Here is a 144179-nt window from a genome sequence, read left to right as displayed (position 1 = left end):
ATCTTTGGTGAATTTCTGCACTGCATTTTGCTTTTAGTACACGCTGCTGCTTCTGAGGGAGTGGATATTTGTGGATGTAGTGCCAATCAAACTGGCTGCTTTGTCCTGGATGGTATCAAACTTCTTGAGTGTTATTGGAGGGGCACCCATCCAGGCAAGTGGGAACTGTTCCATCACACTCCCTGACTTGTGCTTTGTAGATGATGGACAGGCTTTTAGGAGGTGAGTTACTCGCCGCAGTATTCCCAGCCTCTAACCTGCTCTTGTCACCATTGTATTTATGTGGAGAATCCAGTTGAGTTTCTGGTTTCTGATAACCCCCAGGGTGTTGATAGTGGGGGATTCACTGATGATGACACCATTGAATGTCAAGTTGTAGTTGGTTAGATTGTCTCTTACTGGAGATGGTCATAGCCTGGCATTTGTGAGACACGAATATTACTTGTCGCTTGTCAATCCAAGCCTGGATATTGTCCAAATCTTATTACATTTGGACATGGATTGCTTTCAGTATCTAAAGACTCACAAATGAGGAGTCACAAATGATGCTGGCCATTGTGTAATCATCAGCAAACATCCTCACTTCTGACATCACCTCATGGATGCCCTGAATTGAGTTGCTAGATCTATTTGAAGTCTGTCCCATTTAACATGGTGATAGTGCCACACAACACGATGGAGGGTATTCTCAAAGGGCTGTGTGGTGGTCCCTCTTACCAATACCGTCATGGACAGATACATTTGCAGCTAGCAGTTTGGTAAAGATGTGGTGAAGAACATTTTCCCCTCTTGTTGGTTCCCTCACTACCTGATGCAGACCTAGTCTACCAGCTACATTCTTTAGGACCCGAGAAGCTCGGTCAGTGGTACTGCTGCCGAGCCACTCTTGGTGATGGACATTGAAATCCCCCACCCAGCATACATGTTGTGTCCTTACCATCCTCAGTGCTTGCCTCTATGTGTTGTTCAACATGGAGCAGTACCAATTCATCAGCCAAGGGAGGACATTATGTGGGTAATCAGCAAGACGTTTCCTTGCCCGGGTTTAACCTGAAGCCATGAGACTTCATGGGATCCAGTGTCAATGTTAAGGACTCCCAGGGCAACTCCCTCCTGACTGTATGCCATATGCCTTTGTTTTTCCTGTGCCAGTGGGACAAGACATATCCAGGGATGGTGGTGGTGTCGGGGACATTGTCTGTAAGGTATCATTAAGTGAGTATCACTACATCAGGCTGTTGCTTGACTAGTCTGTGAGACAGCTCTCTGAATGTTGGCACTAGCCCCCAGATGTTAGTGAGGAGGACCCTGCAAGGTTGACAGGGCTGTTTCTGCCGTTGTCTTATCCAGTTCTTCCTTAAGTTCCCCTGCACTTTCTATACTCCCTAAGATCCCCTTGTCCTGTTTTATGTCTCTCTTTGACTTTGCATCCAGTCCTGAATGTTGCTGGATATCCAGGGTTCTTTGGGTGTGTTCATAGAGTTATAGAGATGTACAGCACAGTAACAGACCGTTTGACCCAACTGCCCCATGCTGACCTGATATCCTAAATTATCTAGTCCCATTTGCCAGCATTTGGCCCATATCCCTCCAAACTCTTTCTATTCATCCAAATGCCTTTTAAATGTTGTAATTGTACCAGCCTCCACCACTTCCTCTGGCAGCTCATTCCATACACCCACCACCCTCCGTGTGAAAAGGTTGCCTCTCAGGTCCCTTTAAAATCTTCCCATCTCACCTTCAACCTATGTCCTCCAGTTCTGGACTCCCCTACCCCAGGGAAAAGACCTTGGCTATTTACCCTATCCATGACCCTCATGACGTTATAAACCCCTATAAGGTCAGCCCTCAGCCCCCAATGCTCCAAGGAAATTAGCCCCAGCCTACTAAATCATTCATCCAAACCCCCCAATCCTGGTAACATCCTTTAAATCTTTTTTAAACTCTTTCAAGTTTGACAACTTCTTTCCTTTAGCAGGGAGACCAGAATTGAATGCTCCTAAATTTCACCCTAAAGCAGACATGTTGGCCTTGTATGACCCCAATTCCATTTTGAACACCTCCCACTGTTCTGCTATAGGTTTACCCTCAAGTGTCTGTCCACTTTGACCAGATCCTGCCTTATTTTAATAAAATCCACCTTCCCCAAACCAAAGCTTTTTTTGTTTGCAGACCGTCTTTATCCTTTTCCATAACAACCTTAGCAACCACAACATTGTGTGTTCTATCCCGAAACACTCCCACTATCAGTTTGAGCATCTGTCTGGCTTCATTTCCCAGAATTCAGTCCACCATTGCACCATCTTCATTTACATGTTGATATAACACGCACTCCTGTATGCACTTTAAGAAATTTGCCCTCTCTAAATCCTTTATACTGTGAGTATCCCAATTGATGTCAGGGAAGTTGAAATCCCTAATATAATTACCCTATTTTTGTTTTTCCTCTCCACAGATGCCACAAGCTCTTGAAGGCCATAAATCATACGAGCAGATTTAGGCCAGCAAGTTTTGAGAAGATTTGTAGCTCAGAAGTTCTGGATGTAGGTTTGCTTGCTGAGCTGGAAGGTTCGTTTTCAGATGTTTCGTCACCATACTAGGTAACATCTTCAGTGAGCCTCCAGATGAAGCACTGGTGGCATGGCCCACTTTCTATTTATGTGTTTAAGTTTCCTTGGGTTGGTGATGTCATTTCCTGTGGTAATGTAATTTCCCATGATGACATCATTTCCTGTTCTTTTTCTCAGAGGGTGGTAAATGGGATCCAAATCAATGTGTTTGCTGATAGAGTTTTGGTTGGAATGCCATGCTTCTAGGAATTCTCATGCATGTCTGTTTCGCTTGTCCTAGGATGGATGTGTTGTCCCAGTCGAAGTGGTGTCCTTCCTCATCCATATGTAAGGATACTAGTGAGACTGGGTCATGTCATTTTGTGACTAAATAGAAAGTGATCCATGTCACCAGTGCTTCATCCGGAGGCTCACTGATGATGTTACCAAGTATGGTGACGAAACGTCTGAAAACAAACCTTTCAGCTCAACAAGCAAACCTACATCCAGAATTAGGCCACTCAGCTCATTGAGTTTCATCTGCCATTCAACCATGGCTGATATGTTTCTCAAGCCCATTGTCCAGACTTCTCCCTGTAACCCTTGATCCCCTTACCAATCAAGAACCTGTTTATCTTTGTCTTGAATATACTCAATGACTTGGCTTCCATAGCCTTCTGTGACAATAAGTTCCACAGATTCACCATCTTCTGGCTGAAGAAATCCCTCCTCATCTCAGTTCTAAAGGGTCATTGCATCACTGTGAGGCTGTGCCCTTGGTCTCTCGTATTATTGGAAACTTCTTCTCCACATCCACTCTATCCAGGCTATTCCATATTCTGAAAGTTTCAATCAAATCCCCCTCTCATTCTTCTCAACTCCATTGAGTACAGACCCAGAGTCTTCAACTGCTCCTCATACGGCAAGCCCTTCATCCCTGGGAGTGTTCTTGTAAACCTCTTCTGGACTCCTCCAAGGCCAGCACATCCTCCCTCATATACAAGGCCCAAAACTGCTCACAGTATTTCAAATGTGGTCTGACTAGAGCCTTGTACAGCCCCAGCAGCACCTTTCTGCTCTTATAGTCTAGCCTTCTTAAAATGAATACTAACATTGCATTTTCCTTCTTAACTGCCAACTGAACCTTAACTAGGACCCTTTGTGCTTCAAATTTCTAAAACCGTTCCCCATTTAGAAAATAATCGATGTCTCTATTCCTCCCGCCAAAGTGCATAACCTCACACTTTCCCACATTTTACTCCATCTGCCACTTCTTTGCCCTCTCTCCGAGCCTGTCCACATCCTTCTGTAACCTCTCTACTTCTTACCTGTCCCTCCACTTATCTTTGTCTCATCTACAAACTTAGCAAAAATGCCCTCAGTTCTGTCATCTAGTTTATTAATGTATAACATGAATAGTAATGGTCCCAACACACATCCCTGTGGAACTCCACTAGTCTCTGGCTGCCATCCCGAAAAAGTCTGCTTTATCTCGGCCTTCTGCCAGTCAGCCAATCCTCTACACAAAACATGGGCTCTGTCTTACTTAGCAGCCTCCTGTGTGGTACCCTGTCAAAGGCCTTCTGGAAATCCATATAGATCATGTCCACTGGCTCTCCTTTCTCTAACTTGCTCATTAGCTCCTTAAAGAATTCTAACAGATTTGTCAGGCATGACCTCCCCTTGATAAAGCTGTGCTGACTCAGCCTAATTTTAACATGCACTTGTAAATGCTCCCCAATCTCATCCTTAATAATGAACTCTAAAATCTTACCAATGACTGAGGTCAGGCCAACTAGCCTAAAGTTTCCCGTCTCCTGCCTCCCCTCTCTTCTTAAACAGGAGGCTACACAAGCCATTTTCCAGCCCTTGGGACCCCCCCCCCCCCCTTCAGGTGACTCCGGTGATTCCTGAATGATCACCACCAAGTTCTCTACAATCTCCTCAGCTGTCTCCTTCAGAACTCTAGGATGTAGTCTATCTGGACTGGGTGATTGTTCTACCTAAAGCCCTTTCAGCTCCTGCAGCTCCTTCTCCTTAGTGATGGCCTCTATACTCACCTCTGACCCCAACTCTCATGAAGTTCTGGTATGCTGCTGTTGTCTTCTACTGTGGAAGCTGATGTAAAGTATCTATTCAGTTCCTTTGTTCCCCATTACGACTTGCCCAGCCTCTTTTTCCACTGGTCCAATATCCACTCTTGCCTCTCTGTTACCTTTAGGATAGCTAAACATATTCTTTTACAATATTCCTTTATATTACTAGCTAGCTTACTCTTGTTTTTCATCATCTCCCCCCTTTGTTACATTGTTTTGGTTATCCTCTTTTGCTTTTTAAAGGCTTCCCAACCCTATGCCTTCCCACTACCCTTCACCACACTGCATGCTTTATCTTTTGCTTTTAGGCTGTCCCTGACTTCCCATGGTTATTTTGTCTTCTTAAATTCATTCACAGGATGAGGACATGGCCGGCTAGGGCCATCCCTAATTGCCCAAAGGGGCCAACCACATTGCGGCAGGTCTGGGGTCACATGTCAACCATTCCAGGTAAGGACAGCAGTTTCCTTCCCTAAAGTCAGGGAACCAGACAGGTTTTCCCCATGGATTCATAGTTACCATTAGACTCTTATTTCTAGACTTTTAAAAAATTGAAGTCAAGTTTCACCACCTTGCTCTGGTCAGAATTGAAACCCAGGCCCTCAGAACATCCCGTGGGTCTCTGCATTTATATATTGTCAATAATATCACAAGACAACCACCTCCGTTCAGTATGTGACTTCTTCCTTGGGATGAATTTCTGCCGTGCCTCATGGATTACCCCCAGAAACCCCTGCCATTGTTGCTCTATCGTCTTCCCTGCTAGGCCTCCATTCCGATCAGCACTGGCCAGCTCCTCCCTCACTCACATGTGACACCAGCTTTTCCCTCTCAAACTGCAGGGTGACTTCTATCATATCATGGCCACTGCCCCCAGGGGTTCCTTCATCTACAGCTCCCTAATCAAATTGGCCTCATTACACATCACCAAATCCAAAATTGCCCGATTCCTAGTTGGGAGTTTGGTGCTGGAAAAGCACAGCAGCTCAGGCAGCATTGGAGGAGCAGGAGAATCGACGTTTCAGGCGAAAGCCCTTCATTCCTAGTTGGCTCTACCATACACTGCTCAAAAAGAAAATCTCGTAGACACTCCACAAATTCCTTTTCTTAGGATCCACTACCACCCTGATTTTCCCAGTTCCACCTACAAATTGAAATCTCCCTCGATTATTATAACAGTGCCTTTCTTACTATTGCCATATTTATTGTCCCCTCCACCACATGCTGATTGCTGCTTGGAGGCCTGTACATTGTTCCCATCAGGATCTTTCTTCCTTTGTGGTTTCTCAACCCTCCTGCACAGCTTCTACCCCTTCCAACTCTATGTCACTTCTGCTATCAATTTAGTTTCATTTCTTACTAAAAAGGCAACCCTGTCCCCTCTATCCAGCTGCCTGTCCTTTCGACAGGACGTGTATCCTTTGATATTTAGTTCCCATACCTGATCCCTTCACAAGCATGTCTCCCCACAACATCATACCTGCCAACTTCAGTCTGTGTTACAAGCTCATTTACCTTGTTTCATACACTGTTCACATTTAAGCACAACACCCTCAGTCCTGCATTGATCGTCCTCCTTCTCACCGTTGTCCCCTTATCTGCCTGAAGTTAATTTCTTGACCCTTTATAAATTCTCTGTTCTATTATCGGTTCTTGAAGCTCTTATAATCTCTGCTGACCCCCTACTCTCTTTAACCTTTTCCGTAATTTTCCAGAGTTGAAGAGTGTGGTGCTGGAAAAGCACAGCCGGTCAGGCAGCATCCGAGGAGCAGGAGAGTCGACGTTTTGAGCAAAAACTCATCATCAGGAATGTGCTCCTTGGATGCTGCCTGACTGGCTGTGCTTTTCCAGCACCACACTTTTGACTCTGATCTCCAGCATCTGCGGTCCACACTTTCACCTCCTTAATTTTCCATGCAACTAAACCAACCCCAACACTATTTAGTTTAAAGCCCTCAATCAACTGAATACATTGTCATTTAAATTTCTCCTTAAATCTATCTCTTTGATCAATCTGCCAATTGCAGTGAGGTTAGCCAGGTGGACCTCATAGAACATGATTGGGGCTGCTAATCTGATCCAATCAGGGAGCCCTGGCTGATAGATATAAACAGGAGGTTCCAACTCTATTTTGATTTAGTCCCTACCCTCCCCTTCACTGTTTTGCTCACACAGCATTGCCCTTTGGTTTGAAGGGCAGTGCTTGTCACTGGCCACTCGGGTATTTTTCATATCTTCCTGGTGGTGGAAATTGAATAAAGATTCGTGCACTTTGTGTCTCTCACTGTGTCTCACACCTGCACACACACACCATGGGTGCTGGGGAAAAAAATAAGCACTACCGCGATTAGGCGGTAGTGTGGGGGTTAATTTTAAAAAAAAAACAGGAGATTAGGAAAAAAAAAATATAAACAGGAGGTTCCAACTCTATTTTGATTTAGTCCCTACCCTCCCCTTCACTGTTTTGATCACACAGCATTGCCCTTTGATATGAAGGGCAGTGCTTGTCACTGGCCACTCGGGTGTTTTTCCTATCTTCCTGGTGGTAGAAATTGAATAAAGATTTGTACACCTTGTGTCTTTCACTGTGTCTCTCACCTACACACACACACCATGGGTGCTGGGGAAGAAATAAGCACTACCGCAGTTAGGTGGTAGTGTGGGGGCTAAAGGAGAAAAAAATCAAAAATAAAAAAATAAACAGGAGATTTGATCACAAGAAGAAAAAAATAAAAAATAAACAGGAGTGTATCACACAGCATTGAAAGGAAAAAAAACAGGTGATCGCTAGCCTGGGTGTCAAAAAAAAAATAAACAGGAGGTTGAAGGGCCACTGCTTGTCACTGGCCACTCGGGTGTTTTCCTATCTTTCTGGTGGTACAAATTGAATAAAGATTTGTACACCTTGTGTCTCTCACTGTGTCTCACACCTGCACACACACACACCATGGGTGCTGGGGAAAAGAAAAATAAGCACTACCGCAGTTAGGCGGTAGTGTGGGGGTTAGAAAAAAAAAGAAAAAAGAAAAAATAAACAGGGCATTTAGTTTGATAAAATAAATGGGAGCTAGAGTTGGATCAGTGTGAGTGTGTGCATGTGCAAGGACTCTTTAAAAAAAAGAAAGAAGAAAAAATAAACAGGAGGTTCTGAGAGCTGGCTCTGTGGGAGCTTGATCAATGTCAAGGACTCTCCATCTATAGATAAAGGGTGACTTGGTGATGGGGTAGCAGCCTCTGCAGAGTTATTTCCACAGCTCCTTTGTCTATTACTTTCCCTGTGAAGTCCCTAAGAACTGAAATGAGTGGGAAACTCTGAGGAAGCCAATAGCTTTGACGTTGCTCATCCAGGACTCTGGGTGGCGCTCCTTGCTTTGGGAAGGCACCTAGTGAAGGGCGTGGAGAAACTGGTCAATCTGATCCAGCTGGTTTCAGTCAGTCCTCTTTGCGATTAATATGGAACAGTATTGCAGCACAAAACTGGTAGCCCAGAGAGCACAACACCACAAGCACCTCAAAACAGAAAGCATAGATGTAAAACCATATGTTTAACCCTGCCTGGCTTTGCAAATAATGTTGACATTTGATTTGTTAGAATGGATACTTTTGTTATGGTATTGTACAAGTAATAATGTCCTCTATCTGTTCATTGTTGGACATGGTTGTGGACTGGAAATATGCTGCTGATTCTCTTGTGGTTTGATGCAGTGGTCTTTGTATGCCGCTTATTGACTGCCTCTCTCTAGCTGTCAGGTCATGACCCATTCCAACTCCTGTTGAAAGGTTTGAGCAGGTCCAGGCTCACTCTTCAATGCAGTGAGAAATCTACTGCTGGAGGAGCCATTTCTTTAACTGGGATGTTAAACTGCGGCACAGACAGCCCTCAGCTAAATGTAAAAGATCGCACAGCACTATTTCAAAGCAGCTCAGTGGAGTTCTCTCCAGGGCATCCAACCCCCTTCTCAGCCCCTCATCCCTTCCTTCCATTCCTCTGATCGACCCTTCCTTCCAGCCACCAATCAGATTCATTCCTCCCATTGACCAACCAGGTTGTACTTTCTACCTGTCTTCACCTATCCCCACCTCACCACCCTCTTCACCTCCCCCCATCCCCTTTATCTGCAGCTCCCTTTACACCCACGCCCAGTCCTGAAGAAGGGTTATACCCAGAACATCGACTCTCCACCTCTCGATGCTGCCTGACCTGCTGTGCTTTTCCAGCACCACACTCTAATCTTGACTCTAATCTCCTGCATCTGCAGTACCCATTTCCACCTTGGTCAAAAGCAGCCAACATCAACTCCTGAGGGTTCAAGTTTGGAGATCCAACACATAGATTGGAATTTTCCATCTTGGAGTTAAAATGAATGGAGCATTGGGTACCATTACGATGTGGGTAACGCCTCATCCACCCCCAGTGCCACCACCAATGGGAGAAGCCACTGGGAATGAGTGACCCGTCAGTGGGGTCAATCACTTCACGGGGGACAGAGATGCCCCTGCTTCTACTGGAGGCTGGGAGTCACAGTGAGGTGGCGCTGGGGGTCCTGATTGTGAGGCGAGTGTGGGTTCAGCACGGGACTTGGTGTTGACGAGGTGAGCCCAGCGACAAAGGGATGGCACCAAAAAAGTGGGCTGGTGGGCCTGGCACAGGAAGTGGCAAAGCGATGGAGGAGGGGCGGTGGCATGGGTGTGGTTGGTGAGCTGGCTCAGGACTCACGGTCAAAGTGGTGGAACGAAGACAGACTTGTTTTCAGTTCCACCTTTTTATTCTTCAACGATCCAAAATGGCGCCAGGTTGAAGCGTTTCTATGCATTATTCACTGTAAAATGCAAGTGATAATAAATCATTCAAAAAAAACATTGAAGAGGGAAGCTGCTTCAAATGTCCCAGTTGGCACAGGGACACTGTAGATCAGGGACAGTGCAAGTGAGTGCAGGGTCTGGGTTACAGGGAAGGAAGGGTCAGGGAGAAGGTGTAGGGGATTGTTTTGAGCAGCTATTGCCCCCAGACTGTGAATGATGGGAACCGCTCATTAAGTGACCATATAAAGTCCTCAGCCGGCTCAGGAAGGAAGGTTAGATTCCCTATAGTATGGAAACAGGCCCTTCGGCCCAACAAGTCCACACCGACCCTCCGAAAAGCAACCCACCCAGACCCATTCCCCTACCTTATATTTACCCCTAACTAATGCACCTAACACTATGGGCAATTTAGCATGGCCAATTCACCTGATCTGCAGCTCTTTGGACTGTGGAAGGAAACCCACACAGACTCAGGGAGAATATGCAAACTCCACACAGTCGCCCGAGGGGGGAATCGAACCCAAGTCCCTGGCACTGTGAAGCAGTAGTACTAACCACTGAGCCACCGTGCCATCCCCTAGGAAGGTAAGCCATCCTACCCAGAATTCAATTCCTGAGATGGAGGACAACAGGGAGGTACTCATGTGTGCCAGCTCTAACCACCAGCCTTCCCGGTGCTGCTGTGGTAGCGAAAATCCCTGCTGTGAAGGTGCTTTGAGATGCAGCAATGGCTCATCACCGTGTGGAACCAGGGGACAGTCTTTAGTCGGAGCAGGAGTGAATGTATCCACTTTTAGAAACACATGTACCATATGTATAAATTATCTATGAGCATGTTATAAAATAGTTCCAGACATGACAGATAATTCAATAAAAATACCACATCTTTTTATTTGAGTATTATACTCTTAGATGCTTCCATCCATAAATATAAATTGGAATATTTACCAAATATGACCAGGTACTATTTACATTGCAATGCAATCTCTGAGGGTTTCTACGGGTTAACACATCCTCAGGATTCCATGGCCAAAAGACCTCAGATGGTGCTCTTTCCCCACTGTGACTCAGCAGCAGCTGCCTTGATCTTTACTGCGTCCGTCAGCACATAACTCTGGATATTGGAATGTGCCAGTCTGTACCCGGTCAAGATCAGCTCCTTGGTCTGGAAGAGCAACACGTTTCGGGCAGACCACAGAGTGTCTTTCACCGAGGTGATGGTCCTCCAAAACACAGTTGATCCTTGTCTCATAGAGCTCAGAGCCATGCGTTGTGGAGCTGCTTGGGACAATCCTCAACAAACCCCACTGCATCGGTCTCCAGACTCCCTTTGCAAAGGCACATTTCAGCAGGAGTTGTGTAACAGTCCCTACCCCCTCCCCGTCCCCCAGCCACTTTGAGGGCAGCGTGTGGTGGCATGTAGATTCCAGGTGTACTTGATGAGTTAGATGGGTAGTGCCCTCCTCACCACTAGCAAAGAGACATCGTGGTCCTTGTCGGAATATTCTGGGGGAGAAATCTATTTCTGCAGTGGGACCACGGTGGCACAGTGGTTAGCACTGCTGCCTCACAACGCCAGAGACCTGGGTTCAATTCCTGCCTCAGGCAAGTTGTCTGTGTGGAGTTTGCACATTGTCTGCGTGGGTTTCCTCCGGGTGCTCTGGTTTCCTCCCACAGTCCAAAGATGTGCAGGTTCGGTGAATTGGCCATGCTAAATTGCCCGTAGGGTTAGGTGAAGAATGGGTCTGGGTGGGTTGTTCTTCGGAGGGTCAGTGTGGACTTGTTGGGCCGAAGGGCCTGTTTCCACACTGTAAGTAATTTAAATCCAGGAAGCAGTTCTCTGACCATTGCAATGGTCTTTTACAATCGTGTTTCTCCGTGAGTGCCAACAACACCTTGCTGGCAGCTTACCACATGATCCAAACAATCAGCAAGCTCACAATTTCTGCAGTTTGCATGCAGCTTGTTCACAAAATCCATGTTGGACTGGACATATGGGATGATATCGTGTCCATTCTACCTGGTGAATGTTGCTTGCTCACAGGGTGACCAATCCTTTACTCATGGAAGACCTTCAAAGATCTGGATATGATAGATGGGGTATTGGGGGGCAATGTGGAAGGTCAGCTCAAAGGTCTTTTCTCCCAAGCCTCATGTCATCCTGGGAAAAGCATCTATAGGAGAAAGTGAGGACTGCAGATGCTGGAGATCAGAGCTGAAAATGTGTTGCTGGAAAAGCACAGCAGGTCAGGCAGCATCCAAGGAACAGGAGAATCGATGTTTCGGCATAAGCCCTTCTTCAGGAATGAGGAAAGTGTGCCAAGTAGGCTAAGATAAAAGGTAGGGAGGAGGGACTTGGGGGAGGGGCGTTGGAAATGTGATAGGTGGAAGGAGGTCAAGGTGAGGATGATAGGCCAGAGTGGGGGTGGGGGCGGAGAGGTCAGGAAGAAGACTGCAGGTTAGGAAGGCGGTGCTGAGTTCGAGGGATTTGACTGAGACAAGGTGGGGGGCGGGGGGGCGGGGAGGGGAAATGAGGAAACTGGAGAAATCTGAGTGCATCCCTTGTGGTTGGAGGGTTCCTAGGCAGAAGATGAGGCACTCTTCCTCCAACCGTCGTGTTGCTATGGTCTGGCGATGGAGGACTCCAAGGACCTGCATGTCCTTGGTGGAGTGGGAGGGGGAGTTGAAGTGTTGAGCTACGGGATGGTTGGGTTGGTTGGTGCGGGTGTCCCAGAGGTGTTCTCTGAAACATTCCGCAAGTAGGCGGCCTGTCTCCCCAATATAGAGGAGGCCACATCGGGTGCAGCGGATGCAATAGATGATGTGTGTGGAGGTGCAGGTGAATTTGTGGTGGATATGGAAGTATTCCTTGGGGCCTTGGAGGGAAGTGAGGGGGAAGGTGTGGGCACAAGTTTTGCATTTCTTACGGTTGCAGGGGAAGGTGCCGGGAGTGGAGGTTGGGCTGGTGGGGGGTGTGGACCTGACGAGGGAGTCACGGAGGGAGTGGTCTTTTCAGAACGCTGATAGGGGAGGGAAGGGAAATATATCCCTGGTGGTGGGGTCCATTTGGTGGTGGGGTCCATTTGGAGGTGGCTATATTCCTTTATTCAACACATTCACACATTCCCTCACACAAGTGCAGCTTCACAACAAGAGAAGTTCTTGCTGGATTTCTTGCACCTGACGTAGAGAGCGAGAGTTGGGAGATTTCCTTGCTTGCTACGTGCACCTTGGAAGAAGGTGTCACTTGGCTCTCTGACACTCAGCCGTCCAGATTTCACACTCTGCTGTCACTCACCCTTCCTGCTCCCTGTGGCTCACGCGCACCATCCCACATTCCCCCAGCCAACCTCCACACACCCTCATACTTACAAAGTCACTCATCAGGAACAGGAATACACCATTGGGTTTGCATCACGAATTGAATCGAATTGAATTAGCTTTATTGTCACGTACTCACGTGAGTACAGTGAAAAATGTACACGCTGCTAATTACAGTACCATCTTAGGCACAGAAGTGCCTTGGCACAGGTTCCTGAGGAGAAATTCTTTGGAAAAAAGTTCAAAATAATAAAGAAACAAAATGTCCAGCATTGCAGACCTCCAAAAATACAAAATAATGGTAATAAATTAGAAAAATAAAGAAAAAGTAGTTCAGAATTACAGTCCTTCCACTATAATATAATAACAAAAGAAAAAGTCCACTTAGTCAAAAGATCATGGCGAGTCTGATTATGATCTCTCCTTTCTTGCTCCCCACCCCAACTATTTGTCAACTCCTTTGTCATCGAAAGATCGATCCAACACAGCTCAAAATACATTCAATATTCCGGCCTCTACTGCTCACTGGAGAATAGAGTTTCACAGCCAACTGACCCTTTGAGAGCTCTGTCTGCCTTATTTTCAAACTGTGTCTGTTCATTCCTGTCTCTCTCACAATAAGAAACATCTTTTCAGCATTCATCCTATTAAATCTACTCAAGATTTCACAGGTTTTAGTATCTCTCATTTTAAAACAAAAACAACTCTAATGGATACAGGCCAAACCCTCTCCAACCTTTCCTTATCATTTAATCCCTTCATCCCAGGAATTGGTCAAAGGAACCTTCTAATGTAACATCCTTTCTCCAATTAGAGATCCAAACTGTACACAGTACACTAGATGCCATCTCATCAATTGCAGCAAATGCCAAATTCTATTCCCCTTGCAATAAACAATGATATTCCATTTGCCTTCCTAATCACTGTTGTTCCTGCATTCTCACTTTGTGTGAGTCATGTATTGAATAGCCAGATCCCTCTGAATGACAATCTCTCTCAATTTAAATACTTTGCCATTTTTCTATTATTCCTGCCAAAGTGGACAGATTTCCATCTTCCCACATTATGCACTATCTGCCAAATTCTTGCCCACTTACTTGGCCGGGCCATATCCCTTTCCTTATGTCCTCTTCACAGAATACTCGTCTACATATCTTTGTCTCTTCAGCAAATTTGGTAATCATGCTTCCAATTAATTGGTATTGGTTGTAAATATTTGATGTTGTAAAACTGATACCTGTGGCATATCAATCAACCCATGTTGCCAACCCACATGACCTATAATCATATGCCCCCCCCAATGGTTTTTCCGATGTACCCTATCCTACAATGGGCAAATCACTTCTTAGTTTAGTTTTTTTTATCTCTACCTAAAAAGGATTCTGCATCTTGATTTTTTTTCAACTAAGATCATCTTTCATTTGTTTATATTAATTTTTTTTTGAGAGATGTGGGTGTGGCCAGCTGGACCAGCATTTATTGCCCGTCCCTAGCTGCCCCTCGAGTAGATGGTGGAGAGCTGCCTTCTTGAACCGCCGCAGCCCACTTGCTAAGGGTTGACCCATAATGCCCTTAGGGAGGAAATTCCAGGATTTGACCCACTGAAGGAACAATGATAAATTTCCAAGTCAGGATGGTGAGTGACTTGGAGGGGAACTTGCAGGTAGTGGTGTTCCCAGATATCTGCTGCCCTTGTCCTTCTAAATGGAAGTGTTATTTAATAATATCATACTTAACTAATGAAGCTACCCCACCACCTTTTTCCACCTTCCTGTTTTGATGGATCGTCATGTACCCTTGAATATTCAGGTCCCAGTCTTTGCTATCTTGCAATCCCTTATCTCGCCATATTAATTCAAGTTGCCCCATCTCCTTCATGCCCTTTCATATGCTCAATGTCAAGTCATTATGTTTTCATGTCCATTGACCCAATATTCACTCTGTACAGAACCAATGAGCTGATCCCATTAAAGGGTTAACTGGCAGCTTTATGACATGGTAATGAGTTTTCTTGGTAGGTCATTTGTCAATGACTCAATGCTTATTCACAGAAGATAAAGACGTGTCAAATGCTTCAAGCTGCTGTGATTGATACTTTAAAGATTTGATTAATTGGCATTTTGACAGAGTATAGCAACAGCAGATTTATAAATTAAAATTAGGTAAGGGGGTTTTTTTCAGCAGTGCCACACATATCGTTAGTTTTATAGGAATCACTGGTTCAGCACAGAATGTAAACTAGGCCAGTCAGCATCTCCAGAGGGATCTTGTGCTCTAGATTGACCACACACTCACTGAGTCTACTTCCCCCACCCCCACCATTACTTTAGTATTGATCACACATCATGAGTGGGTCCTGGGCCTTAGTACCACCACATTGGACAGGGTGACATAACTTGTCATAGCCTACTTATTTAATCCCTTTGGAATTCTTAAAATAGGTGTTAGGATGGCATGTTGAGGTTGTACAGGATGCTGGTGAGGCCTCTTCTGGAATACTGTGTGCAGTTCTGTTATAGGAAGGATAAACTGGGGAGGGTTCAGAACAGATTTACCAGGATGGTGCCGGAAATGGAGGCTTTGAGATATGAAAATAGATCAGAAAGACTGGACTTTTTCATTGGAGCTATTTTAAAAGAAGGACACAAGAATTCTCCCATCTTCTGGCCGATTTTTTTCTCTCAAATCAGCAGCAGAAAGGAAGATTTTCTTGTCTGTACCACATTGCTGATTGTGAGACCTTGCTGTTTGCAAATTGGCTGCTACACTTCCTGCAGTGATACTCTACTACATACTGCACCTCAAAGCACTCAATTAGCTCTAATGGGCTTTGAGATGTCCTGAGATTATGAAAGTTGCCATATAAATGTACATCTGTATTCTTTGAAGGGAATTGCAATGATTTTGATGAATTTCTGATAATTATAACGGACATCCCTATCATACCAGTGAAGAATATTTAATTACCACTGAAACCAAATTTGAAATATATTTATAGTCATTAAGCTACAGCCATCCCCCTTCTTTGTAGTTCCAAATCTCTGAGAGTTTAATGATTTTGATTTGTTTTTCTAACAGTGATCAGATCAATGATAAAAGAGCCTTTTTTATTGAGTACGGCTGTGATTTTCAGTTTGAGAATATCTTCTTCCATGTTTAATTTACACACTGCCGTTTCAATGTAGCCAAACTGGAAAATGCATCTGCACAAGTTAATGTTACAGTGACTTGCATTTCCATTCAATGTATTAAACAAGAGCTGACCTCTGTGATCATTCTGAGGAGGGATTACATTGAATACATTTGCAACACTTCAGTTAAATGTCAGCTGCAGCTCAGTTGGTAACTGACTGATGTCTAAGTCAGACGTTCTTGGGTTCAAGTCTTGGTCTAGGGCCCGATGAGTACTGAGGGGGTAGTCAATGGTTGAACAAAAAACAAAGAGCAAAGAAAATGTACAGCCCAGGAACAGGCCCTTCAGCCCTCCAATCCTGTGCCGATCCAAATTCACTGTCTAAATCTATCACCCAATTCCTAAGGATCTGTATCCCTCTGCTCCCCACCTAGTCAGGCATCCATCCAGATGCACCTTAAATGAATCTACGTAACTGTCTCTATTACCTCTGCTGGCAACATGTTCCAGGTACCTACCACTCTCTGTGTAAAGTACTTTCCGCGTGTATCCCCCCCTTAAAACCTTTCTCTTCTCACCTTCAACGCGTGGTCTCTCATTATTGAATCCCTCACCCTGGGAAAAAGCTTATCTCTATGCACCCTGTCTATACCCTTCATGATTTTGTAGACCTCAAATCAGGTCCCCCCCTCAATATCCTATTTCTATTATTATCATCAGGGGATTCATCTTCAGTTTCTGGGTCTGTATTTACCCCTCAGGTCAATGTCACACTACAAGATAATTTGGTCCTTATCACATTCCTGTTTGAGAGAGTTTGTTGTACACAATTTACTGCTGCTGTTCCTACTTCATAACAGTTACTACACTTTGAAAGTATTTTATTGGCAGTAAAGCACTTTCAAGATATCCAGTAATATTGAAAGCTTGCAATGGCAGGTAGAGGGATGGGGCAGTGAGAGGGCAACAGACCCATTAAGGGAGTAGGCCATCTTGGGCATCATAATGGGTAGTGAGGCAGATTTAATAAATGACCTCTGAGTGAAAGATCCTCCAGGAAGTACTGATCATAACATGCTAGGATTTAATATTCAGTTCGAGAGTGAGAAACTGGGTTTGGAAACAACTGTGTTAAGTTTTGATATAGGGAATTACATTGAAATGAGAACAGAGTTAGCCCAGGTAGACTGGGTGGATAAATTGGCAAGAATAACAGTAAGCAAGCGGTGACATTTAAAAGGAGGTAATTCATGACTGTCAGGAAAAAATACATCCCAATAAAGGAGGAGAGATTCTGAGAGAGGGATAAACCAATGGCTAACCAAGGAAGTTAAAGAATGTATTATGTTGAAAGAAAAAGCATAGAAGGTGGCAAAAATCACTGAAAGTCCCCCAAAGACTGGGATAAATTTAGAATTCTGCAAAATAAAAAAGACTAAACAGATAAGAAAGACAGAAAACAAACCACAAGGCCAAATGAGCAAAGAATAAAAAAAAAACTGACAATAAACGTTTCAGAAAGTGAATTTGGAGAGAAGATTTTGGGGGTCAAGGAAATGGCCGATGAGTTAAACAGGTTGTCAGTATCAGTCCTTGCGATGGAAGAAACTTTCCAATTCCTTTTAAAGAATACAGGAAGGAGTTAAGTACCGTTGCCATCGCTGAGGAAATAGTATTAGACAAACTAATGGGACTAAAGGCAGATGAGTCCCTTTGGCCCTAATGGCTTGTATTCTCAGATTCGAAAAGAGGTATCTCCACAGATTTTGGATGCTTTGGTTCTCATTTTCCAGAAATCATTCAATCCTGGAAAGGTACCAAGAGGATTGGAAAACTGTTAAAGTAACCCCCCCCCCCATACAAAAAGGGAGGGAGGCAAAAAGCAGGTAACTGTAGGCCAATTGGCCTAACATCTATTGTTGGAAATGTATTAGAATAAACTATTAAGGAAATAACAGCAGAACATTTGGAAAATCATAATCTAATCAAGCAGAGTCTACGTAGCTTCATGAAAGGAAATTTATTCGAGTTTTTTGAGAGAGTCTCAACCAGATTGGATAGAGAAGAGTCAATACATGCATTATATTTGGAATTCCAGATGTTAGACATGGAACCTCACACAAGGTTAAGTCATAAGATAACAGCCCATGTTATTGGAGGTAATATATTGACACAGTGAGTGAGGATTATGGGTTCTTTTACAGGTTGGCAATCTGTAGTCAGTGTGGTAACCCAGGGATCAGTGCTGGGACTATAACTAAAATATATATTAATGTCTTGGAGGAAGGAAGTTAATGTATTAATTTACAGCTGGCACAGAAATAGGTGGAAAAGCAGATTGTGATAGGGATACAAATTTTGCAGAGAGATATTGATAGGTTAATTAATTGGGCAAAAATGTCAAATGGAGTAGAATATGGGAAAATGTGGTTATTCAATGGAGAACAGTGGGAGGGAATGGGGCAGTGAGGGGGTTGGACAGTGTTGGGGGGGTGGGGCACTGGGAATGGGTGGGGCAGTTGAGGGTAGGGCAGTTTGGGGTGGAGCAGTTTGAGGGTGGGATAGTGGGACTGTGTGAGGGGTGTTGCAATGGGGTGGGGCAGTGAGAGCTGGTGGGGATGTGGGAGGAGTGGGACAGAGTGAGGAGTGGGACAGTGAGGGGGTTGGACAGTGGGAGGGTGGAGTGGTGCGAGGGTGGGCAGTTGGAGGGGGTAGAAACGTGCCGACGATAATAAGTGCTTGGGTGAGACGGGGTTCACTATGTTCAGGGCAAGTAGTTTATTATGAAATTGTCCTTTTTTTTATAAAAGAAATCAAAAATGCATTCAAAACAAAAAAGCCCCTGCTCTGTTTGAGCAGCAGCTTGATTAGATTTGATTACTTACAGTGTGGAAACAGGCCCTTCGGCCCAACAAGTCCACACTGACCCGCCGAAGCGTATACCACCCAGACCCATTCCCCTACATTTACCCCTTCACCTAACACTACGGGCAATTTAACTTGGCCAATTCACCTGACCTGCGCATTTTTTTTTGGACTGTGGGAGGAAACTGGAGCACCCGGAGGAAACCCACGCAGACACGGGGAGAACGTGCAAACTCCACACAGACAGTCGCCTGAGGCGGGAATTGAACCCGGGTCTCTGGCGCTGTGAGGCAGCAGTGCTAACCACTGTGCCACCGTGCCGCCCACTTGGTTCCTGCTTAATCCTGTGAACAATTAGACACTGATTTTTCAATCAGGAAAGTGGGATGGTTAAAATTTGAAAGGACTGCAGAAGGAGTATTTTACTACTCCTAGATTGGTAACAAAAGAAAATAATTGAAATCTCTTCTAATTTAGGACAGGGGAACCCTTATATTTCCGACTCTTGCAGATGTGAAAGTGTTCAGCCAATACCAGCAGGAGCTCTATCACGGCTCACACTTTTGATGCTTCAGGATGTTCTGGGACAGTTGTCTCAATGGACCAATGTCCATCAGCATGGAGCAATCCTAGAACCCCCTGCATTTGGTCTGAACTGTAGAGAGACTCGATCCTCACACATTTAGCCCTCTCAGCTTCTGAGAGGACACATAAGGGAAAATTAAGTCAGGGTTGCTCATGATTAGTCAAGGATGTTGCCATGGTTACTCCTGCGCACGCAGAATAAGTGGAAACAAGGGTTTTATTTCTTTTTGTTTATGGGCAAAGAGCTCTGATTGGATTCTGACTTCCAAAGCTAGAAAATAAAATCATAGGTGAGGCAAGGTGCCATCTTCTGCAGTCTTTTGTCAGCCAGCTTCCGAAAGCAAATACCGAAGAATAAAGCTGATCACACTGAAAAGAATTAGGATGTTGTCTTTGGTTCAGACCAGCTACTGCCATGAGCCCAACTCATTTGTCCTCAGAGACATATGGTAGCCCATACAAAATGTCGCCAGTTTCCCCAGGTAAAATCTATCCGCTTGGTGCAGGGTGCCAGTGACAGTAAATTGTCGGGGCATCGTTTTAGACCTCGGTCAGAGACAAAACAACTGTAGATGCTGGAATCCAAAGTTGATAGGCAGGAGGCTGGAAGAACACACCAAACCAGGCAGCATCAAGAGGTGGAGAAGTTGACATTTTGAGTGTAACCCTTCTTCCAGACTTTTGAGTTCTGAAGGGTTACACCCAAAATGTTGACTTCTCCACCCCCTGATGCTGCCTGGCCTGCTGTATCCTTCCAGCCTCCTGCCTGTCCCTCCAGATGCTGCCTGACCTGCTGTGTTCCTCCAGCCTCCTGTCCATCATTTTAGACCCCAGCAAGGATAGTTTTAGCAAATACTGTACACGAACACTGAAAGCATTGAATCAAACTAGCTTTCATTTTGCCAGTTTTGATTGTCACAGTTTATAGTATAGAGAACTGGATTTTGTTTTCTTTAAACAGCTTTGAAGCGACAAAACTTAAAAAGGAGTGTCTGACTTTTATGTAAAATTGGGGTCAGCTTAGTGCTCTGAAAAGTAGAGGTATCAATGCTGGGGAGTTGAAACCTGTGCCCACTTCGATCTCGCAGGCTGAAAGCTCAGCAGATGTGTAGGGTGATGCAGCCAGTTTCTCCTGATGTCAAAATAAGGGTCGTTGGGTGTCTCAGGCAAAGCTGTCACAATTTCCCCACGGTGGCACAGTGGTTAGCACTGCTACCTCACAGTGTCAGAGAGCTGGGTTCAATTCTCACCTCAGGCAACTGTTTGTGTGGAGTTTGCACATTCTCCCCGTGTCTGCGTGGGTTTCCTCCCACAATCCAAAAATGTGCAGGTTAGGTGAATTGGCCATGCTAAATTGCCTGTAGTGTTAGGTGAAGGGGTAAATGTAGGGGAATGGGTCTGGGTGGGTTACGCTTCGGCAGGTCGGTGGGGATTTGTTGGGCCAAAGAGCCTGTTTCCACACTAAGTGATCTAATCTAAATTCTCACCGTAATCTGCATCACTTCATCCCTTTTCAGACCCATCCAATGACTCAGTTGTGCAAAATATTGAATTTGAAAGATTCGTCAATCTGAGAGAAGAAATTGCTCATCAGCTCAGTCACAGCAGGACGAACCTTATTCTGAGACTAGGCCTGAGTTTTCCCTTTTTCTCTGGTGAGGTCTTATTTGTGTGTGATCCCAAGCCCCCAGTCTAACATGGTCCATAATGACCTTTCTCATGTATTCCGCAGCTCTTCATCAATTATGTAAATGACCTGTTTGGAATCATCCACTCAGAGGTGGAAGTGCCCATTGCTGCCACAACTACATGACATTCATTCTAGTGGCGCTGTATTCAATCCCAGCTCCACACCCTTCCTGCCTCTGCTGGCCAGGCCAGGCCAGGAACTGCCCTTCACATTGAGGTTCAACAGCGTTATCCCCAAGGAAATAGACCAAAAGGCAAGTTAGCTCCTCGGTTCATTGCCAGGGACCTGCTGGTGTTTAGGGGCGGTGGAGCTGTGCTGTATCCGGTTAACCGGTGAAGGAGGCCAACCAACCAACCCGGTGCAAGTGAGTAGCCCAGGGCTGTGCACTGTCCTCAGTGAACTGTAACACAGAGCAGTTCCACCATCTTCTCCCTGCTACCTCACGCTCACAGGGATACCACTCACTCTAACGCTAACACTGCACGTACCTCTCACCAAGGAATATAATTCTTGATTGGATGCAGCATATCCATTGGAAAGCACTCATCCATCAATTCCCCCAAACCAACAATCCTTCCTGCCTTCTGCTATTCTGACGCAGTCAGACGGGACACCCCAACTCTCCTACTCCCATTTTACTACATTTTTGCCATTTATGATGCTGTCATATTTTTGTGTGACACTGACATGCCATACAACATGCCCAGTTTCTGTTTGGAGCTGTGACGAGTGCCCTGAATCTCCTTCTATACTAAAATGCAACAGAAAAATTTATCAGGATGTTACTAAATTTCTTCCCTCCACTATGATCGTTCTCAGCTCCCCCCCTTTGGTTTCACTACAGTTCAGTCTAGGAAACTTGATTAGAATGGATTGGTTGGACTGGAGGGTCTGGTTCCATGCTGTAGGACTCTGAGTGTATGAATCAAAGGCTGAGAGTCTCTAAGTGAACACAAAGTGAGTTAGATTTAAAATAAAAATGAAACTATGGGTTATAAGATACATCCTGTGTAGAAAATTGAGAGGAGTATGTATTTCTGAACTGACAGAGGATGCTGGTAATAGGTGTCACTGAACTCCAATGGTGAAAGATGGAGGTGGTGTACGAGTTGGTCCGAGAGCGGGTATGAAGTGTGTATACATGGTTTCTGTGGAGAGTGCAGGGATGTAGTGAAGAAGACTGAGCTGGATGAAGCCAGTAGTGAGCTGCTCCCCACCAGGTAACCAGTCAGACATCTTTTTAATTCAAGGATACCCAGATATCCCTATGGTCGGTCTCCACTTAAATAATATTTTACTTTTCTATTGGGCAGCACGGTGGCTCAGTGGTTAGCACTGCTGCCTCACAGAGTCAGAGACCTGGGTTCAATTCCCACCTCAGGCGACTGACTGCGTGGAGTTTGCACGTTCTCCCAGTGTCGGTGAGGGTTTCCTCCGGGTGTTCTGGTTTCCTCCCACAGTCCAAAAATGTGCAGGTTAGCTGAATTGATCATGCTAAATTGCCCATATAGTGGTGGGGGAATGGGTCTGGCTGGGTTGCGCTTCAGCGGGTCGGTGTGGACTTGCTGGGCCGAAGGGCCTGTTTCCACACTAAGTAATCTATTCTTCTGCTAAAGTGAACAATCTCACATTATTCCTTCCCCATTTGCTACTATCTATTACATGTCACACGGTTGACATTAAATATTATATAAACATTCTATTCAATAATGTGACTATCTACATCTATATCTGCAGGGGAGGCAATGGCCTAGTGGTATTGGCCTATTGGACTGATCATCCAGAGACCCAAGTAATGTCTTGAGGATGGGGCTCAAATCCCTCCACAGCAGATGGTGGTATTTCATTTCAGACTTTTGTAGAATTCAAAGAGTCAAATGATGACCATTGAACTAGAAAAGAAACCCCACCTGGTTCATTATTGCCCTTTAGGCAAGGTAACTGCTATCCTTAGGAGGTAAAAACAATGACTGCAGATGCTGGAAATCAGATTCTGGATTAGTGGTGCTGGAAGAGCACAGCAGTTCAGGCAGCATCCAAGGAGCAGCAAAATCAACGTTTCAGGCAAAAGCCCTTCATTCCTTTTTGCCCGAAATGTTGATTTCGAAGCTCCTCAGATGCTGCCTGAACTGCTGTGCTCTTCCAGCACCAATAATCCAGAATCTGCTATCCTTATTGATCCGGCCTACATGTAACACCAGACCCATAACAATATAGTTGGCTCTTAACTGCCCTCTGGACAATTAGGGGTGGGCAATAAATGCTGGCCTAGCCAGTGATGCACGCATCTGTAAATGAATAAAAAAATTGTTCTGTCTGCACTCAGTGGTTCCCCTGGATATCCACACCACACCCCCCACCCCCAGGCCTCTCAAATCAATTTCCCAGTCTTTGACCAAACATTAACTGCTGTTCATAAACTCCTGCCCCCTCCCACCTGGCTCACAAGCTGTCCACACATTGAATGTGTGTGATGGGTCCACTTGCAACTGGGTCAATGCCAGAAGTCTCAGCAGGAGGTATGAAGTTAGACATTTACAGGCCCCAGTTATCAATGAGGCCAGAAGGTTGACCACAGACCCTAGTGTCTTGAAGAGGAGGCGGCATGATTTGGGGACTCCACCTCATTTACGCTATCCAATCCCAGGAGCAGAAGATGCCACCCTCTGCTTCAGGGATGGGAGGTGATTGGAAGTGTCCATCAGATGGGAAGGTTTCTATTATCCACACCAATTCTTCCTTTGACCATTCCCTGTCCACCTTTGGATCAGTGGTAGCACTGTCTGAACCTGAAGGCCATGATCTCCAGTCAAATTCTGAGACCCAGGCATATAACCCACTTCAGTGACGAGCTGTTGGAGGCTTCGAGTTTTGGATAAGTTTCTGCTCCCTTTCGGTGAATGTGAGAAATACCATGAACCATAGAGTTCTCTTGAAGTCCTGTACAATCTTAATCCCTCACTAGTCACAACAAAAATGGGATTGTTTAACTCAACGTTATCTGTGCTACCTTCAGGTGTGGAACTGGCAGCTGTAATTTCTCTCAGTTATAACTGTCTGACAGACATTAAAAGAGAAAAAGGAGATCATTTTTCTCACTGTGTCCACACTGCTCAAAGATCTGACTGCATTAATCCCATTTAACAGCGCTTGGCCCATGGCCAGTTTGGACATAGCAATACAACTGGAAGTCTACATTTCCTGTTGAAATGTATGAGTATTTCTGATTCAACAGTCCTCGCAGGCAGAGAGAGAGAGTCCAAGACTCCACACTCTGCTGGATGGAAAAGATTCTCCTTGATTGTGCCCTTAGTGCTCTGCGTCTTGCATTAAGTCCATGCCTCTTAGTTATGGGCCCCTCCACAAATGGGGAAAAAAAAAGTGTCTTCTTATCCACCCTATGGTTTGTAGATGCCGGTGTTGGACTGGGGTGTACAAAGTTAAAAATCACAGAACACCAAGTTACAGTCCAACAGGTTAAATTGGAAGCACACTAGCTTTAGGAGCGTTGGTCTTCATCAGGTGATAGTGATGAAGGAGCGACGCTCTGAAAGCTAGTGTGCTTCCAATTAAACCTGTTGGACTATAACCTGGTGTTGTGTGATTTTTAACTTTATCCACTCTATGTAAGCCTCTCATCATCTTACACACCTCTATTAGGACCCCTCTGTCTCTCAAAGGAAAACAACCTCAGTCTGTTCAATCTTCCTTCTTAGCTCAGACTCTTCATCCAGGTAGCATCCTGGTAAATCTCCTCTGCACTCTCTGTAGTGCAACCACATCCTTCCAACAATGCTGCTACACTTCCAATGCATGCTACTGGTCAGGAGACATCCTCAGATGTGAAATGTACTGAATAAGTCCAAATTTTACCTTCTCAACTTTCTAATGGGTCTCCATCTTTTACGCAAACTGCATTTTTTCGCTTAATCAGTTACTTCTTACATTGTAGATATAGTTACGATTTTTTGTGTTCTCTTAATTCAGTTTTTATTGGGTGATGACAGTATTGTCACTTCTAATGAACCAATAAATTGAAATCTTTTTAGCATGGTACACAGGATGCTTTTTCCACAATTTTGGAGAGATATTAATTCCTTCATTTTACCAACTAGGTGTTACAAATTATAGTCATTAGCAAAGGTCAAATGATTCATTGATTGCTGCTATGATGGGGTAATTTTGCATAATTTCATCAAGCACATTAATACATAGATCAAACAGTAACTGGCAACGCGAGTGAGACACTAATCTGGGATGAAAGATAGTGGCTTTATTATGATAGAGTCTGAAGGAATACCCTGCCTCTTCAGTCCCCACTGCTCCATGGGTTGCAATATTATTTTTTTAATATTGTACGTGATACAGAAAGTTACATTGTTTCCCAAGAAAATATCCAATTAGGTTTCTTTAATATATACAAAAATATTAATTTATTATCAAACAAAACCAATTTAATGAAGCCGCAGAATTGATTAACATGCGCAATTTTAATCCAAAATATAAATGTCCATCCCTGTAAGTAACCCAACCCCACATACACTCAAACATGTGCACATCAGTGGGCGGCACGGTGGCACAGTGGTTAGCACTGCTGCCTCACAGTGCCAGAGACCCGGGTTCAATTCCCACCTCAGGCGACTGACTGTGTGGAGTTTGCACGTTCTCCCAGTGTCTGCGTGGGTTTCCTCCGGGTGCTCCGGTTTCCTTCTACAGTCCAAAGATGTGCAGGTCAGGTGAATTGGCTATGCTAAAATTGTCCATAGTGTAGATGTAGATGTAGATGTAGATGTAGGGGTATGGGTGGGTTACGCTTCGGCGGGGCGGTGTGGACTTGTTGGGCCGAAGGGCCTGTTTCCACACTGTAAGTAATCTAATCTAATCCAAATACACACACAAAAAACACTTCCATGTACACACACACACGTGAACAGAAACACACATGTACCCATACACGTGTGCTTGTATGTTATATATTGTATACATACACATTTCCAATACATATGTACACTTGCAAACACACATACAAAGGCACATATGTATATTTTCTGTACATATGCATATAGGCTTGTACATGTACACACACGGCCAAACACACAAACATTTACAAACAAAAAGACACATGTACACACTTAGGTACATATACACACAAAACTTACCTATGCACATACCTAAAGTGTTTGTACATGTACAAACATGTAAATTCATACATACAGACTTGCACACACTCATATGTACACTGATACACACACACACGATATGGAGTATCTGTTATCACTCTCCTGGCAGTGAAAAATCAGTGCCATTAAGGCTATCAAAGTGCCCAAGATCCCAAAATGCTCACCAACTGATACCCAAAGAAACTTTGCTCAGCACCCTCCTCACCCTATTCAGTCTCTGCCTCCTCCTCTCCCACAGCCCCCGTCCCACTCACTGCCCCTGTCCCAGTGAGGCAGCATAACAGTAAGAGGTAGGGAGACAGCAAAGGATCAAGAACATAGAGGACAAATATTTGGATTTGGTGCCGTAAATAAATTATGATCCTTGAACTGCGTTCAATTAAGAATGTTGCAAAACAAACAAACATACTATATTTTTATTGCTATATCACCGAAAGTGGCTTCACCGGTACTGCCCCTGCATGAATAAGTGTAGTCCTTACCATTATGATGGCAATAAACACAGCCAAAGAATAACACTTTCTGGCTAATAATGGCTATTCACAAAGGCTGAAAACTGGGATATAGTGCAGAATGTCAAATCACCAATCATATAGGATTGTCTCTGGGATCTTGGCAGACACAGCTTGCTCAGAGAACGTAACATCGAGAAGTTACTTCAGATACTCTTCCTGAAGAATAGTAAGGATTTACTTTGATCTCATAGTAGAGGTGTTTCAGAAACAGGAGACGTGAGCTAAGCAGGTTGTTCTATAACAGGCTTTCTCCAACTGAAAATCTACACACAAACGTCTAGCTTGTAAACCTTGTTCAAACAGAAGGAATTCCAGAGATTGGGGTAAGGATAGCTGAATACATGACCACCAAGAGTGGAGGAAATAGAGTTGGCTGTCCAGACTAGGAAACATGTAGATCTCTTAGAAGGTTGTGGCGTTGGTAGAAATGGCGAGGGGCACTGCTATAAAGACAGTGATGCAGATTTTAAAATTAAAGTGCTGCTTAACTGGGCACAAATGTATTTTGATGGGCACAGGGTTGAATTGGTGAATGAGACTTGGTGCAATTAAAAATCAGGCCCAGCAGAGTTTATATTCCGTGATGTTCTTGGAGAGGAAAGCTTAGGAGATTAGTCAGACATGCAACATACACGGTCAGGTCCCGGGACAACAAAATGCATGAGAGAGGGTTTCAGATGAGATGGTGGGCTGTTGCAGAGTTGGGGAGTGTTATTCAGATAATGCTCTTGATGGAGAGGATATGTGGGCTAAAATGCATCATAGGGGTCAAATAATGAGCTGCCAGAGGAGGTGTTGGAGGCTGGTACAATTACAACATACAAAAAGCATCTGGATGGGTACATAAAAAAGGAAGGGATATGGGCCAAATGGAGCTAAATCAATTTAGGACATCTGGTTGGCACAGATGGGTTGGGCCAAAGGGTCGGTTTCTGTGCTGTCTGACTCTGACTCTATATGGCAGTCTGGTTGAGGCTCAGACAGTTGCCAAGGAGATGAAAGCAGTCAGTGAATAGGGAAATGGAGTTTGTTCTGTGGTCCAACAAAAAATTGGCTTCAACTGTTCCAGTCTTTAATTAGAGGAAACTTCTGCTCATCCAGCAATCTGATAACAGAGACAATGGAGGAGCTGAGGGATGGGACGGTGAGGTAGAGTCGGAGGTTAAGGGCACACTTATAAAACCTGCACCATATGGTCGGATACGGTCACTGAGGAGAACATGTGGACAAAAGATAGGACGGTGGACAGGGATTGATCCTTAACTGTGGGGAAGTGAGAAAGTGAGCCTTCTTCACTGTCATTATCTTCAGCTTCTATCCCAGGGATTGTGTTGGCTTGCACACCCAATTTTCTGAAGATTCAACCTTCCTACCACCATCAAGTCACCATTGATAGCCCATTCTTCCCAAACGTACCATGGAATCAAAAAGAAACTGGTGTGCTTGGGGCAGCTGGGGGGGGGGGGGGGGGGGGGGGGGGGGGTGGTGGTGGAGTCAGGAAAAATGCTCATGGCTAAACATTTAAGCACATCACTGGTTAAATCCTGGGAGAACAGTTTTGGTTGTGCTGTATCACTTTAAAAGGCATACCTGGGTGGAGGTGTAGGATAATGGGTTAGTCCCATCATTCCAATGGCTGGGGTGAACTGACACTATTGAAGAGGTTTCACCCATGACCTAAAAAAAAAAGAAGGAAGAGAGAAAAGCAGCAGGGTGATTTCAACCTTAGAAACCATCAGGTCCCCGAGTTTGGCACAAATCACTTATAGTTTCAAATTAAGAGAGACTTGTGTCTGGGACGTAATCATTGTCCATCGAAAAGTATGCATGAGTCAAGTCGTTGCAGAACAGTTTGTACCAATTAGCTTCAATAGCCCTCATATGAGCTCACCATGCTGACTCATATGAATGAAACTAGAAAAAAAAAGAGACGTTCCAGTTTCCTTCATCTTTCACATAACTCCAGAGCATCCCAGAACACTTGACAACCATGGATATACTTTGAGGTATAATCACTGTGCAGGAAATTAAGCAGCAAGTTCTCACAATCAAACAATCCAAATGAGTTCTTTTGATTGAGGGATAAATGTTGGCTCACGAATAACTGCCTTATGCCTCTTCAATGTGTTGGCTTGGGATCTTTTACATTCAACTGAGTAGTCTCAGTTCAACATTTCATTAAAACAATGATATCTCCGACAGTTCACAGCTCCCTCAGTAACACCAGAGTATCAATGTAGACTCCTGTGCTCAGTTTATTCTCACTGCCCCTTCTTTTGATAGGAGGAGACCGAATACTAAAATTCTCTGCGAGTGCCCTCGGTATGCACCTCTCCACTCTTCCAGGGACTCTAAATGAGAGGAAATGGAATGTAAGCAGACAGGCTTACATTTCCCTTTAACTCTTATTTCGGTGACAGCTGGCCTGCTGTGAAAGCTCAAGTCAAATGTTCCTCAAAATAGCTGGACAGGACATTGGTAAGGCCACATCTGGAGTACTGCGTAGAATTCTGCTCATCCTGGTAGAGGAAGGATGTTGTTCAATTGGAAAAGATTGCAAACAGAATTTACAAGGATGTTACTAAGATGGAAAGGTTTAAGTTATAAGAGGACACTCAACAGGCTGGGACTTTTTTTCTCTGGAGATTGAGGGGTGACCTTACCAGAGATTTATAAAAAAAAAAATCATGAGGAGCCTAGATAAGGTGAATAGCCAAGGTCTTTCCCCCTGGGTAGGGGAGTCCAAAACTAAAGGGACTAGATTTAAGTTTAGAGGGAAAGATTTAAAAGAGACCTGAGGGGCAACTTTTTCATGTAAAAGGGTGGTGTGTGTGTGTGTGTGTGTGTGTGTGTGTGTGTGTGTGTGTGTGTGTGTGTGTGTGTGTGTGTGTGTGTGTGTGTGTGTGTGTGTGTGTGTGTGTGTGTGAGAGAGAGAGAGAGAGAGAGAGAGAGAGAAAAAGTGGTGGAGGCCAGTTTAAAAAAGGAGATAGTGAGGACTGCAGATGTTGGAGAGTCAGAGTGGATAACAGTGTGGAGCTGGAAAAAGCACAGCAGGTCAGGCAGCATCCATGGAGCAGGGGGAAAAAAAATCAACGTTTAGTGACTAGCCCTTCATCTTCCTGAAAATACAATTCCTCAGATCCACCAGTGAATGCTGCTACAGATGCAGATACTTTGGTACAAACTCAGAAGATCAGTACGCAAGATCACAAGATCAAAAAGGTGTAGAAACAGGAATGGGCATATTGGCCTATCAAAACTGCTTCACCATTCGACAAGGCAATGACTGCTCAGATTGTCAACCCTGTCTGCCCGAATCTTTTATTCCTTTGTCAATCAAAATCCACTCGCTTAACTTTGAACATATTCAGCTATCCTGGCCTTCATTCATTTCGCTCTGGACATGCATTCCAAACACTAACACCCCTCTGAGAGATGAAATTCCTCCATATCTCCATCTTAAATGGGAGACCCCTTATTTTGAAACAATGGCACTTAGTTCAACATTCCTGACAAATGAAAAGAAACATTCTGTCAGGGTCTAGGCTGCCAAGACTCCTCAGAATCTTAGATTCAGTAAGATCACCTTTCTTCAAACTCCAATGCTTGATCTTTCCACATCAGAAAAACCTTTCATCGCATTAATCAGCCCTGTGACCAGTCTCGGATTTAGTTCCAGTGCAGGTATCTCTCTCCTTAGGTAAGGAGAGCAGAACTGCACACAGTACTCCAGGTGATATCCCAAAGGTCTACACATTTGCCATGAGATTTCCTCACTTTTATACTGACACATTCACAAAAGAAACCATTTCCTTTGTTCCCTACTTCAATTACTTGCTGAATGCTAAAATGTTGTGGTTCATGTACAAGGATACCTAGGTTGCACTTTTCTGCAGCATTCTGTATCACTCTCCATTTAAATAATATTCTGTCTGTCTATTCTTCCTGCCAACATGGACAATTTCACGTTTTCCCACGTTATACACTATTTGCTAGATCTTTGTTCTTACAGTTAAGCTATCTTTTTAAAGCCTCATGTTCTCTTAGAAAGATAGAAAATAGAAGCAAGAGTAGGCCATTCGGCCCTCCACTGTGATCATGGCTAATCATCCAGTTGCCTGTTCCCTCTTTCTCCCTTTATACTTTGGCCCCTTTATTCCCAAGAATTATATCTAACTCCTTCTTGGAAACAATGTTTTAACCTCAACCACTTTTTGTGGCAGAGAGGTGAAGATATTTCTCCTCATCTCAGTCTTAAAGGGCCTACCCTCTATCCTTTGATCCCTGGTCCTGGACTCTCCATTTATCATCAAGAACATCCTTCCTGTATCCAGTCATAGAGTCATAGAGATGTACAGCACCGAAAAAACACCCTTTGGTCCAATTCGTCAATACTGACCAATATCCCGATCTAATCTAGTCCCATTTGCCAGCACTTGGCTCATATCCCTCTAAACCCTTCCTAATCATATACCCATCCAAATGCCTTTTCAATGTTACAATTGTACCAGCCTCCACCACTTCCTCTGGCAGCTCATTCAATACACACACCACCCTCTGCATGAAAAAGTTGACCCTTTTATATCTTTCCCCTCTCACCCTAAAACTATGCCCTCTAGATCTGGACTTCCCCACTCAGGGAAAGGATGTGTCTATTTATCCTATCCATGTCCCTCATGATTTTATAAACCTCTAAGGTCACCGCTCAGCCTCTGACACTCCAGGGAAAATAGCCCCAATCTATTCAGCCTCTCCCTATAGCTCAAATCCTCCAATCAGGCAACATCCTTGTAAATCTTTTCTGAACCCTTTCAAGTTTCACAACATCCTTCCGATAGGAAGGAGACCAGAATTGCACGCAATATTCCAACAGTGGCCTAACCAATGTCCTGTACAGCCCACAACATGACCTCACAACTCCTGTACTCAATACTCTGACCAATAAAGGAAAGCACACCAAACACCTTCTTCACTATCCTATCTACCTGCAACTCCACTTTCAAGGAGCCCTATGAACCTGTACTCCAAAGTCTCTTTGTTCAGCAACCCTCCCCAGTCCTGCTCTGATTTGCTTTACCAAAATGCAGCACCTCACATTTATCAAAATTAAACTCCATCTGCTACTTCTCAGCCCATTAGCCAATCTAATCAAAATCCCATTGTACTCTGAGGTAACCTTCTTCACTAACCACTATACCTCCAATTTTGATATCATCTGCAAACTTACTAACTATACCTCTTATGTTCACATCCAAATATAAATGATGAAAAACAGTGGACCCAGCACCGATCCTTGTGGCACTCTACTGGTCACAGTCCTCCAGTCTGAAAAACAACCCTTCATCACCCTCTGTCTTCTACCTTTGAGCCACTTCTGTATCCAAATGGCTAGTTCTCCCTGTATTCCATGACATCTAATCTTGCTAACCAGGTCTCCCACAGGGAACCTTGTTGAATGCCTTACTGAAGTTCATATAGATCACATCAACCCCTCTGCCCTTATCAATCCTCTTTGTTACTTCTTGAAAAAACTCAATCAAGTTTGAGCAACATTATTTCCCACGCACAAAGCTATGCTGACCATCCCTAATCAGTCCTTGCCTTTCCAAATGCATGTATATCCTGTCCCTCTTAAAATTTTATAGGTTTCTGAGAATCCACCAAGACTTGATCATCTCTTCATGACAAGTTGCCTGATGGAGGCAGGTCCAAGGGGAGGAAAAAACACTTCCTTTTTCAAAAAGCGTGAACAGTTCCTTAGGATCACTTAGACCCACCTGAGAGGGAAGGCAGGGTCAAGGTCTGACATCTCCCAAAAGAGAGAGAATGAAGTATCCTTTGGTACATAAACCAAGATCAGCGGCTCTTAAACTGCTCTCGGCTGACCGTTGGTGTTCTCAAAGAGCGATCCTAGTGGGAGAGCTTGGCCAGCCTTGTAGTGGAGGTGACCACCCAAGGTGCCAGGATCTTCATCCAAGATGGTGGCGGCAGGGTCAGCGGTGTTTGGCTGCTGAGCCCAAGGCTTGGCCGCTCATGGGTCACGTAGCAGACAAATCTATATGGCTTTCTTGTTGTTTTTCCAGCTCAGTTACATTTCTTTATGTGTTTTGATTGCCATAGGTTCTCCTCCTCCTGCGGGAGTCCAGGGACCCCCGAGTATCTCCATCCTCACTCCATCTTGGCTGGCAGCTTTGGAAGACAAGTCAGGACCTTGTCAGTCAGCTCAGAGCCAGGACCCCATTGGACAATGTGGAGCCAAGACCTTGCCAGACAACGCGGAGCCAGGACTCCATCAGGTGATCCAGAGTCAGGACCCCATTGAACGACTCTGAACAAGGAACCCGTTAATCAATGTCCAGCTGCAGAGGAGCTGCAGGACCCATACAGTGTGACGGTCTCCAAGCTCAGTGGCAGGCCTGGTGCAGATGTGCCGGTGCTGATGGAGACCAAAAAAGGAGCACATTGCTAGGACCCTGGGGATGATGATGGATGGTAACTATAGGAGCAGACTGGGTGAAATCTATGGAGAGGGAAAAGGAGAATTTTGGATGCGGTTTCAATTTTAGTAATATCAATTTAATATTATTCAGTATTTTTACCATTTATACATTTTATTCAGCAACTTATTCTGTAATCTCAGAAAGCATTGTGGAAAGTGGCGACATTATCCACTTTTCGCTATACCTGGGTACAAGTGACAATACATCAAATAAATCTAAAGGGGAAGTGAATAGTTCAGCTCAGCCACGCTCCTGCCCCTGGCTTCCTGATCTCCCCCGGTTTCTTGTCTGTCTGTGCTCTGGCTCTCTAAAGGTATTCTTGCCAAGACTGTACAGACAATGCAGTGAGGAGGTGCACCCATGTAACTGATATCTGCAAATATCCGCTGTCTTGAAGGTGTCACAGAACATTCATTATATGCAGCCCCTCATTGGGCGGAACATTTTAAGATATTTTCATTTGAATGATAGCTCCATGGTCACTAATTCATTGTAAAAGGGTTCCTGCACACAAAAAGAAACACTGGCCAAGAGGAGATGTTCTCATTCTGGAGTGGTGTCTGTCTAACTCAGAATGGGAGAGCTGCCAATGAGGTAAAAACAATGACTGAAGATGCTGGGAACCAGATTCTGGATTATTGGTGCTGGAAGAGCACAGCAGTTCAGGCAGCATCCAAGGAGCAGCGAAATCGACGTTTTGGGCAAAACCCCTTCATCAGGAGTAAAGGCAGTGAGCCTGAAGCATGGAGAGATAAGCTAGAGGAGGGCGGGGGTGGGGAGATAGCAGCATAGAGTACAATAGGTGAGTATGGGGAGGGGATGAAGGTGATAGGTCAGGGAGGAGAGGGTGGAGTGGATAGGTGGAAAAGGAGATAGGCAGGTCAGACAAGTCTGGACAAGTCAAGGGGACAGTTACTGAGCTGGAAGTTTGGAACTAGGGGAGGTGGGGGCAAGGGGAAAATGAGGAAACTGTTGAAGTCCACATTGATGCCCTGGGGTTGAAGTGTTCCGAGGCGGAAGATGAGGCGTTCTTCCTCCAGGCGTCTGGTGGTGAGGGAGCGGCGGTGAAGGAGGCCCAGGACCTCCATGTCCTCGGCAGAGTGGGAGGGGGAGTTGAAATGTTGGGCCACGGGGCGGTGTGGTTGATTGGTGTGGGTGTCCCGGAGATGTTCCCTAAAGCGCTCTGCTAGGAGGCGCCCAGTCTCCCCAGTGTAGAGGAGATTGCATCGGGAGCAACGGATACAATAAATGATATTAGTGGATGTGCAAGTGAGCCAAGGTGCCAAGTAAACACTCCAAAAATCCTTTCATTTCAGCCCCAATTTGGACATTTTTTTCAATTCTGTTCTGATGTTTGGCTGAAACAATGAAAATCCAAGGGTAAGGAGTTTTTTTTCCAAAAAGAAAGAGTTAGCAATAAATAGACAGATGAATAAGCAGGAAAACAACATTCGTGTTCTTTCCACAGTCAGGTCTGAACTCACTAAATGAGCAGACATTTTACATCATCAATGGAGACATAAGCAACCCAGAATGATGATTGGAGTCAGTAGTTTTGCCACAATAAGATATCACTCTCAGTAGCAGTACTTGACAAAACATTGGCACCAAGCCAAAGAGAAAGGCATCAGGACAGGTCACCAAGAAGGGTGGTTTCAAGGAGCATCTTAGGAGAGAGAAGCAAGAGATTGGGGATTCCAGAGTTTAGATTCAGGAAAAGAGAGAGTGGGTCAAAGGAAGTAGAAAGGATGGATAAGAATCCAGGGTTGAAGGAGAACAGTACTCTTAATAGCCACATTGCATCCTTAACTATCACAAGGACACCAATGGGGAATAAAGAGTGCTCTGTAACAAGGATATTCGGTGTACTCCATTGCTGAAAACAGGCATTTTTTCCCCCATCTTCTGCTCATCAGGACAATTTGCATGAATATCAATTTAAGGACAAAAAATTGTTATACAATGAGAGAAGAGTGCTGATTTATTAGCAAGTGCACTCAGATTGGTAGACATTAGCAGGGGGAATATAGTCTTATCGGGTAGTTTTGCCCTTAAATAGTATTCTTGTGAATTCTCCTGATAAGTGAAAAGATAAAAACCTTCAATGAAAATGTGTTTTCTTCAGTAAGTACAGAACTTGAGTACTGTATATCAGCTGGTGATTTTGGAGGTGTACAAGACATCCGAAAGGGTGAGAATTGTTGGTGAGACACACCTAAGAAGTGGGGGTGGGAATGATAGAGCACTGGAGGAGTAAGGGTGTTAATAGTTTAGATTAAAGTGATTGGAATGGAGAATAGTGGGTCTATGGTATGTCTAACTGCCAGCCTGGAAAGAACAGGCAGTCCCACTGGGGTGGGGAGAAGGACAGAGAGGACATGCTGACAGAGAATGTAACAAGAAAGGCTAAAAAAAAAAATGGGTGTTGAACCCAATAACTTTCTCCCCCAACACTTCATAACTGCTGCCCCAACCCCCAACTTCACTTCAGCTCTGATGAAGAGTCATCCAGACTCTAGCTTGCTCTCTCTCCCCGTGGATGCTGCCTGACCCAGTCACCTCCAGCATTTTTGTTTTCAGTACAGGTTCCAGACTCTGCAGTAATTTGCTCCAACATTAGGTTTTTTAAACAACATTGTTACTTGGTTGCCACAAGGCTAACATTTTTCCAGATTGTTACTGAGGTTAACATTCCATGTTCTAAATTTCAATATCTACCATGATGGGATTCAAACCCATGTCCTGAGAACATTACCTTGAAGTTCTGAGTGAGTAGCCCAGTAACATCACCAATAGGCCACTGACTCCCCCTACAGTCTGACCCACGCAAATACTTCTGAATTAATCTGTTCAGGGATGTTATGACACCTCAAAGAGGAAATGGGACTTGAATCAGGTTCTTCTGACTTAGAGGTAGGGACATGGCCATGGTGCAGATGCTTGTACAATTTCCATACATATGGTTTTTAATCAGAGAGGTGGTTACACATCTTTGGAGTAGGTCAGACTTGAACCTAAGTCCCCTAGTTAGACGTAGGGACACTATCACTGCACTACAAGAGACCCACCTTCCCATAATGCATTTACCTACTTTTGTGATCAACTTGTTGAGATGTTATGACGCATCTCTGAAGCAAGTGGGACTTAAACGTGGGCCTCTTGGCCAAGGGGTAGGGACAATAATCACTGTGCCACAAAAGACCCAACCCTTCCCACACAAAAGTCTTCATCTGAATTCTTTGCTGCTTAGCTCACACTCCCAATTAATTGGTGTCTGTGTAGGTGTTTACCCCTCCAGTGTCTCACCACATTGATGTCCCTCCTACGTGAACTTTTAAAATATTGCTGCTATCTGAGAGTTGGTAGCTCTTAGAAGGTTGAGAGATTGTGTCTATTCCTCACTGTCTTCTTCCTCTACTTCTACTGTCTGAGAAGGAGCCAGTCCATGGGGAAATGAAAAACTGACAAGGATTGTTTTCGATTGATGGCAAGAGGGGAAGTGTATAAAATGCATGCAACACCACTGCAGCATCTCAACTGGAGATTGCATGATATGGGAGAAGTGACATGTGAGACAGGGGAGTAGAATGCATCGAAGCCTCACTGGTCAGTAGTTTCAGGGATGCCCCTTACCATAGTGGCTAGCATTCTCCCTTCCATGGATGTTACAACAGGGAGTTGCACTCTTCCAGTCATTCCTCCCACCTCCTGTAATATGTAAGAAACAGGGATGTAAAGCAGTGGGTATTGGGCACAATGCAGAGTGATGTGCTGTCATTGTTAGTTAGCTTTGAGAGCGGTGGGCAAGTTCTTCCTGTGGAGAGTGAGGAGACTGGAATTCTCTGCCGCAGAAGGCAGCTGAGGTCAAAACATTGAATGTTTTCAAGGAGCAGTTAGATATAGTTGTTGGAGCTCAAAAGAAAAATCAGGAACAAGTACTGAGTTAGATGATCAAACAATGGCGAAGCAGGCTGGAGGGGCTGAATGGCCTACTCCTAATTTCTATGTTGCTATTTATAAGACAGTGATGCTGAATAGATGGTGGTAAAGCAAGCTAAATGAATTGAAGGGTGGAGTACAGATTGATGTAGATTGTGGACAAGTTTGGTGGTGGACGTATGGGGAATTAAACAGTGAGAGGTTCGAATTAGCTTTATTGTCACATGCACTCGTATGAGTACAATGATATGTTGACAAGTCACCATTTACAGCGCCATCTTAAGTGCCAAGGAAAGAGACAGATTCTTAGGGGAAAAAAAGTTAGAAAAATCAAGAAATAAGAAGCCTGCCATTACAGATCATAGGAATGAATTAGGAAAAAGAAGAATTGGCAGGATTTTCCACTTGAAGATTGAATTTATTGATCTTGCCAACTCCTGGGAGATGGTTCTTCCACTAACTAGGTGGATTTGGGGCAATTCCAGGCTTTGACTCCTGCTGCTACCTGTTCTCAAAAATGACCAGGACATACATCTGAAAGCATTTCTGGCTGTTAGCTGATGCAGGATGTTTCTCTGTCCTTCCTCCAAGTACTTGGTTGAGAAACTTTGGCAAGCACATTCTTGTATGTTCATTCATAATGTAAAATATCGTAGTGGAGACAGAATTAGGAAAATTTTTCCATTCCCATTATACCTCCCTTTAAAGGGGGGTAGGCTGTTTGCAAGTGAAGTGAGGCACTGGTGGCATTAAGCCTCCTGCTGGGAGTATACAGGTCATGCTGGCTGTGTGCAGAAATAATGCAGAAGAGCTGGATATGGCAATTTATTGTGGTTCCTATAATGTAGTAGAGATCTACAGCAGAGAGAAAGGCCTTTTGGCCACATTGAATAATGGATGGGCGTGACACACACAAAAAAGGTTATGAACACTGATTTCCCTTTTCCAGCAGTTAAGATTTATTTTCACATTTGCTCTGACACCTGTTAATAACTGTGCCTTTGTAGTCAAGCCAAATGTCAAACACCTCCATGACAAATATTTGCCTTTTAATACCCTGCTGAAATATTGCCAGCATTGCCCTTTTGTGAAGGTTTCTGGTTCAGTTCCTATAAGTGCTGTGAGGCCATTCAGCCAGGAAGTTTGATAACTAGCTTCCTCAGACAGGCATTTTCATTAATGCCGAATATTGAACTTCAGATCCCACATCTCACAGGGAAATGGCTGACAATCATTTCATTAGTTCTTCTGTACAGTCTCCCATTTAAGGGTGCACTTTCCATAATTTCTCACATTGTCCTGTAAACCCATTGGGAAATATTTGACCGTACCCTATAATGATCTATAGGGTGTTAATTGTAAAGTTGGGATCTTTTCCCCCCATCATTTTGGCCAGTGCTCACTCCACTCACTTCACAGCTGGATTGACCCATAGTTTCCTTTTGGTGCTTTGGGAAAGAGATTGGATTCAGAAAGATTGATTCGAAACCTCTTCCTATGTTACTGTGCTGACCCTTGAAACAAATATCCAACTCAGCCAACTCCCTTGGTCTTTCCCAAAGACCTCAAATTTTTAAAGTTTTTAAATTTTTTTAAAAATTTTGGTTCAATCATTTATTCAAATAAGTTTCAGGACATTTCTCCTGAACTTTCTTCTTCAAGGTGGAACATTTTACATTGCAAACAAACTTTTAACTTTTTCCCCCCTCTTCAACTCTCCTCTGGTTCTTTTGCCAATTCTCTTAAACCTGTGGTTACTATCCTTCCTGTTTCTCCTTATTTCCTCCTATAAAACCCTCTGAAATTTTGAACAGCTCTGGAAAATCTCCCCTTGACCTTCCACACAATTCCCTCATTCCTGGTGTCAGTTGAGTCAGTGTCTATTGTGCTATGTCCAATTAGTTCATAAGTAGTGACCTCATTTATAAATGGTGTGGATGTTAGATTGCTTGTTAAAAAAAAAAGCTGGCAAACAAAACTATGTTGTAATTTTATGGTTCAAGAATTAAACTTGTCTGGTAACGAAAGCATGTTAAAAAGATGATTTGTCCATAATCCATCAGTTAAGAGCAAATGAAATCCCATCGAAAACAAATACACACTAGAGATTAAATTGATGGGATACTCAAGTCACAGTAACCACATTAAAAGTGTAGAGTTTTAAGCAACAGCTACATTCTAAAGTGAGACACTGGCTATCATCTACAGTGAATGGTTAACAAAATCAGAGGAGTCCATCAGATTAATTTAACCATCTTCATGGCAAAGTGTTTGCACTGGATCCTTTAAACCTTCCCTTTGATTGCAATTGGAATCAGACTTAAGTCAGTATATTTAGTACAATCAACTTCATCTTGTACCCTTTAAGAAATCTGATTGAAGTTGTTGTTTGGTGGTACAAAACTGGAGTATTGCTCAAAAAAGACATTTCATTGACGGTCTTCTTGCACTCATCAGGATATTGCACAAGAATCCCAATTCAAGGGGAAAGCCAACGCTGCCATGGAGAATTCACCCATTAATGCTGATTGACAGTCAACGGACGGCTTTGTTTACATTTTAAACCAGGCAGGTTGACTCAGGCTGATCAATGATGTGGGTGAGCCAGTGTTGGACTGGGGTGGACAAAATTAAAAATCACAGCACCACATTATAGTCCAACAGATTTATTTTGGAGTACAAGTTTTCAGAGCGCTACTCCTACCTCAGGTAGCCAGTGGGGTAGAATCATAGGACACAGAAGTTTATAGTAAAAGATCAAAGTGTCATAAAACTGATGTGAAGTATTTAACAAACCTTAAAATGCTGTTAAGTTTTTAATCACTTAGAAAGGAGATGCAGGTTTTAAGTGATTAATAAGTAAATCCCAGAACAGATAGAGACTCTAACCTCACACCTTTAATGCATCATCTGAGCTGAGAAGTCATTTCTAAAAAAAAAATACCTTGAGTTATCTCAGGAATGTGACTTGAAAATAGTTTTGGGATTGACATATTAAATGACTCGAAAGCTGGATCCCCATTCTAAGTGATTAAGGATTTAACAGCAATCTAGGTTTGTTCAATACATTGCATCAGTTGTAGGACAGTTTGAGCTTTTACTATAGATTCTGTGTCCTATGATCCTGCCCCACTAGCTGCCTGACAATGGAGTAGCACTCCGAAAACTTAAGACTTCCAAGTAACACGAGGTTGATAGTCCAACCGGTTTGTGTGATTTTTAACTCTGATCAAGGCATTCCCCTAAGAAATGAAATGGCAAATGGCTGTAATTTATTTTGTTGAGTTGAAACAAATGCAATGTAGTTACATGTTATTGCAAAATGTTAAGAGTTTGTCATAAAGGATGTAATAGCAGAGCATTTGGAAATATATACAATGAGCAAACAGAGTCAATATGACTTCATGAGGGGGAAATTGTGCCTAACAGGTTTACTGTAGACAGGCAGGAGGCTGGAAGAACACAGCCAGCCAGGCAGCAATCAGGAGGTGGAGAAGTTGATGTTTCAGGTATAACCCTTCTTCAAGAATGGAGGTGGGGGTTAGGGGAGCTGCAAATAAAAGAGTGGGGGGGGGAGGGGGGAGGGGAGGTGGCAGAGTGATGAGGTAGTGATGGATAAACACAGGTAAAAAAAAAAGGTATGACCTGGTTGGTCGATGGGAGGAATGAATCCAGTTGGTAGCTGGAAGGAAGGGTTGGTCAGATGGATAGAAGGGAGGGGGAGGGGCTGGAGAGGGAGTCAGGGATGGATGGGAAGGTTATTTGAAATTAGAGGAACCTCTCCCAGGTTAACTGGAATTCTTTGGAGGTTACAAACAGGATAGGTAAAGGGGAAAGCAGGAAGTTTAATACATTGGTTTTCATAAAGTGCTTGATTAAGGACCACACGGTTGGCTCCTGAATAAATAAAAAGGTGAGGCTACCTTGTTGGGAAGTCGTATGGACAGAGAGTTGGCTAACTAATAGAAGACAGTTAGAATTGAGGAAGACTATTTCAGGATGGCAATCTTTAACTAGTGCAGTGCCACAAGTATCAGTGCTTGGGTCATAATCATTCACAACACACACACCCCTTGGCTGAGGAATGTGAAAATCGACTATAGCCAAAAGTTTGCAGATGATACAAAAGCAAGTGATAAGGATGACATGAAGAGGCTGCAGAGTGATGGAGACGGGTGAGTGGGCAAAAACTTGGTGGATGGAATGTAATGTGGGGAAATGTGACATTCTGCAGTTTGACAAGACGACCAAATGCAGAAGGGCTGGTGAATGCTGCAGAACAGAGGATCCGAGAGAACTCATGCATGAATCACAAAAAGCTAGCATTCAAGTTCAGCAGATAATAGGAAATGTAAGTGAATTATTGGCCTTTCCTTCAAAGGGAATGGAATATAAAAGTAGGGAGGTTTTGCGAAAAACTATACAAGTTACTTGGCAGACCACAGCTGGAGTACAGTACAGTTCTGGTGCCTTATTTAAGGAAAGATGTATTGGCATTGGAGGCAGACCAGAGAAAGTTCACTAGTCTGATCCCAGGTATGGAGGTCTTATGAAAGGTGGAGTAGATTGGGTCTGTATGGATTGGAATATAGAGGAATGAGGGGACAACCCTTATTTGAAACATAAAAGATCTTTAGAAGACGTGACAGGGCAGATGTGGAAAGATAGACTCTCTGACAAAGAGAAACAAAAGATCAGAGGGCATAATTTCAGAAGAAGGGGCCATCAAGATAAGACCGATGAGGAGAAATTTCATCTGAGGGTAGTGAATCTGTGGAATCCTTCAGGATAGAGAGCTGTAGATGCTGGATTATTATGTTCAAAGATCAGATAGACAGATTTTTAATCAGTAAGGGAATCGATGATTATGGGGGAAAAGGCATTAAAAAGTGGAATTGTGGATTATCAGATAAGTAGGAACTCATTGAATGGTGGAACAGACTCAATGGGCTGAATGGCCAACATCTGTTCTTTATGTACTGTCCACAAAGAACAGAGTGCTATGGATTAATACACACAGCTTCTAAAAGCACTCTGTAAACCTGACTGACAATCCTAAATTGCCCGTTAATGTAATTTCATTCAAAACTCAACACAGTGGGGTATTTATGTGATCAAATGTGATTCTGCAATTGGACAACATTTGCTGGATAATCCATACATTAATACAAATGACCCTGTACTTTACAGACAAAAAGAACATGTACACTGACTGGGGTATAAATGTTGGTTCCCTCCTTGAACTGGTATTCTTGTGAAATGCCCTGATGGGCACAAGGTGAAATTCTTCGGCAAAATGTGTTCCTTTTCCAGCAATACTGATGTAATTATTTTTAAGTGACCTTCACGTTCAATGGATGATGCATATCATCACCCTTCTAAATGACTCACAGAATCATAGAATTTGTTATGGAGCAGGCCATTCACTTCATCATACCTACCCCAGCTCTTCCAATTAGCATCATTACCTCGTGCCAATCGCCTGTTTTCCCTATAACATTATACAATATTTTTATCCAAATCACGGCCCAATATCTCTTCAAATTTTCTGCAAACCTATATTGGAGCTATAGGCAGAGGCTGAATCAGCTGAGGCTGTTTTCCCTGGAGTGTCTGAGGTTGAGAGGTGACCTTATAGAGGTTTATAAAATCAGGAGGGGCTTGGATGTGGTAAATAGTCAAGGTCTTTTCCCTGGGGGGGGGAAGAGTCCAAAACCAGATGGCCTAGGTTTAGGATGAGAAGAGAAAGATTTAAAACGGACTCAAAAAGGACAAGTTTTGCAGAGGGTGGTGCATGTATTGAATGAGCTGCCAGAGAAATGGTGGAGGCTGGTACAATATAGCATTTAAAAGGATGGGTATGTGAATAGGAAGGGTTTTAGAGGGATATGGGTCAAGTGCTGGCAAATGGGACAAGATTAATTTAGGATATCTGGTCAACATGGACGAGTTGGAACGATGGGTCTGTTTCCATGCTGAAACACGGACTCTTGACTCAACAGTGCTCCGAAAGCTAGTACTTCCAAATAAACCTGTTGGACTATAAACTTGGTGTGGTGTGATTTTTTACTTCTGAGGAAAATGGCAGTGGTGAGCCAATGGTTAAAAACCTTGTTTCTGACTCAGGAGGTTGGGGGATCCAGACATGCCGATGCTTTTGGCGTATAAAATCAACAGAGAATAAACATTGAAACGAAAGAACATAGTCACGGCTGCGCTGACGGAAGGATACGTTGTCACAAGGTCCTATCTTAAGTGTGGGACACGAAACCAAGGCCTAGTTCGCCCTCCCAAGTGGATCTAAAACGGTCGTGTGCCTCTATTTCAAAGCAAAAGCTATTTGTTCAACGATTGCAAGATTACCCGGTCAGTTATTTCCGTTGTGGAACCTTGCTAAGACAAAAAAATTACAAGTAGCAACTTCATTTGAACAAGCACTTCAAGGAGTTGGAAAGCGTCGAGCTCAGGCACAGATCATTACATGAAAAGGCACGTCTTTTTTTTCCCTAATCTCAGCGCATTCCACTCCGATTCTCGGATTCGCCAGCCCAGAGCCGTCTCTGACTCACAGCGATATGTTTAAACACTTGGACCCACACCCTGAGACTGGGTGGAGACTGCTCCCAATTCCACAGACTGTCCAGCCTTGGATCGGGATCGGGCAAAGGGCAAGAAGTCTGGAGTGGGGTTGGCGGTGGGAAGGAGAGCTCGGGAAGTGTAGTTTTCAGGGGGTGGGGGGGGCCGCGCGGCGGAGAAAGCGAAGGCAGGAAATTGCAACCGCGGGCCAGCCAATGGGCAGAGCGTGGCGCCGCGACACTGTATCCAAAAGTGGAATTCCGGGGGGCCGGCCCATGACGTCAGCGCCGGGCGGTGCCTATATATGGGCAATGACGTCAGCGCGGAATGTTAGGACAAGGGTGAGGGGTTGTCCTGCCGGCGAGAAAGAGAGAGAGAGAGACGGAGACAGACAGAGACAGAGACAGAGACACACAGGCAGGGCACTGGCTGCGGCAACTGGGCGACAGCGGCGGCTGCTGCAGGAGGAGCAATAAAGCAACTTTTAGATCCCATAGCATTGGGTGGCGGTTAGTGAATCCAGCCAGACAACATGGTAGATCGTGAGCAGTTAGTGCAGAAAGCCCGCCTGGCTGAGCAAGCCGAACGATACGATGATATGGCAGCAGCAATGAAATCGGTATGTCTTTGTGGCTTTTATTAAATTTTCCCAGCCCCTCCACCGCCCTCTCTTTTTTCCCCCCCACCCCACGCACACACTCTCACTCATTCATTTCTCTATTATTCCCCTCCCTCTCGCCTTTTCTCTTCATCATCCCCATTCTTCCTCCTGGGTCACTCCGCCTCTGGTGTGTGGGCAACTCACTGGGCGATGCCGCAAAAGCTGTTTGCAATGAATGGATGGGGGTCTAGCGCATTGTGTGGCGTTTAATTCTCCCAGGCCTCGCCCTGGGAGATGGCTGACTTGCAAATTTTGATACCAGGAGACGCGACATATGGAAAAAAAAAATTGAGATTGCAAAAAGGTGTTCACCTCTAATTCTCTAACTCGGTGGATTAATTTGTGTTGCCTGGGTCCTGTGTGAGGAAGGCGGTTTCTGTGTAAAGTGGATGTCTGGGTCAGTTCCTTTCCTCGCGTTGTGTGATTGGACAGGTGGCATCGGTGCCTTTTTTTGTCGGCTCGGCCATAAGAAAAATAATTGAATGCGGATATTCCCGGGTTGGGCGGTGCCTGGTGAATGGTTTCTGAACCTCTCGTTCTCTCCCTCCTTTCTCTTCTCCCCCCGCCCCGCCCCCCGTCGATCAGGTCGACTCGTCCCACCACCCAGTGCTAGCTGAAATGTTATCTTCCAAATAAAAAAAGTGAAATTACTCTAAACACGGTTCTTACCGTAAACCCCTCCCCAGGGGCACACTTTTTGAGCAGACCCTGTGTGGCTTCAGACAGATGGAAATGGAGGCTGGAATTGACATCTTCCCCACCCCTCCCTCCATGTCCCTCTGGGATCCTCCTTCAATAAAAGGTGGTGTGTTTGAACCGCACTGGAGAGGGAGGGGCACTTTTATCTTCGCTCCCCAAAAGCCCAGAAATGCAGCGTGCTATCTGGCTGCTCAGGACCAGCGAACAAAGCAAGTAACATTTCCAGAAGATTCTGCCAGTGTCACGCACAGCTTCCCAAAGAAATCTCTACCACCACCACCCCCCCTCTACCTCACCATTCCCGCCTCCCCATAAAGCCGAAACGACCGTAGCTTGGGAGGGAGCTGGGTGTTAGTAGGAGTGATGGAGGCTTCATTGCAGTATTTGTACCCTGGGGTCTATATTCTGAGAGATACACGCGTTAATCGCCCCACCCTCACTACAAATATTTTTTTATTCGCCATAATGCAGGATGTTATTGATTTAAATTTCAGCGGTGGCAGTAGGCGTAGGATACTTCTAATCTGGCGAAGATGTGATTGAAGTGGGTAATACTGTGACAAAGCTGCCTGGGTTTTTTTTTAAACCCCCCCCCCATAACGGTCTTCACTGACCTGGTTAGTGCAACAGTGGCACCCGTATCAGTCCACGCCCTGTTCCTCCCCTCTAGCACCAAATTAGGTGCCAGATTTATTCACCGTTTTTTGTTTCCTGATCTTCCTGCTGGGCGAACGGGGCGGGGGGTGTGTGTAGTGGGGTCCGACTCAGGACACGCCTTATTCGACTCGGCGAGATTGACCGTTCAGGGCCAGAAGCAAATTCAGGAGGTAGTGATTCTGTTATTGCAGGCAGTATAGCTGAATGCTACCTTCAACGATTTATTTTAAGTAAAAAAAAAGGTGTTAGATAGCAGGCCTTTTGAGTACTGTTGTCCTTTGGAGTCATCATTATGCACATGAAAGGCCTCTGCTCTGCATCTTCAACGGTAGAGTTATAGATTTGTAATGAGTCCGTCCATTACCTTGACATGCCCTGCGCAATTACCAACTGGAAATTGCGCTTTTTCTACTGCCTCCCTCCTTTCTTCAAAGTGCTGGCTCCTATGGTGTCTGATCTTTAGCTTTGTCCCATTCCAAATCTGCCCTCTACCCAAATACAAACCCAACATCCTTGTTGGCTATTGTCCCATTACCAACCTCTCCCTACATCTGTGCCTACCTTTCTCAGGCCTGGGGTTCTGAGTGTTAAGATTCTGCCCCTGTGATGGTATTAACATGGCTATTGTCAAAGTCACTGATGTCCTATATGACTAACCAATGGAATTACCTTGTTGGCTTCAGATTACTGACCACAGCATCCTTCCTCCCCCACCACCTCCCTATTGGAGGAGTGACTGGAGCAGCACTTCCCTACTGCCATTCCTATGGTTATAATCAACATGTTTATTTAAAAGCACTAGCTTTCAGTACTGCTCCTTTGTCAGGTAGCTATTAAGACAGGATCATAGGTATGATCAAACAATTATCCTAACAAAGGATCAGTGCTCTGAAAGCTAGTGCTTCCAAATAAACCCATTGGACCAAAACCTGGTGTTAATTTTGCTCATCCCAGTCCAATACCACTACCTAATCTAAAAACATTAGCCAGTATTACCCAAAATGGCTTCTCTTGCTCCCAAACTCTCCTTCAATCTCTTTGCCCCTGGGTAACAACTTGAAGGTTGAGTTTTCCCCACATGACCACCTCCACCTTGCCATTGGCTCTCTAGACTCCTCCACTGTTGCCAAGTTATCCAACTGCTGATCTGATCTGTTAATACATGAACAGAGTTTAAAATCAGTCATCAGGAGGACCAAAGTAGTCAGTGCTTGCTACAATCAAAAAAAGGTTGTTCTTGTTTCAACCATAGGTGACCAATGTTTCAACTTTGGGGCTGTATCAGATCTCAATGATCTGAGCACTGATCCAAACTTTCACAAATTCTGACATTGGTTCAACAAGAAGTGAAGCAGTATTCATTTGTCGTCAACTCTAGTTGACAATTGTTTATTCCTTGCTCCCTTTCCACACTGCATCCTGCTAAAGTTCAGCTGTCCAAAATTCTTTGTTGAGATATAGAATCCCTGCAGTGGAGGGGGACCATTTGGCCCATTGAGTTTGCACAGACCCTGACATGCATCCCACCCAATTCCAGCTTCCTCCCCGGTTTGCATTTAGCATGGCTAATCCACCTAACCTGCACATGTTTGGACTGTAGGAGGAAATTGCACATTCTCTCCTGGTCTGTGAAACTGCATATCAGCCATACAGGATAGAATCGAACCTGGATCCTAGGGTGTTGAGGCAGGAGTGCTAGTCACTGAGCCACTATGCTACCCTTGAGGAAACATTTTTACAATTGCTCCTTTTCTAATTCCTCCATGATTACTTTGTTCTGTAATCTCCTGCAACTGTTAAAGACCTGTGCTGTGGTTTTTGGTCTTTTGATCAGTAAAAAAAGACTGGATGCTCTAGCTTCCAGCTGCTGAGGTCCTTTCCCTGGAATTCTCTCTTCTGGTTTTTGCTCTTGTCATTTAAGACAGTTAAATGAAGTTTGAGAAAACCTTTAGTCATTTGTTGATGTACATAGTTGGAGAATGTAGCAGGAGTAGTCATGTAGCTCAAGCCTTGCCTGCTAATTCATAAGCCAAAGGCCTTAATTTCATCTCATGTAGGCCATAGCAGACTGACCTGTTGCTCTAGTTTTCACTTGTGAATGTGGCTGGGTTAGCATTTACTGCCAGTCCTAGTGGGTGGTGGTGGTAGTAAAGTAGTGTATTTTTTTTTACAAAGGGAATGTTAGGTGGCTATTCAGCCCCTCAACACTGCCTCACCATTTGATAAGATCATGGCTGATCCAGGACTCAATCCCTCTTTGCCAATTACTTTCAAAAATTTCAATTTTAGTAATTCAACTTCTACAACACTCTGGGATAAAGAATTCCAGCCATTCACAATCATGAGCATAGAAATTCCTTTCCATTTCAGTTTGAAAAAAAAAAGTTCCAGAACAAGGCTATGTCCTCCACTAGAGAATGATCTTCTCAACATAGACTCATGTTTCAACATGATCACCCTTCATTCTTTTAGATGAAAATAGGCAAAGCTGTTCTTTGTAAGTCAATACCTGGTCTTGCCTGCATGTGACTCCAGACCCAGAGCAATATGGTTGACTCTTACAGCCCTTAGGGATGGGCACCAAATACTGGCCTAATCAGTCAAGCCCTCATCCCAGGAGGGACTTTAAAACCCCTTTATCTAAAAAAGGGGTTAATTAGAATTCTTGAACTACCTTCAATGCCAGTATATCCTTTATTAAAGGACAAGGGCTAAAACTGTACAGTGTTCCAGGTGAGGTCTTGCCAACACCCTGTACAGTTCTCAAACTTCAGTTCCCCAGTAAAGACCAATGACATTTTCCTCTATTTGCACCTGGTGTTTCATACAAGAACACCCTAATCCTTCTGGATATTTTTGAAAGGTCTCCATTTAAAATGGTCTGACCATTGGTTCTTCCTGTAGAAATGGGATGTCCTCACTCCCCTACTTGAAACTCCACCTGCTATGTTTTTGCCTACTCAGCCAGTTTGCATTATCTTAAGTGCATGATGCAATGTGCTATCCACCTATTTTGTAATTTCATAGGTGGCTAAATTACACTGTCCCTGCCCTTATTGTAAATAGAGACTATGATTGATTTAACATTCCATTAGTTGAATCTTTCCACTGAAAGTGGCATTATTTGATTTGTTAACCACACCTTGATCCATGCTAATACAATACATTACCCCCAGTGCCACGAGCCCCTATTTTGTATTAAGGTTAGGTTTTGCCTATCAATTACCACTTTCTGGAAATAGAAGTGTGCTGCATTTACTGTTTCTCAATCAACTCTATCCTTAGAACTCCAGCAAAATTTGCCAGACATTAATTCTTTTTACAAAACCATATTGATTGCATGAAGCTTTACTAAATATTCTGCTATTCCTTCCTGCTCCTTTTTATTCAGTAAGAGATTTAGCATTTGCAATTTAATCCACTTGGACCTTAAATTGAGATCTTAGATTACAACCAATGCATCCTCTGTCTATTGCCACTCGTCTTTTAAGCCCTTATGATGCAGACTCATGTCCAGGGATCGGTCACCCTTATCTTTGAAGATTTGAGTGCAATGTGGTCAAGTTTCTCTTGTTTCAGAAAAGAAAAATACAAGAGGATGTATCACAAATTAAGCTCAAACAAAAAACTAATCCACTTTTCTGGAACAGTCTAGAGAAATTATCAAGATCTTGTTTTGTACATCAGCTTCATAAAGAGTTACCTCTAAGTTTCAAGTGCTGGAAAATGGGATTAGAACAGTAAAATCCATTTGCCAATGATTTGAATATCTCTGCAAGCTTTCTGAAGCTATGGTCTTAGAACTTGTCAAATCACTGCATTGCATTTCTTCATTGTGCACATGTTAAAACTCACTAATCAGTGCAACTATGCTGACCAGGTTTTAGCAATTTACATTAGTGAATCTTTCACATTATGAAATACATATTGTGCATGGCAGATATCTTTTCCCTAGGGTGGGGGGAGAAGATTAGTGGCCATACTTAAGGTCAGGAGGGGCAATTTTGTTTAGTGGTTCATCTGGAATCAACTTAGATTAGTGGTAGATGTAGGTACAGTTACCATGTTTGAAAGGCAAGTACTTGAACACAATATTTGGAGAGATGGATCATGTGCAGGCAGGTGGGACTAGTTTAAGATTATGGTCAGCATTGACTAGTTAGAATCCCTACAGTATATAAGCAGACCATTTGGCCCTTTGAATCTACACTGAATCCAAAGAGCATCCCACCCAGATCCAAGCCCCCCTAGCCTATCCTTGCATTTCCCATGGCTGGTCCACCTAACCTGTGGTAAGAAACCTGAGCACCTGGGAGGAATCAGATACAGATGTAAGCTCCAGTCACCAGAGGCTGGAATCTAACCCAGGTCCCTGGTGCTGAGAGGCAGTAGCACTAACCACTGAGCCACCATGCTGCCCCAAAGATTGACAGAAGGGTTGAGGTCTGGACTCATGGCTGATTCTCTATCCCACCATTCCTTAAGTAAAGGATTTGTGATAGAAAAAAAAAGTCCATTCTGCTGGTTCTCTTTCCATTTTATCAGCAATGATTAGGTCACTGCCAATGAGTATTGGCATCACTTCACCAATGGATCTATTACTTTATTTACCAAAATGCAATGAGCTACATTTGCATTTCCCAAGTGTGAAAACAGTTCACTAAACAGGATGAGAAGGAACTGGAGCAAGAACCAGTAGCAGTCATTTTGCAAGTGACAATTTTGTTCCTATGCCTTTGCAAGTTGCCCATTGAACTGATTATTATATTGGTAGCCTAGTATTAATCCTGTACATTGTTAAAACAGATGTTTATGGAAAGTCCAGCTGACTGGTCAGAAAAGATTTGAGGATGCTGCCAGGGTTGGAGGATTGGAGCTATAGGGAGGGGCTGTTTTCCCTGGAGTGTTGGAGGCTGAGGGGTGACCTTAAGAGGTTTACAGAGTTGAGGGGCATGGATAGGGTAAATAGATAAAGTCTTTTCCCAATTGTTAGGGAGTCCAGAACTAGAGGACATAGGTTTAGGGTGAGGGGGGAAAGACATGAGACCCAAGGGGTAACATTTTCACAGAGGGTGGTTTGTGTATGGAATGAGCTGCTGGAGGAAGTGGTGAAGGCTGGTACAGTTGCAACATTTTAAGAGGCATTTCAATGGGTATATGATTAGGAAGGGTTGGGAGGGATATGGGTCAGGTGCTGGCAGGAGAGACTAGATTGGGTTGGGATATCTAGTCAGTATGGATGAGTTGGACTGAAGGGTCTGTTTCCATGCTGCACATCTGACTGGAAGCTATTAAATACTTCGATTGCTGTCACTAAAGTGGGGTGTGACAGTTTAAGATCAGAAAACTAAAGTGTCTGAACTAGTCATCTACTTAGCACCACCTTGAGGGCAATTGTGGATCAGCAAATTCTCACTACCCTACTTAAGTTACACCATAGGGCATTTTACAAATCTAGAAAGTTTAAAGCTAGCTTGAGTACTGTTGTCAAAATCCTGTTTGGTTCACAAATGCCAGCATCAATTAGTCTGGTGTTTGAGTACAGACTCTAATTTCATGATTTTGTAAAAATTCATGTGGACTAACATTTCCTGAGTGTAATAAGCTGTTTCTTGTAGACTAAGTGAGAAAGTGTTTAATTACCTGGTTGGGTCAGTTCCCAGAATACATTATTTCTTTGTCTTCATAATCTTCAACCTGCTAGTGACATCTTAGGAAGTGTGGTTCAGAATTCTACCCCTTGTTCCAGCCAAAATTTGATTGAGGCTAGCTTAGCAAGTGTGGTAAAGCCATAAGGCAAAATGCAGAATGGGTTCCTGCAGGCACAATGATCATTTCAATGAGTCACTGTTACCACACCCCAGTGTGAATCATCCAGAGGAAGTGGGAGGAAGAACAATCTTAGGGCATTTTAAAGAAAAAAGTATATTACAGCACATCTGGCAATGGGCTGTAGTTATTTTTGCCCTTGAGGGACAAATATGGTCTCTTGTAGCTAGGCTGGACAGAGTTTCTTACCAATAGGCTTGTGTAGCAATGCTGTGCTTTGTGGAAAAATCTACAATGAGAATATGCTGGAAAACCTTTCCGATCTGGCAGTGTCTGTGGAGAAACCCAGTCAATGTTTCTGTCTGGCCTGTTGACTGAGCCAGGGTGAGGAGGAAAAGTACAAAAATCTGATGGGGATGGAAGGAGTGGTTAACTACCAAAGGAGGTAGAGACAATATTTATAGGATGTTGTCAGGGTTGAAGGGCTTGAGCTACAGAGAGGCTGGGATGCCAGTTTCCCTGGAGTGCAATGTGGAAGGGATCCTTCTGGAGATTTCTAAAGGATGAGGGGCATGGATAGGGTAAATAGACAAGTCTTTTCCTCAGGGTAAGATTTCAAAACTAGAGGGCACAAGTTAAGGTGGGGAAAGGCTAGAGATTAGATTTTTGTGGGTACAGACCATTTGGCCCAACAAGTCCACACCAACCCTCAGTAACCCAGACCAATTAGTGGTAAGTGTGTAGTAAAGGCAACTTATTACTACAAAATAGCAGAAAGGCAGTGGTATGGAAAATGTGAAGTGATTTCTAGTGCAGAACGGTGGGTGTGTTGTGCTCACCTGATTAAAATGAATGTCCATAACTAGATGTAGATTGGAGAGAAGTTACATCTAAGGGCAGTCTGGTGGCTCAGTGGCTAGCACTGCTGCCTCAGCACCAGGGACCCAGGTTCAATTACACCCTCTGACATATGACAGTTGTTGGTTTCCTCCCACAATCCAAAGATTGGCAGGTCAAGTGAACTGGCTGTGCTAAATTAACTAAAGTGTTAGGTGCATTAGATTATAGGGTGGGGGTGGGTTACTTCAAGCACCAGTGTGGACTTCTTGGGCTGAAGGCCTTGATTCCATACTGTAGGCAATCTAATTAATGCCTTGTATCTCACCTCATGCTGGGGAAGAGGGTAGAAGTAAAGTATCAGTTAACATTACTGATGGAGATGAGAAAATACTGAATGGAGCTGTTGAGGACTTTGGCCCATTGGGACATCAGTCTTGTGGAATTAGAATGCAGTTGGTGACTATCCTCTGGATTTTAACATCTGGAGATGTGTGGCACTAGAGCCAGGAAAGCCCTATTTCTGTTTTCTGGGCAATTGATAATCTGACCATTGTCAGAAAAGTCTGCTGGTGCCTGAGCTTAGAGCTAATATCGAAATATTAAGTTGGATTGATTGGGAAGTACAGGAGTAGAAGGCTATGGGTAGTCATGGCTGATCTTTCAATATACATTCATGACTATCAAACAATACTTTGAATTGTGTGTAGGGCTGATTCCTTCAGTGCTTTAAGTGGCTAGATAGCAGACATTAAATGACACCACTTTCCCCCAGGATTCCATTCAAAACTTCTGTTTTTCAGTTAACAGGATTAGTGAGTGAATGTATTGAAATAGAGCAAGCTGCTAGGTTCCTTAGACCCTTCAATGAGTGTTTAATGCTGATATTCTGATCAAAGTAGCAGTTCTAAATTGGAATTACTTCCCTAAAAATTTGGCAAAGCAGACTTTCCTACAGTCACAGTTGGGGTGGAGCCAAATAACCCAGCAGCATTCATGGTGAAACCACTGAACAGACTTGCTGTGCTGACTGTCACTTGGAGCATTGAGTGCTTTGGATGAGCCACTAAAATCAGTGTGGATGTTGTTCTTCCCACTGAATGGTGTGGCCATATTGAAGATGAACAGGAAGGTTTCTTGCTGTTCTATCTGACCATGCTCATCCATGGAGTGTTCTTTCTCCCCGCCCCCCCACCTTCCCCTTCTGGAAGGGGACATTCCTCACCCAACAAAATGCTGGAGAAACTCAGGTCTAGCAGCATCTCTGGAGAGGATAATGTTTCAAGTCTAAGTTTAAGGGAAATAATTGTGACTGGATTGGTGTCTCAGAACTGCAATCAGTCTTGTCTGTTTATATATTTAACAAGTTCCCATTGCTTGCTTATGGAACGGATCAGTTATGAGTAGTTAGTCACAGTACAGAAAGATCTTTTGGTCCAACTAGTTTGTAGTAGTGGTTTTCTAGGATCTGGTCTGGAAGTGTACTGTCTAGGTGTGTTCCTGTGTCCCTGGTTATCAGATAATGTTAATTATTGACATCCTGTACAGTGTGGCCAATAATCTTGTACAACTGTATACAAATCTACAAAACCCTTTAAAACAAAGTGGTAAGCAGCTAATTTTAAATTGGTGCACTATTATGGGCTGTCTGGCTTTCCCTCAGCTGAAGGAAATTGGAACGGCTGGTGATTCAGTGTAGCAAGCCAATTAGGAAATGACTACCTAGATGAGATACTGAATATAAAGTAGAAGTTCTACCTATTTCAAATTAGCAACAAGGTTCAGTAAAAACAGACCTGCAGATGCTGGAAACTTCAACACATAGCTGGAGAAACTCCGCTGGTCTGGCAGGAGTGGAGAGAAGTCTGAAGAGACTACTTAGAGCAGGAACAGGCCAAAAATGACCTGTTTGTGGATTAAGATGGAGACTGCCTCCAAGGTCCAAATGCTCAGTCTGCAAAACAATGTCATCTCAAATTTTAACCATATCCAGTTTCTTTGGACTTGTGGCCTCACTAAAGAGCCTGCACTTGTGTAAATAAGTAGGAAAGTGAACTTTAATGACAACCAGCCTCAGTCTTGAAAGTGAATGGCAAGTCAACAAACATCCAAAACAAATGCATTAATATTAGGGTGGGACATTTCTGTAGCTTTTCCCTTCATTTCAAAAAATGAAGCTCATCTTTTACAAATAGATCAGTAGCTCACCAACATTTAATTGGAGCTAGTGTTGTCATTTCAGTAGCTGCTAATGAATTTTCTGAATAAAAGCAAAAGTTGATGCAAATCATTGACATTTTAATGTCAGTCTCCAGCTTAGTTCTATAATAATGAACTGTTTCACTGCACAAGGCCACACTGCTGCTGTTTGGATCAAGTGAACAGCAGGCATGAGTGAAGTGTGTTCTGGAAAGATTTCTTCCTTCCTCACCATGAAAATAGTAAGATGTGTTGGGAAAGACTCCGGGTGGCTCATTGGTTAGTGCTGCTGCTGCCTCAGGTCCTGGGTTTGATTTCAGCCTCGGGCAACTGTCTAGAGTTTGCATGTTCTGTCTGTGGGTTTTCTCCCAGTCCAAAAGGAAGAGGGAGTGTAGGTGGATTGGCCAGTGTCCAGGGATGTGCACGTTAGGTTGCTTAGCCATAGGAAGTGCAGGGCTGTGGGAGCTGGGATGCCCTTTGGTATGTACTGCCACTCCAAAGGGCTGAATAGCCTCTTTCCGCACTGAAGTTTGATTGTAATACATTTGCTCACTTTGGTCATGTTAAGAATTCTTAAAGTGGATGTCAATGTCTAGTCACTCCAGGTCAGGGAATATAGAACCATGACAGATCTGTTTAAAGAGGTAGTGGCTAATCGGATTTCTCTCCATAAACTTTAAAATCAACCTGTTCTGACCCACATCCAGGGCAAGTTCTGGTTCTGAAGGAGGGTCACTGGACCCAAAACATTGTCTTTGCTTTTTCTCACTTATGCCAGACCTGCAGAGTTTCTTTTAAAAGAGACTTATTCAACCAGTGCAAGCTGAAAAGAGCTGATCTATTTTAAAATTGGTATCAATGTCAAAGTTGAGAATTCAAAGACATTGCTATTCTTGGCATAGACTTTCTGAATTTGCTCCTCAATTAACTCAATTTTTTGGTCACCCACTAATTAGTCTTACCCATAAAGAAATTTGCCTAGTTATAGAGACTGTTTAAGGTCAGTAGTGTTGTACACTTCTTCCCCTCCAAAGTAGGTTAGTTGAAGTCAACAGTATGATTACTATTCCCTAAATGCTCAGTTAGGAGGAGATTTGTTTGAGCCAGATTTAGTGTGGAATGGCTCTTTAGTTAAAGACTATGCTGCAGAAAATACCTGAAGTAATCAAATTCACTAGTCTAAAGGGCTGATCTGTCAATCCCAAAGTTTAAATCTAGTCTGATTTATTACTTTCTCTGCATTTAAACAACTTTCAGATTGGATACCAGGAGGTTTGCATATAACTCATTTCAGTCTAGTCTTTTCCATTTCTGGATGATCTTATGGTACTGTTGACTTAACCCAGAAACTCCACTAATGTTCTGGGGACCTGGATTCAAATCCCACTATGGCAACATTTAATCTGGAAAGAGAGAATCTAATGATCAATTGTCAAAAACACATTTAGTTCAGTCTTTCAAGGAAGGAAGTCTCATCCTTACCTGGTCTGGCCTCTGACTCTAGAGTCAGAGCCATGTGGCTGCCTCTGAACTACCCCCAGAATTGCCTAGGCACAGGCAATAAATGCTGGCCAGCCAGTGAATGAATTAAACATTTTGCCTCAATTTATGAAGTCTCCACTGCCTGTTCTATTCCAGAAAGCCAGTTGGTAAAGGATAGAATTGTAGCCAATATTTAAGTGTATCTAGATACTTAACCCTGTAAGATCAGCCACTGGTTCAGAAGTGTACACAAACCATTGCAGGTGAAATAACTCCATAGAAACTAATCTCATCAACTCATGGAGAATCCTCAACACTAGTCCTCCTGAGGAAGTTGGAGAAGAGTGAGCAGAACCTCTGATACTTGACCAACACTACATCCTTCCCAAGTCAGAATTTAGGCCAGTTATTTTTCCTTAACAGTACTTTCTGGGGCACATTAGCACTGGATAAGCTAACAACCCTGCTTTTGGTATGGGAAGCATGTAACAGTGGCTGGTCTCTTGCACCCAGAGCATCAAGAAATCCATTCTCCTTCAGGCAAAGGTGACAACATCCACCATTTCCATCTCTATATTGGAGAGGCACCTCAATGCTTGGAGGGAGAGAACCCTGAGACACCATTTCCAATAAGCCAGGCTCATTTTGATCCCACACCTTTAATATGGTCCACTTGTTTGTTCAGGATTGTGGCACTTAAGTCATTGGATCTGATGTGTTGACCAAGCCTATAACCCATGCAGGGCCACTCCCATGCTTACTACACCAAGCCTGGTCACCTGAGCTAAAGACTTCGTGGAGACCCAATCCAACATTAGCATTCCTGATGCCACACAGCACAATAGGCTTTGTGCCCCAAGCCTGTACCACCACATTGGCTTAGTATGGAAAAGCATTCCAAACCCAGTCTATCCAACCTTTCAGTTGAAATCCCCTATACCAGGCAACGTCCTGGTAAGCCTTTTTCTTATCCTCCACTTCCTTCTGAGACTGGTGACAAGACTTGTTCACAATATTCAGTGTGGCTAACCAAAGGTCTACAAAGCTGCAGTATGTTTTGTCTAACCTTGTAGAAAATGCCCCTTCCAATGCAGGCCTTTATCTACCTGTGCTGCCACCATCCATGAACTGCAGACCTGCACATCAATACCAAAGGGTTGGATCACTCCTATTATAACTTCCACCTGTACTTTACCTTCCAAAATGGACAACTCATTTACCCAGATCAAAACACCATCTGCCATTTTTCTGCCTATGCCTCCAACTGCTCTATCTGCAACTCCAGTTGTGTCTGGAAGTTTCAGTTAGACCAGCTGCTTTCTTTGAAGTCATTTAGATCAGATTAGAGGTCCTAGCACTAATCCCTGTAGACCACCACTAGTCACAACAAACCATTCCTAGTTGGAGGTACTGGTGTTGGACTGGGGTAGACAAAGTCAAATCACATGACATTGGATTAGTCAGGTTTTTGAAACCACAAGCTTTCAGAGCCTCTCATTAAGTCAATTCTGTATTGATTTTGCCAGCTCACCCTAAAACAATCGACTTTTGGACCAATCACAGGGCTTTATCAATGTCCATGTAAAAAGCCACAATCACTTTCCCCTCAAAACACAGTGAGGCATGACCTTCCCCACACAAGACAGAATTGCCCAAGCTGATACCCCAAATGGGGGTCTCTTACATTAGATCAAGCCCTAATGGCTATGTTAAGGGTAGAGCATCTAGATTAGAATGGTGCTGGAAAAGCACAGCAGTTCAGGCAGCATCTGAGGAGCAGTATTAAGGGTAGTATACTGCTGAGAATCCTTATTGAACAGCAGTTAAAGTACCATTGCTTATGTGTAACTTCATTAAGGTCACCACACCCCCACCAGCTTTGCATATAAGCAAAGTTAGGAATTCAGCTATCAAAAGCTTTACTGTTTAAAACCCCCACAGAGACAAACACCTGTCAGGCTTCACAAATTGTTACAACCAGTATTGCCAGTTCTATAAACTGGCCTGGCTTAGTTCCTTCACTCTCCAGCCTCCTGATCTCTGCCCACAGAGAAATAGCACAGGATAGGCCTTACAGAATCATGGAATTGATTCCTTGTCAACATGCAAGGTGGTCTTGGCTCTTGATAGTACCAAGACCTTCCTGGTAAGGACTTCCAGGTAGTCAGGAAGTCACTCAGGTAGCCATTTTCTAAATAATATTGAGCCAATCCAGGTGAAATTCACCAAGAACATTCAATCCAATAGGCTTAGCCCAAAACCTTAACTGAACTAGCTGCTTCAAGCAGCTGGAATCAAACTTGTATCCTTAACCTGTAAAGGTCCTCTAGTACAGGTTCAGTCATGTAGAAGTCTTCTGCAAGATTAACAATTTACTCTGGATGCTAATACTTAGATACAGCTATTGACCTCCATTACACTAAACCCACTTAACCAGATGTTTAAGTTGATTGGAACCAAATGTGGATCTCCAGCAATTTAGCTGATCCAATCAGATGGTGGCCTTTCAAGGGGGTGAACACTCTTGGAGATTGGCCTACAAGTTCTCCTACTCAATTTAGGTGTAGTGAAGCTCTTTGCTGTGACTCCAATGGCCTATCAGCACACAAAGTTTAACTTTTTAAAGTTTGGCTGAAGTTAGGCTTTGTTTTAGGTTAGCCCACAGCAAACCAGAGTTTGCCTGCTCAGGATATATCTTGAGTCAGGATATGCAATTGCCTTCACTCAAGTAGTGTACCCCAAGCTCAGGTCAGCCTGGCAAGGGTGTCCACTTCTATTGGCATACCCTGCAACTCCAGTGCTCCACTTGCCACATTTTCTGCTGATAAAGCCAGCTGTAGTACCTTTTAAGTCCACTTGGGTTAAAGTTAGGTGCTTTTGCATGGTTACATTTATCCAAGTACTACTTGTACTAGTATCTCTAAGTCACATGTCTCTGCCAGCCATCTAAACCTAGTCAAAAATTCCCATGTAGATTCCCCCATCCTAGTTCTGGAATTAGGATTTGTTTTACTCAAAATCTCAGAATTAAAAGCAGTTTGGGGTCATTATATTCCCACAAATAGTCAACTAAAATTTGCCAACTTTTGAATTTGATTATTCAAAAAGCTCTACTCTTAACTAAAAAGCTGCAGGTCCACAAGCTAACAAAGTTACTTATTGCTTTTCATCTGCCCCAATGTCATTTGTCTGGAAAAATGAAAATACATTCTTTCCACATTCTGGTCCCAGTCCTCAACAACAGAATCAATTAACAGCAAGATACTAGAAATGCTTACCCCAAATCAAAGATGCAACTTTCTTCAGGAATATGCTTTCTTCTCATTGCCACTAAAATAACTCCAGAGGCTACTATCTTATCACCAAGCTACCTCTTACTTACATATGCAGACCCTTCAACACTGAACTAGCTCTGAGCAGAGTTACTGACTCTCCAATTTATATGTCAGCCAGGGCTTTCTGATTGGACCAGGTTAACAGCCCCACTGAGGGAACCCATTGAGGTCCACCTGGCTGACCTTGTTACAATCACTACGTTACAATCATCTTTTTCTTTCAAGAGCTGAAAGGTGTGATTCAGCTGTTATTCACCTCCCAGGTGGGAACTTTGTTCATTCCCGCAGCTTGGGTTTAGCTCCCAATGCTGCACCTTCCCTGTTAGACAAGAACAGACCATAAAGTCTGCAGATCTTGTTTTTTTTTAAATCCACTCAAACTCTGAACAAAGGGCGAACAAGTAATCCAAGCACTGTCCAATTCTGTAACACTGGCAGGTAAAGGTTAGCTCTATAAGCTGAGGGTATGGCTCAGTTACACTGTTTGTAATCTTGCTGATTTGTGGCAGTGAACACTGGAATATGTCAGGTGTTAACTTGACAGATATGGAAGGAATTACTCTTCCAAGTCACCTAAGTAGTTTGTAACCTCAGTCCTTGCTGTGGTTAATCACCATTACTGCATTATAATGAATCACTGGGCAGCCTGTGGAATCTTTGTTCTGTGAAATTGATCTCCTGTTGGCACTAAAACAGATTTGATCTAGACGCTTCTGTATAGAACCTGATCTGTATTTTTGTATCCAAAAAACAAGTTCAGGTGGAAAATTAATCAATGCCAATATGCTGGGCTGAATGGCCTCCTTTTCTTCTGTGAAGAGCAAGTGCAGGCCCATTGTCAAGGAGCACCAGCAACCCTAAAGCTTTAAGTAACCTTACCAGAATTGATGATGCCCCTCAGTTTGCCCGATTTTTCATTTACCTGTTGGTCCCTGTGTTTGTTTATATAGTCATACAGCATAGAAACAGACCCTTTGGTCCAACCAGCCCACACCAACCATGTTCCCAAACCAAACTTGTCCCACCTACCTGTGTTTGGCCCATATCCCTCCAAGCCTTTCCCTACTCATGTACTTATCCAAATGTCTTTTAAACAGAGTAACTGTATCTGCATCCACCACTTGCTCTGGCAGTTCATTCCACACACTAGCCACTGTGTATTTTTTTTTAAATTGCCCCTCATTTCTTTAAAAATCTTTCTCCTCTCACCTTAAAAGTATACCCCCTGGTTTTGAACTCTCCCACCCTAGGGTGATTAGCAAAAGGTCTCTTCCTTACCTGTGCCCCTCGTGATTTTATAAGCTTCTACAAGGTCACCCTTGAACCTCCCATGCTCCAGTGAAAATATCTCCAGCCTCTCCTTACAGCTCAAACCTTCCCTTTCCAGCAATGTCCTGGTAAATCTTTTCGGAACTCTCTCCAGCTTAATAACATCCTTCCTGTAACAGGGCAACCAGAACTGGACACAATACTCCTGAAGAGGCCTCTCAATATCCTTTACAACCACACAATGACATCCCAATGCCTATACTCAAAGGTCTGAGCATTGAAGGCAAGCATGCTGAACACTAAGCCCCTGTCCACCTATGGGACTGTGAATGCTCAGTTAATGCTTTTCTTTGGTTTGTTGATGAGATGTGGGCATCACCTGACTGGGCTGGTGTTATTGCCCACTTTTAAAAAAATTATCCAGAGAGCAAATGAGACTCGACCACTTTGCTGTGGGTCTGGAGTCACATGGCCAGACCAGGTAAGGATGGCAGATTTCCTTCCCTCAGGGACATTAGTGAATCTGATGTGCTTTTCCGACAACTTTGTTATGATCATCATTAGACTCCTAATTCCAAGATTTTTTTGTTTCATTATTGAACTAAAATTCCACCACCTGCAGTCGTGTCCTTCAAACCCAGGTCCCAGAACATTATCTGGGTCTCTGGGTTAACAGTTCAGTGATAATGGCATGAGGCCAGTGCTCACCAGCTGTGCACATGTTGTGAAATACCCTTTTTGAGGCAGGTGGGAGCTGAAACTGGAGCTCAGGACACCATCATTGTGCCATATATGTTGACAATTGCCACCTGCATACATCTAAACCCAATACATATACGATCAATACTGCCTCGTTACTAGTTGCTTTGTGTTCTCTCATTAAAATTTCCACAATTGCTAAGGCTATTCCTTCAACCTTGACCATTTTCTCTACTTTTCCTGGGAAAGGTTTTTTCATTGACCTGTTTTCAATATAACCTGTCGTTCCACACCTCTGCAGCAAATGGAACTTGAACCTGGGCATCCCTGGCCAGGGGTATGGATGCTACCACTACCACAGGAGGGCCTAAAATGCTCCTTACCTCCATCTTAAATAGGTATTTCCTTGTCAACCAGTTCCTTTTTCAAGATGCCTGTTCAGAGATGTTGCTACACCCCTATGGAGCAAGTGGGACTTGAACCTGAGCCTCTGACTCTAGAGGTAGGGATACTACTACTGCACCACAAGAAGGCCATATTGTTTGGTTTATTTTGTTCTGGAAACCATATCAAGTCCTCTAATTTAACTTGCGTCTCCAGTTCCATCGATTTGTTCCTTTGTACAAATAATATTTTAGGGTCCCACACCCTCCTTAGTGGTTCTCTTCCAGTGGTTTACTCATGTGTTTCTTATTCTCTTGCCCCTCCCTCCAATTCAATGAGTTCACATTTTTTGGAAAACATCCAATGTAAGTTTTACGAGGATAAACCAATATCAGAACGTTTCAGCATCTGGTCAACCTTGTCTCAGGTTTTATTTTCCTCCTTTTCAGTCAGTTTAACCTCTGCAACATTCCGTATTTTCCCTTCACTTGAAAGCCCAAGCTTCTTGCAGTTTTCATGGAAAATGTCACAGAGGCAGACACGGTGGTGATGTAAAAGCCATGGTGACATTTTGGTCAAACCATGGTGTTTGAAACCAATCAATAGATCTGACCTTTTCAGTTACTGCAGTGCTCTGCTCAGAACACCATCCCCAACAATTAGTTTTGCAGAGAAACTAGAGACCGCATTACTAGTTAAAACTGAAAACCGTTGAAGGATGAAAGCTGTACCTGGTCCAAACAAATCTGTTCGCCATAGTCTTAGCTGGTGATTATTTTCCAGAGTTCAATAGAATCGGGGTCGGTTCCTGAGGATTGGAGGGCGGCTAATGTTGTGCCACTTTTTCAGAAGGGTGGGCGGGAGAAAGCAGGAAATTATAGACCAGTTAGTCTGACCTCAGTGGTGGGAAAGATGCTGGAGTCTATTATAAAGGATGAAATTACGGCACATCTGGATAATAGTAACAGGATAGGACAGAGTCAGCATGGATTTATGAAGGGGAAATCATGCTTGACTAATCTTCTTGAATTTTTTGAGGATGTAACTCGGAAGATGGACGAGGGAGATCCAGTGGATGTAGTGTACCTGGACTTTCAGAAAGCTTTTGATAAAGTCCCACACAAGAGGTTAGTGAGTAAAATTAGGGTGCACGGGATTGGGGGCAAAGTACTAGATTGGATAGAGAATTGGTTGGCTAATAGGAAACAAAGGGTAGTGATTAACGGCTCCATTTCGGAATGGCAGGCAGTGACCAGTGGGGTACCGCAGGGATCCATGCTGGGACCGCAGCTTTTTACAATATATGTAAATGATATAGAAGATGGTATCAGCAATAACATTAGCAAATTTGCTGATGACACAAAGCTAGGTGGTAGGGTGAAATGTGATGAGGATGTTAGGGGATTACAGGGTGACCTGGACAAGTTAGGTGAGTGGTCAGATGCATGGCAGATGCAGTTTAATGTGGATAAATGTCTGGTTATCCACTTTGGTGGCAAGAACAGGAAGGCAGATTACTACCTCAATGGTATCAAATTAGGTAAAGGGGCTGTTCAGAGAGATCTGGGTGTTCTTGTCCACCAGTCAATGAAGGCAAGCATGCAGGTACAGTAGGTCGTGAAGAAGGCTAATAGCATGCTGGCCTTCATAACAAGAGGGATTGAGTATAGAAGCAAAGAGGTGCTTCTGCAGCTGTACAGGGCCCTGGTGAGACCACGCCTGGAGTACTGTGTACAGTTCTGGTCTCCAAATTTGAGGAAAGACATTCTGGCTATTGAGGGAGTGCAGCGTAGGTTCACGAGGTCAATTCCTGGAATGGCAGGATTGCCTTACACGGAAAGACTGAAGCGACTGGGCTTGTATACCCTTGAGTTTAGAAGACTGAGAGGGGATTTGATTGAAACGTATAGGATTATGAAAGGACTGGACACTCTGGCAGGAGGGAACATATTTCCGTTGATGGGGGAATGCCGAACCAGAGGACACAACTTAAAAATACGGGGTAGACCATTTAGGACAGAGATGAGGAGAAACTACTTCACCCAGAGAGTGGTGGCTGTGTGGAATGCTCTGCCCCAGAGGGCAGTGGAGGCCCAGTCTCTGGATTCATTTAAGAAAGAATTGGATAGAGCTCTTAAAGATAGTGGAGTCAAGGGGTATGGAGATAAGGCTGGAACAGGATACTGATTAGGAATGATCAGCCATGATCATATTGAATGGCGGTGCAGGCTCGAAGGGCAGAATGGCCTACTCCTGCATCTATTGTCTATTGTCTATTGTCTAGCAGTTCATAGGGCTGCTCTGTCATTAGAAGAACAGATTATTGGTAATGATTAATCTGAGGTCGCCACACGTCAGGTAAGGAAGGAGAGCCCTTCATGGTAACCTCAGCCATTGAACACAGTGTTGGCATCACACTGCTTTGCAAACCAACCGTCCAGCCAACTGAGCTAAACCCACTCCCAAACGAACTAGGTTAGAAAAACTACACTTGGTATAGACCACTAATTATTCCCCCCAAAAAAAACAAGATAGACACTCGTTGGCTCTCTCAACTTTCCATCTTCTACATAGGAGTAGAAGTACGGCACTCAGCCCATCTAATCTGCTTCGCCATTCTTTTGGGTCAAGGTGATGCCTCAACTGTTTATTATCTATTATCTCTCAGCTAGTGAAAATCTATTGGGCTTGAAACCTCTCATAATTCCAATGTCCCACAGTCTTTAAGTTATCTTCTGCATTAGCAAATCATTCTAACATTGTGGTCTGGCCATCCCTCAACCTTCAATATTCAAAGTTGAAAATCACACAACACCAGGTTATAGTCCAACAGGTTTAACAGAAGCACTAGCTTTCAGAGCGACGCTCCTTCATCACAACCACCTGATGAAGGAGCGGCGCTCCGAAAGCTACTGCTTCTACTAAACCTGTTGGACTATAACCTGGTGTTGTGATTTTTAACTTTGTACACCACATTCCAACACCGGCACCTCCAATTCAATAGTCAAGGAATTCAAGCCAAATGAACCCTTTGTTCCCATCAACCTTCAAGCTGAAACATTGGAAGTCTTGTTTTAATCTGATGTGATCAGTCACTGTTGTTTTCTGCCTTGCTCTGGAACAGATCGAGCAAAGTCAAAGGAAAAAGCAACAACTCATTTGTGATTGTAATGCATTTTAATACCACTATCACTGTTCCCCTCCTGTACCGTTTCAAACTCTGTTTTAAATGCAGCCCTCAGTTTGGTGAAGCTGAAAGGTTTTGATAAATGGGTTGGAAGCAGAGGCACACCAAATGTTATACCTGAGAAAAGATCCAAGCTGAAATCTGATTTTTGGATTCTGATTGAATCTTTTAAAATTGGTCATTCAAGTTCGTAAAGTTACTGCAGCTTCGCCTCTACCTGTACAAGCTTTCTTTTTACATAATCCCTTCAGGTAATTAAGGTGTTGTTCTACAAACAAATGACTTAGCATGGGCTGCATACAGTTCAAAGGAGTGTTTGGCTTTCAGATAAATGAAAGTTGATTACATTTGTTGACAGACAGTATAGTTGCTTGGTTGCGTATTGTCCTTTCACTATGTGTCCTGACTATGTATCCCACTGAGTAATCAGTCACCCAATCTCATGTTCTCGTCGAATGTGCTCAAATGATCTCAATCTTGCTTGCAGATGGAAATATGCCAATTATAATAAACACCAAGTTACTCCAATAATGGTTCTTGCAAGACTGCTCTGACTATAGAAGGATTTACATTGGGTAGAACCTGTAGCTTGATTTGAATGCTTAGTATTAAGTAGGTTTTGTATATTTTTAAAACAAGTTTGAGTGGACCAGTCCCTGGAGAGGAGATTTTGCTTGCCGTTCCCAAAGATTAGAGGAGAACAGCATTATTGAGTAAGCATTGCATTTCCAACTGGTCAAGGGCTTCTCTGTAGTTTCAGCAAAGCCGTGGCTCTCCCAATTCCGAGCAGATTTAGTTTGGGTCTGTGTTGTTTATTGTCCAGGGATGCAGTGGTGGATCACTATTTCTCCTGGTCCCAAGGAGCAGCTGGTGGCAGATAAGTGCTGGAGGTTGGGACAAACCAGATCAGAAGGTTGACCTCCAATTCCAATGGGAACCTATTGAAGGGATGCAAACATGATAGAACGCTGTGACTGAAGCAAACTCCTTTCTTATGAGTCCTGTTCTGTGCTTTTGTTTGAGGAGTATCTTCCTAACCCATCAGTAGTTCCTATACATTTGCATACATGGTCCTATCTTTAATAGAGGGCGTCTGTTTCTTTGTCTGTCTTTGCCCAGTTTGGGTCTCCTTGCTTTTCTATGTGACCTGTAAGGGTGGGTACTGTGCACTGGGCAAGCCAAGGAGGCTGGGCAGCTACAAACCGTGCCCACCTAGATCCTGAACATGACGGGTCCTTCAGGGTGGATGGGATACTTGTCTAAATCAGGCAGGATTGGGGGAGGGAAAGCAAACTGCTATCCTGATCAACTCAATTATTACTTGGTCCTTGGAGATAAAAGAAGCTGTCTGGTGGGCCAGGAAGAGCAAGTGTGATCTCTCCAACTCCATAAAGCACATTTGTATTCTTTCACGGCCTGGTCTCCTTCCTTTCTCCAGTGGTTTTTGTTTTTATTTGAATTTTTATGTATTGGCAAGGCCAGCATTTGTTGCTCATCCCCAATTGCCCTTTGAACTGTGAAGTTTGCTCAGCCATTGTTTTTGTTTCCAAAGTGAATAACCTCACATTTATGCAAATTGTACGGCATCTGCCATTGATTTGTCCACTCAAACAATCTGTCTCAAGCATGCAGCAGGCAGTAAAGAAGGCAAATGGTATGTTGGCCTTCATTGTGAGAGGTTTCGAATATGGGAGCAGGGATGTGTTGTTGCAGTTTTACAGTTTGCTCTTCTATGTGTCCTGTAAGGATGGGTACTGTGCTCTGGGTAGGCCATTTGGACAGGTAGCTACAAACTGTGCCCACCTAGATCCTGAACATGAAGGATCCTTCGGGGTGGATGGGATATTTGTCTAAACCGGGCAGAGTTGGGGGGTGAGGTGAGGCCACATCTAGAAATACTGTATGCAGTTTTGGTCTCCTTTTCTGAGGAAGGATGTTCTTGCTCTCAATGGGGGGGCAGCGAAGGTTTACCAGGATGATCCCGGGGTTGGCGGGACTGACATATGAGGAAAGACTGACTGACTAGGTTAGGATTGTTTTCTCTGGAGTTCAGACAAGTGAGGGGGGGGAAATCATAGAGACTTGTACAATTGTAACAGGACTAGATATGGTAGATGCAGAGCGGATGTTCCCGATGGTGGGTGTGTCCGGATCCAGGGGTCACAGTCTGCGGATTCTGGGGTGGGCCATTTAGGATAGAGATGAGATATTTCTTCACCCAAAGAGTGGTGAGCCTGTGGAATTCATTACCACAGGAAGTAGTTGATGCCAAAATATTGAATGTATTCAAGAATTGGCGAGATATAGCTCTTGGGGTGAATGGGATCAAAGGTTATGGGGGGAAAGGAGGATTAGGCTACTGAGTTGGATTAGATTACTTTTTTTTGATTAGATTACATTACTTAGTGTGGAAACAGGCCCCTTGGCCCAACAAGTCCACACCAACCTGCCGAAGCGCAACCCACCCAGACCCATTACCCTACATTTACCCCTTCACCTAACTCTACGGGCAATTTAGCATGGCCAATTCACCTAACCTGCACATTTCTGGACTGTGGGAGGAAACCAGAGCACCCAGAGGAAACCCGGAGGCAGACACGGGGAGAATGTGCAAACTCCACACAGTCGCCTGAGGCAGGAATTGAACCTGGGTCTCTGATGCTGTGAGGCAGCAGTGCTAACCACTGTGCCACCCACAGCCATGATTGTGATGAACATTTAGAACAGGCTCGAAGGGCTGGATGGCTGCCTCCTCCTTCTATCCTCTATTTCTATTCGAGGGCAGTTAAGAGTTAACCACATTGCTGTTACGTGTTGACCAGACCAGGTAAGGATGGCAGATTTCCTTCCTGAAAAAGAGGCCATAGTGCCCTGGCTGGGTTTTTAGAATAATTGATATCTTTATGGTCACTATCCTTGACTAGCTTTTGTAATTCCAGACTTACTCATTGAATTCATATTACTAGTCCATTGACATTATACCACTATGCTGTCATTTCTCATTAAACACATTCCACATTGTTTTAGTGATCATCCCTTAGCACTGGTGCACAACTGCCCTTCCACCTGCCAGCCAGCAGCATTTTCCTGCCCTGATTTTTAAGTAGGTGGTGACCTGTGACACACAGGCTCTACCCAGGTTTTACCATGGACCTGAAACATGGACCATCAATTAGGTTTCTTTCATTAGCCCCAGGCTTCAAACCCCTGAAACACCCTCAGGATTAAAGTTGATCTGATTGTGTCTTCTGAGCTATTGGAAATCATGGCAATTGTTTTATCACTAGGCCTGCGCTGAATAACTGTGGCTGTCCTGTCACATTACTATTGAAAGGATGGAACTGATTCATCAAGGCCGCAGTTTTGCATAAGGTATTCGGCAATTTGGAACCACGATACTTTAAGAATAATGAAGAGAAGCTGTTAAGCAATTGGTTCAGTTCATTCAATGTTTGACTTCTGTTTAATCAGGAACTGTTGCAGATTGGGAGTCTATTTCCAATTCTAGATTCTGATTTCAAACACCAAACATTTTGAGGTGATTGTGTATCTAACAGACTAATGTCAGATAATATCCATCTATCCAATAGGAAAATGTGTTTACCAGTTATTATCTCAAATATTTCTGATCCCTCGCCTTCAGTAAGGGTGCTTTGGTGCTGTTTCCACTGGTAATTAGAAGCCATAGAGCTGACATAACTGGCAGAGGAACCAGAGCAGGGAACAGCATCTTTGTTTTTCTGAGCTGTTGTTGTCTGAACTATGCTACTGGAGGGAGGGAAAGTGGACTCTGGTCACTTTTTTGAAAAGGAAATTGGCAAATATAAAATTGAAAACAAATTGCAGAGTTAACATAAATGAACGTGGGATTAATTGGGTCAATCTTTCCAAGGGCCAACAGATATGCAGTGGGCCGAAAGTCTCCCTCTGTGCTTTGATTCCAACAGCAACTGCAGCTTCTAGCCACAAACCGATCTCGGTTATTCAATTCCTTTTCAGAATCTATTAGAAATGCTTATTTGTTTTTTTTATAATATGGCTGGAATCTGGATGGAAGTTTCTTGATACCCAATCAAAATTCAGTTCTGCCAGTGTTTGTCTTGAGTACTAATGTAAATGAATTATGTGCTTTGTTTTGGCTGCTGTATCAGGCAGTATAACCAGCAAAGGTCAACATGCAAGGAGCATGGACCCATTATAGGGGCCATTATAGCTGTCCTGAATCAACTGGTCAAGCACATATTACACATGGGGACAAGTACATTGTTTTATAACCATGGATCATCCTTGAGATGGTAGGCACAGTTACTTTAATTTGTATCTGAGAATAGATTTACACATGTTGTGATAGTTACTCCACAACTTGCTACCTTGTGTCACTTCCTCACTCTTCATTCTGTTAATAAGGTGTTATTTTCAGCCGTGTGAAGGTAACTATCAAAATAATGAGTAAAAAAAACCCTACTGTTCGTTGTCCTGTCCTTGCTCAGAAACAGAGACAGCAGTGGTTAGTATAACAAGCCAAAAGGACCATAGGCACTTCCCTCCATTTAGAGGTAATTGTGTAGTTTGAGGGGCACCACTCGAAATGTGGGCCAAGGTGAGGAGACAATGGTCTCTATGGACAACCTTGTTATTCCTGATTGGGATAAACTTCTTATCTCTGCTAGTATCTGAAATTGGCACCAAAGGTGCAAATTGGTGTGCAGCATTGAAAGTACATAAATCTACAAATAAAGAGCAGGGGTAATCTTGAGTCTGTTCCTCCATTTTGATCAGATATGGTTACCCTATATTCCTGCTACCCCTGAGAACCTTTTTCAACTGTTTGCTGATCAAGAATCCATCCACCATGTCTGCCTTCGAGTATTGTAACTGCCTTTTTGAGGAAGAGTTCAAAGGACTTGGTGACCCTCAGAGGTTTTTTTTTTACCTCACACTCTCTGAAATGGGCAACCGCAGTTAAGTGGGAAAGTAAAAGATAGATGGTTGACCAGAGCCAATGAACATCTGAGTAGAGATGAAGCTTAGTTGTTGTTTCAGGTGAGCATTGTTTCAGGGCTAGGCTGTATTGCTCTGCCTTATGACTAGCTGTCCAGCCCCAACACCCTCGCCACTAGTTGCCTGTGGCCATCATTGTAGCATCCTGCCTTCCAAGATTGCTTAGAAAAGGAGTGGCCTTTGCATTAACTGATTGGGTGACGTGTCCCTCTCAAACTATCTTCCTTTCCTCCTTTCTCCCCCCACCTCCAAATTTCCAACATGGAGAGGGTGCTCACAGAAAATGGTAGTCTCATTCTATGTTGTTGACTCCCTCCTGATTTTCCTCCCGTGTTGTTGTTGAGCATGTCCTGGAGTTTAATGCTCAATCCCAGAAGCTCCAGGAGAACCGTAGAATCCCTGCAGTCCAGATAGACACCACTCAGCCTATCAATTCCCTTGACAACACTCTGAAGAGCATCCCACCCCCACCCCAGCTCTGTAACCCTGCATTTCCCATGGCTAACCCACCTATCCTGCACATCACTGAACACTGAATAATTTAACACGGCCAATCCACCTAGTCTTTGGGAGGAAACCTATGCAGATAAGAGACAAATATGCAAATACCACACAGACAGTCGCCTAAGAATGAAATTGAATCTGGGTTCCTGGTTCTATGCGACAGCAGTGCTAACCACTGAGCCACTCTGCTTTCCCCTGTCAAAGGGCATTGCTAACCTCTCGTTAAGCCACTCTGCATGGAACATGCAAGCAATGAACCTGAGGTTCAGTATCAAAATTGGCATCTTACAGCAGCAATGATTATCACCTTGAGGGCAGCATGGTGGCTGAGTGGTTAGCACTGCTGCCTCACAGCACCAGGGACCTGGGTTTGACTCCAGCCTCTGGCAATTGTGTGTAGAGTTTGCACATTCTCCCTGTGTCTGCTTGGGTTTCCTCCAGGTGCTTCAGTTTTCTCCCACAGTCCAAAGATGTGCAGGTTTAGGTGAATTGGCCATAGTGTTTAGGGATGTGCATGAGTAAGGAATGGGTTTGGGTGGGATACTCTTCGAAGGGTTTGTGTGGACTTGTTGGGCTGAAGGGCCTGTTTCCACACTGTAGGATTTCTGTGATTCGCGAGTTTTAATTTACCCACCTAGCTGCCATTCTTCAGGCTTTTCTCTGGTTACCCCATACCAGCTAAGGTTGGTGGAAGAAGTGGTCTTTTTCCGATCTATGCTTGCACCTTGTGTTTTAATCCATTTAAGTTTACTACAAGTCTTCTCCTGGCAGGACCCTGAGGTAATGTGGGCTGGTTAAAAAGTGCGTGCAATGTTGCGTTCACCCTGTGCTGTTTTTTTCTGAGGACCACCTGCAGGAGCTGACTTGTTGCCATAGAGATCTCTCAGCCAGGAACGAGATGAGGCAGGGGTGCAGTGCAGGGTAGGGTTTAACTTTGTTGGATTTTTGGTAGCCAGTTGGGCCATTGAGAGTCCACTTGAAGAAAGAGCAGCGTCAGCAACACACACCTTTGGTGAGGAAGTAGCCAGTGTGACAGTTATCTGGAAGTGACTCGGTCCTGCAGTGGCTGTTCTTGCTGTACAGATGTAGAGCGGGAATTCATTCTGTTCCTGCAACATGCCAATTTCTCATGGGTATTGAGAAGCTGTGCGTGACTGGGATTGTCTGGGCCTTAACTTAATCCAGTCTTCCCTACAGAAATGCTGTCAATGCAAGCTTCTCTTTGTAAAGAAAACAAGTCTGTACTATTGATCTCCTGGCCCTCATCGCTTCCTATGCAGTATATTACAATTTGGCTTTCACGGATATAATGAGGTTGCCATCACTTGGTTTGCAAAGTCACAATAAATCAGTGAGCCACATCCACCAGCAGGAGGTGGTAGTCAGGTTGCTGTTGGCTCTAGTCTGAGTGAGGGTTTTTTCACAACTGTTAAGATCAGTGATTAGCAAATTAGCAATGCAGTAAATCTGATTTATCAACTTTCAGCTGGACTTGTGTTACACTTGATTTTAAACGCTAATAGGAGGAGATTCTTGCACTGTTGTTGGTTTTCAATGAAGAGTTTTCATTCTGGGCTCGCGATATCAAACAATATGTGGAGAAAGTGAGTACCCCGCACTAACGTGGATCATCAACAATGGTCAGATTGAATGGTAGAGCAGGCTGGAAGGGCTGAATGGCCTACTCCTCCTCTTCTATATTTCTACAAAGTTTTACGGTGTTACATAACTCGTGAGTTGCTTATACTTGCTGCTGCAGTTAGAGAGTTTTTGATCCAGTGAGGATAAGCACGTTTGATAAAGGAAAGGACTCGTGAGTTCGAACAGTACAAATCATATTTTAAAACCATCCGTTATTGGGTTTAAATTTTTCAGGAGGTGCACTAACACCTCTTTGACGTCAGATGGGAGTGGAAAATGTCTTTCATGTATTTTGGTAATTTCTTTGCTTGCATGCTTCCTCCAGTTACAGGCTGTCACTGAACACAAACAAAAGCACTCCTGTACTCTTCTCGATATGACATTGAACCTATCTGCTTGTTTGGTGGATGGAGAAAGTCGCACAACACTACCAAACAGAATCATGGTGTTCTGCTGGTTAACGTTTCACCTTTCACCATCTGCACTTTTCCAAAAGAAAAACCCCACATCTAGTTGTTGCCTTGTGCTATTTGATGGATTGTTGGCCCATCTGGTTAAGCTACACCAGTGAGTACATCTCAAAGTGCTGGTGTTGGGGCTGACAGACTGTACTTTCCTGAGGGATAGTGCAACAACAGTGATGACTTGTGTTGATCTCGCAAATATTAACGTCAGAACATCCCAAGGTGCTTCAGTGGACAACAGAGTGTGGCGCTGTGTCATGTCAAGAAAAGTCAGGTAGTGACGGAAACCATTTACGTTGTTGATAGCTTTCCAGCAGTTTTCATAACCAGCTCCTCTGGGATTAGTCAGTACATAATCAGGTATCGTGACCAGCTGTAAACAAATCCATGAGTACAAGCATTGTGCTATTAAGCATGACCATAGGTTCAGAGAGTCATGTCGCAGGTTTGGTTCTGCATTGGTGCTGTTAATTGTGGGCTTGGGGAAAATGATATAGCTAAATAAAATGGAGTGTTTTAACCCATCCGACTTTAAATGTTTCGGGTGGATCAAGCTCTAGTTGAGCATTTCATCTTGAGGTAGAACAGAAGTGACCAGGACCGAAAATAACAGTAACTGCACAAGGTCATAAAGGATGAGTTGCACGAAGAGGAGGTAGTATTGTTTATGAGTTCAAATCCAAATTGCCCCCCGGCAGATGGTAAAATTTTGAATTCAATTTTTCTTGGGAGGGGAACAAAGGTATTAAAAGCTAGTCTAATGGTCACATGGAACCCCATTTTAAAAACTCATCTGGGGTTCACTAATGCCCTCTTGTGAAAGGAAATTCATAGAATCCCTACTTTGTGGAAGCAGGCCATTCAGCTCATTGAGCCCACACCAATCCACTGGAGAGCATCCTACCAAGACCTACCCCATCCCTGTAACCCTGTCTTTCCCCATGGTAGCCCCACCTAGCCTGCACATCCCTGGACACAATGGGCAATTTAGCATAGTTAATCCACCCGACCTGCACATCTTTGGACTGTTTGGATGGAAACTGGAGCACCCGGAGGAAACCCACGTGGACACGGGGAGAATGTGGAAAGTCCACGCAGACAGTCGCCTGGGGCTGAAGTCGAACCCAGGTCCTCGGCGCTGAGGCAGCAGTGCTAACCACTGTGCCATCCAAATCTGCCGTCCATGCCCGATGTGGCCTACACGTGACCCACAGTGTGGTTGACTGCCCACTCAAATAGCCCAACATGCCACTCCCATCCAGAGTTATTGGAGATGTGTAATGAAGGCCTACGTCCAATGAAAAATGTTTAAAGAAGGGAACACGAGGGCGAGTTGAGGACTCGGGGGCAGTGGACAGGATATACGGGTGGTTTTCGACACTTGCAGAGTTGGAATGTGTCCCCCTTCAGATGAGCATTCCTGCGTATAGGGCTCTGTCTTTGGTTTCACTGCTCTGCAAACACATGCTGTTGTCTGGAATGTCGAGCGATAAACCATCATCTGTGTCGCATAGTTCTCAATATCTCTTGCTGCGTTTCCCTTTTGAAATCCCTTTCATTTTTTTTCTAAAGAACTGCTCTGGTCAGGCAGCTGATATCGCAAACACCCAGTGCATCATCCAGCTAGCTGTTGGCTGAGTACAGCTGGCTTTGTGTATCGAATGTACATTGTATATGACTCCTGTTCTCTTCAAACTATGCAGAGTAGATTTCTCCCCACACGGAATGCAAGAACACAGGCTCTTCATGGGGGCTTTGGGATGCTATGCATAGACGGGTCTCTGAGGCATATGGGTTTAAAGCTACTTCTGTCTCTGATTACTACCAAATGTTCAAACTCTAAGTGTGTTAACATTGCTTGTGACAAGCCTGGGCTATGCTTTCAATATTTTGGCAAATAAATTACTGTTCCCACCCAAAGACATCCCAGCCCTTTGGTTGTCTGCATTGCCTGTACCTAGATATATAATAACTTAATGCAAGGCCATCTTGTGATCTGAACTGAATATTGTCATGTTCTCTTTTCATTCCTCCTTTATTGAAGGTGTTCAGATGAGACAGCAACTGAACACGGCATCAGTTATAACTAAATTCATGTAATTGACTGAGTACTACTTTATATATTGAAATTTTAAATAATTACAAGGCGCTTCCATGATAGTACTTGCCTAGGAATGCTTTCTAATTCTACTCTGGCCTTCTCATCATCTGTTATTGATGAAATGTTGCATTTCCAGCTTCCTGTTTCAAACCGTGCCCAGCACCCAGCTTTGGGAAAAGCTTCCAAGATAGTGCACTGATTTGTTGTGTTGGCACAGTTTTTAAAAACTTCTAGTCTGCCCTAAAATAACTGGGCTCCCTGATCCTGAGTGCTTGATGATGTTTTAAACGGGAAGCTGAGGGAACAATGAGTCAAATAGCTGGAATTCCCTCGCTAACAGCACTCTGGGGTGTACATACACCATAACTGCAGTGGTTTGAGAAGGTGATTCACCACAACTATCTCTAGGGCAATTAGGGATGAGGACTAACTACTGACCTAACCAGCAACACTCACATCCACAAACAAATTTCAATATATGGTCATCAGTGTCAGAAGACTTGGAGGGTGGAGGAGAAGCTAGACTTGCATTACGTTCTGCCATCTACTGTTATAGTCTGACTGGTAAATAGCAAACATTGGTGATTTAATTCTGCTTTCCTTTTTCTCGTGGTTTTCTCTGCATTTGTTGCAAGTCCCCAGGGCATTACTTAAACAATTCTGCACCTACCTACTCACGATTTGAGGTCATGTCAATTGGTACCTGTTTCTGTTGCTACCTGCCTGCCTCTTGGTAGCTGTTACTTGGCCTTTATTGATAACGACATGAATCCACCAGTTTTTTTCACTCAGTGCACATTCCTTTTTCATGTTCATCTTTCCTTTTGTTCACCATTTCTTTTTAACATCTCTTGATCATGACGGGTGGTTGAAATGAATCATGCCCATCAGTTGCATGCTTTCAACTTCTGGCCAGATGTTTCCCACATGTGTTCCTGAGACTGTCCAGACAACACTCAATTAGCGCTGTTTGTTTTGTCCTCCATGGGTAAGAATATCCATTTACTCTCTGCCATCAGTCATTCTGAGAGGCAGTCTGTTGAACGTTATAGGTTGACACTGTGTTGACTGGTTGGGTGACTTAAAGGGTATCCGAGTCAATGGCTGTCACCTGAACAATGGAATAGTACAATGCACGAGGTAATGGTCCATTGCCTGGCACTGCGGTACCATCCCATCCCTGTAAACGAGGGGGACTTCCTTCCAGTGGTGGGAAGGTCAGTAACCCGACATTGTAAGTGTTAAGACACTTGGTGCGGATGGGGCATGACTGAACTCTGTTGTAATGTTTCAGAAAGGAATTGGAACTGTACATGACAAGGACACATTTGTCAGGCTATAGAGCTGGAGATTGGGATGAAAAGGATTCAAAAAACAAAGCAGACACTATGATCTAAAAATGGCAGCTTGGCTTAGAGCTATATTGTGTCCACCTAATGCTCTCAAATGATTCTGCATCAGTTAATTGTATAGACTGCTTACTGACCTCTTCTTTTTGAAGATGGCTTTGAGGTGTTAAACCAGTCTCTCTCTGTTTTTGTTGGGCTCCCCTGACTTGGAAGAATTGCTCGCTCCTTTTGAGGAGTTGGGAAGTCACGGTGAGGTTGTAAAGGATGTTAGTGAGGTCTGTTCTGGAGTACCGTGTCCAGTTCTGGTGACCCAGTTAGAAGAAGGATATTAAGCTGGAGAGCGTTCAGAAGACCTTGACCACGATGTTGCCGGGTGTGGAAGGCTGGAGTGGAGGAGGTCGAGAGACAACCTTAAAGTTTTAAAGTAATGAGGGGTACAGATAGGGTTAATGGTAGGTATCTTTTCCCTAGAACGGGAGATTTCAAAACTAGGAGGCAATTTTAAGGTGAGTGGAGAATTTTTAAAAGACACGAGGCAAAGTTTCTTCAGTGAGTGTGGAATGAACTTCCTAATGAAGTGGTGAATGTGTGTACAATTATCATAGATACGTCCATGAATAGGAAAGGTTTGGAGGGATATGGGCCAGGAGCAGGCAGGTAGGACTAGTTTAGTTTGGGATTCTGTTTGTTGTGGACTGGGTGGACGGTAGGGTCTGTTTCCATTCTCTTAGACTCTGACTCTGTGCTGCCACCGCCTCTGGTTCCTTCCTTAGTAGTTCCATCACTAGTCATGATTGGATCAGACAGGACCACAGTTTTTGTATGGATTGTTTAGTTTGTTGCATGCTGATCCTTCTGTTTAGTATGTATGTAGGTATTCCTATGTAGCTTCGTCAGACTAGCACCTATTCTTTAGTTATACCTTGTGTTGCGCTCATTAAGCCTCATTAATCCCTCACCATGATGGTAATATTCGAGGGAGGGGTATATAGGCCATGACTCAATATTTAATGGTTAAACACAATTCTGCTGAGTGCTCATGGTGTTGCATGCCCTGTTTTAAGTTGCTGGGTGTTTTCAGTATCACATTTGTCATGGGTGGTAATGTCACAGTGATGGAGGGTATCTCTATGAAGAAACGACTCTTATTTCAATCAGCACCTTGTGGTGGTCACTCTAGTAATACTACAAGTTTTTGAAAAGATTTGTAGCTCAGTAATACTGTTTGGGACAGATGCATTGAATAAAATGGACTCCAGTTACTGTTGTGAAAATCGAAGACCATCAGTGCAAGGGATAACATTCTGAAGTGCTCAATTGTTAACTCATGGAATAGGTTAAAATACAAATGAGTTATGTGGATGCTTGTACCATAACGTCACTGGAGGGAGAGATGAGGTGCTGCATTTTGGTAGGGCAAACCAGGGTAGCACTTATACATTTCATGGTAAGGTCTTGGGGAGTGTTGCCGAACAGAGGGACCTCGAGGTACAGATTCATAGTTCCTTGAAGGTGGAGTCGCAGGTAGACCAAGTCGTGAAGGTGTTGTTTGGTATGCTTGCCTTTATTGGCCAGTGCAATGAGTATAGGAGTTAGGAGGTCATGTTGCGGACATTGGTTAGGCCACTTTTGAAATACCGCATTCAATTCTGGTCTCCCCGCTACAGGAAAGATGTTAAACTTGAAAGGGTTCAGAAAAGGTTTGAGAATTCTGCTGGAATAGGAGGTTGCGTTATAGGGAGAGGCTGAATAGACTGGCACCTTTCCCCCCTGGAGTGTCAGATGCTGAGGGATGACCTTAGAGGTTGATAAAATCACGAGGGGCATGGAAATGGTGAGCAGCCAAGGTCCTTTTCCCCAGGGTAGGAAAGTCCAAAACGAAAGGGTATACGTTTAAGGTGAGAGGGGAATTGGACTGAGAGGCAACACTTTCAGAGTGGGGTGCTTATATGGAATGAGCTGTCAGAGGAAGTGGTGGATTCTGGTATAACTTTTTAAAAGGCGGCTGGATGGATGTATGAATAGGAAAGCTTTAGAGGGATATGGGCCAAATGTTGGCAAATGGGACTAGATTAGTTTAGGAAACCTGGTTGGCATGGATGAGTTGGACTGAAGGGTCTGTTGCAATGTTGTACACCTCTGACTCAGCGATTCTAATACTCCACTGCAGTGAAGTACCAAACTAGACTCTGTGCCCAAGTCTCTGGAGTCGGACATGAACACACAACCTTCTGAGTGAACCAAGTGTACAACCGTGAGCTGAATCGGTCTCCCTTTCAGTCCTCTAAAATTGAGGGAAAGCAAAGAAGTTGAAACCACCTTTAGCCCAGTTGAAGTGTGAGCACTGGGCTGACCAGTGAAACAGCACAATGCAGCCTTTAGCAAAATAGATTGTGGAGAGAAAGCTTTTTATATCCCAGTATGGATTACAAAGGCAGGGAAGTTATAAAGAAACACGAATTCAGCCTTACCTGGGACACAGTGCCCAACTCTGGGTACTGAATGACCAAGGATGTGAAGGCATTAGAGGTGCAGGAAAAGTTCTCAATGATTCCAGGGATGGAGGAGCTTCAGTAATATGAATAAACTGGAGAAACTGGGCAAGTTCTCCTTGGGAAAGGAAACTTGATAGTATTCAAAACCATGAAAGGTCTCAACAATAAATCAAGAAAAGTTGGCTTGAGAACCAGAGGGCATCAATTTTAGGGTGGCATGGTGGCTCAGTGGTTAGCACTGCTGTCTCGCAGCATCAGTGACCTGAGTTCAATTCCCGCCTTGGCGACTGTGTGGAGTTTGCACGTTCTCGCCGTGTCTGTGTGGGTTTCCTCCGGGTGCTCTGGTTTCCTCCCACAATCCAAAGATGTGCAGGTCAGGTGAATTGGCCATGCTAAATTGCCCATAGTGTTTAGGGATGTGTAGGCTAGGTGTATTAATCAGGCGTAAATGTAGAGTAAGAGGGTAGGAGAATGGGTCTGGGTGGGATACTCTCTGGAGAGTTGGTGTGGAGTTGTTGGGCCAAATGGCCTTGTTTCCACACTGAGGATTCTTCAGCTTGTTTCCTCAGTGGAGAGGTAGGAGGGAAAATGTTGCCACCCAATGAATGGCTGGGATCTGGACTGGATTGCCTACCCCAGGGCGGTGGGCACAGACTCAATCTGAAGAAAAACTGAAGAATTAGCTGAAGAAAAGCAACTGGAAAAAAGGTAGGGGAGTGGGGCAAGCTGACAAGAACACAACGACCTGCACCTTCTCCTGTGCTATCACCCATTTTGCAAACAAAAAATGGATGACTATAAGTAGAAATTCAAAGAAACCAATTGTGTAGTGACAGAACGGGGCATGGTAAAGGTGATGACGATGAGCATGGAAGCACTGTTACATTTCTACATGGAGCTGGTGGTTGGAAAATGACATGTGGTACTGGGAACCTCGGAGGAGAGCTATTACAGCCACAGAAAAGGGAGATTTAATGATCAGCTGTAGAAATAAATAGTTACAGCGTGAGGTAAGATTTAAAATTTGGGGCCTCTTTTAAATGTGAAAAGATTACAAAGTTCTGAAGACTTTGAGTAGAAATGGTGATTGCTTCCAGTGGTTAACAAACAGAGTCATAGAGATGTACAGCACGGAAACAGACCTTTCAGTCCAATTTGTCCATGCCGTCCAGATATTCCAACCTAATTTAGTCCCACATGCTAGTACCTGGCCCTTGAAACCGTTCCTATTCATATACCCATCCAGATGCCTTTTAAATGTTCTCATCGTACTAGCCTCCACCACTTCCTCTGGCGGCTTATTCCATACACGTACCACCCTCTGTGTGAAAAAGTTACCCCTTAGGTTTCTTTTATATCATCCCCTCTCACCCTAAACCTATGCCCTCTAGTTCTGGACTCCCCAACCCCAGGGAAAATATTTTGTCTATTTATCCTATTCTCATGATTTTATAAACCTCTATAAGGTCACCCCTCAGCCTCTGATGCTCCAGGGAAAACAGCCCCAGCCTATTCAACCTCTCCCTATAGCTCACATCCTCCAACCCTGGCAACATCCTTGTAAATCTTTCCTGAACCCTTTCAAGTTTCACATCTTTCCGAAAGGGAAAACATTGGATTGGTGCTTGCAAAATTAAAAATTGAAAATTTCTGCTTGAACATGAAGTCTTTATAAAATAGAAATTGAGACAGAAGTGAATGTATTTTGAAAGGGGAGGATCTAAAGATAGTATAAAATGATTTTTAAGCAAAGGCCCCACTGACCATTTTAACCAAATCAACAGCTTCAAAACTAGCTTGCATAATATTATGGAAAAGGAGACTAGGACTAATGAACAGCATTAGGACATTTAAACTCAATGTGCTAGAAGCTTTGGGAATAACAGCTAAATGGCATAGAGTGATTCAAACCATGAGAATTGCTCCAAATGTAGATAGTTGTTCTTGACCTAGAAATTAGGTACATCAGTAGGCCATTTTGCCCTTTTTGGAGCTTGCTCCACTATTCAATGTGATCAAGGCTGATCACCCAACTCATTACTCTGTTCATGATTTCTCCATTGTTTTTGATTCCTTTAACGTTGAACCATATCCAACTCCTTGAATGCGTTCAGTATTTTGACCTCCGCTGCTTTCTGTCGCAGGCTCCCTGTCGTCCTCCTCCTCCTTCCCCCCGCCCCCCACCCCCAGAATGATCGCACATGTGCGCAGGGACATGAGTTCTCGGTCTTCTCTGGAACAGCAGTTTCTAAATGAACTATATCGTCATTTTACAGGGAGGAGCATTCTAGATAAGGCAACATACACATTGGGTGACCATTACAATCAAAAAGTATCAATAGTAAAGATGAAGCTATTTGTTACACAATGAATAACTAGCCTCACATAATGAATACTTTTCACCTTGTTAAACTGACCATACATACTGAATGCTTCCAATATTGTTAAATGGCTCTACATAATGAATGCTTTTACATCTTGTTAACCTATTACCCTTGCCTCCAGCACCCCAATGTTAACTGAAAGTTCTTATCTGATCTGAGTCCTGCTCAGCTGAATCTCTTGTTTAAAAAAACTGCTTATTCCCTACACACATTCTCATCCCCACTCCCAGAGTGAAGACATTTCTCCTCTTCAGTCCTAAATGGCCTTCCTCATATTCTTAGACTGAGTCCTGGTTCTGAATGTCCTGGTCATCAGGAACATCCATCCTGTGTTGACCCTGTCTAGTCCTGTTGGAATTTGAGATCACCCTCATTCTTCCTTCTAATCCTGTCTGATCCAGTCCCTCTCTGTACATCGGCCCCGACAGCCCAGGAATCAGTCTAGTTTACCTTTGTTGCATTCCTCCACAGCCATGAAAGTTAGCATGTTGGTGGAGTGCTTTTGTTGGCTTTTCTTGTAGAAAGATACCTAGAGCGAGGTAGAGAATTGGCTGCCAAGTGTGATCTGTCTGGGAGATGGCCAATGCAATCATTAGGTTTACTGGTTAAGAGCTCCACACTGTTGAAGTGCAACACTGCCCCAATATTTTGAGATAAGAAAGTTGTGGTGAGGACTGTTGCTATCTACCTACTGTGGCTGAGTGAGTTAGCTTCCTTACAAGTCAGAGGTGGTAGGTTTAAGCCTTCCCCAGAAATATGATCAAGACTGGCATTCTAGTGCCAGTTGTTCTGGCAATGCAATGTTTTCTTTTGAGGTGATAAGCCAAGGTTCCATCTCTGCCTCTAGTGGGATGTTAAAGATCTCATGGAGCAATTGAACAACTCCTCTGCTCCATTTGAAATGTTTATGCCTTAATCTGTATTACGAAAACGCTGTGTGTCAGAGCTTGCTGTGTACAAGTTGTTTCCTGCATTACAACAACTAGATATCAAAAGGATATCCAGTAGCTGTGAAGCATTCTGGGCTATCCTGATGTCCTGACACACATTGGAGTAATCCTTTTGGTATCACTCTGTGGTGTTTCAATGCTATCTCAGTTCCTGCCATCATCTTGTGCACCACTTCCATTGATCTTAATCAAATATCCAGAATCCCTAGGCATTGCCTGCTCCTGTATTTTGATTGCTTGACTGTTTCCTGGGAAAGTGGAGACCATTGTATGATTTTGAAGCCTATAGGTGAGACTTCATTCTGTTTTTTTTACACCAGTGACCACCTCCATAAGTTAAAGCAGGAAATGTTTCAGTTTACAGTTACTTTGCTAAATATCTGTTCTCCTGGGCCTGCCGGGTTCACAGCTTGGAGCAACCAAATCTTTGTTAATTTCACTTGAGTTGACCTCGAATATACAAGAACAGTCTGGATTTCTGCCTGATATTTCCCCCTTGGCACTCTGTCCAGTTGAAATTTTAATTGACTGTATAGATTTTATCCATTTTCCCTCTGCTGCATTACATTATAACAAATTAGTCGAGCAATTTGAAGGCCCCAGCACTTAAAAACAAAGCTGGTTGGAAACTGAGCACGTTCTGTGCAATTTAGTTAAATGGTGCGATATCATTCTTTCCCCAAATCCTGCCCCATTGCACCCTGCAGTGAGTGAGCTCAGGAATGCGTAAGCTATATCGTACAGAGACCACTGAGATGTTTGTTTGACCGTGCCAAGTTCTGTAATGATTGGGGTATTGCATTGGGATTGCTAGACAGAAAATGACCAAGGTCCATTTAGTTTGGATACTACCATCCAGTACTCGGGACGATTAATTTTCTTTTTAAAAGGATACTTTTTTCTTTCAAAGTAATGAATCCAGTATACTATAACAGTGTGATTTATGAATACACTATTCCTAATGACAGTCTAGTTTCGAAAGTTGCTTTAAAACTGTGTTCGAGATCTGAGGCTATTTTGCTGACCTGAGTTTTAGCCAGCAAACTGCTTAAGGTCAGGGGGATGAACATACACACATCTTAATCAATGCAAGTACTTGGGAGGATGGTAAGAAGGTGCCTGTCTGAGACTTGACACGCTCATGTCAGACTTCCAAGATGGTGGCAGCATGGTCAGCAGTATTTGGCTCCTGAGAGCAGGGCTTGGCCATTCATGGCTCATGCAACAGGTTCTGGTGCATCCTCACAGGTTCTTCATAGTCTTTCCAGCTCAGTTTTTATTTTGTTTGGTTCTGGTTGTCCTGGGACTGCCTCATGATGACCTCTTGCAGGAATCCAAGATGGCACCAGAATATGGTGACATTATCCACTTTTTGCTGTACCTAGGTACAAGTGACAATATATTAAATAAATCTGCTCTGACGTGTTCTGCACGTGTTCAGTTTCTTTCCTTACAGTAAAGGTTTATTGACCTCTTCGCTCCACATTTTCTCCCCAAGGTTCTTTTACTGGAACCTTTCAAATCAATCAATAACGTTTTAAATTTTTAGGCAATTCCACAAGGTCTCTTCTGATTTAAAAATCTCTCTATCCCAGCCTTGAATAGACTGACTGACTCGGATTCGACATCCCTCTATGGTAAAGCGTTCCATAGATTCACAGCCCTCCTCTGTCTTAAATGGGTGACCCTTTATTTTGAGATTATGCCCTCTGGTCCTAGACTCTCCTTCTTTCCATCTCCATCCTGTCAAGTCCCTGAAGGATCTTGTATGCTTTAATAAGGTCACCTCTTATTTTTCTAAATTCCAATTAGCACAGTCTACTCCACGTGTCCTAACAAACAGTCCCACTATACCTGCTATCAGCCAAGTGAACCTTTCCTGGCCTGCCTCTCACCAATACAACTTCAATTATCTGAATGACACGGGTGGGGAGTATTTTGTTCGGATAATCAAATGTTTGGATAATCGATGTTCGGATAACTGAGGTTGTACTATATCTTAGGGAGACCAAACTGTCCACATTATTCTAACTGTGCTCTGACTAGTACCTTGAATTGTTGTAAGCAAGACCTTCCTTTTATACTCCTTTTGGTGACTTATTTCTGTGTTTATCCAGTAACTGTCAAGTACACCTTGATGTTCTTTCTCACTTAAGTCTGCTGCAGCTCTAGGACCCCAAATATGGAAGCTTCTATTCAAACTCCACAATCTGAGACTTCGCTGATCTTGGAACGACCTTTTGTCGCCTGTCGAGGTCTGAAGCTTTGTTTAAGGTTTGGGTTAGTCACAACAGTGTCCCCTTCAGGCTGCTGTCTGTTTCAGTGATCAGACATCTACAAGTCTCCCATTCCATTTACGTTCCATTCGCCATCTCTATTATCTGCTGAGATTGGCTAGCTTTTTGTGATTTATGAGGATGTCCCAAAAGTCTGTGATGTAGGTCTCCACAGTCTTTGTCCACTTTAACAATATTAGCTCCTCTATTCCTGCCAAAGGGCATAAGCTCACATTCTCTCACATTATATTCTATCTACCATGTTTTTTTTTTGCCTGCTCTTTACCTGCCTACATCCTTTTGTAGACCCTGTTGACTTCCCCATTAGCCTTCCTACCTATTTTTGTCATTTGGTAAACTTGGCGATAGTATGTTCACTTTCCTCATCCGAGTCATTCATTGTGTTGTTTTCACTTGCAAGTTCCTGCTTGACTTCCCTAATCACTTCCATGTGGACCAGTAAATATGTGGAGATATATTCCATAACTTTACCATGTACTTGTCCCTCTGCCAATTATTCACCTCTGGAGTGCACGAGGTGAAGGTCTCTGGGATTTTTTTCACTGTCTTATTCAGTGGCTGCCAGCAGTGTTGAATTTCCATGAGAATCTGTTCCCTTTCAGTCTGAAGCTCAAGTATGCTGTGATCACTTAAGATCTGGCTTGTAGCTGAGAGCTCTTGTAGGCAGTTAGACTTCTCCAACTCTCAGTTAATTTGAAATGTTCAAGCTCTATTTGATGCTTGGTTTTAAGCTTCTCAAATCCTCTACAGCTTGAAACTCTGGTTTGAGCCATAAGACCGAGGAGGAAAATTAGGCCATTCAGCCCATCGAGTCTGCTCTACCACTCAATCATGGCTGATAACTGTCTCAACCCCATTCTCCCCCTTACTCCCTGTAACCCTTTATCCCCTTGATGCTCAAGAACCTATCTATCTCAGTCTCAAATATACTCAATAACCTGGCCTACACAGCCTTCTGTGGGGCAATGAATTTTGTAGATTCACCACTCTAGCTGAAGAAGTTTCACCTTGCAATGGAAAGGAATTTATTCATGGCTTGCTGATAAGACTTTCAGATTTATTTATATTTATACAGATTAATCATGGCTGAATATGCAACATTGGCTTGACCCAATTTGGACTGAAGTGTCTCCCTTTCCCTGGCTAATGCTTGCAGTAGCTGAGCTACTTCTTGGTGACTTATTTCTGCTGTTTGTCCAGTAACTGTCAAGTACACCTTGATGTTCCTTCTCACTTAAGTCTGTTGCAGCTCTAGGACCCCAAATATGGAAGCTTCTATTCTAACTCCACAATCTGAGACTTCACTGATAATTGGGACTACCTTTTGTCTCCTATCGAGAAGTCTGAAGCTTTTGTTTGGTTTGGGTTAGTCCCAGCCGCCATTTCTGTCTCCCCCTTTAGTTGCTGTGATTTCCGTGATCCTATTTCAGTGATCAGGCATCTACAAGTCTCCCTCTCCCACCAGTTCAGCACCTGATTCTCCCCTTGATTTCTCCTTCTGGTTCCAGTCTCTCGCTATAGCAATAACTTTCAATGTAAGTTAGGATCTCTTGAAGTGATGAAATATTACGAGTATACGGAAGACTTGTTTTTGTTTACCTTGTTGACCCCCAGCCAATTACGTGGCAGTGACTTGAGCCAAAGTTCCTGTTGGGCTGGAGCCTGTGGTCCTTTTGTTACACCCACCCCATTGACTGGCCAGACTAAATATAAACAATAAATGATACACTTGTATACAACAGCTCCATAATTAAAGACAACTGGATTCCGACTCTTAGATCTCAATTCCCTTTTAAGTTCTTCAGACTTTTTTTTTCTCTCTCTCTCAAGCTTCATTTCACTTTATTTTGGCAAGTGCAGAGGACGGGGATTGGATGTCCCCAGCTTCTGTGGAATGCCAGCTCGCCTATTTTGGAAATGCAGAAGTGGTCCTGCAGTATGGCAAAGTGCTCAGCTTTGCTTCTGTCCTGCATTTTGGGGTGGGGTGGACAAAGGGCACAGCAAATGTTGGGTTGACTGGAGCTGGATGTATGACACGTGAGGCTTTTTTATTCATTCATAGGATGAGAGCATCAGTGGCTGACCCAGCACTTATTGCCCATCTGTAAATGCCCAGAGGGCTGTCAGGAGTCAACCACATTGCCGTGGGTTTGGAAGCACATGTAAGCCAGGCCAGGCCAGACCAGATAAGGATGGCAGTTTCTTTCCCTAAAGGATATTAGTGAACCAGAAAGGTTTATTCCTTGACATAATTGCCATTAGACTCTTAATTCCAGATCTTTTTTAAAAATTGGATTCAAATTCAGCCATGTTGGGATTTGAACCTGGGACCACAGAACATTACTGAATTAACAGTCCAGTGATAATAACACTATGCCATTGCCTTTCCTAGGGGTGGCGTTTCTGAATTGAGGGTAGAAGGTGGTCCAGAGGCCTTTGCTGTTAAGTTTGTAGTCACTCTGAGGGACTGTAGGTCATGGGAACTGTCTGCACCCATCTTGGGGCTCATTCCAAGCAAAGCTCAAAGTATTGAAATGGGACGTACAGGACAGTCTCCTACACACTCTCAGGTTTGAAGAAGCACTACAATGAAAGAATGGAGGTGTGTTTGGGGGTGGGTATAATGGGGGAGGAGAATAATGGCACTTTTTTTTTGGCCTTTGGCCTTTCGATATACTTGTGGCCATAACAGAGCAGTTTGGCTAATACATACTCCTTGGCATACTGTCTGAATTTTGTAGGCCCAACTCATCTGTTCAATTGGCTGCTGTTTCCCTATGTTACAACAGCGTCTGTATTTAAAATGTAGTTCATCAGTTAGAAAGTGCTTTGATATCCTAAAGTAATGAGGCACCATCCAAATGTAATTTTATTCATTTTTAATTTCTTTTTCTTTCCTCCCCTCGGCTGTTTAAATTTAATGGGTCTAGAGGTTTGGAAAAGAGCTGCTCTTTGTTTTATTTTGGGTCTTTGCGTCACCAACAAGCACCAGCATAAATCAGAGCACCCTGACCTGTACATGTTCCAAAGCCAGAGGCTGCTGCCAGTCCAATAGGCCATTGGCCGCAGCACACTCCAGCACAACTCCTCTGACTGGATTGGTCAGCTCAAGTGAAAGCTTTCAGGGCCCGACTCACTTCATCGCTCACATTTCCAAGGCATTGGGATGCTCGGGATCCAGTGCCATTTTTTAAAAATTGCAACATGCATGCTTCAAGCCGAGATGGTCAGAGTTCGATAGATTCGGGGTCGGTTCCTGAGGATTAGAGGGTGGCTAATGTTATACCACTTTTTAAGAAAGGTGGGAGAGAGAAAGCAGGAAATTATAGACCAGTTAGTCTGACCTCAGTGGTGGGAAAGATGCTGGAGTCTATTATAAAGGATGAAATTACGGCACATCTGGATAGTAGTAACAGGATAGGACATAGTCAGCATGGATTTATGAAGGGGAAATCATGCTTGACTAATCTTTAATTTTTTGAGGATGTAACTCTGAAGATGGATGAGGGAGATCCAGTAGATGTAGTGTACCTGGACTTTCAGAAAGCTTTTGAGAAAGTCCCACACAGGAGGTTAGTGAGTAAAATTAGGGCACATGGTATTGGAGGCAAAGTACTAGATTGGATTGAAAATTGGTTGGCTGATAGGAAACAAAGGGTAGTGATAAACAGCTCCATTTCGGAATAGCAGGCAGTGACCAGTGGGGTACCGCAGGGATCCGTGCTGGGACCGCAGCTTTTTACAATATATGTTAATGATATAGAAGATGGTATCAGCAATAACATTAGCAAATTTGCTGATGATACAAAGCTGGGTGGCACCACACCATATTCACTTCCACTCCAACTGTTGTGCTGTTGTAATTTTGGACTTCATTATTTGTAGGAGTTGAATGATTTGTTTAATGGGTCAGCCAGTTCAATCTATTGTCACCCTCGAGAATTCTTCAAATGTGTATAATTACCCAAGTAAATGTTGGCAAATGCCAGTTCAGAAAATATTTGCAAATTTACTTTCGGAGGTAAATGTAGACTAGTGGCAGCTTTTCATCTTGTCTTCTCTGTAAGGTGACTTTTTGCTTGAAGCTGGAGCAGAAAAGGCGTCACACTCACATTTGAGACTGTTGTGACTAAGCAACTCAATGTGGTTGCTTCCACAGTGCATTCCAGATTAGGTCAGTCACTAATACATTTTTTGAGAGAATTGTCTGTCATTCTTAATTCCGTTTCGCCTGGCTCCTGACCCTTCCGTCAGTAGGAATAGGAGATATAAACGGTCATGTAAAATTTTGTGGAGGAACAGTCTTAGCTTCTTGAAGATATATTTGCTCCTTCATTGGGGTCTGTCTGATATTTCACCAAATAAACTAACACTTAGGGGAGTGAATCTTTGTAAATAGCCCCTCATACTTTCAATAGATACAGTCAAAGTATTTTTTTGTCTAGCCCAGTATTGCAGTGATAATGATTCAACTGTGTAGTAATGCTGTACCCTGACTAACAGATAAACTGAATCTATGGATCCTGGAGCTTTTCTGGAAAATAATCTGGGAAATGATCTCTCCAGTCAGTATGAACAAGAGGGAGAATAAACTTGAAGTACTCAAAACTGTTTCTTTTGGGAAACAAGATAAACCTAATTCATCTAAATTAATAACGAACACACTGTAGAAACTCAGGTCAGAGTCATACAGCGCAGAAACAGACCCTTCGGTCCAACCAGTCCGTGCTGACCATAGTCCCACTTGCCTGCGCTTAGCACATCTCCCTCCAGATATTTCTTCATGAATTTATAAATGCCTTTTGAATGTTGTAACTGTACCCACATCCACCACTTCCTCTGAATGTTCGTTTTTCACAAAAAGTTGCCCCTCATGTCCTTTTATAAATCTTTCTCCTCCTCTTAACTTAAAAATGCCCCCTGCATTAGAACTCCCCTCCCTGGAGAAAAGACATCTGCCACTTCACCTCATCTGTACCCCTCATGATTTTATAAACCGCTCGAAGGTCATCCTTCAACTGCCTGTGCTCCAGTGGAAGAAAAGTGTCAGTCCCTCCTAACTCAAACACTCTGTTCCCAGCAACACCCTGGGAAATATTTTTTGACCCCTCTCCCTGCTTAATAATAGCCTGGCAGAAACTCAGAGTGTAACAGCAATAAGGTTTATAGAGTCTGGTATGACCCTTCCGCACCCAACTTGTCATTCTGAGCTCAAAATGTTAACTCTGTTTCTCTCTCCATGGACACTGAGTTGCTGTGGTATTCTGTTTTCTGTTTCCTGTTTCCAGCATTGGCAGTATTTTACCTTTCTTTCATCTGTATTAGTAGTTGACATTATCCAAGACAAGCTGTCTACCTCATGTTCCCAAATTACATGCCCTGGTTCACATTGGTATGGTTTTCAGTGGCATGTCCAACATGTACTTTCTGTTGAATAGGGCGGGAGGGGGGGGGTCGGGAGAACCAGAGTGGGCAATTCCTATCATGATATTGTGAACACATTCAGATTAGATTACTTACAGTGTGGAAACAGGCCCTTCGGCCCAACAAGTCCACACCGCCCCGCCGAAGCGCGACCCACCCATACCCCTACATTTACCCCTTACCTACACTACGGGCAATTTAGAATGGCCAGTTCACCTGACCTGCACATCTTTGGACTGTGGGAGGAAACCGGAGCACCCGGAGGAAACCCACGCAGACACAGGGAGAATGTGCAAACTCCACACAGTCAGTCGCCTGAGGCGGGAATTGAACCCGGGTCTCTGGCGCTGTGAGGCAGCAGTGCTAACCACTGTGCCACCGTGCCGCCCACTAATTAGAGCCTGTTGTAGAAGGTGCTGGAGATCTGATGAGTTGGAGAAACGCATGCAGGAAATATTCAGGTCTGTTTGAATTTGGAGAGAGACAAACTGAATTAGCATTTCAGGTAGGATCACCTTTTCTATTTCCCTCTCCTCAGACGTTGCCTGGCCTACTGAAAAATTCTAGCATTTTCAATTAATCGCTTGTTGGATTGATTTCTTGTAATCGTGGAAATGCTGCTGGTTTAATGTAAATCTGCCACAATTTTTCAATAATTTAATTTCTAATCAAGAAACACCAGAAAAACCTGAGCTGTTTTTGTCCAAGCCTGTAAACTCTTCTTGAGTAGCAAAGGAATGTTTTATTAGAGACTGAGTGGATCTGGTTTGCTTTCGGGAAGTTACATTTTCATGTAAAGTGAGCTGCCCAAAACAGTGTAAAAATAATTAAAACCAGTTTTGACCGAGGACTATTCTATATTGGATGGAATCTATGAACACTGATTTGAGAATGCACAACATGAACGGGCAATCTTTAGTATAATTGAAAGGAGAAAGTGAGGACTGCAGATGCTGGAGATCAGAGCTGAAAATGTGTTGCTGGAAAAGCGCAGCAGGTCAGGCAGCATCCAAGGAACAGGAGAATTGACGTTTCGGGCATCAGCCCTTGTTCAGGAATTCCTCTTGATTCCTGAAGAAGGGCTGATGCCCGAAACGTTGATTCTCCTGTTCCTTGGATGCTGCCTGACCTGCTGTGCTTTTCCAGCAACACATTTTCAGCTATAATTGAAAGGAGTTCATTTGGCATGGGCTAGAGTGTCGGTTCAATCTGTCTGCTGTGTCTCATCACTGTTTCCATGAGTGAAATTGTCCTCAAATTGCTGCTGTGAGCAATTGTCCATTTTTTTTAAAAAAAAGCATTATTAAACAATGCTTGCATGTAGCACTTCCATATTGTCTACAGTATAGAACACTATGATTTGTCATAGAGGTCAGTAATTAGTAATCCATTTGAAAAGGGGTCCTGCAGCTAAAGAGGGTTGAAAGCCACTGTGCTAATTTATGTAGGATTCCCACTTCACTCTGGAAAACTGAAAGCACGCAGATGAACCACTTGAGCTAAATCTCTATGAAATCCTTTCCGGTAGCAAAGACCTGAAAGTGAGAACTTGTTTCTCTAGCATTCCTTACAAGCTCAGACATTCCAAACCACGAGACAACCATTTTAACTACTTTTTGATCTGTGGTTGCTGTTGTTGTGTAGGGAGTATAGCAATCAACCTGACAACGATGAACAATAACTAGATATTATGTGTAACTGTGTGGGTTGAAAATTAATGCTGGCCAGGACACTAGGCAGAGTGCTCCTATGTTTCAAATAGTACAAAGTGGATAGTGGCTTTCTATCCAATTCAAAGGCAGCCAAGAGTCTCCATCTAGTCTCTGATGGAAAGATTGCACCTTTGACAGTGCAGCACTAAATATCGCATTAGTGATAGATGATATTGAGTGCTGCTACTAATTGTGTGTGTGTGTGTGTATGTACACAAAATACTGCACATGTTGGAAATATTAAATTGCTAAATGGTGGAGAAGCCCAGCAGGTCAGGCAGCATCTGGAGGGAGAAAGCAGAGTTAAGGTTTTTGAGGCTAGCCGGAATGGAGGGTTTGAGTTATGGAGAGGGGATGGATAGGCTGGGACTTCAATCACTGGAGTGGTGACCTTATAGAAAGGATTGTAAAATCCTGAGGGATATAGATGAGGTGAATGGTAGGTGTCTTTTCCTTGGGATTGGGAAGTTCAAGACTCTGACATATTTTTAAGGTGAGATGAGAGGATTTTAAGGACATAAGTGGTGACCTTTTTACCCGGAGTGTGGTTCATGTGTGGAATGAACTTCCAGAAGAAGTGGTGAATGTGGGTGCAGTTACAATGTTTAACAGCCATTTAGGTAAAGATTTATTTGAAAAGATATGGGCTAAATGTAGACAGGTGGAACTAGTTTAGTTTGGACTTATGATCGCTATGGACTGATTGGATTGAAGGGTCTGGTTCTGCAACATGTGACTCTGTTCTTGATGAAAAGTCCTATTGGACTCAACATTAAATCTGTACCCCTCTCTACAGATGCTGTCAGACTTGCTGAGGTTTTCAAGCATTTTGCTTGCTTCACACTAGTCTGTCTGTGTGTATTTGTGACTACATTATTGTGGTATTTAGACTTCTAGCAGCCCCAAGCACCTGACCATTGAACTGTAAGACTGAGTGATTTGTTTGCCAGATACACCATGTGAAACCTCAGAAACAAAGGCACTTCAGGATTCTAATTAACTTGTGCTATCTTGAAGTCTGAAAATAGGTGAATTTAGCTGCAATTTACACAGTGTTCGTAAATGTAATAAGAGTTTGTCTAATTTTTATTTATGTTCATGTTTGTCGACTCTGAACTTCTGTTTTTTTGCCTGATATCTAATTGACTTTTGGTCTGGTGCTAATTTGTTTTTTAACTTCACCCATTTCACATCCCTCCCTCCATCCAAACCAGAACTGTTTAAGCAAGGAGCTCCAAACAGAGATGGAGGGTGGTAGGTGAGTGATGGTGGCCCGTCTACCTGGAGGGAGCTTTTCATTCAGCGTCATCACCCACCCTGCCTCTGGTTCATCCTCAACAACAGATCTCTAATTTGTGCCCACTTCCCTTTTAATATTAAAGTCTGAGTTTAAACCGCTCAAGTGGTACTAGTTTCAGTTCAAGTGAAGTGATTCTTGCACAAGCACAAGTGCCCTGGAACGTGACCATTTGACCTACTTTGTGCTGGTCTAACACAGAAGCGCTCTAGTCTCATCCCATTCTCCAGCTCTTGATTTGCAGCAGTTCAAGTACCAGAGATTGTGGCTTGCCAGCAGTATGAGGCAGCCCACTTTCTGTCCTGCACATCAAGTTCACACATGTTCTGTATGTAAGGTGATCCGTCCCTCAACCACCTACCCCTGCTCTATCTGACTCTCATTCATCGTCAGTCAATTTTCCATTCCAGCGGTTTTATGTGCCTGGACTTTGTAGAGTTGTGTCCAAAGATATGCAGGAGTTTACCAATGTGATAAAGCTGACCCCTATGGATGAATGATGATTAGATTTAGATTCCCTACAGTGTGGAAACAGGCCCTTTGGCCCAACCAGTCTAGTCCGAAGAGTAACCCACCCAGACCCATTTCCCTCTGACTAATGCACCCAACACTATGGGCAATTTAACATGGCCACTTCACTTGACCTGCACATCTTTGGACTGTGGGAGGAAACCGGAGCACCCTGGGACACGGAGAATGTGCAAACTCCACACGGTTAGTCACCTGAGGCTGGAATTGAACCTGGGTCTATGGTGCTGTGAGGCAGCAGTGCCAACCACTGGGCCACCGTGCCACCCTTTAGCATGGCCAATTCACTTAACCTGCACATCTTTGGACTGTGCGAGGAGACCAGAGCACCTGGAGGAAACCCACACAGACACTGGGAGAATGTGCAAACTCCACAGACAGTCACCGGAGGTTGGAATCGAACCTTGATGCTGTGAGGCAGCGGTGCTAACCACTGAGCCACTGTGCCACCCATTAATCACAAAATAAGCTTTACCCTCATCCTCCACCTGTTCCAAAGAAAATCACCTCATTTTATCCAAATTTCTCTCTGCTAATGCTTTTAATTCCCATCAGCATTATTGTAAATCGTTTTTTCCCCCTCATCCTCTTTCAGGATGGGAGATCAGTTAGTTCAGTTGGCTAGACAGTTGGTTTACGATGCCAACAATGTGGGTTCAATTCCTACACTGGCTGAGGTTACCATGAAGGACTCCTCTTCTCCACCTATTTTCCTTACCCACAGTGCAGGGAACCTCCAGTTAAACCAGTGCCAATTGTCATCTCTCTAATGAAGGGGCCACTGTCTGAGACTATGGCCGCTTTAATGTTGAGGTTCGGGTTGTGTGGTGTTTTACATAATTGCAGCTGAATCATCTGTACTCTTTCCTGGATTAACTGAGGTTTAGAAAACTGTGTGTGTCTGCTTAACCACCACCTGCACTTATTAGTGTGTACATTTGGACATGTCCAACCGCTTAGTGCCATATCTCTTGCCTTGCTGGACTTTTCCAAATGCACAATCTCTCACTTCTCAAAATTGAAGTCCGTTGCTATCTTCAGGCAGTTTTGCACGTTTCGTTCCCACTCCCAGCTGTGTGGTTCAGTTTGCTTATGTAACTGATGTCTGTCGTTCCGAGAACAATTTTTCATGCGTTTTGGTTTTTTTTTGCACCCTGTGTCAAGCTTTCCCGTCCTTCCTATACTGTGGTGTTTAGAACTCTGTTCAGTACTCCAGATGAAGCTATCCCAGTGTTTTGTAAAGTAATGTTGTCAATTCATATATTTTACACTCCTCCCCAGCAATTCGATCTGCACCCCGCTTTGGAATAATTTTCCTTATTTTATGTTGCGCCTTCAAATTTTGAGCCAAAATGAATCTTGTCAGAATATATTCTGCATGAAATGCCGTCTGTCATATGTCTACCCATTCCACCTCTTTGAAGTTCTCAATACATTGATGTTTTGGGTCGCCTACAAAATCTGAAATTAATGCCATGGACCTGGATATGTGCAAGGGATAATATAGGTTAAAAACAGTAGTCTGAGTACCAACCCCTGGGGAATGTATCTTTCTCTGGTTCAGATGTAGCTGTTATTCAGTAGAAGTCCTGTCTCTCCAGTCCATGTCTCTGCTTCCAGTGTCCCTTTGAGTCAGTGAGCTTCGAATTTGCTGATAAAGTCCCATGGAACAAGCTTATCAAATATCTTTAAGCCCATGAATAGCACATCAACAGTAATACACTCCTCAGTCCTCTGCTACCATGCCAAAAGACTCTGCCAAGTTGGTTTAAACATGGTTTGACTTTTAACAGCCCCGCAGTGGCTTTCCTTAGTACACGTTTGCCGAAGTAATTTAGTCGTCTTTCTAAAAACTTGCCCATCAGAGATTTGGAAGATCAGGCATGGAGTTACTTGGTTTCTCCTCTCTCCCCTTTTTGAACCAGGGTGTAACACTAACAATTGCCTGGTCTTCTTGCACCACTCTGTATCCAAGGATAACTGGAAGATTGTGGTCACGGTCTTAGCAATTTCCAGCCTTGCTTCTAGTCCTGGTGACTGACCAGTTTTAGTAAATCATTCTGACTAAATCTGTTCTTTCATCGGTTTTCTTTTTTTCTAGCCCTTGCTGTTACAGCCTTCCCTTTCACGGAGTTTGACAACAGCTTCTTCGTTGGTAAAGAGAGATGCAAAGTACTTTAGTAGCTGAGCTATGTTTTCTGTCTCCATATCCTCTCTTTGATCCTTAATTTGTCCCTGCCCTCCTTTTATTGTCTTTCTACTATTTATCTGCTCATGGAAGGCTTCTGGATTCCAGTTTCTCTTGCACTGTTTTTTAGAGGGAATACTGTTGCAAATTAGCACTCACTTATCTTTTCTCTAAACTTAGGATAGAGGCGCAATTGAGACCTAAGCTAATGTCATGCACACCCCATTTTCAGCTTCATATTACTGGATTTCAACATGCCACTACCTTTGGTCGTTAGACCTTATTATAGTGTGAAGTGTACAGTGAATATACCCAAACCATTTCCTCTTTAAACAAAGTCCATTTTTTTAATTACAGTTTTGGCCAACACCACTGGATTCCAGCTGTGTTCTCAGCACTAGAATTGGCCCTCCCCCAATGAAGTATTTTTATTTCAGAATGTTTCTTGTCCATTTCTGTACCTAACCTAAGTGTTATGATAACATTACTGTTCCCTGTTTGATCCATTTGACCCACCTCATTCCTCAGAACAAATTCAGCAACATCCCCCATCAAACAGGAAACGGACATTGATTCTAGAAAGTTCTTCTTAACTCACTTTAGAAATTGTTGCCTTTTCTACCCCTTTACTCTGATAATGAATGCATACCTAATTTATAATAATTGAAGTCCTCCTTTATAATTCTTATTATTTTTGTGCTGTTCTGTGTTTTCCTTTAAATGTTTCTCGACATCCTTCTCACTGGATGGTATCCTGCACCCATTAATGCAATGACGTCTCCATTATTTATTTTCCAACCAAATAGATGCTGCTCCTTGGATGTTGTCCTTTTTAAACCTCCCACCTCTCAGGTTAAATATGTGCCCCAGTCTTGAAATCCCCCATTCTAGGGAAAATACAACTACCATTAACTCTATCTATATCTCTCATTATTTTGTCAACCTCTATAAAGTTGCGTCTCAACCTCCTACGCTGCAGGGAAAAAAGTCCCAGCCTTTCTTTGACTCAAACGTTCCATACTCAGCAAAATTCTGGTAAATCTCTTCTGAATCCTCTCCAGCTTTATATCTTTCCTGTAAAAGGGCACCCAGAGCTGGACACAGTACTCCAGAAGAGGCCTCTCCAATGTCCTGTACAACCTCAACATGACGTTCCAACTCCTACACTCAAAGGACTGAACAATGAAGACAAACATTCTAAACGGCTTTCTAACCAACCTGCTTGTGGTACAAACTTCAAAGTACCTGAAACTCGGTTCGACAATGCAACCCAAGGCCCTACCATTAATTCTATAAACCCTACTCTTGTTTTTTTTTTGTGCCAAAATGCCAAACCTCGCATTTATCCAGATTGAACTCCACCTGTCATTTTTCACCCTATTGACCCATTTGATCAAGATCCCTTTATAATCTTAGAAAACCTTCACTGTCTGCTATGCCACCAATTTTGATGTCATATGCAAACTTACTAACCATGTCTTCAGTATTCACATACAAATCCATCACATAAATGGCAAACAAGAGAGAACCCAGAACCGATCTCGGTAGAACATCTTTCAGATTTTCCTATTTGTTTGAGATAGGAGCATTACTGGCTGAGCCAACATTTATTGTCCATCTCTTAACATCTCATGAGAAGCTGGTGATGAGCTACCTCCTTGAATTGCTGCCTGGAGTGTAGGAACATGACAGCGCTGTTGGAGAGAGAGTTCTAGACTTTTGTTCCAGTGACCTTGAAGGGATGGTGATGTAGTTCCAGTCAGTGCATGTGGTTTGGAATTAGTGGCCACCTGCATCTGTTGCCCTTGTCCTTCTGGGTGGTATATATTTTGGATTTGGGAGTAGCTTGTAAACAGTGTGCACAGCTGCCAATGGATGTCGTTATTGGGGAGGGTTTGGAGGCTTAAGGCTGTAGATGAGACACTTCAAGTAGGCCATCTTGTCCAGTGTGGAATTGTGCTTGAATATTGGAACCGGGCTCAACCAGGCAAGTGGAGAGGGTTCCATGATGCTCCTAACTTGCACCATGGGAGCCCTCATTATGGCCCTGAACTTTGACTCCCTATGGCCGATTTTGGCCCCTTGTAGAGTTTAGAGCAGGTTTCCACTTTAAAAAGAAAAATGCTTTTGTTTGAAACAAGATCAAAATTGACTGGTTACTAGACCAGTTCTAGCAAATACAAAGTAAAAATATGATCATTATTAAATAAAATAAAACAGGTTAAAGGTGGATCAGTGTTAAACATCACAAAGCTCAGACTGCTGTTATTGTAGGTCAGGTACTTACCGAAAGATTCTCTTTCAAAGTGAGGGCTTTATAAACTTGAGTCAGGACCTGTAAGCTGTGATGGTTTCTGTAGTTGATTCTCCCACAGGTGAATTGAGCAGAACTGGTTCTGCGAGTGAATGGAAGTTCTTTGATTTCACTCTTACAGCACTAGGTCTGGGTCCTTCACAGCCTGGTTCAGTACAGCAGTCCTTAGCTGCTTTTTTCTGCATCGCTTCTCCCCATTGAGAATGCTGTCTGTAATTATATCTCCTCAGATTTTTTTTTAAGAGTCATAGTCATGCAGCATGGAAACAGGCCCTTCGGCCCAGCGTGTCTATGCTGACCAACAATTAGCAAACTACTACACCTTGGTCTGCAACGCATCCGGATGTCTCTTCAATGTTGAAAGTATTTGCCTTCACCATCTCGGGCAGTTATAGCAGCCTGAGGTATATTTTCATCAGGCCCAGTGGATTTGTATACTTGTATGCCCAATAAAACATCTAATAGTTTCTCCTTTATTAATCTTAATATGTTCTAGAGCCTCATCATCCCAACTGAAATCTGCAGCTACAATATCTTTTCTCTTCTGAATACGGATGTTCTTGGCTTTCTGTTTTAAAACGGTGTCTCAGTCATACAGCACGGAAACAGACCCTTTAGTCAAACCAGTCCGTACCGAACATAATCCCAAACTAAACTAGTCCCACCTGCCTGCTCCTGGCCCATATCCCTCCAAACCTTTCCTATTCATGTCCTTATCCAAATGTTTTTTAAACATTGTAATTGCGCTCACATCTACCAGTTCCCCAGCAAGATCATTCCACGTGAACCACCCTCTGTTTCAAAAAAGTATTGCCCCTCATGTCTTTAAAAACTCTCTCTCCTCTCACCATGCCCCCTAATCTTGAAATCCCCCACCCTAGAGAAAAGACACCTACTTCTAGATTTAGAGTGGTGCTGGAAAAGCACAGCAGTTCAAGCAGCATCCGAGGAGCAGGAAAATCGACGTTTCGGGCAAAAGCCTTTCAGCAGGAATAGAGGCAGAGTGCCTGCAGGGTGGAGTGTTTTTTTTTACCTAAAAGACACCTACTGTTAACCCTGTGCAAATCCAGACATGAGGTAGCTCTGTTAACGTTTGGTACTTGTGGTTTCACACTCTACATTTGGTGAGGTAGGTAAATGAGGTCTCTACCTCCACGGAGGCCATTGTCAATGAATTTCTGTTTGTACTTGACATTAAAATTCAAACATCATCACTGCTTGCTGTTAGCCTCTTGAAACTTGAAGACATCCAATTGTGAAAAGCCAAGTAACTTTAGCAACTATCATCTTAAAGGGTCCTTGTGTCTATTTGAAGAGAGGTTAGCTTTTATAAACAGTATCTGGATCGCAACTCTCCTGTTCATGACCCTTGTGATAGTCACTGCTTGAAAATCAGGAACGGAATTGATTTTTTTTTTCCTTCTTTCCCCCCCCCCCCATCCCTAGGATTTTTTGTTTCTTGGAATGTGCCCATTCCATTTCTTGCCCATCCTGCTAGCCCTTTGACCTGAGTGTTGGTCCATTTCAAAGTCAAGCACATTGTGGGTTGGAGTCATGTGTAGGCCAGACCAAATAATGGTAGATTCCCTTTCCTAAAGGACATTAGTGAGCCAGACATATTGTTCTGATAGTTGCTGGTTTTGTGGTCACCGTTTCACAGACTGGTTTTCAATTTGTGATTTTATTAATTGAATTTGAATTTTTTTAGCTGCTTTTGAGGTTTAAGCCACTGCCTGGATCTCTAGATTACTAATTCAGTGAGATTACTAAAATACCACCATGCTCGCTCCACGTGCGAGGATATAATAATTTGGTGCAGCTTTGAAAAAGGGAAGAGGAGATAGACATGTTAGATGTTCACTGGCACCATGCCTGTAGCCTGGGAGGATTGGAAAATGATGTCACAACCTCTGCTATTTCCTCCCTTGCTCTCTTAGCCTCGGAAACATTTCCTCTCAGCCTGATGAGTTGCTGGCTGTCAAAGTTGCTGAACTGTTTCATATTTCCTCTCTCACTGTATTCATCCTGTCTAGTATTTCACAATTCTCCTCTTGAACTGCAGTGTCTACATCGTACTAGTCTTTTGTGAAGGTAGGTGAAAGAATACAACCAGGAGCCTTATTCTTTGCATGCTGATTCCCTTCTTTTCAATTCCCTGGTGAGACATTCCCATCGCTGGTTGGGCCAGCATTAATTGCCCATCCCTAGTTGCCCTTGAACTGTTGCAGTCCCTGTGCTGTGGGTTGACCCACAATACCCTTAGGGAGGGAATTCCAGGATTGTGACCCAGCGGCAGTGAAGGAACGGTGATATATTTCCAGGTCAGGGTGGTGTGTGGTTTGTAGGGGGAGATCGTACCATGTAGTTACCCTCTTGCTTCGAGATGGGAATGGTCATGAGTTTGAAAGGTGTTGTCTGAGGAACTTTGAATTTCTGCGGTGCATCTTGTAGATAATACGCACTGCTGCTGAGTGGTGGTGTTAAAGGGAGTGGATGCTTGTGGGTGTAGTGCCACTCAAGAGGGCTGCTTTGCCCTGGATGGCGTTGAGCTTCCTGAGTGTTGTTAGAGCTGGGCTCATCCAGGCAAATGGGGAGGATTCCATCACACTGCTGAATTCTGTCTTCAGGTGGGTGGGATTTGGGGAGTTGATCTCTGAAGGATTCCTGGCCTCTGACTTGCTATTGTAGCCATCCTGCCTGTGTGCATGTGTATCTGTTTCCAATCAATGACAGCCCGCAAGATATCGATTTAATGGGGAGAATCCGTGATGGGAATGCCTTGGAATGTTGAAGGATGGTGGTTAGATGGTCATGGCCAGCATTTGTGTGGTGTGAATGTTACATATTGGTCTCTAGCACCTATTGTTGATTTATAAAGTCTTTTTAGTTTTGTTGTAAATGGTTCTTATCCATTTTGTTTTCTTAATTTCCTCATTAACCCTCACCCCTGTGCTTTCCAAACCTTGAATGTTTTTCAGTGTTGCTGATCACTGACACCAAACATGGTTTCTTTGAGTCATTCCTAACTTTCATGTTCTTTACCATTCAGTGGGCTGGTGTGAGTGAATATGCCACCTGGTATTCTCCCTAAGATCTGCACAACTTTGGCTTTCCAGCATTTTGGAATGCCCCGTGGACTGCAATAAACAACATGCCATCCTCAATCAAGGAGGAAGTGTGAGGCTCTCTATTACATCCCATAGGTTCAAGCAGCACGTGTTGTATATTTCAAATACTGGGTCCTGTAAAAATTTGAATGAAGATTGACCTTTTAAATGACCCGCAAGACTGCTTTCTAGAATAAATGTACTCGCTGCACAATGATTCCACAGGTCTGTTGGTGTCCTTCATTTGATGTCATACTGGAGACATCACAGTTGAATTTAATTTGGTTCTGGAATCGATGCAAACCAGGGTATCAGCTGTTTAAGCACTTTGTCCCCACCCTGTCTGGAATGTGCTGGGCCTTGGGACATGCCATGCCTGTTTCTGTAGGAGTAAAGGGTTACTCTCCTCCTATAGGGCCTCACTGCTGACTCCAGGCCTGTCCTTGCCTGGCATTGGCTTCCCCATCAAGAGTGGGCACCACCGTTCCCTTATTTAGATCCTGGGATCCTGAGGTCAATTGTAAAATCTGTCCCATCACCACCAGCAAATTGTGGATTGATGGAGCTAGAATTAGAGCTACCTTGTGACTTTTCTCTTTTTTTTTTGTCTCCACTCTCAGCAGTTACCAGTTGTATTTGTAAGGGAAGACTCCTTCAGCCAAACTGTCCACATTGATAGTAAAATGTGTAGTGTCTGGGATGTCTTCTGCTGGCGGTAGCATGTACTGCAGTTATTCTGCGTCTACCCCAGATCAAACAGGATTTACCCTGTTCGTTTACACAGCAGCTAACTCTGTGAATCAACTCCATGACCTTTTTAACTTGGCTGCATGCTGGGGTGATCTTTTTCCCAGGTTCAGGGTGACCGTTGCAGGATAATTTGTCTTGTTTTTGAGAGAATGTTTTTATTTTGATGGTTTTTCACCAGGGTTGCTTTATGCAATAACCTTGACTCTTGTATTTAACGAGAGCAGTTGTGATGATCCTCTTAAAATTAATGTTTGTCTTAATTTTACTGCTATACCCAATGAAACTGGAGATTTATTGTCCCATTGTAAACTTTTTTACTCCATTCTGTTTAATCAGGGTCTGAGTGTTACTGGTTGGATCAATATTCGTTGCCTGTCCCTAACTGCCCTGAAGAAAGTGATGGTTTCTCGACTATAATCCCTAGTCTGGTTCCACTGGGAAACATCAGGGAATTGGAGCTCCACAAATCTTGATATTGAATACAAAAGGGGCAAAGTTAATGCTGGCGAATTATAGTTTGAATTTTGATCCGTGACTAGAGCATTCCATCCGGTCCTGGTCCCTAAAAGCTTTAGAGTCTTGGAATCCCTACAGTGTGGAAACAGGCTATTCAGTCCATTGGATTGCACACCAATCCTCGGAGTATCCCACCCAGACCCACCCGCTATCCTATAATCCTACATATCCCATGGCCAACCGACCTAGCCTGCACATCCCAGGACACTCACTCTGGGCAATTTAACATGGGTAGTCCACCTAACCTGCACATCTTGATGGGGTTGGGAAACCTTTTTTTCCTGCAGAAACAGGCATGGCATGTCCTATCGCCCGGCACATTCCAGACAGGGTGGGGACAAAGTGCTTAAACAGCTGATATCCTGGTTTGCATCGATTCCAGAACCAAAGTAAGTTCAACTGTGATGTCTCCAGTATGACACCGAATGAAGGACACCAACAGACCTGTGGAATCATTGTGCAGCGAGTACATTTATTCTAGAAAGGAGTCTTGCGGGTCATTTAAAAGGTCAATCTTCATTCAAATTTTTACAGGACCCAGTATTAGAAATATACAACGTGAGCTGCTTGAACTTATGGAATGTAGTAGAGAGCCTCACACTTCCTCCCTGATTGAGGATGGTACATTGTTTATTGCAGTGCATGGGACATTCCAAAACGCTGGAAAGCCAAACTTGTGCAGATCTTAGGGAGCATACCAGGTGGCACATTCACTCAGACCAGCCCACTGAATGGTAAAGAACATGAAAGTTAGGAATGACTCTAAGAAACCATGTGGAACACCTGGAGGAAACGCACGCAGACACTGGGAGAATGGGGAAGCTTCAGGCAGTTGCCTAAGGGCTGGAATTGAACCCAGGTCCCTAGCACTGAGGGGCAGCAGTGCTAGCCACTGAGCCACCTTGCCTTGAGGGAAGATGCCTGAGGAGATTCACCTGAGCAGTCCCATGGATTAAGGAATGGAGTTGAGGTTCAGCTCGTGAAGCTGGGATTGCTTTCCTTGGAGTAAAGCAAATGGAGGGGAGATTTTGGTGGAGATGTACACGATTGAGAGCCTCTGAGGTAGAAACTAAAACCGTTCCCCTGTATTGATGGCGTTAGGACTAGGGAACGCATTTTTAAGGGGGAATGCGAAGAGGAACGTTTTTACGTAATCTGAAACTCTGTGAGGTTAATGGAAGCCAAGACCATGAAATTGCATCAAAAAGAAGTTGCGTGGCCAGTTGAGGGAAATGGAAAGGCATGCAGAGGTATATAACCGTGAGGAAATGCAGCTGAGTTGTTCCAGAGAGCCAGCATTCGGCCACCCCCATGCTGTTCTATTTTTCTCCTTGCTGACTTCTGTTCTTTTTATAAAATGGAACTGAGTTATGCCTGGTCCAATTCTTTCTCCTTGTGACCACCTTGATGTTAACATTTTTGCTAATGGTGTTCCACGTGCAACAGGATTGCCCCAGGATGTTGCAGTATTTTTATAGTGAAGTCTCAGCTGGGTTTGCCTGAGGTGCCTGTGTGGTTTTGAGTTGTTGACTTGTTCTCTGGCATTGCTTCCCATTTAGCACTTGTTCAGAAAAAGCCTCTGTGTTGGAAGGTGCTGGGTTCAATCCTCACTCCAGTCTTGAACAGGAAAATATGGTCCCGATTCTGTGGTGCAGGAGTGCCGCACTGCAGTGCAATACTGCAGGAGTGCTGCACTGTCAGAGGTGCGGTTCACCAACTGAAAATTTCCTGTTTTGACACACAAAACGCCAGGTTAACTAGTCAGCATCGCACTGCTCTAAGTGCTAGCTTACTTTGGCTGCAGCATTCTGATGGCAAGTCTTTAATTTTTCACTGCCTATAGTACAGCACAAACCAAAACTGCTGTGTAGGACATAAAAAAAGCAGAAGTGACTGTCACGTTCCTGGTGCAAGTTCAATGTGGTTTGAACCGCACAGTAGTTCTGCTAATATACAGTAAATGTTAAAATATCTCCTGTGACCTCCTTACTTTGAAGCTGCAATATTCACATCCCACACCCTCCGGCCTCTGAGCTGTTGGATTCCCAGATGTGCAAACTGTTCATTGTTTTAAAGATCAGAACGGTAGTGTTTTTTTTCCTTGCTTGGTCAGTAACTGAGGTACAAAACCCAAATACTGGAGAAACTCTGGTCTGGTAGCATCTGTTGAGAACGAAACTGAGTTAGCGAAGGGCTTTTGCCCGAAACGTCGATTTTCCCGCTCCTCGGATGCTGCCTGACCTGTGCTTTTCCAGCACCACTCTGATCTAAACTCTTAACATTTCCAGTCCAGTGTGACCTTCAGAAGGTTCTGGTGAAGTCTTCCTGGACTCTCAACATCAACGGTTTCTGTCCACAGGTGCTGCCTGACCTGCTGAGTTTCTCCAGTATTGTGTGCAGATTTGCAGCATCTGCAGTGTCTTGGCTTTTGTTCTGAAAGAAGAGAAGGTGCCGAGTTTCGGGGAGTGCTGCTGTATGATGGTTTACTTGCTGACTGAGCATTTTCTCTCATGAATCTGCATCAAAATGTACTGCAGTAATTTGTAAAGACTCACCATCATAGAGTCATACAGCACAAAAACAGGCCCCTTGGCCCAACCTCTCGATGTCCACCAGGTTTCCGAAACTGAACTAGTCCCACTTTGCCTGTTTGGCCCATATCCCTCAAAACCTTTCCTATCCATGTTCCTGTCCAAATGCCTTTTAAATGTTGTAATTGTACCCGTCTCTACCATTTCCACTGACAGCTCATTCCCTAAAAGCACCACTCTCCATAGAAAAAGTTATCCCTCAGGTCCACAGAATCCCTATGGTGTGGAAACAGCACCTTCGGCCCAACAGGTCCACACCGACCCTCAAAGTAACCCACCCAGACCCATTCCCCTACTACTGTACATTTTACCTCCCACTAATGCACCTAACTACACATCCCTGAACACTATGGGGGAATCTAGCATGGCCAATTCACCTGGCCTGCACATCTTTTGATCGTGGGAGGAAACTGGAGCACACCCACAAGGAGAATGCGCAAACTCCACACACAGTTGCCCGAGGTGGGAATTGAACCTGGGACCACAGCACTGTGAGGCAACAGTACTAGCCACTGAGCCACACTGCTGCCCCTTTTCATTTTTTTTCTCCTCTCACCTGTGCCCTTTTTGTTTTGGACTCCCCCACTCTGGGGAAAAGACCATGGGAATTCACCTTATCAATGCCCCTCATGATTTTATAAACTTCTGTACAGTCATCCCTCCGCCTCCGAAACTCAGGGGAACAAAACCCTCACTGCCTTTGTTACAGTCTCCAGTCTCTAACATCCTTGTAAATGTTTTTTTTTTTGCACTCTTTTCCTGTTTAATAACTTCCATCCTATAGTAGGGCAGTTTTCCAAATGTAGCGTTACCAATGTAGTGTGCAGCTGTAACATGACCTCAACTCCTGTCGTCAGTGCTCTGACCAACGAAGCCAAGTGTGCCAAACCCCGCCTTCACCACCTTGTCTACCTACGACTCCCCTTTCAAGGAACAATGCCCCTGCACCCTTAGGTCTGTCTCTGTTTAACAGTGCTCCCTTTTGACAGAATTTTGTACCCTCATATCACATCAGGAAAAAAAAGGACTGCAGGTGCTTGGGAGCACCCCCCCACCCCACCCCACGTTTCGGTTGGAGCTGTATTGCCTGTCCTTCACTATTGCTGCATCAAAATCCATAGGATTCCATGCACTTTTTTTAGGATTGTACCGGTTCATGGTGACAGCTTGCTGCCTTCTCCAGGGCAATTAGGGGCGAGTCTTGCCAGGGGCACCCAGATCCCATGAGTAAATGTTAGCAGTCCAGGGCCTTCAAAATGGGGCTCAGAGCTGTACCTTGAGGCAAACTAGGCTGCTGCAGGGTGCTTGGGACTGGCCCTATTCTCATGTGCGCTGGATCCTGTTCACTTATTACCCCCCCTATCCTCGCCAGCCTGTTCTAACTCCTTCAGCAATGGTCTCATTTCAAAGCCTTCATTCTTGTTTTGAGATGCCTCCATGACCCTTCCCTTCCCAGGCCTACAAGGGTAATCGCTCTTGTATTCGATGATGGGAAAGTGCAGTTAACGTGCAGGCACCTTGTTTTGCGAGTGAGACCATTCCTCAGTCGGACTGGGGCTGATCTGATTAGTCCATGTTCCTGCCCAGCCCCAGTCACTTTCACCCCTTTCCTTACTGATCCACCTCTTGTCTTGTTTTTTTTTTGAAGGATTCAATTCTGAAATTCTCTTCCTCAAAAGGCAGCACAAACAAAGACCCACAGCCCTCTGACTGAAATGGGCAACCTCTCTGGTTCTGGAATCTCCCACATAAGGGAACCTTCCCTCTGCACCCACTGTCAATAAGACCCATCCGGATTATATTTACTTCCGTTACTGTTGGGATTGAAATAATCAAAACAATCGCCGTCACTTTGGTACCTGGAAGGGTTATCCCTGAAGTGTTTTGAGGTGAGGAAGGCAGTGACACTGGTACCATACCAGGTGCACAAAGTCTAATTGTACATCCAGAAGGTTCTGGGGTAAATAGTACAGGAGAGCACTGGCTATTGTGATTTGAATGTTGCTGGCTCAGAAACCTCTCCCACCCTCCCTTTTTTTTTGCTCTGCTTTCAATCTGCATTTCCATTTAAAGATGGTCAAGCAGTTTTCCTTCTTTGCTTCTTCCAGATGCCATCATCCTGGCAAGCTTCAGCTCCATCAGTATCAAGCTCTTATTGAAATCCTGAAGTGTCTTAGTACTTGCTTTTCTCCGAGAGCTCCACCACCAAACCCCAACCCCTCCCCCCACCAGCAGATGTGAGGGAATATGGATGTCTTATATTATGTTGATTCGAAATTAAAGTTTCACTTTGGTAAGCGGCTGTTACCATGGCCAGTCCAAATCCTTTTGTGATTGTGTCTCAGTGTGGCTGATGGGTAGCATGGACAAGTTGGGCTGAAAGAGGTCAACTTCTGACATTAGGGATAGGAAGAGATACCAGCTGAACACGTGGCTGCAAGGATGGTGCAGGAGGGAGGGTTTCAGGTACTTGATAATTGGGGCTCATTCTGGGGAAGGTGAGACCGGCACAAACAGGCTGGTCTTCACTTGAACCAGAGGGGTACTAGTATCCTGGATGGGAAATTTGCTGGTTCTATTCGGGTGGGTTTAAACTAGCTCAGCAGGGGGATGGGAACCTGAGGTGTAGTTGCAGTGCACAGGAGGATGAGAGTAGGGAGGACAGGGGCAGGATTTCAGGGTCACAAGAATGTGCTGGCAGACAGCAAACTGGTTTGAAGTGTGTCTACTTCAATAGCAGGAGTTTCCGAAATAAGGTAGGTGAGCTTGCAGCATGGATAGGTACCTGGGACTTCGATGTTGTGGCCATTTCGGAGACATGGATAGAGCAGGGTGAGGAATGGATGTTGCAGTTTCCAGGGTTTAGATCTTTCATTAAGAACAAGCAAGGAGGTAAAAGAGGGGGAGGTGTGGCCTTGTTAGTCAAGGTTAGTATAACAGTGGCTGAAAGAACTTTTGACGAGGACTCGTCTAGTGAGGTAGTGTGGGCTGAGGTTAGAAACAAGAGAGGAGAGGTCACACTGCTTGGAGAATTTTTTAGGTCTCTGCAGAGTTCCAGGAAGGTGGAAGAGAGGATTGACAAAAGTATTCTGGGTAGGTGTGAAAGGAACAGGGTGGTCATTATGGAGGACTTTAACTTCCCCAACATTGACTGGAAATGCTATAACTCTAGTATGTTGGATGGATCAGTTTTTGTCCAATGTGTACAGGAGCGTTTCCTGACACAGTATGTCAAAGGGCCAACAAGACGGGAGGTCACACTGGATCTGGTGCTTGGTGATGAACCAGGCTAGGTGTTTGATTTAGTGGCAGGTGAGCACTTTGGAGAGAGTGGCCATAATTCAGTTACATTTAGTTTAGTGATAGAAAGGGATAGGTACATGCCACAGGTCGAGTTATTGATGGGTCAAGGGCAATTATAATGCGATTAAGCAAGAATTAGGATGCATAGAATGGGTTAGCAAAATACAGGGGATGGGGACAGTCAATGTGGAGCTGGTTTAAGGAACAGATATTGCGTGTCCTTGATAGGTATGTCCCTGTCAGACAGGGAGAAAGTGATAAGGTAAGGGAACTGTGGTTTACTGCAGAAGCTGTGTCTCTTATTAAGCCGAAGAAGGAGGCTTATGTGTTGATGAGGCAAGATGGTTCAGATGAGGCGATGGAGAGTTACAGATCAGCCAAGAAGGATTTAAAGAGAGTTAAGAGCAAAGAGATGACACAAGCAGTCTTTAGCAAATAGAATAAAGGAGAACCCTAAAGCTTTCTATCGGTTTGTGAGGAATTGAAAGGATGACTAGGATAGGAATAGGGCCAGTCAAAGACAGAAGTGGGAAGTTGAGTGTGGACCCTGTAGAGATCGGAGAGGTGCTAAATGAACATTAATCATCGGTTTTCACTCAGGAAAAGGAGAAAATTGTAGAGAAGAAGAATGAGGTACAAGATATTAGACTGGAAAGGATCGAGGTTAGTTACGAACAGGTGTTATAAATTCTAGAAGGAGGGAAAGTAGAAAAGTCCCCTGGGCCAGATGAGATTTATCCGCAGTTTCTCTGGGAAGCTAGGGAGGAGATAGCAGAGCCTTTGGCTTTGATATTTGAGTCATTGTCTGTAGGTTTAGTACCAGAGGACTGGAGGATTGCAAATGTTGTGCCCTTGTTGAAGAAGGGCAGTAGAGATGACCCAGGTAATTATAAACCAGTGAGCTTTACATCTGTTGTAGGAAAAATTTTGGAAAGGATTAAGAGATAAGCTTTATAATCATCTAGCAAGCATCAATTTGATTGCAGATAATCAACATGGATTCGTCAAGGGCAGGTCATGTCTCTCAAACCTCAACTGAGTTTTTTGAGATAGTGACCAAGCCTGTAGATGAGGGTAGGGCAGTTGACGTGGTATACATGGACTTCAGTAAAGCCTTTAAGGTTCCACATAGTAGGCTGTTGGAGAAAGTGCAGAGGCATGGAATTGAGGGTGATTTAACAGTTTGGATTAGAAACTGGCTTTCTGAAAGAAGGCAGTGAGTGGTGGTTGATGGAAAATATTCAGCCTGGAGTCCGGTTACTAGTGGAGAGCCACAAGGATCTGTTTTGAGACCACTGCTGTTTGTCATTTTTATAAATGACTTAGACGCAGGCATAGGTCGATGGATTAGTAAATTTGCAGACGACACTAAAGTCGGTGGAGTAGTGGGCAGTTTGGAAAAATGTTACCGATTGCAGGGGGACTTGGATAAACTGCAGAATTGGGCTGAGAGGTGGCAAATGGAGTTCAATGCAGCTAAATGTGAGGTGATTCACTTTGGGAAGAATAATGGGAAGGTAGAGCACTGGGTCAATGGAAAGATTCTTGGTAGTGTGGATGTGCAGAGGAATCTTGGAGACTAAGTACATCCCTGAAAGTTGCCACCCAGGTTGATAGTGCTATTACGAAGGCATACGGTGTGCTAGGTTTCATTGGGAGAGGGATTGAGTTCTGGAGCCGTGATATCATGCTGCAACTATACAAAATGCTGATGTGGCCTCACTTGGAATATTGTGTACAGTTCTGGTCGTCATATTTTGGGATGGATGTGGAAGCATTGGAAAAGGTGCAGAGGAGATTTACCAGGATGTTGCCTGGTCTGGAGGGAAGGTCTTATGAGGACAGGCTGAGAGACTTTTGTCTGTTCTCATTGGAAGGAAGAAGGCTAAGGTGGGGGGGGGGGGATTGTTAGAGACATACAAGATGATCAGAGGATTAGGTAGGATAGACAGAGAAAGTCTTTTTCCTAGGATGATGTCAGCATGTACGAGGGGGCATAACTACAGATTGAAGGGTGATAGATTAAGACATGTCAGAGGCAGGTTCTTTACTCAGTGTTAAGGGTGTGGAATGCCCTACTTGCTAATGTAGTCAACTCAGCCACATCAGGGAGATTTAAACAATCCTTGGATAAGCACAATAATGACGGTGGGATAGTGTAGGGGGCGAGCTGAGAATAGTTCACAGGTTGGCGCAACATCGCAGGCCAAAGGGCCTGTTCTGCGCTGTGTTGTTCTATGTTCTGTGACTGACTGATTCCAGTCAGGGACTCAAATGTTCGGCTCTACATGGGCTTTCCTGGAGCGAGCAGTTTGATTGCTTTACCTCTTCGTGCTGAGATTGTCCCCACACATTAGAAAACATGTTCATGTTACACATCTGCCTCTGAACTGGCAGCTCACACACTGTCTTTGACACACAGGAAACTGCAATAACTGCACAGTCAGGTATCCCAAGACCAGGTCACCCTTTATTTACTTGTGCACAGTACACTGGCTGTGGCCAGCCAGCTCAGAGTCAGTCCCTTGGACTGAGGAGATTCTGACTCCCCTGGCTGACCAATATAAAGAAGGCTTTCCCGATTTTAGCCTGGGTTAACACCTCCAATCGATGACTTTTGAAGTCAGAGGTTCACCTGGTTCCAATCACTACAGAAACCATGAAGACTAAAGGCAAAATACTGCTGGGAACACAATGCTGGAGAAACTCAGCAGGTCTGGTAGCGTCTGTGGAGAGAGAAACCGTTAACGTTTTGAGTCCAGTATGACTCCTGCTCAGAACTGAAGAAAATCACGATGAGCGTCTCTGGGAATTTTGGGCCCTCACCTGGAGTCGGCTCAGATTGGGCAGCAGATAGAATCCAATGGAAAGCAAGCAGGACAAAAGAGTGAAGAGTGTGGCACTATCTCTGTTCAGTTCATTGGTGACTGGGAATGGTCTTGAGATGCCTGCGAAATGTGCTGGAATCTACTGTCACATGGTTAGATCCACAAATGTAGCATTAAGCTCCACATTCTCTCCTTTTTTCATTCGGACTCCTCTTTTTGGCAGCCGATCTTGGTTGAGATGTTACACTGAGCACTTCAAACTCTGGTTCAGATCTCACTGCTGTTGGACACGGATGAGATTCCTCTGATCAAATAGAAAGTTCTTTTTTTCCCCTGTGCAGATGGATAGTGGATGCATCCTTTATTCTTGCAAGGAATTCTCATAGACTGAGCTGAACTCTGGCTTATTTATCCTCTCTGAATGAACTAAGAATTTGTATAGATTGATATACAGCTCCCTTTTTTTAATTTTTGAGGGTTTAAACTTAAAATCCTGGAGCTTTAATTTTAAACGAAGCCTCCCTCTTGTTTGTTGCAACATTACTGTAGCTATTTCAGTCAGTGACCATTTTTATCCTGTTATTTTTATCTTTTTCAATTAAGATTAGTTTCCAAGACTGTTGCAGGCCCGTTACTACTTTTTGAGTTTCTCTTTCTAGAGTGAGGTGGTTGAAACTTTTAAAAGTCTGATTCAGCATCTGCAATTGCATTTGTAGTCAAACTATCTGTTTGCCTGTACAAATGGGCACAGCTAGTCTTTTGGATTTGATAAAGATAAAGGAGGTTTTTTTTGTGACTCATGGAGTCATATAGCATGGAAACAGACCCTTCGGTCCAACCAGTCCATGCTGAACATAACCCCAAACTAAACTCGTCCCACTTGCCTGACTCTGAACTGTAGCCCTCCAAACCTTTCCTATTCATATTTATCTAAGTGTCTCTTTAAACGCTGTAACTGCACCCTGCATACACCACTTCCTGAGGAAGTTCATTCCACGCATGAACCGCCCTCTGCTTTTTAAAAAGAAATTGCTCCGCATGTATTTTTAAAATTACTCTCATTTTAAAAATGTGCCCCCAAGCCTTGAAATCCTCCATCTTAGGGACAAGGCAGCTGCCATTAACCCATGATTTTGGAAATCAGTAAGGTCACCTCAATCTCCTTCCCTTCAGTGGGGAAAACAAAGTCTCAGCCTTTTGTTATAAATCTAACCTTCTATACTCTCAACATCCTGGTAAGTCTCTAAACCTTCCGCAGCTTAATAATATCCTTCCTTTAACGGGGTGACCAGAACTGAATACAGTACTCTGCAAGAGGCCTTACCAATGTCCAATATATGACATCCCAACATAATCAACATGACATACTCAAAGGATTCAGCAATGAAGGCAAAAATGTAAATGTAAATGTATATGTGACACAAACTTCAAAATTATGTACCTGAGCCCTTCACTCCCTCTGTTCTACAACACTACCCAAGACCCTACCATTAATTGTATACGATGTGGAGGTGTCAGTGTTGGACTGGGGTGAAATTTAAAAATCGCACAACACCAGGTTATAATCCAACAGGTTTATTTGGAAGCACTACCTTTCAGAGCACTGCTCCTTCATCAGGTAACTTGGGGGAGGGTGGATAGGATCATCAAATTTATAGCAAAAGATTAGTGTCATGCAACAGAAATGATATATTGAACAAACCTAGATTGCTGGTAAGTCTCCCATCTTTTAGAATGGGTTGCAGGTTTTGGTTCATTCATATGTAAATCCCAGAACAATTACTAAGTCGCATACTCAAGATAACTTAAGGTTTTATGAAAAGGTGACATCTCAGCTCAGACAATACATTAAAGGTGGGAGGTTAGAGTCTGTCTGTATCCCAATCTTGAGTCAGATTGGTTCTATTTCCAAAGTAGGAATTTATAAAATGTTACACGGATTGACTGTCTGCAGATTGTGTGCTTTTGCAAGGTTTGTGAAGGTTTGTAGCTTAGGTTGAGGTTGAGGGTGTAGGTTTGCTCGCTGAGCTGTAGGTTTGATATCCAGACGTTTCATTACCTGGCTAAGTAACATCATCAGTGGCGACCGTCAAGTGAAGCGAAGCTGTTGTCTCCTGCTTTCTATTTATGTTTGTCCTGGATGGGGTTCCTGGGATTTGTGGTGATGTCATTTTCTGTTCGTTTTCTGAGGGGTTGATAGATGGTATCTAGATCTGTGTGTTTGTTTATGGCGTTGTGGTTGGAGTGCCAGGCCTCTCGGAATTCTCTGGCATGTCTTTGCTTATCCTGTCCCAGGATAGGTGTGTTGTCCCAGTCGAACTGATGGTTTTTTTCATCCGTGTGTAGGGCTACGAGGGAGAGAGGGTCGTGTCTTTTTGTGACAAGCTGGTGTTTGTGTATCTTGGTGGCTAACTTTCTTCCTGTTTGTCCTACATAGTGTTTGTGGCAGTCCTTGCATGGAATTTTGTAGATGACGTTGGTTTTGTCCATGGGTTGTACTGGGTCTTTTAAGTTTGTTAGTTTTTGTTTGAGAGTGTTGGTGGGTTTGTGTGCTACTAGGATTCCGAGGGGTCTCAGTAGTCTGGCTGTCATTTCTGAAACTTCTTTGATGTATGGTAAGGTGGTTAGGGTTTCTGGCTGTGTTTGGTCTGCTTGTCATGGTTTGTTCTTGAGGAATCTGCGCACTGTGTTTTTTGAGTGTCCATTCTTCTTGAATACATTGTATAGATGGTTCTCCTCTGTTTTCTGAAGTTCGTCTGTGCTGCAGTGTGTGGTGGCTCTGCAGCACAGACGAACTTCGAAAACAGAGGAGAACCACCTATACAACATATTCAAGAAGAATGGATGCTCAAAAAACAGCGCGCAGATTCCTCAAGAACAAACCCCGACAAGCAGACCAAACACAGCCAGAAACCCTAACCACCTTACCATACATCAAAGAAGTTTCAGAAATGACAGCCAGACTACCAAGACCCTTGGAATCCGAGTAGCACACAAACCCACCAACACTCTCAAACAAAAACTAACAAACTTAAAAGACCCAGTACAACCCATGGACAAAACCAACGTCATCTCCAAAATTCCATGCAAGGACTGCCACAAACACTACGTAGGACAAACAGGAAGAAAGTTAGCCACCAGGATACACGAACACCAGTAGTCACAAAAAGACACATCTCTCTCTCCCTCGCAGCCCTACACACAGATGAAAAAAAAACACCAATTTGACTGGGACAACACATCTATCCTGGGACAGGCTAAGCAAAGACATGCCAGAGAATTCCTAGAGGCCTGGCACTCCAACCACAACGCCATAAACAAACACACAGATCGAGATGCCATCTATCAACCCCTCAGAAAACGAACAGGAAATGACATCACCACAAATCCCAGGAACCCCATCCAGGACAAACATAAATAGAAAGCAGGAGACAACAGCTTTGCTTCACTTGGAGGTCGCCACTGATGATGTTACCTAGCCAGGTAATAAAATGGGTGGATATCAAACCTACAGCTCAGCGAGCAAACCTACACCCTAAAGATTGTGTACTTTTTGAGCAAAATAGAACATATCTGCAAATATGATTATACAAGCCTGCCCCTGTCTGTTGTACCAAAATCTAACTAAATCTGCAGTTACAGATACCTGATGATTACTCGAGACTTCCAACAGAACAGTTATTGAGCTCTGCTTCCTGTTTCCCATTAGCCAAGAATCCTCTATAATGTCTTGTTCTTCTTGGACGGCCAGCTTTTGCAGCCTGGCTTTATTGTAACCAAAGTGAAATGGCTGCCGATTAAATTCAAGTGAACCATTCTTCCCTTAGACAAAAGTTACTTAATTTGAGGTCCTTTCCTGTCTCTCATTTGCCCAGACGCTTTCAATTCTCACACCTTATTAAAACTGTTTTTGAAGGGTTAATCAAGTTCTAAATGTGTCTCATGAAGATTGAGATTTCATTTGACTTGTCTTATTGTCACATGTACCGAGATGGTGAAGTGTATTGTTTTGTGTGCTAACCAAATAAATCACACCTTACATAAGTACATTCGGGTAATAGAATGGAATGCAGAATACTGTTACAGCTATGGACGATGCAGAGAATTAACACTAAGCTATGAAGTATTCCAATGTGACAGGTCTGTTGCGGCTTTCGCTCTGAAAGAGCAATTTTTTGAGAGAAGTTAGAAGTTTGTTTTGCATGTTGCTGATTTTTAAAGTGGAGGTATTCTTAACATTTCTTAAATCTGCAACATGAAGACTTGTATGGTTGTGACACAGGAGTGTATTTGTCAGCTCTAACATTGTGGGAGGCTCTTAAAGAAGCTCCAATAGTCACACCTCTGATTTGCTCCCTCACTGATGAATGAAGGCTGAGTTGAGGATGTGGTTAAACTGTTCTGCTGTTCTCGTGTCTTTGAGTAATGTTGACGTCAGCTGCAAGGATTGGTAATGAGCTCGCACACCAGGGTTCTGAAAGTGGTATGTTACCATCTGCGTAAACACTGGTTGACCCATCAGGCATCTGACAACTGGAATTTGATCAGCCTTGCACGTCGCTGTAAGGCTACATTACATGTTTAACATAGGGCTTTAAACACTGAAGGCCAAAGCAAGAATTTGAGTTTCACTGATATTTAGTGATCTATTTGAAACTGAAACGGGGGCGTTTTGGAAGGCGGGCTGCTAAAGCAGGACCTCTCTGAAGAATTCAAGCATCATTTCAGAATGTACCTTGCCCCAGTTTAATATTAGAAAAACTGGAGCTAAATTCTTCAGCTTTCACCAACTCCTGTGGTTCAAATCGATGTTCTTCCTTCGTCGAATCACATGAGGGTTTGCAGATTGTTGCATTCCTCAGCTGTAAGCTCAAATCCTCCAACCATCTCATGACCAATGTCAAACTCTTCAACTCTGCTTGATTCTTCCAACATGGGTTTCCTGTCATTGGGAAGCTCTAACCCGAAGGTTCTATCGTCCGACATTGGAGCATAAGTAGACCATTCAACTCTTTGAGTCTAGTCCGCCAGCCATCGAGATTGTGGGTGATCTGAGAATCCCTCACTCCTTTCCTGCCTTTTTCCATGTAACTCCTTGATTCCCTTGCTGATTAAGCGAATCTGTCTCAGCCTTGGATATTTAGCATAGAGGAGGAGGAATTCCACAGATTCGCTACCTGCTGAGGGAAAATTATCTCTTATCTTAAATGGGCAATCCCTTTTTCTGAGATTATACCCATCGGTTCTGAGACTCTGCCAGAAGGGAAAACAAGCTTTCCAAGTCTACCCTGTCAAATCCCCTACTTGATTTTTAAAAAAAATTATTTACGGTAGGTGTCTTTCCCTAAGATGGGGGAGTTTCAAAAAATAGGAGGCACATTTTTAAGGTGAGAGGAGAGAGAGATTTAAAAAAGACATCGTCATAGAGATATACAGCATGGAAATAGACCATTCAGTCCAACTCGTCCATGCCAACTAGACAACGTAGTCTAGTCCCGTCTGCCAGCACTTGGCCCATATCTCTGTAAACCCTTCCTATTGATATACCCATCCAAATGCCTTTTAAATGCTGTAATTGTACCAGCATCCACCACTTCCTCTGGCAGCTCATTCCATACACGTACCGCACTGTGTGAAAAAGTAGCCCCTTAGGTCCTTTTTTAACTCTTTCCCCTCTCGCCCTAAACCTACGCCCTCTAGTTCTGGACTCCCCCATCCCTGGGCAAATTACTTTACACAGGGTGAATCACATGTGGAATGAACTTCCTGAGGAAGTGGTGGATGTGGGTTCAATTCTTTAGTAGACATTTTGATAAGGACATGAGTAGGAAAAGTTTGGAGGGAAATGGCCCAGGAGCAGGCAGGTGGGACTAGTTTAGTTTGGGATTATGTTCTGCACGGACTGGTTTGACTAAAGGGTCTGTTTCCATGCTGTATGGATCTGACTTTATGCCTGTGTATGTCAGCACGATAGGTCTAATCCGTGGTCATATCCTCACCCAACAGTTTTTCCAATTGATATTAAATCTGTGATCATGTTCCTCTTTATCTTCTCCACCTTTTAGATTCCCACACAGGTTCTCCCCCCAACCCCCCCCACCTCATTAATGCTGTGGCATCACAACCTGTTCTATTGCCGAATAATGGAGTCCACCTTTAGTCATCTGGAACCTGTACCCCACTCCTCCCACTTGAGGCTTCCTTCCTCACGATCTTCCCTAGTGCCTGTTTCTTCAATTGTTGCTTTCAACCCCATGTAAGCTCTTCCAGCTTTCCGATTTTCAATCCTGTACAAGATCCATCTAATTTTACATCCTTGTTGTAATGTCCTCCTAGATGGTTTGCTGCGTGCAAAAAAACTGTTGAAATAAGTCCTAGACCTAATGACAGACTGGCATGCGGCTTTGTTGATGTATTACAAAACTGTTTCGGTGCTTTGTGCTGATTTTTTAGCTCATTACAATCTAAACACAACTTTACTGTTAGTCTGCACGCATAAGGGTACACACTCTAATTGGAAAGGTGAAAGATTATATCCAATAACAATTCTGCAAGTCAATGGGGGGTACACTGTGGAATGGCAATGTTTTTTGTTTAATGGAAAAATAACCATTTAGCAGTTTGCCTATAGTTGCCTGTCATTCAGAGTGCTCGATGTGGTAAACTACCATTGATTCAATGCTTCCTCCTTCCTGCCTGTTAATCTCTTCATCATCCACTCCCTCCGTCACCAATGTTCACAGCAGTGTGTGCTATCTACAAGATGCACTGCAGAAATCCACCAAGGATCCATGGAGCACCTTCCAAGCCCATGGCCACTGACCTCTAGAAGGACAAGGGTAGCAGATACATGTGAATACCTTTCCCGGCAAGTTTCCCGCCAAGCTACTCGCCGTCCTGACTTGGGGCAATGGAATCTACCCTGAGGGTTGACTGTCGTAGCAGAGAATAGGTTAAAGGGTGTGGGGGTGTTAAAGAAAAGGGGATAAACAAATGTGGGCCATGTGGGATTAGAGCTGCTACTTTGATCCATTCACTGGGATCAAATAGTCTGTGCAGAGATTGGGACCTCAACATGAAGGCCTCTGAGCAAGAGATTGGCTTTTTGTTTTATCCCCTAATTGTTTACCTGTCACTTTTTTTGTGAATTAAAGTCATCTTTTTGTGTCTAGCTTGATGTGACTAATGGAAGTTAACAGTAGTTCATGTCACACCGTTTGAGTAGAATGGGGTGTCTCTAGGAGTCGAGCAGCTCCTCTAATTGTTTTTTCCTCCCGTTGTACATTTTCCTGCAGTGCAACGTAGGAGACGTTCGGTAAATGCTGGAAATCCAAAACACAATGCCGGAGAAACCCAGCAGCTCTGGCAGCAGCCGTGGAGAGAGAATCTGTTCACGTTGAGAGTTTGGTATGACTCTCTCTTCCTGGTTCTGAGGAGTCCGAACCGATTGGAAATGTTAACTGTTTGTTTCTCCAGCATTGTGTGTTTGAGCAGCTTACTCATTGGGTAAGAAGAGTTGTTGAGAATGGCATACAGTACAAGAGTTGGTGTTGGTGTTTGCCATTCAAACCCCGCTATCCTGCACTTTTGCAGGCAATTAAGTTAAGATTAGACCTGCTTCTCCTATTTTTCCAGGCAGTGCGTTCCAGATCTCCTCCTTTGGATAAAATTTGTTTGAATTTTACAGAATAGAAGGAGGCCATTTGACCTATTGTCTGTACTGGCTCCTAAGAGAGCTACCCAGCTTGTTCCACACTCCAGCTCGACCTCCGTAACCCTCTAATGTCATCGCTTTCACATACACATCCAACTCACTTTTGAAACCTCGCATGGAATCTGCCTCCACAAATCTCCCAGACAACTCGTTACAAATCCTAACAACTCTCGAGTGAAGAGGTTTCTCTTCATTACACTCCTAGCTCCCTTGTTGACACTGAAATTCTAACCCCGAAGTACTGACATAGCAACATAGTAACAGAATCTTCTCCATTACCCAGTCAAAATTGTTCATAATTGTGAGCACCTCAATAAGGTCACTACTTAATCTTGACTGCTGCCCCTTTTTTTTCAATGGTTGTTGCTTTCTCCTGTTACCTTGAGTCTGTTTCTGCTTTTCCTGGTCGTAAGAACACTGGTATTGTGTGTGTTTTTGCTCATTCCTTTGGACTGACCGTGGCGTTCTCTGTATCTTGCCCGACAGGTAACGGAACTGAATGAAGCCCTTTCCAATGAGGAACGGAACCTTCTCTCCGTCGCCTACAAGAACGTGGTGGGGGCGCGGCGCTCCTCTTGGCGGGTCATCAGCAGCATCGAGCAGAAGACCTCGGCCGACGGCAACGAGAAGAAGATCGAGATGGTGCGGGCCTACAGAGAGAAGATAGAGAAGGAGCTGGAGTCCGTGTGCCAAGACGTGCTCTACCTCCTGGACAATTACCTGATCAAAAACTGCAGCGACACGCAGCACGAGAGCAAGGTCTTCTACCTGAAGATGAAGGGGGACTATTACCGCTACCTCGCCGAGGTGGCGTCCGGGGAGAAACGTGCTGCGGTGGTAGAGTCCTCGGAGAAGGCCTATGGGGAGGCCCACGAGATCAGCAAGGAGCACATGCAGCCCACGCACCCCATTCGGCTGGGCCTGGCCCTCAACTATTCGGTCTTCTACTATGAGATCCAGAACGCCCCCGAACAGGCCTGTCACCTGGCGAAGACCGCCTTTGACGACGCCATCGCCGAGCTGGACACCCTCAATGAGGACTCCTACAAGGACTCCACCCTCATCATGCAACTCCTCCGCGATAACCTGACGCTGTGGACGAGCGATCAGCAGGACGACGAAGGTGGCGAGGGCAACAATTAAGTCCCGGGCTGGGTGGGGGGGTGGGGGTTAAAGGGGGAAACTGGCTGCTCCAGCTGTGACCGCAGTCTTTTTATTTCCACTCGGGGTGGGGAGGGAGGGAGCCTCCCCTGGTTACCCCCCTCCCTCCCCTCACTCTCCGCCCTTTGTTGACGCCTCTTCGACATTTTGCCAAAACACCACTAGCGGAAGGTCAGACTTGGCTGTGCTGGTACAGAATGGGAGCCACACACACTGGCATCTGGACTGTCCTGTAGTTAAATAAGTGGAGCTGTTTCATTTAACGTAAAGCTAGACTGAAGCAAAACTTGAATGATGAGGTCTGCACATTTTAAACAACAAAAAAATTACTCTTGTGGTTTCAGTAACCTTTTCACTGTTTAAAAAGGAACTTAAAAAAAAATCAAGTGTTAATGAAATGCAGTATTAAAATATTTTTTTATTTGTTTGCCTATTTAAGAAAAACAAAAAAATAGTAATTTATAATCTATAAATGTGTCCCTAAACTCCCCAAGCCCCCAGTTAAAATAACTGTGGCTACAGTCCCGAAAGAACATCTTCACAATTTGATGCTCCAATCTGTTTCAACAGGAAACAATCCGCTAAGGAAATTTGCAGATTTATCATACAAGGTCTTTGTTTAAACCCGTTGACAAATGTATTTCTTCTTTTTTTGTAATTTTTGAAGTACCTTTTCATCAGAATTTAGAAACCCTAGACAATTGGTTACTAAGGACCTGCCATTTTACACCACGGACTAGTTTCACTACCCTTTAGCCCCCTCTGTTACTGGAAATACGGGATAACTTTTTTGGGTCAGGCTGAATCAAAGGCAGATTTCATAGAAGACAAATAATGGGAACTGATCTTCAAGCAGCTTATTTGTGTTTTTTAAAAAAAAACGCACTTGCCTATTATGCCGTCTTATCAAGTGTAATATGATTATTATGCTCCAATATTGTGCATGCTGGTGATGTATTTAAACAGTAGCTGAGATTTATTAACTTATAGGCGTGATGTATTCTTCTGGCGAAAATACTAGTCTTCAAATGTAACTGATTTGCTGAAGTACGCTCTACCCAAATGGTCGTAACAGTTAATTGGTCTGTTATGGACGTTACTATCGTGACATGCGATTATGTAATTGATCTGTTGAAAGCACCAATGTTTTAGCTTAATCTTAATGTCTGGTGTTTTGTTAATAGTGAAATTATTACAGTGTAGGAGCTTTTACCAGAACTTGTTAGTATGAGGCTTCTGTTTGTGCTTTTTGTCATGTTACGCGGTGAACTCTCAGTTTGCGCAAGTGACTTGATTATTTTAACTCTCTCTGGTTCAGTGTATCTGTGGGGAACCTCTTTCACACAATGGAGCATTCCTTAACAGTTTTATCGGTAATGAAATATCTTGAATGTGAGTCATTATGTAGTCGCACACAGGCTAATAAAATTGCAAATCAGTTCTACTGCTAATGCCTCTTGATTCTTTTTTTCTGTAGGTGAGCCACAAATTGAGCTATTGGATGATCTTTGACTGAAAGGTCCTTGTGTTGGTGGGGCACGGGGAATGCAAACGGTGCCCATTTTGCCAAGCCCAGCTGGATGGTTGGGTGCTGCTTGTCTGTGTGGGTACCACCTTTGGTCAAAGATGTGATTCACCCAACACAGTTTGTTTCAAATATGCAAAATGGGACTCTTGAGTTTCCAATGCAAGATTTGCACCACCTCCCTAAAGGTGTGCAGCTGGGTTAAATGGTGTGTACAGCAGTACATCGGAAAAAATGTTTTCCCTATAATCCCATGAGCAGTTCCCCAAAGTGATGGCCTAGTGGTATTATCACTGGACTGTTAATCCAGAGACCCAGGTAATATCTGGGTTCAAATCCTGCTACAGCAGATGGTGGAATTTGAATTTCAATAAAGAATCTGGAATTAAGAGTCTAATGATGATCAGGAATTTGTTGTCAGGAAAAAACCCATCTGGTTCACCTAATACCCTTCAGGGAAGGAAACTGCCAATCCTTACCTGCTGTGGTCTACATGTGACTCCAGACCCACCACAATGTGGTTGACCCCTGCCCTCTGGGCAATAAATGCTGGCCCAGCCAGAGATTCCCACATCCTGTGAATAACTTTTTTTTTTCATGGAGGATTCACGAATGGATGACATTTTTAACACGTGATCATGGGGTGAGCCCACTCCAGGAGTTGGCCAAATCAACTGAATTTTTATTTCCACTCGTTTGCGGAGGGCTTCAGCATTGAGAGGTGCCTTCTTTAGAATGAAGTGTTGAACTCTGCATCTGATGGGCATGAACCAGGGCTAAAGGATCCCCTCCAACAAGACCAGGTTCTCTGCCTGCTTTTGTGGTATTTGTGGAATCCTCCTCTCGGCGAGTTGACTTGTTTGCTTCCAAAACAACACTACAACTAATAGATTACTTTAAAGGTGCTTCTGAATATCCTGAGGATGGGAAGCTGCTATCGAAATGCCAGATATTTATTTCGCTGCCAACCTAGTGAGAAACAGATTTCTGATATAGTTGACCCCTGCTCCAACTTAAAGCCTCTGCATTACAATTTGATTCCACCTTTGGAAATAGATGCTTCAATTCCTTTATTCTAAATGTCATAGTACTATAGGCTTAACATAGCAATTTTGCTGCACACCAACTCTTCATGCCCCCCTCCCCCTCTCCGCTCTGTCCCACTCCCTCACCACGACTGATATTGTGGAGTTTATCCGTAGAAATTGATGCCTGAGTGAGTGTCTGTGATAACTAACACTTCTGCCTGAACATGTTTGGACTGTGGGATGAAAGTGGAACTCTAAGGGAATGTGCAAACTCCACACCGTCACCCAAGGCTGGAATTGAACCTGGGTCCCAAGTGCTAGGAGGCAGCCGTGCTAACCACTGAGCTACTATGCTGCTACACAGCTGTTGCATCATTGGAAAATGATGTCCTGATGAGCGAACTGAACAGAGTTATAACCTGAAACTGTTTGTAAAACACACCCCCAACTTCCTCTCAAAATAATGATCGTGATTTGGCATTCTGGTTATTCCTCTGACACTGAGCTCATCTCTTTATTTAGATGGCCCATAGAGTCTGAACGCTCTCTTTCGTGCACCGTGAACCTCACCACCTCCAGCAGTAGCAGAGAGACCGTTTTAGATCCTGCTGCCACTCCCCAACCCCACTACAATCCCAGTATTGGCTGCTCACAGCTGCTGAGGCTCCCTGAACAGAACAGGAAGATACCATCTAGGTTATCCAGTCCCGCCAATACTTGGCTGATAATAGGCAGGAAGTTGCTTTGTTGAATGATGTGGCTGCACTCCCTTCAATAGGGAGAAAAGCCTTCCATTCTGGTGGGAGGTTAGTCCTGCTCAGTACATTGAGAGATGTACAAACCCACCAGCCTGGAGCCTCGTTTCACACTGTGGTCTTCAATGTGAGCATTGTTGTACAGAGAGCCTGGGACTCCCAGCAGTGGTGACCATTTTGCGTATATTGTTGTTCAGCCAGAGGGATTCTGCTGGTTTTTCTGTCTTTGGTATGTTATAGAGTCATTAGTGATATACAGCACGGAAGCAGATCCTTTGGTCCAACTCGTCCATGCAGACCAGATATCCTAAATTAATCTAGTCCCACCTGCCAACATTTGGCCCATATCCCTCTAAACCTTTCCTATTCACATACCCATCCAGATGCCTTTTAAATGTTGTGATTGTACTAGCCTCCACCACTTCCTCTGGCAGCTCATTCCACACCCCTAATGTGAAAAAGTTCCCCATTAGATCCCTTTTAAATATTTCCCCTCTCACCTTAAACCTATGCCTTCTAGTTCTGAACCCCCCTCCCCCAAACCCAGAAAAAAGACCTTGTGTATTTACCCTATCCATGCCCCTCATGATTTTATCAACCTCTATAAGGTCACTCCTCGACCTCCGACACTCCAGGGAAAACAGCCCCAGCCTATTCAGCCTTTCCATATAGCTCACACACCCCCAACCCTAGCAACGTCTTGTAAATTCTTTCTGAGCCCTTTCAAGTTTCACAACATCCTTCTGGTAGGAGGGAGACTGGAATTGCATACAATATTCCGAAAGTGGCCTAACCAATGTCCTGTACAGCTGCAAAATATCCTCCCAACTCCTATACCCAATGCTCTGACCAATAACGGAAAGCATCCTCACTATCTTATCAACCTGCGACTCCACTTTCAATGAACTATGAACCTGTACTACAAGGTCTCTTTGTTCAGCAGCACCCCTCAGGACCTTACCACTAAGTGGTCCTGCTCTGATTTGCTGTTGAAAAATGCAGCAGCTTGTGTTTATCTGAATTAAACTCCATCTGCCACTCCTCAGCCCATTAGCCCATCTGATCAAGATCCCATTGTAATCTGAGGTAACCTTCTTCGCTGTCCATTACACCTCCAATTTTGGTGTCATCTGGAAATTTACTAACTATACCTCTATGTACACATTCAAATTGTTTATGTAAATGTCAAAAAGCAGTGGTATTACTTGTATAGAATTTAGAAACAGCGGAGATGATGGCCTAGAGATCCAAGTAGTGCTCTTGGGATCCAGGTTCAAATATCACCACAGCAAACGGAATTTTAATTCAATAAAAAGAAAATTTGGAATTAAGAATCTAATGATGTTGATTGTAGGAAGACCTTATCAGGTTCACTAATGTCCTTTAAGGAAAGAAACTGCCATCCTGATCTGTTCTGGCTCCCATGCGACTACAGATCCATAGCAATATGGTTGACTTTTAACTATCCTCTGGTCAATTAGGAATGGGCAGTAAGTGACACCACATCTCATAAATAAGTTTTTAAAAAAAATTCCTAACAGCTGGGTGGAAGTTTGGAACGTCATCCGTTCTGCTACTGGCAATGGATAGCTGCCAGAATGTTGGTGGGTGAACATTCCCACGGCCAGCTTCGATTGTGCCTACATGGTGCCCAGTGTTAGGGCATTTCAGTTTGTTTGGGCATTTCACAGAGCAATGGGAGAGATTTTGGGAAGCAGTCAGTTATAAAGATAGAAACATCAGAAAATACAGGTGGGAGTAGGACCTGGAGCCTATCCAGCCATTCAATATGATTGCAGCTGATTGTTCATCTCAACTCCATACTCCGTCTCTATCCCCCTTATTCCCAGCAGTTCTAGTGCCTAGAAATCCTATCAATTTCTTCACATGGACCCAATCACTTAGAATCTCTACAGTGTGCAAACAGGCCCTTCGGCCCAACAAGTTCACACCAACCATCCGAACAGTAACCCACCCAAACCCTTTCCCCTACCCTACATTTCCCCTGACTAATGCGCCTAACCTGGACATTATGGACAATTTAGCATGGCCAATTCAACTAACCTGCTGTGGGAGGAAACCAGAGCACCCTGAGGAAACTCACACAGACATGGGGAGAATGTGCAAACACCACAAAGACAGTCGCCCGAGGCTGGAATCGAACCCGTGTATCTGTCGCTGTGAGGCAGCAGTGCTAACCACTGAGTCACCATGCCGCCCAACCTGTGCTTGATGTTAGTGGTAGAATTCTAAAGAAATTTCTCTTATCGTAGTGATAAATGGATCCTACTTTGAAAATGTTTAGATTTTATTGGGGTGTGGGAGCCATAAGCTCAGCAGGCACTTGATGCTAATCCTTAATTGCCCTGGAGGATGATGATGCAGTCTGCCTTGTATCGGGGTACCCTAAACTCGGGGCATGTTTCACTGAGCATCTCAGCCGGGCCCGTGGAGCTGATCTGACCTCCCAGTTGCCGCCCATTCTAATTCCCCTTCCCATTCCCTCTCCAATGTGACCATCCTTGGCCTCCTCCATTGCCACAGTGAATCAGACCACAAACTGGAGGAACAACCCCTTCATCTTCCACTTGGGCAGTCGACAGCCTGGAGGACTCAACATTGAATTCTCCAATTTTAAACAATCTCCCTCCCTATCCCCTGACTCCCTTCCCATCCCCTCCCCCTTCCTCACATTCCTCTGATTGACCCTTCCTTCCAGCTACCAATCGGATTCATTCCTCCCATCGACAAACCAGGTACCCTCTACCTGTGCTTACCTATCCCCATCTCCCAACCACTACCCCATCGCCCTTTGTCAGCAGCTTCCCGTAAACCCACCCTCAGTCCTGAAAAAGGTTTACACCCAAAATATTGACTTCTCCCCCTCCTGATGCTGCTTGGCTTGCCATGTTCTTCCAGCCTCCTGCCTGTCTACCTTGTATAGGGACACCTGCAGTACTGTTGGGCAGCATCTTGGATCCAGTGACATGTGAAGGATTTCTATGTGGCTTGGAGGACATTTGTAGATGGTGGTGTTCCCATGGGTCTGTTATCCATGACCAACTCGGTTGTAGAGGTCTTCAGTTTGGAAGGTGTTATCGAAGAAGCCTTGGTGAGTTGCTATAATGCTTGCTGTATATTGTCCACAATGCTGCTACTGTGCACTGCTGCAAGTAACCATTCAAAGTTGATCACATTTTTTCATAGAACATAGATAGAACATAGAACAATACAGCACAGAACAGGCCCTTCGGCCCACGATGTTGTGCCGAACTTCTATCCTAGATTAAGCACCCATCCATGTACCTATCCAAATGCCGCTTAAAGGTCGCCAATGAATCTGACTCTACCACTCCCACGGGCAGCGCATTCCATGCCCCCACCACTCTCTGGGTGAAGAACCCACCCCTGACATCTCCCCTATACCTTCCACCCTTCACCTTAAATTTATGTCCCCTTGTAACACTCTGTTGTACCCGTGGAAAAAGTTTCTGACTGTCTACTCTATCTATTCCTCTGATCATCTTATAAACCTCTATCAAGTCACCCCTCATCCTTCGCCGTTCCAACGAGAAAAGGCCGAGAACTCTCAACCTATCCTCGTATGACCTACTCTCCATTCCAGGCAACATCCTGGTAAATCTTCTCTGCACCCTCTCCAAAGCTTCCACATCTTTCCTAAAGTGAGGCGACCAGAACTGCACACAGTACTCCAAATGTGGCCTAACCAAAGTCCTGTACAGCTGCAACATCACCTCACGACTCTTGAATTCAATCCCTCTGCTAATGAACGATAATACTCCATAGGCCTTCTTACAAACTCTATCCACCTGAGTGGCAACCTTCAAAGATCTATGTACATAGACCCCAAGATCCCTCTGTTCCTCCACCTGACCAAGAACCCTACCATTAACCCTGTATTCCGCATTCTTATTTGTTCTTCCAAAATGGACAACTTCACACTTGGCAGGGTTGAACTCCATCTGCCACTCCTCAGCCCAGCTCTGCATCATATCTAAGTCCCTCTGCAGCCGACAACAGCCCTCCTCACTGTCCACAACTCCACCTATCTTTGTATCATCTGCAAATTTACTGACCCACCCTTCGACTCCCTCATCTAAGTCATTAATAAAAATTACAAACAGCAGAGGGCCCAGAACTGATCCCTGCGGAACTCCACTTGTAACTGGACTCCATGCTGAATATTTACCATCTACCACCACTCTCTGACTTCGACCGGTTAGCCAGTTTTCTATCCAATTGGCCAAATTTCCCTCTATCCCATGCCTCCTGACTTTCCGCATAAGCCTACCATGGGGAACCTTATCAAATGCCTTACTAAAATCCATGTACACTACATCCACTGCTCTACCCTCATCCACATGCTTGGTCACCTCCTCGAAGAATTCAATAAGACTTGTAAGGCAAGACCTACCCTTCACAAATCCGTGCTGGCTGTCCCTAATCAAGCAGTGCCGTTCCAGATACTCGTAAATCCTATCCCTCAGTACCCTTTCCATTACTTTGCCTACCACAGAAGTAAGACTAACTGGCCTGTAATTCCCGGGGTTATCCCTATTCCCTTTTTTGAACAGGGGCACAACATTCGCTACTCTCCAGTCCCCTGGTACCACCCCCGTTGCCAGTGAAGACGAGAAGATCATTGCCAACGGTACTGCAATTTCCTCTCTTGCTTCCCACATAATCCTAGGATATATCCCGTCAGGCCCGGGGGACTTGTCTATCCTCAAGTTGTTCAAAATGTCCAACACATCTTCCTTCCTAACAGATATCTCTTCTAGCTTATCAGTCCGTTTCACACTCTCCTCTTCAACAATACAGTCCCTCTCGTTCGTAAATACTGAAGAGAAGTACTTGTTCAAGACCTCTCCTATCTCTTCCGACTCAATACACAGTCTCCCACCACTGTCCTTGATCGGACCTACCCTCGTTCTCGTCATTCTCAGGTTTCTCACATACGCATAGAATGCCTTGGGGTTATCCTTGATCCTATCCGCCAGGGATTTTTCATGCCCTCTCTTAGCTCTCCTAATCCCTTTCTTCAGGTCCCTTCTGGCTATCCTGTATCCCTCCACTGCTCTGTCTGAACCTTGTTTCCTCAACCTTATGTAAGCCTCCTTCTTCCTCTTTACTAGACATTCAACCTCCCTCGTCAACCAAGGCTCCCTCACACGACCATTTCTTTCCTGCCTGATCGGTACATACATATCAAGGACACGTCGTATCTGCTCCTTGAAAAAGTCCCACATTTCCACCACATCCTTCCCTGACAGCCTATGCTCCCAACGTATGCTCCTCAAATCCTGTCTTACAGCATCGTAATTTCCCTTCCCCCAATTGTAAAAACTTCCTTGTTGTGTGCACCTATCCCTCTCCATAACCAAGGTGAAAGTGACAGAATTGTGGTCGCCATCACCAAAATGTTCACCCACTAACAAGCCCACCACTTGTCCCGGTTCGTTACCGAGTACCAAATCCAATATGGCCTCCCCTCTGGTTGGACAATCTACATACTGCGTTAGAAAAGCTTCCTGGACACACTGCACAAACACCGCCCCATCCAATCTACTTGATCTAAAGAGCTTCCAATCAATATTTGGGAAGTTGAAGTCGCCCATGACTACGACCCTGTGGCTTCTGCACCTTTCCAAAATCTGTTTCCCAATCTGTTTCTCCACATCTTTGCTGCTATTGGGGGGCCTATAATAAACACCCAACAAGGTGACTGCACCTTTCCTATTTCTGACTTCAGCCCATACTACCTCCAGAGGCAGATCTCCCTCAAACTTCCTTTCTGCAGCCGTTATACCATTTCTAATTAGCAATGCCACCCCCCCTCCTTTTTTACCACCCTCCCTAATCTTACTGAAACATCTGTAACCAGGAACCTCCAACAGCCATTCCTGTCCCTCATCTTTTCATATTGTGTCTTTGAATTTGAAGCCTAACTCTTAACAGATCATCACTTCTCATGTTTGGAACCTCCCTTCCCCACTACATATCCATCTCTAACCACAAATGATGTCCTTAACACTAACACTACATGAGTAATGCAATACAGTGGCTATCCCCTGACCACACACGCACACACACACACACACACACGCACACACGCACACAACCTTTCAAAGAGCATCCCATTCTATCACGTAATTCCCATGGCTAATCCACCGAGCCAGCACATCCCTGGGCAATTTGGCATGGCCAATCTAACCTGGCCTGCACATTCTTGGACTGTGGGGGGAAACCAGAGCACCCAGAGGAAACCCACACAGACATGGGGAGAAGGTGCAAATTCCACACAGACAGTTGCTTGAGGCTGGAATTGAACCTGGGTCCCTGGTGCTATGAGGCAGCAGTGCTAACTACTGAGCCACCTGTCACTCCTCCATGTCAGTAGCAAGCACCTCATACCTGTCTTTGGAAGCCCAAGCTGGAAGCTCCTCCATTTCTACCTGCTGCATAACCCCAAACCTGCCCGACTCGGGATCGTATTTCTACCTGCTGCATAACCCCAAACCTGCCCGACTCGGGATCGTATTCTCCTGTCCCTGACCATTGACCAATTCTCAAGCCCTATGTGACCGCAGGGAGTGTACCTGCCTCTTGAAAATGTCCAGGTAACTCCACCACCCTCCCTTCCCACCTGTCATTGTGCTCTGCGATACCTTGAACCTTTGGCTTAGAGTTTCTGAGCTGGAGTCTAAGATGTACAACCCCCAAACCCTTGCTGTCTATATTCAGTCAGCAGTTGTGTTTCTGGACTGGGCCTCTATGATAGACAGCAATAGATGCCTGTATGGGGTATTTGAATAAGTGGTAGAATTAAATGAGTTATACCAATTTACAAATGTCTTTTTTTTTGCAGCTGAGCTGTAGTTTATGGACTACCATATTGTGTGAGAGCGAATGTTTAGTTTTCTGAAGCAAGCTCTGAGGTTAGCAGAGCCTGTTAATGGACTTCTGTTTCTGAAGAGAGTTCAGAGCACCACTCTCCATCTATCAGGCAGCAACAGTCCCGATAAATACCATGGCCGGTGAGAAAAATGCGAGATTAAATTACAAGTTTGCTTCAGGGCAGTCACTAAAGAAAAAGTGTGGATGCCATGAATCAGAAACAAAAACAGAAAATGCTGGAAAAGCTCAGCAGGTCTGGCAGCATCTGTGCGGAGAAATCAGAGTTAATTCAGGTCCCATGACCCTTCCTGAAAATGGTTAACACTGATTTCTCTCCACAGATGCTGTCGGACCTGCTGAGGTATTAATAATGTCCTGTGGTTTAGAGCATAGAACAATACAGCGCAGAACAGGCCCTTTGGCCCTCAATGTTGTGCCGACCCATTCTCAGCTCGTCCTCCTACACTATTCCATCATCATCCATGTGCTTATCCAAGGATTGTTTAAATCCCCCTCGGAGTTAACTATATTGACAGGTAGGGCATTCCATGCCCCTACCACTCTCTTGAGTAAAGAACCTGCCTCTGATATCTGTCTTAAATCTATCACCCCTCAATTTGTAGTTATGCCCCCTTGTACGAGCTGACGTCATCATCCTAGGATGTGTTCACTTTTCCTATTCAGCTTACTTCATTGCACAAAGCATCGGCATCTTCGGTATCCCAAAAAGAGTGAGGGACTTGGTGTAGTGTTCACTTGCATGGTAGGTCTGTCAGTAAATGGGATGAGATTGCTCTCTGCTGCAGGTGTATATAGACAATTCACACACAACAATTTGCATAGAACCACCCCATAAACTGTTCCAATTTATGCACATTGTTGCAATGAAAATACTGCTGTGAGCCCACAGACCCAGCAGCTGCATTATCTCCTTTGCAATTCCATTTTTATTTCGGCCCTCTCTCTTTCCATCCCTTCCCTTTTGTTAATGTTCAGAGAATCATTGAAACCCTATTGTGTGGAAGCAGGCCATATCGACCCTCTGACGAGCATCCCACCCAGACCCAAACCCCTCCTCTAACCCTGTAACCTCCATCAATGATCCACTCAGCCTGCACATCCCTGGGTGACTTACCATGATCAGTCCACCTAACCTGCCTGTCTTTGGATTGTGGAAGGAAACCAGAGCACCTGGGGAGAACGTGCAAACTCCACACAGACAGTCCCCTGGGGCTGGAATTGAACCTGGGTGCTGGTGTTATAAGGCAGCAGTGTTAACCACTGAGCTACCATTGTCCCCATTATTGCCCTGCCCTTTGATGGGCTCTGCTTTTCACTTGTCCCTTTAACGTAGTGAAATGGATGGTTTGTTCAAAAGAAAGATCGAGATAATCAAGACTTGCACTAGGATTTCTGACACGTGCTTCCCAGAGTTGGGCACTTGGGGACCTGACACAACGGACATTGGCTCTAAGGTAGTCAGGCCCCTCCCCTTCCCCTCCCCTAATGCTCACTGAGGGATCACAAAGTTTCCAAGCCTGAAGGTGGGAGAAAACATTTGAAGAGCATTGATTTTAAGGAGTCGAAGTTCAATGGGTGGCCTGGATGCATCAAGAAAATGAAGTGCAAGTCGCCATAGCCTGCTCTCGCAGTTAGCGAGGGACAAAACATTTAACCTGAGGGTCACTGTGCCTCAGGCGAGTACAGGAATGTACATGTTGATTTCAGCCTGGGCGGGAACTGAGCCCGAAATGTTTGGTGTCAGTCTGCTTCATGGACCAACTACTGGGCCAACAGAGGTGACTATAACAAGGTGACCAAAACTGAACACAATACTCCAAGTGTGGCCTCACCAGCGTCCTGTATACCTGTAACATCACTTCCCAACTTCTATACTCAATGCCCTGACCGATGATGTGTGTTGGACTGGGGTGGACAAAGTTAAAAATCACACAACACCAGATTGTAGTCCAACAGGTCTATCTGGAAGCACTAGCTTTTGGAGCGCTGCTCCTTCATCAGGTAGCTGTCATCTTTGAAGACCAGAGGTGACCATAACAAGGTGAAGGCCAGTGTGCCAAAATCCATCTTCACTGCCCTGTCTCCCTGTGACTCTACTTTGAGAGAACTGAGCACCTGAACTCCTCTGTTGCACTACACTTCTTAAGATCCTACCATTCACCATGAAACTCCTACCTTGATTTGACTTTCCGAAATGCAAGACCTCACACTGATCTACATTAAACTCCATTTGCCATTTCTCAGCCCACTTCCCCAACTGATCAAGGTCCTGCTGCAATTTCTGATAACTTTCTTCACTATCCACAATACCACCTATTTTAGTGTCATCAGCAAATTTACTAATCATGCATTGTGCATTCTCATCCAAATCATTGATATTGATAACAATCAGTAATGGGCCCAGCACTGACCCCTGAGGTACACCACTAGTCACAGGCCTCCAGTCCAACAAGCATCCTTCCACTATTACCCTCTGCTTCCTACCATCAAGTCAATTTTCTTCATGCGTTCATAACCAGATCTCATTGAATTCACTTTAAATTTTATTGTAGTGGTGTGAGATTGAAGTGTAATCATCAATAAGATTATCAGTTCATAAATTGTCAAAAGATTCACAAACGTACACATCAAGTCCCGATGACAAGATTAAGCTGGTGGGAAATGACCAGAAGCATGGCCTTCCACAGCACAGGTCCTTTGGGAAATGACGGCACTGGGGAAATTGGTTACTGTTGGTGCCAGGATGCAGAGTACATTCCGGTGTTCAAATGGGATGACCTGAGGGGTGTTCAGTCCTGGCCTTTGAACCTCACGAGGCAGCCACCAGCTGATGATGCAGGTGTGAGAAGGCAAGAATGGCCTGGAGCCAGCAGCAACCCTGAGGTTAGTTCAAACAAAGGAGTAGGAAACAGTGCTGTCAAGGAGCAGTGAGGGCGGGGCTGGCTGCTTCATCGAGTATCAGTCAGATGGTGGGAGAATCCTGCCCCCTTGTGGCTCCATTTTCAGGTAAATACATTTTCAACATTCAACTTGTGGCTTGCAAACAATCCTTTCAGGACCACCTGTGAACCCCTTTTTAAGCTGGATTTCCATCAGGCAGTTCAGAGGAATCCAATCTTAAGTTGCTAACTGCATGAGCAAGGCACATGGATCTTCTGGCACTACCAATATGGCTGCCCTGGCACTTTCCCCTCTTTGTGAGTGTGCGTTTCCAACTGAGAGGTGTTATTTAGAAGGTCATTTTGTGCCTGATAACTGGATGATGTTAGTAAAACTCTCAACTCCTGTGAAAGATAAGGTGAATAGATTAGAGGAAGTGGCAGAGGATAAGGGGAGGTAAAGAATTTGGAAATAGGACAAGGGTAATTGAGGGAAAGTTAAAAGTGTGTAAGAGGGGAGATGCAATGGAGGCAGAGGCAGCAAGGTAAGAAATGGGGAGATGGAGGCTGAATGAGGGGAGGATGAGGTGAGGGATGGGGGGATGGAGAGGATAACAGAGGCAGAAGTGGAAACATTGATTCTTGACTGTGATTTTGTACTGGAAGAAGCCGGGGTTGTATTGGATGCAGTTTTCCCCAATGTGGAAGTTTGTGATAATTTATGAACTGATAAACTTATTGATAACTACACTTTACTCTCACCCCACTGCAATAAAGTGCAAAGTGAATTCAGTGAAATCTGGTTATGAACACATGAAGAACTAATCACAAAAGTCAGATTATTATAAAAATCCAAGTGGGTGAACCTTGCCCTTCAGCTGAAGAGTTGAAGTGTTGGGAGTGGAGTTCAGTTCTGTACCTCCAGGCTCAGGCAATGGGATGTTCTACATTGACTTGAAGCAGAACTATACAATTGAGTGCCTCATTCATAAGGTGAAACAGTCACATGATGCAGCAGTCACTTAGTACTGCATTCAAATGTCACTCTAAATCACAGGTTGAAGTCCTGGTATAGGATTGGAACCCATAACCCCACTGATTCATTAAAGATTCTTATCAACTGAACCAAGGTACCGCCAAAGAGAAACCCCAGCTAGAGAGAAAAAAATCACAAACCTAAGCATTGAAAGAATTCCAAACATGATTTCTATCAATCTCAAAATAATTTTCTGGAATGCCAGCCTAGATCGTGAGCTCAGATATTGCTGTCTGTAGTGTATCAAAAATTGCATTGTGCACTTTGTCCACTTAAAATTACTTTAGACATATACCAGCAGAGGGAGTCTACAGACATATACCAGCAGAGGGAGTCTAGAGGAGATGAAAGAATCCAAGTTGAACAACACTTCCAGATATTCTTCTCAGAGAATTAGACCAGAAGCTGTTTCTTCCCAACAACATCACAAAGCCACAGAAAAAGTGCAGGAAATTAAGTGAAAATTTCAAGGATATAGTCTTTCTCAGTGGCAGTATTAAACTAAGTCTTATGGTGTACAAGCAAGAAAGCTGATCTATTTCCAGCCATCTCATGATTTCCATCCAATTCAACATTCTTCGCTGGAGTGTTGGGAAGTGGCTGTTTATATCGGAGTGTTGGGAAGTGGCTGTTTATATCGGAGTGTTGGGAAGTGGCGATTTGATATCGGAGTGTTGGCCAAGTGGCTGAACATACTTGTTATCTCGAGGAGGTTCAGCCCTGGGAAGAGCTTAATATCACACATGGCACAGTGGAGGCTTCAGTGGGAACTGGTTCATACCTGTCTGGTTTCTTCAGCATCAAAAGAATGTCACAGTCTGTCTGGGAGAGTAGAGTGTTACTGGAGAGAGAGAGAGAGAGATACCTGACTGGGATTCCCTCGCACAAACTATTTTGTCTTTTTAGGAATTTACATCTGTGATACCCACAGATCTCCCTGACAGTCAGTGAGTCAGTACTGAAAGAGGGAATTAAACTATCAATTATATTCTCAAAACAGGGATATTGCTCGACTTTGTTTTCATTTATTCAGCTTTTTTATTTTATGCATTTTTATTCTGTCTAACTGTGTGAGCAATCTGGGCAAGGCCAGCATTTGTTGCCCATTCCCAATTGCCCCTTGAGGGGGTATCATCGTATCCGTACAGTGTGGAAACAGAGCATTTGGCCCAACAAGACTGCACCAACCCTCCAAAAAAGTATCCCACCCATACATTTATCCCAACCTTACACCTCCACGAACACTATGGGGCAATTTAATATGGTCCTTTCATCTAACCTGCACATCTTTGGATTGTGAGTTGAAACCAGCAAAAATGGGGAGAATGTGCAAACTCCACACAAACAGTCACCCGAAGCTGGGGTGAAACCCAGGTCTCTGGCACTGTGAAGCAGCAGTGCTAACCACTGAGCCACCGTGGTAGTTGGTAATTGGTGCTGGACTGTCTTCTTGAATTGCTGCAGTCCTGACGGTGCACCAATACTCAGTGCTGTTACGGAAGGAGTCCCAGAATCTTAATGCAACGACAGTGAAGGAACAGAGATATAGTTTCGACTCCAGTGAATGACTGAGAGGGAACGTTGCAGGTGCCAATGATGCAGTGCATCTTGTTGGTGGTATATGAGCCTGGGGTGGCAGAACTACATGTTGGAGGTGACATGTTCATTAAACTTGATCATCTTGGATAGTATCAAGCTTGTAGAGTGTTCTTGGAGCTGCACCCATCCAGGTAACTCAACAGTATTCCATCATCCTGCGGACATGTTCATTGGAAAGAGTGACCATGTTTTGGGAGTCAGGAGGTGAGTTAAACACTGTGAAAATCCCAGCTGTTCATCCGCCCTTGTTGCCAAAAATATTTATATGCTGGTCCGATTAAGTTTCTGATCTTTTGTAACCTACCGGGATGTTGATAGTGGGAGATACAGTGATTGCAATGCTGCTGGGATGACATGGTGCTTCAGTAGTTAGCACCGCTGCCTCACAGCGCTGGGTACCCGGGTTAAATTCTACCCTTAGGTGACTGTCTGTGTGGAGTTTGTACGTTCTCCCTGTGTCTGTATGGGTTTCACTCTACAGTCCAACGATAGACAGGTAAGGTCGATTAGCCATTGGAAATGGGGAGATGGGCCTGGGTGGGATGCTCCTCAGAGGGTCGGTGTGGATTTGATGGGCTGAATGGCCTGCTTCCCCACTGTAGAGATTCTATGATTGAATACAAAGAAGCAACAGTTAGATTCTCTCCTGTCAATGATGGCCTTTGTCTGTTTTGAATATTACTTGCCACAAGTCTGAATATTGCCCAGATCTTGTTGTATTTGAATATAGACTGCTTCAGTATCTGATGTTTGCAAATATCCCCAATTCTGACCTTATAACGGAAGGAAAGCCACTGATGAAGCAGCTGAAGATGTTTAGGCCCAGGGATGCAGAGATGTCTGCGAGCTGAGATGACTGACCCTCCAACAACCACAACCATCTTCCTATGTGTCTAGTCTGACTCTAACCAGCAGAAAACTTGCTCCCTGATACCCATTGATTTCAGGGCAGTCACTGTCATCTCAGCTCTGGAGTTTAGCTCTTTCTTCCTGTTTTATCTGAGCCTGTAATGAAGTCAGGAGCTGAGTGGCCCTGGTGAAATGCAAACTGAGCATTGGTGAATGGGTTATTGCTGAGTAAGTGCCACTTCACAGTCAATGACACATTCAATCACTTTGCTGATGATCAAGAGTAGATTGATGGGGTGGTAATTGGCCAGGCTGGATTCATCTGGCTTTTTGTATGTAGGTCACACCTACACAATTGTTTCAAAATGTCAAATAGGAGCCAATGCTGTAGCTGTATAGTCATCCGCTTGGCTAGGAGCACAACTAATTCCGGATCACAGCCCTACAGCACCATTGCTGGAATATTGTCACGGCCCAAAGCCTCTACAGTACCTAGTGCCTCCAGCCATTTCATGTGGAGTGAATCAAATTGGCTGGAGACTGGTATCCCTGATGCTGGGATCTGAGGAAAAGACTGGGTTGGATCATCCATTCAGATTATTGCGAATGCTCCACCCTTGCGTTTTGCTCCAAGGTTCTGGGCTCCTCATTAAGTTTGGGGAGTTTTGTAACATCTTTTCCTTTGGTTGTTTATCACAATTTTTCCACCACAATTCACAACTGCACTGCAGAGCTTCGATGTAATCTGCTGGTTGTGGGTTGGCTTGGCTTCATCTATCACAGAATGTTTCTACTTCAGTCCTGGACTGTGGTTCCATCAAGTTGACACCACAGTGTTAGGAATGCCTGGCAATGTTCCTGATATGCCCTCCTGCACCCATTGAACCTGCCTTGATGATAATGGTGGAATGAATAATATGCTGGACTGAGAAGGTTACATGCTATGGTTGAATGCTATTCCAATGCTGCCTCATCGATGTCCAGTTTTGAGCTGCTTGATCTGGTCATGAATCCAGCCCCTTTAGTGAGGTGATAGTACCCCACAGCTCAATGAAGAATATCATTGAGTCATACAGCACAGAAACAGACCCTTTAGCCCAACTCATCCATGCTGACCAGGTTTCCTAAACAGAACTAGTCCCATTTACCTGCATTTAGCCCTTATCCCTCTAAACCCTTCGTAACCATGTATCTGTCCAAACTTTTAGATTAGATTAGATTACTTACAGTGTGGAAACAGGCCCTTCAGCCCAACAAGTCCACACCGCCCCGCCGAAGCGCAACCCACCCATACCCCTACATCTACCCCTTACCTAACACTACGGGCAATTTAGCATGGCCAATTCACCTGACCTGCACATCTTTGGACTGTGGGAGAAAACCGGAGCACCCTGAGGAAACCCACGCAGACACGGGGAGAACGTGCAAACTCTATACAGTCAGTCGCCTGAGGCGGGAATTGAACCCGGGTCTCAGGCGCTGTGAGGCAGCAGTGCTAACCACTGTGCCACCGTGCCGCCCACTTCTTTTAAATATTGTAATTATAACAGCCTTTAGCAGCTCTACTTCCTGTAGCAGCTCATTCTATACACACATCATTCTCTGCATGAAGAAGTTTCTCCCCAGGTCCCTTTTAAATCTTTCCCCTCTCCCTTTAAACCTATGCCCTCTAGTTTTGGACTCCCCTACCCTGGGAAAAAGTCATTGGCTATTCACCTCAATGATGCCCCTCATGATTATATAGAGCTCTGTAAGGTCAGCTCTCAGCCTCTGATGCTCCAGGGAAAAGCGTCCAGCACATTCAGCCTCCTCTTATAACTCAAACCTTCCGGTCTCGGTAACATCCTTGTAAATCCTTTCCCCACCCTTTCCAATTTAGTAACATCCTTCCCATAGCAGGGTGGTCAGATTGGTATGCACCAAAAACAGCCTTACCAATGCTATAACTGTAGCATGATGTCCGATCTCCTATACTCAATTCTCTGACTGATAAAGGTAATCGTGCCAAATGCCTTCTTCACCACCCTGTCTACCTGAGACTCTGCTTTCATAGAACTATGTACTGTATCTACACCCCTTTGTCTCTGTTTGATGCCCAGGGACCTACCATTAACTGTATAAGTCCTGCCCTTATGTGCCTTACCAAAATGCAACTCTTGCATTTATCTAAGTTAAACTCTATCTGCCACTCTTCAGCCCAATGGCTCCGTTGATCAAGATCAGGTTGTTCTCTTGGATACCCTCAGAATAAACTCAGGATTTTGCTTCCTTGAGGACTGTGTGATAGCCATTCCCTTCAACAATATCACAGACAGATGTGGCTATCGCAGCTGGATCTGTGAGCATGAGTTCAAGGTGATTTGTTTTCTCCTCACCAGTTGCTCCATGCCCAGATATCTTTCAAACCCAGACTCCTATCCAGATCCTCACCACCCTCGTTGTTTCTTCGAATCCATGTTCAATGGAGATGAGTACTTTCACAAGCTGAGGGGCATCACTGGTTGGCCATCAGCAAGCTCTTTCCTTGGTCATGTTTTGAGTAGTGTCCCAAGTCAACATTGAGGACTTTCGTAGCAACTTGGTGATCTATGTTGGGTTTGTCTGGTGGGACAGGACTGCCAACCAGGAATGGGGAAAAGGGAATATGGAATGTGGCCCCTCAGCTATGACTTCCTGTCCGGGACAATGTCCAGTAGGATAACTCATCCAATGCCGTCACAGGCCCTGGATATTATTAAGAAGGGAATTTCAAGACATTCAAATAATGATGTGAAGGTCCTGGTGTGGACAATGTTAGAAGTCACACGACACCAGATTATAGTCTAACAGGTTCATTTGAAATCACAAGCTTTCGGAGCGCTGCTCCTTCATCAGGTGAAATGTTCAAATCTCTGACTTGATATTTCCTTTCCAGTACTGACTGTGCTTCCATACATCTCCCTCTATTTCTTCATTTATCGAGGCATTCTGCAACTTCTTCACGTTGCTGGGAATAATACAATTTACATAATTGTTCTCAGAAGTCAGTATCTGCATTTGCCTGTTGAAAGTGAAAAGTATTGTACCAGAGTAGATAGCCATTCAAAATACACAGTGGCAGGATTTATCATTTTATTTAACAAAGCAGACTTTATTAGTTTGCCAGGACAACAGGGAAATGCAACGAAAATCATGTGTGATTATCATTAAATGAAGTGGGCCCTCCACATTCACTTGGCTAAAATCACATGTTGAATGGGCAAGTCATTGCTTGGGCAGGCTTCATGTCAAAGGGTAGGCCCCAAAATATTCAAGTAATATTGAAACATTCAGCTGCTCATTTATCTTCTCATGTTTGCCCTAAAACCACCACCATCACCATTCCTTTAAATAGAAATGTTTACCAAAGTAATTCACCCAAATTCATCCCAATGATTCACTGCCAAACCACAGGCTAGCTGGAGGAGTTTGAACATCTTCAAGTGATGTGTTTTGGCTACAGTTTGATCTGACTGCAAATCAAGAGGTATTGAAGAGAAGCCAAGCATGAATGCAATCGTATATAAAATTGGAAAGTTCTGCAAATGCTTCTAGTAGAGCGATTCGAAACTGGAAAGGAGAGAGATAGGTTTAGGGTTCAGTTTGGGACCCAGGGTTAGAAATACAAAGTTTTTTATTGAAAGTTCAAGAGGAGGAGGATGGGATTGATCAGGGGGTGATGGTGGAGAATGGGAGGGTAATATTTGTGCTGGACAAAGATAGTGCTAGCTGGCTCAGTCACCCCAGATTTTACAAATCGCAGTGGAAGTGAGAATGTTTTTTATTCATTTGTGGGATGTTGGCATCACTGGGTCAACATTTGTTACTTACCCCTAGTTGTTCTTGAGAAAGTGGTGGGAGCTGTCTTCTTGAACTGATACAGTCCATGTGCATGGGTTGACTCACAATGCCCTTGGGGGGGGGGGGGGAAATTCCAGGATTTTGACCCAGTGACACTAAAGGGATGACGATACATTTCCAAATCAGGATGGTGAGTGACTTGGAGGAGAAAGTGAATGGGGTTGGTGTTCCCATGTGTCTACTGCCCTTGTCCTTCTAGACAAAAGTGGTGGTGGGTTGGAAAGTGCTGTCTAAGGTTTCGTTGGTAAATTTCTGCGGTGCATCTTGGAGAGAGTACACACTGTTGTAACTGAGCGTTGGTGGTGGACGGAGCGGATGTTTGTGGATATGGTGACAATCAAGTGGGCTGCTTTGTCCGGAATAGTGTCCAGTTTCTTGAGTATTGTTGGAGATGCACCCATCCATCACATTCTTGATTAGTGCCTTGTAGATGGTGGGCAGGCCTTATGATGTTGTGGGGAAAATCACCAGTCTCGGATTCAGAATCTGGATCCAATGACAGAGTTTATTGTACAAAGAAACCAGAGCTCCAGGGAGAGAGAGAGAGAGAGAGAGAGAGATTCGTCAACACGGCTGTCAGCTGCAAGCCTCCCCTCACTCTTGGAGCACGTGAGACGCTATTTTATACATTTTGTGGTACAATAGTTCAATATCAAGTCTTTGTTTGTACAGTATGGTTTGTTTACAGAAAACATTACAAAATCATTGTCAGTTTCAGTGGTTGTGAGAAGGAAGATGGTTTTCCATTCTTGCAGATCTGAAGTATTAACACTTCTATACAAGCAGTCTCAGGTAGATAACATTTCTATTGAAGGTGATGGCTGGATTCAAGACAAATCGGCGGGCAGTAGACGTTACTGATGTGTATTCTCTCCCCGTCCACCTTAAACTAATCATTTATGCTCTGTGTCTATTGTGCTGGTATCCTCAGGCAGTATCTGTGTATGCTTTGCTGTATTTTTCCATGTAATGGCTCAGCAGCCATCTTGTGTGCTAAGTAACCAATTTATGGCTCAGTGGCCATCTTGTGTCTGTGCGCCCTGTGTCAACTCCTACTTCACTCCTCTCTTTGTGGTCAAGGAGGTGACTTCAGAGATCTCCCGCAGACCACCCAACTCACAAATAGAAATAGGCCTTTTCTAAGGTCTCCCCATCCTGAAGAGTGTCAAGGAGTGTGAGTTTCGTTGGGGGCTCTTCTGTGGTGACACTCGCTCCTGGCATAGCCTGTGTCAGTAGCACCTTACAGCAAAGCTTTAAACACCCAAGGCCTAAGCAGAGTGAAATAAGGAGAACAATCCCTTGTGCCAAATGGCATCCCCAGGATTTGCCTAGCAGCCATTCTAGCCAGCTATCACCTCCTGTGGCTCCTTGTTTGAATCCATCGAGCTGGTCCCAAATGTTTTTTGATCACCTGTGTAATATTGTAAGAATCGTCAATGACATGGGTTATACACTTGTCCCCAGTGATTGTCCATACTCCCCCTTGCTGGGCTATGTAATGGCTCGCTAGCCATCTTGTGTACTAAGTGACCAATTTATGGCTCAGCGGCCATCTTGTGTCTGTGTGCCCTGTGTCAGCATACCCCATGCCAACCCCCACTTGAATGGGGTCAGGAGAGGAGTTACTTGCTGCAGTATTCCTAACCTCTGACCCGCTCTTGTAGCCGCCTTGTTTATGTGCTGTATCCAGTTGAGTTTCTGGTTAATAATAATCCCAAAAATGCTAATAATGAAGTATTGGGTGATGGTAACATCATTGGATGGCAAAGGCTGATGGTTAGATTGGCTCTTATCAGAAATGGTCATTGCCTGGCATTAATGTGGCACGAATGTTACTTGCCTCAAGTCTGGATGTTGTCTAGATCTTATTGCATTTGAACATGGACTGCTTCAGTACCTGAGGAGTCGTGGATGGTGCTGAACACTGTGCAATCATCAGCAAACATCCCCACTTCAGACCTCACGTTGGAGTCAAGGTCATTAATGAGGCAGCTGAAGATAGTTGGACCTAGGACACTATCCTGAGGAACTCCTGCAGAGATATCCTGGAGCTAAGATGACTGACCCACTGTTATCAGATTTATGAATGGACCTCTCATATATAAGAGTTGATTTTTCTTTGCACCTTTTCTATTGTTCTGGCTTGGAGGTACTGGTATTGGACTGGGGTGGACAAAGTTAAAAATCACCCAACACCAGGTAATAGTCCAACAGGTTTATTTGGAAGCACTAGCTTTTGGAGCGCTGCTCCTTCATCAGGTGACTGTGGAGGTTAAGATCATGCTCACAGAACTTATAGCCAAAGGAGTCCAGTGTCATGGAGACATGATACAGTAAAGAATCTTAGATTAAAACTTTCATTGAGCAGAAGCAAAGTTCAGTACCTATGGGACTGACCTCAGCTGGGACCTTGGGTTAATGTCACACTACAGGTACACACACACACACGCACACACACACATACAGACACACACACAGACACATACACACACACAGACACACACACACACACACACAGACAGACACACACACACAGACACATACACACACACACACACACAGACACACACAGACACATACACACACACACACACACAGACACACACACACACACACACACAGACACATACACACACACACACACACAGACACACACACACACAGACACACACACACAGACACATACAGACACACACACACACACACAGACACACACAGACACACACACACAAACACACACACACAGACACACACACACACACAGACACATACACACACACACACACACAGACACACACACACACACACACACACACACTCACTTAATCAAGCATACCCGCACACATATACACACACACTCTATCATGTGCACTCACACCCACATGCACACACACATACGTGCACACTCAATCTATCACTCCTCCATACATAAACAAAGAAGCCTATGGAGTGAATTTGTTTTTTACAGAATTACATTTTAGTTTGCTCAAATACTGCACGAAACTCTGTAGACCTATCCAGAGGGTTTGTCAGTCTGACATAGCACTGGGACACAGACAGACTTCTCACCTATTGTTTAAAAAGCTGAGCTATCTTGAGAATGTAATTTAAAAGACGTTCTGGGATTTCCCTATCAAAGAACAGAAAAAAGCATATCCCATTATAAAAGATGAAAGTTCTAATCTAAGATTGTTTCCTGTTTCACATCGCCATGACACTGGACGCCTTTGGCTTTAAATTCTGTGAGCATAACCTTAACCTCCACAGTCAGCTGATGAAGGAGTGTCACTCCGAAAGCTAGTGTTTCCAATTAAACCTGTTGGACTATAACCTGGTGTTGGGTGATTTTTTTAACTTTCTCTATTGTTGTCACACTATATTCTGCATTCTGTTCTATTACCCTGATGTACTTATGTAAGGTATGATTTCTCTGGGTATCATGCAAAACATGTGACAATAATAAATCAAATTAAAAACTTAATGACTCAGCCTTGACAGCCCTCTGTAGTAACGAATTCTACAGTTTCACTACCTTCTGACAGAAATTCTTCCTCATCTCTGAGGAAATCCTCCTCATTCCCCTTACTCTGAGGTTATGTCCTCTAGCCTTGGCTGTCCATAAGGGGAAATAATCCTTCTACATCCACGCTATTAAATCCCCTCAGAATCTTTCAATAAAGGTGCCTCTCGTTCTTCAAAGGCAGAAGTCACATGACACCAGGTTATAGTCCAACAGGTTTTTTTTCTGAGGGCTGCTCTTTGGTCACGTGAAGTCCACTCCTTACCTGAGGAAGGAGCAGAGCCCTGAAACTGTGGTTTCAAATATACCTATTGGACTATAACCTGGTGTCATGTGACTCCTGCCTTTGTCCACACTGGTCCAACACTGGCACCTCCACCTCATTCTTCAAATCACCGATGAGTACAGGCCTAATCTACTCGATCTCTCCTCAGTCTCTCCATGTCTGGAATCAGTTAGGTAAGCCTTCTCTGGGCTGCCTCTATTACCTTTCCTTAGATAATTGACATCCTTAGATAGGATTAGTAAAAGCAGGGTGACTTGGAATTGATCGTCAGGTCTTCAAGGGTGGAAACGGTTTCAATTCTTTCACAGTTTGACAGCGGTGAAAGGCTGATCAGC

The 144179-nt window shown here is 44.0% G+C and overlaps 1 protein-coding gene across 1 annotated transcript; it reads left to right on the top strand.

Moving 5' to 3' along the window:
* The first annotated feature begins 44085 nt into the window (after window positions 1-44085).
* LOC140491328 (14-3-3 protein gamma-1) lies at window positions 44086-120993 on the top strand. The gene is made up of 2 exons (XM_072589354.1): window positions 44086-44371; window positions 118875-120993. The coding sequence occupies exons 1-2, from the start codon at window positions 44285-44287 to the stop codon at window positions 119529-119531; spliced, it is 744 nt and encodes a 247-aa protein (XP_072445455.1). The 5' UTR covers window positions 44086-44284; the 3' UTR covers window positions 119532-120993.
* Window positions 120994-144179: the final 23186 nt, after the last annotated feature.

The sequence above is a fragment of the Chiloscyllium punctatum genome, chromosome 19 (genome assembly GCF_047496795.1).
Source record: "Chiloscyllium punctatum isolate Juve2018m chromosome 19, sChiPun1.3, whole genome shotgun sequence".
NCBI classification, from domain to species: domain Eukaryota; kingdom Metazoa; phylum Chordata; class Chondrichthyes; order Orectolobiformes; family Hemiscylliidae; genus Chiloscyllium; species Chiloscyllium punctatum.
The sequence above is the reverse complement of the archived record's forward strand: the minus strand, read 5'-3'. Positions and strand labels throughout refer to the sequence as shown.

Coding starts and splice junctions, on each gene's coding strand:
- LOC140491328 (XM_072589354.1), top strand. CDS start 44,285: ATGGTAGATCGTGAGCAGTTAGTGCAGAAAGCCCGCCTGGCTGAGCAA. Junction 44,372..118,874: donor TGGCAGCAGCAATGAAATCG/GTATGTCTTTGT, acceptor CTTGCCCGACAG/GTAACGGAACTGAATGAAGC.